This window comes from Carettochelys insculpta, chromosome 18 (assembly GCF_033958435.1).
Source record: "Carettochelys insculpta isolate YL-2023 chromosome 18, ASM3395843v1, whole genome shotgun sequence".
In the NCBI taxonomy this organism is placed as follows: Eukaryota; Metazoa; Chordata; order Testudines; family Carettochelyidae; genus Carettochelys; species Carettochelys insculpta.
Genome location: NC_134154.1, coordinates 29,800,127 through 29,902,185, shown reverse-complemented (window position 1 = coordinate 29,902,185; position 102,059 = coordinate 29,800,127). Strand labels below are relative to the sequence as shown.

The window sequence follows — 102,059 nt, the reverse complement described above, 5'->3', positions numbered from 1 at the left end:
AGCTCATATCTAAATTTCTAACAATATGTGATTTTGAAACTGCGGATAACTCCCCCTTTAATATGTGCAGTGCATTGTGGGATATGTTAGTGTATCCATGTTTTGATCGTATTGCTGATTTGGAAAAGGAAAAGGAAGCTTGCGGCTTTCCTGCTCTGAAGGACAACATACTTAAGAAAGAAAACTGAAATTAAACGTGAAGTAAAATTGGCATAATTAAAATAGGCTCGGGAGTGAAAGTCAGGAAGATAGTGGTACAAACACATGCATGTAAAGTGTGAGGAAACAGAATATGTAAAACATTTGTGAACATCCTGCAGTAAACAGGTATCACATTACAAATCATTGTGTGGGCACTTTTCTTAGAATAGGGGTTACTAAAGTATGGTTTGACGTTTTTTATTAAGAACTGTCTCGTATTCACAGGCATTGTGGCTCTTGAATTACTGAACTTCTTACCAAATTCGAAAAAATGACACTTCTTGGTATTTTAGCTGCTGCCCCCTGGGTTAACTGGTTAAACTTAACATTTAACTGGTTAACTAAATGAACAGGATTTTAGATCCCTAGCCATGAGGATCTGTAGATTTGCATGGAACTGATAATCTCAGCTCTTGAGCTATGAGAGCCCACATATGGAACAGATGTAAGGTATTTAGGTGTGGTCAGAATACTTCAGGCTGTTGCTCCCTTATTAAAAGGAAGTCACACCTCTGAAACTGTCCCATTTCACAACAGAGAATTACTGAAGTACAGATGAGAGTCTGGCAAAAACCCTGCACAACATGGTAGAGTTTATCATTAGCAACAATAATAACACTGTAAATACACACTGCATTTTGCAAAAAAGGGTAAACATATTTCCTGCTACAAAGAGCTGGAGGACAGAGGGCTAAAGCAAGAAATGCACTTTCAGAGTGTCCCAGATGTGGATATTCAGATACACATGGGAGATTTCCTTGCCAACAGTTTAATAAGCCTAGACATGCCTCACTGCAGATTCAAACAGATTGCACCACTGCTAATTGGAACTTGAATAACACAAGTACGTGTTAAGTTCTCACACAAAGCAACTGTACCAATTCTTTCCAGACCAGGAACAAAATATTGTTACAGGAACAATGGGGTAAATCTTCTGATATTGTCAGTTTTAGATCATATCTGTGGAATTATGGTAGGGGCTGGTATAAATAATGAGTTGTTTTGAAGACTATTCATGTCTTCAGGCAGTGCAGTAATAAAACATCCTTTAACAATATCTAGAAGTCCCCTTAAAATGATTTGTTTCTGGGGCATCTCCCTTCCCCAGCATAAAAGCACGCAAATATCAAGAGCCAGAACAAGTAACTTTGGACATGTTACATTTCAACATTCAGCAGCAAGCTCCATTTTGATTTGATATCCCGTGAGACAGAGGCTGTTTATAGGCAGAATGAAAAGCACAACTTGTGTGTTAGGAACCCGTTGCTAGTACAGTAGGGTCTCAACATTCATGAGGGTTTCACGTTGAGAACCCTCGCAAATGTTGAATTTCGCTGATATGGCAGCCTGCCCTGGGGAAGCAGCTGCTCCCAAATAACTGAATTCACAAACCTTAAGTTCGTGAATGCTGAGACCTGTACAATGTTAAAAGATATTCTGGGCTGCCTCTCTTTGCATTCAGCTTCTTTGGGCTCAGAGATCCAAATCAGCAAGTTATTGGATGTTCTAGTCCCTGGGTCTGCAGCCTGCCGCTCCAGAGCCGCATGCAGCTCTTTAAGACCTTCGCTGTGGCTGCCAACGTTATACTTGCAAAATTAAAAAAAAAAAAAAAAAACACCCTCCGGATTATTTTCGATAAACAGTGAATGTCAAAAAGCTTCAAAATGAAAAACTCACATCTAACTAGCAAATGATCTGTGATCTCCAGACGTTGGATAACTCCTCCGAGTGTTCTCCAGAGAGAGAAGGTTCGGGAGCAAAAGTCAGGAAGACAGGGGTACAAACACACCTGTGAAGTATGAGGAAATAGAATATGTAAAGAGTTTGTGAACATCCAGCAGTAAACATGTACCACATTACAAATCACTGTGTGTGCACTGTTCTAAAAACAGGGGGGACAAAAAGTACAGATTGATGTTATTTACTAAGGACCATCTCGTATTCACATGCATTGCGGCTCTTGAATTATGGAGTTTTTACCGAACTGGAAAAAAATGGCTCTTCTTGCTGTTTTGGTTGCCGACCCTTGTTCAAGTCAATGATGGCTGGATTATTTCATGAGCTGGATTTATCCTCCCAGGAAGGCCCGGTGGGAGGTCTGGAGCATTACGCTGACTGAGTCACACACCAGTCTCCACTGCCAGGAAGGCAGGAGAGGAGGCAGTGAGTATGAGTTACTAAGCAACGAGTGGCTGTTTCCTTCTGTCAGGTTGTATCCCTCCTTCAGAGCAACACTGCTGGGGACAAGGTAGGAAGAAGACTGCAGGTGTGAGTAGGACAGCACCAGCAAGAGGCAGAAGGCACAAGGGATTGCTTCTGTGAAGTGCTGAGGACCCTCAATTCCAGTTAAAGACAAGGAGAGTCATGGCCTGACTGGGCAAGGCGCTGAGTGCCCCAAGGTAAGAGGTGCTGGCAAGAGACCAGGGCACAAATGGTAGCAACCCACAGTAGGCCAGAAGTTGGCCATACAGAGGCTGGCTGAATGCCCCCTTTTTAAAGCTTGGAGCATCCCCTGTTTGATTCGGAGCATTTTAGTGATATGGTTCCCCACCGATATTTCTGCATCTTACTAGTTCTGCAGCTCTCACCATCTGTAGCTGTTCATAACTATTTTTAGCTCTGCATTCACATGGATCTGTAGTTTATATTGTGAACTTTGGAAAGGCACTAAGCTGGAGCTGCAATTCCAAAATGTACCAGAGAAGCTGGTATTTAAACATTTGTCTTTTCCAGTATTATTTAGTCTCTTCCTAACCGACTGTTTATTTTCACATTTTCCAACCAAAACATTTCGATCCAGTCTTTGAACAGCTCAGTTGATAGTGTCACTCACGTACTGCTGCTGATGTGACATATCAGATATGCCTAACGGTCATATAATTCTATCCTAAGACAGATGATTCACTGTCAAGATGCACAAGCAGGTGAAATGATGTGGTAGTTGAATTCTTCAGTATTAATCAGAGGGTATTTCTATCTCCCACAGCAAACACATCATAAAAGCATCAGATGCATCATTCTTGCAAGCTACAGCTACACTGCCCACCCCCTTTTAGAAGGGGCATGCACATGAGGCCAATCGGAAATGCAAATGAGGCATGGATTTAAATACCACATGCCTCATTTGCATACTCCCGCAGGACCTCGCTTCCAAAAGAGCTGTTCTCAAAAGCCAAAACAGCCATGTAGGTGGGGTTCATATGAAAGGAAACCCTGCTTTTGAAAGCACCCTTCTTCCTAATTTTTTTTGGGAAGAAGGGTGCTTTCGAAAGCCGGGTTTCCTTTTGAATGAACCCCATCTACACAGCTGTTTTGGCTTTTGAAAATAGCTGGAGGTACTTCTAAGACTTCCTCTTTCCTTTCCATCCTGCTGAAACATCTTCAAAACTAGTGCCAAAGATGGAAAGAAGTTTCTGGACAGAATGAGATCTGTGCATGTGCCGTGAAAGAGATGCAGTTATCCAAACCTCCCTTTCTAATCAGCTGCCAACATGTTTCCTTCCTCCACTGACTCCTGAGAATCGCAGAACTCTCCAATAGTTGATTAGACTTCAGCTTTCCTGACAGGTTCAAAGAATTTTTTGAAAGTTGAAGCACGGATCTTTGTAAGTAACAGGACCCACAGTGTAAATTTGACCCAGGAAAAGCGTTTTTGTCAATGGGAGTTATGAATACAAACTAAGGTTCCAATTCTCCACTGCTTTGATCCTGCACCAACCTTCATACCTGTAAGCAGTAAGGCTGCATCCTGCATGTAAAACAAGGTTCCATTTTATAATATTTCACAGATGTAACTGATGGGAAAAGGGTGTGAAGAGTAAGGCTAAAAGAGATACAACACTCTGCACAACTCCTTCCTTAGTGTCTCTAGTCAGTGAAACCACTGCAACAAACAACAGACAGGATTTTATTGATTTGAAAATACATTTAGCCATAGAGAATATAGTTGTTTGTTTGTCTTTCTGAACAACAGTAAGGAACAATTTACAAAGAAAACCCAAAAAAGCATGAGTAAAATATAAAACAGATATTATATACTACAGTGTGAAGGTGAAATATGCTAAGACAGACTTTAGCAGCACTTATACAAATGTTTTATAATAAAAGCTACAATGCTCATTTATCTCATACAGAGTGTGTGCCAGAGACCAAAATGGCATCCTATCAGTAAAAGCAGCAGTTCACTGTAGTGCAACATAAGATTTAATACCCCTCACACAGCACATTCATACTCTTGTTAAATTTAATCTTTTGCCTACACTTGCGGTAAGTTTATCAGTGATCTTCTGACGTATAAGAGGTCTGTGTTCTAAGGTTTCCCACTGTACTTAGCAAAAACTAATTTTGGTATTGTAAGTTTTAGAATGATACAGACACCACTCATGGGTGTGCAGGGAAGGTAGAGTTGCATTTGAAACAGGATGCAACTTCTCTTTACGAAAAATACCATTTATTATTCCCAAACTCTCAGCACTGACTCAGAGAAAAAAGCATTTGCTGAGCATTACAAGTAAATCTGTCCATTGGTTTTAGGAGTAAATTAATTTTTTTGTAAAAATGACTCTCTTAAGAAAATGCAGCATCTAGTTTCAGACCTTTTTATTTAACCCCAATTATCTTAGTAAGGAATCACACAGACTCTTCAAAATTCTTGTATACTTAGAGCTTTCTGAGAACTTGTGCATAGGTGAACATTTGAAAAATTTTATTTCTTTTTTGGATAAATGGTCATTTTTAGCTGTAGCTAAAAAGTCCCTCCCTCACAGGCAATGGAGATGAATTTCTATCACAGAAAATTCCATGAAAAACTGCCCTCTTTTGAAATGCCTGCTATCCCACATTGCTCTTAATGGGACTGAAGTCACATGTTGCCCTTAGCAAAGATGTCCACTGCCTCCATTCGGCAAACTCTACGTGGTGCAGAGAGAACCACTGTCTATATTCGGAGGGCAACGAACCTTCCCAGTTACTGGGAAAAATCGGGAGCTGGTGGCCATTTTAAAGCAGGCAATTCTATGAGCTTCCCTAAATAATTTTATGTGCCAACCTCTGCAGAAGGAGACACTTTCAGTTATGAAAAGTAACAGAAAAAAAATAACCATTAATCCTAATCTCAAATCAGTCCATTGCACTAGATCCATCCAACAGAAAGGGCACAGGGGCGGGGAACGAGGGTGAGCTGTGGAGGTCAGGAAGTAGACAGAAACTGGGGCATGAACTCCGGTTACTGCGTTCTGATCTGGCAATGCAGAACAGTTGTAAATGCAGCTTAACTAGCCAGTACAGTCTGGCTACATAACGCTGCTCCCAAACTCCATAACATACAGCTAGTGCTTGGTCCTGCCATGAGGGCAAGGGACTGGACTTGATGACCTCTTGAGGTTCTTTCCAGTCTAGTGTTCTATGATTCTGTGATTCTAGTGTCTACAGGGAAGCCTGGCCCTGAAAGTAAAAGTAAAACACTTGAGGCTGATACTTTGTATCTTGAAACCATTAGCAATAGGGGGCTGTAACCTTCTCTTTGTACTTTTCAGGCCATGTCTACATTAGGCAGAAGATTGACCCACTCTGGCTCAATCTTCTGGGGTTCAATTTCACACGCCTAGCAAGGACATGCAAAAATCAACCTGTCAGGGGTCAACAGTTGACCCCTGTCCTCCTCCCTACCATGAGGAGTAAGGGAGGTTGATAGCAGAAACTCTCACATTGACCTTCCTCCATGAAGACGACCAGATACATCGATTGCAAGGAAGTCGATTCTAGCTATGCAATTGCTGTAGCTCAGAATTGCAGTATCTGAAATCAGCTTACTTTCCTGGCGTAAACCAAGCCTGAATTAGTGCTCATGTATGGTTTGGTTTTTTTCTTTCAGTATTTCTTAAAGGAAACTCTTGACAAAAACTAGAGGGCACAAATTACTAATTTCAGGTAAAATACATTACATTACAAGGATGGTGTAACTATTCCAAACACAAGCACTATAAACCCAGGTTAAGCTTAACCTTAAAAGAAAGCCAAATAAGTCGAGTTATAGAAATGCAGTTAAGAAACCCAAACAATCTTAACTCTGTCCTCCTTTCTCTCTCAGACACACACACAGATAACATGCACTTCATAAATAACAAATTGTGCTCATTCAGTATCTACACTGCTCAAGAAATATGGGAAATACTACTAGAACTGTTAAAATTCCAAAGCAGATAGATAAAGCATAAGGGTGATATTTCTTCATTATAGTTATCCAATATAAAATAAAATCTCTTCCCTTTATCTCACAAATAAAATTGGCTCAGAGACAACCACTGGCTGAACAGGTAAGCTACAATATGGGGAAAAACAAGCAGCTATTTACACTGCTTATTTTCAAGTCCCTTTTCTAAAGATAAAATCATAGATCATGTGTGACAAGGGTCACAGCAGAAGAGCTCTGAATTCTTTACAGACTATTGCTAAAGTAGCTCCCAACTCAGTGAAATCAGCTGACTGACAGAACAGATGGGGATAGAAAAGTTTTTATTTTCTGGAGCAAAAATGTTATATGACAGTTAAAAATAGTCATAAGAATCATATTAAAGTAGGAGTGAAATGGCCCATAAAGACCTACAGACCTCTGACGTGGGACTTAAGTAGATAGTGCCTGCCCCTGCTGAGACATGATTTTTACCCAAACAGGAGAGCTAAACTTATGCTGTCTGCATTCCTACATCAGGAACAATTGCTCCCCTTGAGATGGCTTTTAAACCAGCAGTACAAGTTTTCATAATTCTGTACTTCTATTGCTGGCTTAACTAGAGCGAAACCAACATTCTGTATGTTAAGAGGCTGGTAAAAACGTAAGTGATCTGAGTAAGAGTAAGGGTATGCCTACACTGCCCACGTTACAACGCGGCTGGGAGGGGCTCTTGCAGTGATACAAAAATATATTCTGAACAGGGGGATAGTTTGATTGCTGGGAGCTGGATACAGCATTATCTATATACTGGTGCTTTCGGTGCTACAACTTTTATTGCTCAAGGATGTGTTTTTTCACACCCCTAAAGAGCTAAAGATTTAGCGCTGAAAGTGGAAGTGCAGACAGTGCCTACCACTCTACAGCATCCCATCCTTCAATGCAATCTTGGTCTTGTGAAGAAAAGGAAATCTGTATGAGAAGCGCTCACAGAAAGTCCAGGCAGGGTCTCAACACAGGAAAAGAGACAAACGTCTTCTTTACAAAACACATTCGGGAGCAAAGACCACTTTCAAAATGCTTACTTTAGCAATGCTCAAAAAGATGGATACCAAGAGCAGTACAGTGGGTTACAGCTGCAGAAAGCTCAAATGCAGGCAAAGAACCCATTAACAACCCCCTTAGCAGAGGATCAAGGTTGGAATTTGTTTTTGGACATTAAGTACAACCTGTACAAAGCAAGCTGATCTATGAGCTAAGTATATAGAGCAAAGAAAAACAAACAAACAAACAAAACAAGAAAACCCTCCCCTCTCTGCAGAGGGTCAACAAGCAAGCTCTGGGCATAAGAAGTTGGCAAAAAGAAAATATTTCTCTGGCTCATCACAGTAATTGTCTAATGCTTTTCCCTGCCAAAGGCTCTGTCCTAGTGTCAAAAGGCTATTTTTCTGCCTGCATCGTCTGTAAGAAAAGACAAAGAAAAAGAATCGCAAACTTGTCAGGGATATGGCACTGTTCTCCCTGAAAATGCAGGGATGTTCTTGTTCTTACATTTTAAGGCTTCTATGACACAGGGGCACACGCAGGCAGAAATGAAAGGGCAGGGGAGAAGGAACCAGAGGTGCAACAGCTAGACAAACAAGATTCTCCTCTAGTAACTCTGGGCAGTTTTGTATGGACCCTGACTGCTTGACTTTCCCTAGGAGAGTCCATGCTTGATTCCCACTGGTCTCCTCACATCCTTTATCCGGTTAAACACAAACTCTTTCCCAATGACTCCCCTCCTCACTGATTCTATTTAAACTACCAAAAGGAAACCACTCAGTGTGCAAATTAGACATCTCATACACCTGGCTTGCAGCGTGCTCCTGGATTTCAGTGGGAATTGACACTCTATGTATGGCTGCAATATAAGCCTGACTTGAAAGCTGGCCTCCTCTTACCTACACACACAATTTGTGCAGTTATCACTCATGCACACAGAGCATGCTAATGGATAAACACATTGGTACAAAAACTGGGTGGATATGAGTGGATTCTAAGGCTACGTTTACACAGTCCAACTGGCTATTGGCACCTGAGCTACCTAGATTAAAGCTATCTTGGTTACATCTACACATGCGGCAATCACCCCTTTGATTGCAGTGCAGATATACCAAGTTAAAGCCCCTGGAAACACCAGACCCTGTGTTGGAAGTCCTGTGACGAATTAGGGATCAATGAGTTCAGAAAATGTAACGGGGATGGGCAGGGACTTGACCCAGTCACAATTTGCTAATTCATGTTTTTGTTCTGGAATCAATTTACTCAAAATTTTTATTTCAGGCAGCCGAGCAAACAGAACTCTGATGGAACCATCTCAGGCTGCGTCTACACTAGGAGATAAATTTGAATTTAAGGCAGTTAGCTCGAGTGTATCAAGTGACTGTCTTCAGTAAAAATACCACTAAGCTGAATTTAGGGAGCACTAATATTGACATAATATCTATATCATAATATCATTGGAACCAGGTGGGTGTAGCCTCAAGTTCAACATTAAAACCTTGAATAAAGACCAGTGTGAACACGCCAAGTCTTTAAAATGAATTTATTAGCCTCCAGAAGTGTCTCATATGTATCCCACAAAGCTACATGGTTACCCGCCAAGTATGGCCACTTCCTTCTCCACTGCTCTCCATCCAGGTGAGCAGGAAGGTGGTCACAGGAAGCCTGCAAATTTTTGATTAAATATGAAGATGAATTCATCAGCACTCAGGCATGCAAATATAAAGGGCACCCACAATGGAAAAGTTCTTTTACCCATCGCATCGCACCACATCGGTAGCCATCACACTGCATCAGGAGCAATCGCATCCTTAGTCATCCCCAACAATCATGAGCACTCAGGGTAGTGATCTGCCTAGTAGTTCTCAGGCTCGCAAGAGAGCTCCAGCATTGACCCATCAGAAGATTCTGGACCTTCTTGCAGTTTGGGGAGATGAATAAGTGGCAAGGAGACTTCGGGTGACCAAGATAAATGCAGACCTCTATGACCATATGTCGCATGAGATGACCGCCAAAAGTTACTCCCAGGACTCTACGCAATGCTGGGTGAAGGTGAAGGAACTCTGGCAGGCCTCTCACAAAGTCCAGGAAGCCAACCATCTCCACAGACCCGCAGCTAGTATGAACAATTGCACATGCTTATTGAGGCTGACCCCACCACGGAGCCTGGTATTAATTACAATGCTTGTGGAGGCCCTAGTCTGGAGCCGGGGGTAATCCAAGAGGAGGTGGGGGTCCAGGCCAAAGAGGCCAATGGAGAAGAGGAAGGGGCAATGAGCAGAGGTCTGAGGAAGTTCTTCCCGACAGCCCAGATCTCTTCACCCTGGAGCTGGGGCAGGTCCCTTCTACGCTGGTTCCTGAGACCCCGGAACCAAGCTGTTCTGGTGAGGATTTTTTTTCTGAGTGCTACAAGCAGGTTGCAGGTGGGTATAGGAATAGGTACGTGTATGCGCCCCTCAGAACAGTGTGTTAATATTTCTGGGAATAGAATGCTTCTCCTTTTTCGACATCTCCTTGAAGGCCTCATCCAGACACTCTTGTATTTTTTGCACAAGGTTTTTAGGCAGGCCTGACTTATTGCAGCTTCCACGGTCGCACACCTTGCCACATCAGGCAACCAGATAGCAATCTGGTGTCATGGTGCCACAGCAATTTGGCAAATTTCCCAGCCTGGTGGTCACACAGAACGAGCAGCTGTTCTTTGTCAATGTCTGTTAGTTTTAGGATGGTGATGTCTTCTTTGGGAACCTAAAGAAGCATGGGAATTTGGATCGGACTTTTCCCCATGCTTCCTGCCCTTTTACATTTCACTGGAGAGTACTGCCGCACTATGTGGCTGGTGGGCACTCTGTCCCTCACCCCATCCCACATGGGATGCAGGCTCTCCAAGCCTTCTCCCCTCACATGTCCCTTTCCTTCAGCATCTCTTTTCACTTTACAGGGATCCCTCCTCACCCAGCCGTCCATGTGGATAGAATCAAACCCTTCCCCTCTATCCTCTCTCGCCATGTGGCTGTCGGGCTCTGTTTGCCTTGCTCATTGTGGAGGATTGCTCCAGGAGCAGCCAAAAAAAGTTTTTCCCCTGTCCCAGGACACTGGATGGCTTTTTCTGCTTTACAGCCCTCCCCCTTCCCCTGGAAAGTGGACAATAGCTTACCATGTCCACAACAAAATGCTCTGAATAAATTATGGTAAATGATGGATTGTAAAATGCACACTTCCAATGCCATCCTTAATAAGCCTTAAACAGTCTTGGAAAAAGAAACTTTCCCTGATGAGAGACATAGACCCATTCATTCCATGGGGAATCACTTTGTCTGAACTGTATCTCAGTTTTGACCTTCACTTTACAGCTGCCATCCCCAGCGTGGGAGACACGGCAAGAAAGCAAAAAAGGTGCAAGCAGGATCTGATCCTGCAGCACCTGGAGCTGCCTGAGTTGCAAACCCGTAAGATGACAAGGGACACGGCCCAATGGCAGCAAAGCACAGCTCATCCTACAGCTGAATGGCAGCAGAAAATGCTTGAGTTCCAGAAAGAGCAAGTGCCAAAACTCATAATGGCAGTGAGCGACCAAATGGAGGTCCTTCCGTCCATGCAGCAGCTGCAGAGGGACTCCCAACACAGCACTGTGGGCTCTGCTGACTGCTGCCCAATCTCATGAAATCAGGTCACCTCCACCTCCGGCATTACAGTCCCTGAATGCAGGGAGGGAATTCAAGGACAGCTTGCTGCTCTAGCCCCAATGACCACTGCAAAAGACTATTCCATCACCCTTGACAAGGCTTCTTTTCCTTGTCCTTCTCTCCTCCCCCCAAATAAACTTATTCTTCTGAGCTCAGTATGATTTTTTGGCATGCACGAGTGGTAGGGTACACAAATCATCACAGGGAACAGGGTGGGGGTGAGTGGCCTGAAAGCACAGTTGCCCACCGCTAAGCCAAGCTCTGCAGAGGACCGGCAGCAGATGGAACTGGGAGCGTGGGAACTGTAGACTGCTGGAGTGTAGACTGCTGAAAGCATGTGTGCCCTTTTTTAAGAAAATAACCCTCCCTTGACATCCATTCTACTTCCTGCAACTTAGCGCCCTTCCACCAAAAAAAAGCATTCTTTCAGTCAGACAAGGGTCTAATTTATTGGTTCACATTTGGTGCAGAGCACAAATCAGTTTGGGAAGTGGGACTTGGTTTGTATTACATTACTATCATGGGTGTGACAGATCATTCATGAAGCTATGTTTCAAAGAGTCCCTTATTGCTGCTGCCTGTGCATGGTTGTTGGTGCATGGCCACGTAGGCGGCTGGGAGGAAGCCCTGCTGATGATCTCAGCCTCAATATTTCAGATGGACAGGAAATTCTCCTGCCTGGATTCACAAATGTTGTGCAAAATAACGCATGTTGTAATCACAGCGGGGACATTAGTTTTAGAAAGGTCCAAATGGGTCAACAGGCATCTGAACCTTACTTTTAAACAGCCAAAGGTGAATTCCAACATTATTCTGCACCTGCTGAGTCTCTGATGGAAGTTTTCCTTGCTGAGGTCCAGGGCTTCATAAGGCAAGGGAGCAGAGGGTAAACAGGGTCACCCAAAAATTACAATAGGCATCTCCACGTCACCAATCTGGATTTTCTGGTCTATGAAAAAAATCCCACTCATGAGCTTTCTGTACATACCAAAATTTCGGGAGGCGCGCACATTGTGAATTCTCCCCAACCATCCCATGTTGGATGCTGGTGAAACAACACTTGTTATCTACCATCCCCTGCAAAACCATGGAGAAGTATCCCCTTCGGTTTACATACCCAGAGGCCAGGTGGTCCAGGACCATGATGTGGATGTGTGTGCCATCTATTGCCCCACCACAGTTCAGAAACCCCATGGCAGCAAAGCCATTATTGCCTGTACATCTCCCAGGGTCGTGGTCTTCCTGAGGAGATGCTGACAGATTGCACGGGCCTGCTGCATCACCATGGACTCCACTGTAGATCCTGCCCACCCCAAATTGATTTGCCACTGACTGGTAACTGTAGGGCATTGCAAACTTCCATAGAGCGATTGCCGCTCGCTTCTGAACCGTTAAAACCAGCCTCATTCTTGTGGTGTTGTGCCTCAGTTCAGGGGCCAGCACATCAAAGTTCCATAAAAGTGGGCTTGCACATGTGAAAGTTCTGCACCCGCCACTGGTCATCCCAGGATTCCAAAATGATGTGGTCCCACCAGTGTGTGTTGGTCCCACGAGTCCAAAGCCGCTGCTCCACTGTCAGCAATGAATCCAGGGCGGCCAGCAGCTGTGAGTTTTCAGACCGCAGTTGAAAGATTTGCTCTTCAAAACCAGCCTCATCACCATCACCATTATACTGAACCATCACTGCACTTTTTAATAGGAAGCAAAATTGTGTGACAGTCTGCAAAGTTGCTGCAATGGTGTGTGCAATTACTTGAAACAAGTGGGGATCCATGGTTGCGCTAGTGCTGAGCCGTAGAAAATGCCAGAGAAAATGGTGTGAACTCCAGTTCATTTTCATGTGGTTACTGGGTGCTCTGAATTCTGGGACAGTGCTTTTCATTCCGGGATTTTCACATGAAACACCCACAAGCAACCGGGGCTAAGGCACTGTGGGATAGGTACCCACAGTGCATTGCTCATGCAGTCGAACTTGGATAAGACAATGGGAATGTGGAAACTCGACACGAAGAACCAGCAGTTCGAATTTCCAGAAGGTTTGTAGACTCTTAAATTCTAATTTGTAAGAACGAGGTTAAAAATTTGAATGTAGTAAATGTCGAATTTATCTCATAGAGCAGATGCAGTCTCAGTTTCCAGGGTCTCTAATGTTTCTGTGAAATCCAAAACTATCCTACAGTTTTTCAGGATCTTTCTATAGGGTCACTTTCTACAGAGTTACTTTCTAAGGGCTTATCTACACGGCGGTTTTATTTACAGGAAAACCCCCTTTTTCCCCAAAGTCCCCAAATCGTTCACATAGCCAAGCAGGATAATTCGAGCTAAAAATGGCTTTCCCCTCGAAATAATTACTCCAGCTCTGGAATGACATTTGCCAATCCCCCACCTTCAAGGTCGAAAAGGAATGTGTGTGAAAAAAGCACAGCTATTATCGGCTCAGGTGAAGGTTCCTTTTGCAATGCTGTGGCTGCAAACTATGGCTTTAAATGAGAACGCTCCACTTCGCAAGCTGTGGCTGTGTGAATGCAATTTTCCAACACTTATTTGGACTCTAGAACCTTGAAATAAGGAATGTAAACCAAAAAAACCCCCCATACCTGCAGTATAGACACAGCCTAATATGCACTGTTTATGAACCCAACCCATCAGCCAACCTGCCTGCAGCTGTGCCTGTGACTTAGCAACCTGGCAAGCTTGCTGCTTTAAAAAACAAAAAGCATTCAAAATGCAAATCCTGCTTCAGGATTTGTATGCACAACTCCCACTGTCAGAATTTGTTCTACTGCCTTTAACATATGCTGGCAGTTCCCATTAGAACATTATGGTTGGTGCACTGATGACAACGGAGTTACTTTGCATTTACACTCAAAGTGAGAGGAGACCGTATCCCATAAAGCCTTCTCTATGGACATGTCTCACTGTTTTCCTGGAGGCTACCTTGGGATCAGTTTAACGTTCATACTCCTGGAGCAAAATGGACACAGTGTTTCTTTGACTGCAGCCTAGTATATGAACTTCTTATGGAAGAGTAATTTGCTGCAATGAAACACATTAGGCCCTGATCCTGCAATCACTTCTACCCAGGCTGACCCCAACGTCTGTGCAGAGCCCCAGAGAAATCAGTGGGGTGAAAGGAGTCACCTGTGGCGATTTCACTGAAGGATCAGGGATAAAGTCACTGCTGCGTCTGTTCCACAATTTTTTAACTGGAGTGAAACCAAGCAAACCTGAGGCCAAACAGTTTCTGAACATGCAGTGAGCTTTCTGTTCACTTAACAGAACAATTCTCACAGTACAAGGAAAGTGACAGATTGGCACATCATTGAGTAGGTGCTACAGAGAGCCACACAATTCTTAGAAGCAAAGATTTCTTTTTGTTTTTCCTCAAAAAATAATACTCAACTTAAATCACAGTTTTTCCTCTATACTGTATATATATATATAGACACAATTTCCTGGTAAACATTTACAAGATATGTTGGCACATTGAAAAGATATATCGCCATTTGCATAAAGATTCACACTCACCGAGTTCAGTATACAAGGACACACAGTAATGTACAACCAATAGAATAAATAAATACTTTGTTTTTGTTACAAGTTATTCAAAAACACTGCTAGTGATGGGCCTGAAGACACACTCAAATACCGATAGCAGATATTGTGCAGGGTTCTCAGCTATCTGTTAAAAAAATAAAAGCCTGAAATCTAGTGTCAGAGTTGTTGCTCGATAAAAAGAGTACTACTAATCCCTATCCAATGGTTATTAATGGTTTTGCTATGTGAGGTGTCACTTTGTTCCCTTCCCATTTAGAGCATAGTTATTCGGATCGTTTATTCATTCTAATCTCTGAAAAGCAACGAGGTCTAGACTCAGGGACCGGTCAGTAGTGTAGGTGAGAGGTTTGCTCTCTGCTTCAAGAAAAGAAGAGAGATTCACACTCAGACCTGAAGGTTCAAAGCCCAGCTCCTTCCGTATTCATGTGGGCTATTTCAGATGCTAGTGCAGACCATTTTCTCCAGTAAATTAAACTCTTTTTGGTTGGCTCTAACATGGGCAGGAAATTGCTTCAAAGGGTTTTCTGCCTTGTGTGGATAAAGCACAAAGAGCCTGCAAAATGCAAAACTAGAGAAGATGATTTTCTCCTCTGTCCCCTCACCCGGTATTTTTCTTCAGCAAAACAGGTCAGCAGGCCCTGCCTTTCCCTGGTTTGTAACTACAGGCTCTGCATCCCACACACTGCAGACCGGCTCACTGTACTCTGCAACTGTTCTCCAGAGCATGTGCTATTTTCCTCTGGGTTTGTTCTGCAAGCAACATCTGAGACACACCAGACACAAACACAAAACACATCAGCACAAAGGCCTGTTCCGCAGGAGGAGGCCCAGAGGGGTCCCCTTTCCCTGCTGGTGACCACCACTCCCTCAGCGCAGAGGGCTCTGGCTGGGCCCTGCTGAGGGAGCAGCGCAGCGGAAGAGAGAGAGAGAGAGAGAGCACGTTTATCACATTACATGGCTGGCAAACAGATTTCTGCAGCGCAATCTGAGAGAAAAGCTCCTTGAAAGAGCTACAGCAAAACACTGCCCCAGCTGCCAGGAGCAACCCGGAACTGGTTTAGCCATGACAATGACCTTTCTGGAAAGGTGGGAATTAACCCATTAGCACAACCCACTCCTCCCCTCTTCCTCTTCTACTTTTCTTACCTGAGTTGAAAAATAACCCCAAACTCTTGGCTGCACCTGCCTCACCAATGACTTGGCAGCTCAGCTTTCCCACTCCTCTGGGGCAGGTCGAGGTGCTGCTGGGACTGCACCCCTATGGGCACTCACAGCAAAGACTGCTACACTTGGTCTATTTTCCTCCTCATGGGCCTGATCCAAAACCCACCGATGTCCAGCTGGAGCCTTCCCCTCGATTCCAATGGGCTGAGGATCAGGCCCTGTAAGCACAAGCGGGTCCTCTGGGCACAAAACTCAGACTTTTCAAAGAGCTCCAGGCTGCATTTTGCAAGTGTTCAGGACCACGACTGGCAACAGACTTTTACAGCTCAGCTCCGATGTGGGCACCTACACATGTGGCACCCTGGGCCCTTCTGGAATGATCCAGAATTGGAACATCGCCTGCTCTGATCCTGGGGAGTCGAGCACACTGTAAACCCAAAGGGAGGGGAAGAAAACAGAACCCCAAACAAGGAAGATGGTCTATCATCGGAAGAACTTCCCTGGTCAGTCTGTCTCCCAAAGACACAGCCTCCTGCTCCTCCCAGAGTGTGGCGAACCCCCTGGGTTTCACTAGGGCAGCCTGGTTTTCATGTCACATGGGGACGCTGGTTCCTGGGAAGTGCTTTGTTCCCCTCTGCAGGTCAAGCTGCAAATGCAAAGGCAGACCCAAGAAAACAGCAACACGGCCTGCCTGTAGCCCAGCCTCCTGGAGGAAGCTTTCTCTGGAAAGTGCTCCGGCTGAAGAGAGGAACCACAGCTGCAGCATTCCCACCAATGCTCAGTGAGGCAGGGAAACAGCTGCCTAGGACTGGCATCCAAAGTTCAAATGTCCGACACAAGAACTAAGATGCAAGTTTACAGATCTTTGGTCAGTCACTGAACACATATGGTGAGCAGAGAACTATACAGGGGACCCTTCCCCTAATGTCTAAGCTCAACAGCAGAAGAGCCAAGATAAGGGAACTTTCACCTTAGAGAGCAGCACATGTCAAACTACAAAGGGTTTTGTCACAGGTGTGGCACTTCAAGGAGTCGGGCAGGAAGAGTTGGACAGGAGCCCCGATGTCTCACTGAACACCCCTCCCTTTCCAGGCCTTTCATTTATTCTCAATCAGCGTCTGGACTTTGTACACGAGGTCCCGGGCCAGCCTCAGGAGCTGTTTGGTGTTGTGCCGCTCGGCCATTTCTGGAACATGGAAGGAAAAGGAATTAGCCAATGGCGGCCACATAACTCGAGGTCCTGAGAGAATGGTGTGCCGCCGCCTCCTGCCTCTGTCATGCTGTGGGAAGGAGTGGAAGCTATTCAGAGCAGTTGTGGGCCTCTAAGCATGGCTGGGTCCAGAAGTTCCTTACTGAATATTCATGAGAATCATTACTAGCTAAAGAATCCCTGTGGGGACTGACAGGTCTCTAAAGGGAAATGGAGCCATAGAACAAGTGGAGAACCTGGAGGCACAGAGTGACTGCCCTCAGGCCCCAGAGGAAAGCAGAGTCCGGATTCGAACGGACTGATTGCTGGCTTACAGAATCAGCCTAGTATCCTGCCATAAGCAATATCACCCCGTTCTGCTTCAACAAACACTAGTTATCAGTAGAGACTAACGCACCCTAACCACAAGCACTTGCTGACCAAGACTGTCTACTTGCCATAGATTCCACCCAACAAAACTCAGGACATACCATTGAAGAACTTAATGATATCAGTAAAATCCATGTTATTTTCCAAAATGATGTCCCGGTACATCTCCACCAAGGCCAGGGCTATGAAGAGGACATAGTGTGAAGAGGAGACGCGTGCAGCTGCCCAGATTGTCTCCCAGACGGCGAACACATCATCGTATACTAACTCTGTGACAGACAGAAAAATGGATAAGCCAGGGAGTCGTTTAGGATGGGCCCAGGACCTGGGATGGGGCTATGGAGAATGCCCAGCAACAAACAGAGGGCCCTGTCTTTGGAAGATCTTAGAATTACTGTAAAAAGGGAAACTTGTTCCAGGTTGGTGATTATTTTATATGGAAAACAATCAGGCTCCTGCCAGGATGTGAGAACTTAAGTGTGGCCTGACCCTGATGACCCATCAGTGTAAAACAGGAATAAACTCACTAGCCATTGGCCTTACATGGGTGGATATGACAGAACAAAACATGGTCTGAACTGAGTGCAGAAAAGTGGAACAAGCACCAACACTGGGATTTAGCATCCAGCCAAATTCAAAATAAAGCACAATGTATTGAACACTGCAGGAGATTAACTGCTGTAACAAGCTCCCAAGGAAACTGGAGTGTTCTCCACCTCCTGATGTCTTCCGATCCAGACTGGCAGCCTTCCTGCAGGTTGTTTTCGCCAATGAACATCTCAACTGATGCCACTCTCTGTAAGGTAGAGGCATCTGGGTTCACAGGAGGCCTTCAAGCCTTAGTCAAGGTCATGGCACTCACCTCGCTTGAAGTCCAGGAGAAACCATCGATAGCAGAAGTAGAAATGGGTGTAGTCGCCATTCTGGTGCATCAGCTCAAAGAGCTCAGAGTCCAAGATCTGTCCAAGAAAAGCAAAGGGTGTCCAGGAACTGGTTAGAGCCCAAGAGGCAACAGATATGCCTCCCATCCGGCCTTTTCAGCCACACCCTCAGGCACTTCCATAGCCCTACACACTTGGCAAGCTCCTCTGCAGCTGTAACACTCCCTCGTCCTGGTCGTTTCCACAAACGCCTCCATAGCCCTGCCCCCAAACACAAAGGTGCCTCCTCCAGAACCCAGGACCCCACCACATCCTCCCTGGAAGAGCCCTTTAACACAGCAGGTGGATGAGAAAAAACCTTCCTTTGGTGGGCCTCAGAGGCCACCACCTTCTCGCCATCAGCCCCAGCCCAGTACCTGGATCAGGGATCTCATGTTAGCGAAGTGGGTGTCCATGGCGCCCCCATGCGGGAAATTCTGGTTCATCCTTTTCATGAGCTCAGTGAAACAGCTGAAAGCGAGTGCCTCTGTACAGGACGAGAGGGAGAGCGTCATGGCTCTATGGCACAGACGCGTTCACACACAAATTGCATGCGGCCACCGGAGCATGGGGGTTGGTATGTACACATCGGCTCACATCCAGCACAGCTGGTTACTTGCCGCTACTTTTGCTGATTCTCTGCAGCAGAGTCAGGATGGAATGGGCCCTGGAGACAAAGCCTCTCCCCAACCCAGAGAGGTCTCTCCAGGCGCTGCTGGAGGCACAAATGGCTGCCCAAGACTTGTGCCGTCCCTGTCAGAGGGACAGATAGAAGTCTGCAGCACCATGGGTATGTGGCACCCTGCCAGAGCCAGATAGACCAGGACACGGCAGATCTGTGGGTCTGACTGAGTCAGCAAGCTCTCCCCAAATCTCCCCTTGTAAATACCCTGAGCTAATCACATCCGATGGAGCTGCCGGGACCCTGCCCACTCACCGTCATCCAGGATGACCAGGAGAGGCGCCAGCAAATCACACATTCCCTGCACGTAGCCAATATCAATGTGCTGCCAGATATAGCTGGGGAGACAGTGGGTTAGACAGGCTGTGAACTCTCCAGGGGGGATAGGCCCAGCGTACGGCTCTCATGCACTCATATGGGAGCCAGGCAATGGGCAAGCAGCCTGCCTGCCCCAGAGATTCCATGGGGTCAAAGTCAGAAGCCAAAGGGCTCCATTCCCTGGTGCTGTGTGCTGTAATCACTGACCAGGTGGCACACTACGTGGGTGGATGGCAGTGCCTGGATCGAGGGGTGGGGGTGAGGGGGGGAAAAATCAGTTCTCATGGGTCCCCACCAACATCAGTGTCACGCAAGGGCCAAGAAAAACTGAGGGAAGATGGGGCCCCTGCAAAAGTGGACAGAAGTCCATAAGGAAAAGTTATTTATTTGTTCCCAGAACATAAAAACTGGTTGTCACCAAAGAAATTAATAAGTAGCAGGTTTAAAATACAAAAGGAAGTATTTATTTCACGCAGTGCACAGTCAACTTGTGGAACTCCTGGCCAGAGGAAGTTCTGAAGACCAGGACTTTAACAGGGTTCAGAAAGAACTGCATAAGTTCGTGGAGGTTAGGTCCATCAGTGGCTAATAGCCAGGATGGGTAGGGATGGCGTCCCTGGCCTGTCTGTCAGAGGCTGGAAACAGGTGACAGGGGAAGGATCACTTGATGATTCCTTGTTCTGTTCACTCCCTCTGGGGCACCTGGCATCGGCCACTGTCAGAAGACAAGACCCTGCGCCAGATGGATCTTTGTTCTGAGCCAGTGTGGCCATTCTCATACTCTTGTGACAAGGCGTTGCTCTAATTACCCACTCCGTCCCCAGCATACAATGCCTTTCAAAAGAACCTGCCAGCACTGCTGGTGCTGGGGGAGGAGCCCTGAAACGTCCTTCGATGGGCAGAGCCCTGAAACGTCCTCTGAATTTGCAGAACTGCCTGTCTCCTCCTCTCTCCTTCGTGCGGGTGCAGCTGGGCACTCTCTGAAAGAGCCTAGAGGATATGTCTCATTAAAACACTCTACCCTGCCTCTCTTTGCGCCACCACATAGACCAGCCACCTTCCATCGGAGATGGACTGGTAGGGCTCCCTTCACAGCCCAGCTGTGGTGCTCGCTATCGGCTGCAGGTACTCTTTGAATGACACCAGCTCCCCTTCCCCTGCAGCCTGGGCAGTGAATAGAGGGCCATGGGAATCAGCACAGACACAACAACTGCCTTCCCTTCCTCCTGCCAACCCTACCCTCAGTTTGTTTGCTCGTTCCAGGGCAGGTAGCCTGGGAACAACTCTCTCCCCTGTAGGCCGGGCCAGGAGGGCACACAGTGAAGCATCACATTGGTGGGGCACCTCTCATGTCAATATGCTGCAACGACTCAGCAGAGATCAGCTCTGGAGCAAATGAAACTCCAATCAAGCGGTGCCAGGAGCAATGAACAAAACAGCAAAGAGCTTGTTTAAAAAAAGATAAATAAAAGACGCTCACCCTTAGCTCCCAGTCCGTTCTCTGACCCACAAGAAAACACATCTGTGCAGACAACCTGATGCTACTTGCATCTCCCTCCCTGGATCAAGGGCTTCTGGAGACCAAGTAGCCTGGTACATAGCACACACCACATTTGGTAATGAATCAAAATTCTCTACAGAAGGCTAGAGAAACCTATTTGTGGCAGAAGAAAGTCATGACTTAATGACCATCTCCGTCTTCTCAGGTTCCAGCTGCACTGTTGATCCACCTCAGCCAAGCTCTGCCAGGCCTGCCCGTGAGATTAATGGACAGTGCTAACAAAATAAATTCGTTTCCTCATTCTGCTGAGCTGTGTCATATTAATACTCCTGATTTCTCTGCCACTCGCATGGCTGCGTCTGCAGGGCTGCAGCTACTTGTCATCTGGGACAGTATCTACAGTGACCTCTGCAGGAGATGACTCATCAGCAGACATCAGAAATCCGCCCATGTATTTGTCTCTCCAATACTTGTGTGGCCGTCCCCACCGTACCCTCTGCAGGAATAAGCGCAAGTAACGAATGTCTGGTATCTCCACTTCTCATTAGCGTTTGAGTTCTGCAGGTCAAACCCTCATTCACACTCTGCAGGAGCACAGCAGGGCTGCGCTGCCAGCACTGGATGTGGGACACCATCTCGGCTGCTGTCCTGTGGGACCTTGCTGGCATGGAAGAGCCAAGCCCACCTGCTCTGAGCCACACGGCCAGCTGGCCTGGGCTGGATTTGTACCACAAGAAACACGGAGATATACCTACTTCTCTCACAGAGCTGGATAAGACCTCAGGAGGTCATTGAGTCCAGCTCCCGGCAGGACCAAGCACCGTCCCTGACAGATTTTCCTTTTTAATCTACCCTGCCCTGGAACAGCACTTTCAGGGATTGACCTCACAAGCCTGGGTTTACAAGGCCAATGCGCTAAACTCTGAGCCATCCCTCCCCCGGCAAGGGACACCGCAAGACAGAGCTGCATCACAGCTCAACCCGCGGGGCTTGACAGGAGCTAATGATCACTTCCTCTGCGACTGGGGGGTGGGGGGGTCAGAGGCTAGATTCTTGTAGCCACCAATCCCTGTCTTAAGGCCCTGATTGTGAGCTGCACTAGGATGCTGGGGCCTTCTAGGCGGGAGAAACAATAGAAGAGAAAACAAATGGGTTCAGATCATCACTGGAGCCGCCACCACTGGCCTGGGGCTTCCCACCACAGGCGCCTTACTCACAAATGGGGCCATCTGCAGGAAAGTCAGCTCCTCCCCTAACCCACCAGTCAATACCTGCACATGACGTTGCGGAGCTTTTCAAGGTTGGCGGGTGTGAAGTACCAATAGTTCCGGTCACACCTCTGCACGTCCTTCTCAATGCGATGCAGGTTCACCGTGTACATGTCCAGCAGCTCTGGCTACAGAGATAGGGACCGAAATAATACAGATGAATTCCTCCAGCGCCTCCTCCCTCCCAAAGCAATGCTGCCAGGTGGAACGAATCCCCAGGCACTGCACTCTGCTCAGAAGTTGCGCTGTGAAGGAGTTAGCTACCATGCAACTGCAGAACTAAAAAAGGGGGGGGGGTCACACAGAGCAGCTGGCGAAATGCATTTGCAAAGGGACTCACAGATGGGTCCCAGCCCAAGATGGAAATTGCACAGCAAATACTCACTGAATAGGTGACCCCCGTTGAGGAGACAGGAGAAACTTCATTGGTAGCCAAATCAGCCACCGCCAGGGAATCCAGCTGCGGGTATAAGCTCTCCATCTCGGGTTCCTCCGACAGATTGTCCTCACTCCCCACCAAGCTGTGCTTTTCGGCTTCGCTATCTGCCCAGCTCTCATCCACCACGGGCAGGCCCACTGCTCTGCTGTCAGGCACCACCCCTGCTGTATTCCTGCCAACTGGAATAAAGACTTCTAAGCTTCCATTGATGGGACATTCACCTTCTAAGCTGTCCTGGTCCTGCAGGTCCTGCTCTGCCAGCCTGCCCTCTGACAAAGTGCTGGCTGAGCTCTGCAGCTTCGGGGCCTCTCCCCCATTGGCTTTCACTTCGTGGCAGTCTGCAGTTTTGCCAGATTCGGCTGTGTTGTCGTCAGTGCTGAAGCTATGCTCTGAATAGCCTGACGTGCTGGAGAAATTCTGGGACGAGGGATGGCCAGAGTCTGGGGAACACGTGCCATTGGCGACGACGATTCCATTGAGGGCTTTGGCTTGTTTGCCGTCTTCCAGTTGGGCATCTGTCTCGCTCTGTTCCACCTCATCAACGGATTCAAACACCTGTGCAAACAACAGGTAGAAAACCCCTGAGCCCAGACAAACGCGCTTTGCGTTCACCAGCAACCTCTAACTCCAGCTGGTACCGCAGCCCCTGGGCTCCCTACCATGAGGGGAGAAGTGAAGCGCTGATCAGAAAAGTGGCACCATCCTACCCAGTCACTGTGCAAAGTCCATCAACGAGGAGCTCTCAAACACCTGCTGGTTCTGCAGCTCCTAAGCCACCAGGAGTGAGCTGGGTCCTCGTGTGGCTTGCGCATCACAGACAGAACTTAACCATGTTTGACTGCCCAAATCAATCAATTACATCCGTGCAGTCCCATAAACCACAGCCACTGGGGTGGGACAGGTGTAACTGAAGGCAAAGTCTTTACAGCACATGACAGAGGAGTTAGAAAGACCCCAGCATGCCCCACAGATCCCAGGAAGAGTGTTCCGGGCTGGCAGCTAGAAGGAAGCAGATGTGTTGTCATGGCTGCTCACAGACTAGCGAGGGGCTCACACAGCCACTTTGTAGTCAATTTCCAGAGCACATTTTCCTGACCCGTTAGGCAAAGATTGACACCATGGATTTTTTCATGCATGGCCCCACAATAAGATGTGCTGGTGACTGGAGGTCTTGGAGTGACCTAGACTCATTCCCATCACATTAACAACAGTTTAAGGGCAACAATGTTGCACTGCGTTCTGCGGTGCCATTATGTCCTAAGGGTGGTGAGAAATCTGCTCCATGGCTAGGCTGCTTGCTTTGGATGCTAGCACAATGCACAGAGTTAAGTCAGGGACAATACTGATACGCTGTGCACGACCCCAACGTATTTGGACTTCCTCTGGGTTATGCGTAAGACATGCAGCCAAATTCAGGCAGCACATGACCTCCTCCTGCTAGACAGAGCATTTAGCAGCTCCAGTCTATCACCACTGCCTTGAGGAAGTCTCACTCCACAGAGAAGGGCTAACACATCTTGATGCTGGCTCTATTCTAACTGCGCTATCCATTCAATATGCTTCAATACACTGTCTAGGATTAGCTGGATTTTAATTTGTATGTCACCAAACTGCAGGTCTCTGCCATGGACCTGGCCATGTCAGACAAAAACATCACGTATCGTGTACATGATGTAAGTTCTCAGCTTCAAACATACAGCCTCACTGGATCTAGCCAGAAGCCGTTTCTGGTGGTTTCTAAAATGTCTTACCAGGACCCCTTGCTGTGCCTGAATTCCATGCTGTGTATGAATGTAGAAAGCCTCTGTGTATTAGCAGGGTTTCAGTTTAGGCACACAAATGGCTGCGCCTATATACATCAGCTAAGGGTACTCAAGCCAGGAGCTAATGAGATCCAGGTCAGCAAATGTACAACGTTTGCAGAAAATGGGGCAAATCTTTCCTTCAAAGCCCAGGCACAACTCCGGCATGTCAAGTCCTATCTGTCTTGATGGATGGCTGCAGTGGGGGGAGTCACTGCGCTCAACCAACTCTGTTTTGGACACTCCGAGGAGAAGCATGCGCAAAACTAGTGTCTAAAGCTCAGTGTATCACGCCAGGGTGAAGGAGTCACACGGGATGGTGTGACAGCTACTGAACAGTCACCAGCCTGCCCTGCAAAGCTCTGCCAGTTACCTGTGTGCTGGAGCTGGAGTCACTCTGCAGCCGGGTGTGGCCTTGTTGGCCAGAGCTACAGCTTTGGGAAGACTGAAAGAGAGAAGAGCAGAACAGTCAGTGAAACAGGCAAAGCTCAGGGTTATACCATCCCCCCTGGGAAGGCCAGGGGAAAGCGCACCCAGCAGGGCCATCGTAAGCAGGCACCTCTGCATAAAAGGATCAGGGGAAAATTGCCCCTGATAAATCCTTGTATTTCAAGCAGGGAAACCAGAGAGTCACAGCAGTGGGAGATGTGTCATACTGGGTCAGGTTATTTGCCCAGAGTCCAGCCTCCTGCCTCAAGCAGTGACCAGCGCTTCTCATTAGAGGAGCACTGGCAGGAGCACTGAATTTGAATATATATTATATTATATATATTTGAATATATATAAATATGTCACATTAACACATGGTTTAAATCATGATGGGAACTTTCTGAGTCACTATAGGGGCTCGTCTGCATACTTGGCTCAGTCTAATTCTTGACCTTCCCCCCCACCCCTCCACTCTCTGATTTGCTCACCTTGATCTGTTTTTTTTCTGATTTGTCCTCCTTGATTACTGTTTTTGGTTCTCTGTGCCTTAAATATTGAGCCTGTTCTGGTCTGGCTATGGTCTGAAGAAGTGGGTCTGTCCCATGAAAGCTCACCTAATAAACTATTTTGCTAGTCTTTAAAGTGCTACTTGACTGCTTTTTGTTTTGATCATGCAGGGGAGCAATGACTCACTCATCAGTAAATGCTGAATTCTTAGCCCGCTCATGCCTGGCTCTGTGCAAGCCATGTGTCACCTCAGCTGAGGCAAGCAACAACATATCTGCACCCTGCCTACCTGTCCCCTACTCGCCCACTCGTGGCTCCCTCCATCTCTATCTGACAGACTCACCGACAAACACACAAACACGCTCCCTCGCGCTCTCTTGCAAGGCGGAGACAGCGAAAGCCGCAGTGAAGCACAGGTGCAGCTCAGACGGGCTGACCCGGGAGTCTCCTTTGGCCTTTCTTGATCTGGGTTTTGCTTCCAGTGGATGGGGTCAGGGAATTTGACTTGTCACTTGTTTTGCTGCACAGAAAACTCCCCCACAGGCCCTGCGGTACCCTTGTCTGCAGCTGGCACCTTCCCAGTTTCCCCTATCCTTCTATGGATGCCCTGCTCAGAGAATGAAGATGGACTGAATGCTCTCACATGCACCTGTGCTATGGTTCCTTTAAGAGACTCTGTCCTCCTGTCAAGGCTGTTCCCCACTCTGACAGTGCAGAAGGTGGAGCCTGTAAAAGACCTTAATATTACCACACCTCTATAGCTTCTAATTAAAAGCTTCCCAAGGTCACAGCTTCCCTGATCCTGGGAGGTAGCTGCTATCACCCGAGCAAGAAAACCCCTCTTTAGAGCCCAGGAAGACACCCTTGGCATGAGAGCCTGAAAAACAGAGAAAGAAAATAAACTGAAACCTCCGGTAGCTGGCCTTTCAGTCACAGGCATGCATCCACACAGACCCTTCTCTAGCACACAGGAATCAAATCATTGCCTTAAAAGGTTGATTTGGGAACAAAACAAAAAGACACGTGATAAAGCACACTTTGTTATTAGGTGTTACAGAGCAACTTAAAAAAAGGTAGCTCAAGCACAGAGAATTACTTCTCTGGGGTTCAGTTTAAAAGTTACTGTGTACAGGGGGTACATCAGCCAGCCTGAGAAGTCCGGCACCAAACCCAAAATAAAAAAATAACTAGATCGCATCTGATTAAACTTTTTCTTTCTTTTTACACATCTGTGTGCCTCAATTTCTTTCAAAGGTCTGGATATTCATTGAAGTCACCCAAGCCTGCTTCAGACAAACAATTCCCATGCATCTCCTCTGGCCACACAAAAGAAAGACTGTCAGGAGGTAAGGGCTTCAAATCAAAACCCCCCCTCTCTTCCTATTAGCCCACCTGTCTGCCCGCCAATAGAGAACCCATCCTTTCTGGGTTTAACCCTTTACAGGGTTCATTCGTGACACGACCAGTCCCTGGCTTGGCCTCTCTCTACATTTTCTTTGCCACGTGCAATCCTGTGACCACATGCCCTGCCCTGCTCCACATCTAAACCTAACAGCTTCCTTTCCCCCAGCCCATTCCTGTGGGACCAGTTCATCTCTCTGACGCAGAGCAGTATCCAAGGACCTCAGCTGGGCTGAGCAGTGACGCTTCAGAAGCGGAACGGGGATCCACACCTCCAAAGACCTGTCTGTCAGCTATTTCCTTAGCTTCTGAGCCCTGCAGAGCTGTGTACCCCCTGGGCCCAATTCTCCTTCTCTTACATGGTTGTGACCCTCTCGGAGAGGGAGGGAGAAGAGACACCAGCTCAGGTTACAAAATATCCCTCCCCAGCTGTGCAAGCACGGTGTGAATGGGCACTGTGCTGGGGGTAGAAGTTTGTTATGGGCACACACTGTTGGGCACTGGGTGCGGCACTGTCCCAGATTAATGCCAGGCTCTCTTTCCCTGCTCATAGCAGCTCCCTTGTTACAGACTCTGCTTGCGAGAGGGACGTGTTGCCTCAGAGAGGCGCACTGGGGTAGTGTTTCATGTTCCCACATTTCTGGGATGGGGCAGGGTGCCCCTCAAGCCTCTTCTGTTCTGTGGTGTGGAACTGGAGGCTGGTGCAAGGGCACCTAATTAGCCCCTGGCCTGCCAGCACTAGCGGAGGGGAACAGATTGGGGCTGAGGACAAGGCCAGATGCCATCCTGAGGATTGACAGCAGAACCCCGGGGGGAAAGGAGCTTTCTTCCCTCCAGGACCCATGGAGGCCTCACTCTGCAGGCCCTCCACTGCCTCACCTCGTTGCTGATGGTGGAATCTCTGTGCATCATCCTCTGAATGTGGGAGTCTAAGCTGGCCCCAGAAGAGCACTTGGCCAGGGCTGCAGCGTGGGACTCCTTTTCTCGCTGCCGAACAATGGCCTCACAGCCCAGCCACTCCGCCATGATCTGCTCGTAGCAGGCCTGGAGCTGGTTGTCGACCTGCAGCATTCAGAGAGCACCACTGGGATGGTTTGAAAGGGGGTGTGGCCACCCCTTGGCACAGTGCCACCCCACACACACTCTTCACACCCGGGGCACGCGTCATACCATGCTGGGGAGCAAGGCCTCACAGACCTCTATGTCCCCTGGAAACAGCCCCTTTGTAGGGGATCAGGCTCCAGCCAGGCAGCTGTGTTCCAGCCCCTTGCTCATCCTGGTACCTAGGCTCTCAGACCTCTCCCTGGGCGCTGCTGACTCTCAGCTGGTGCATGGCCCTAGGCTGTCCCAGCACCACTCTGAGCCTGCTGCCTTCTCGGCCTGTCCCTTCTCCATCAGAGCCAGCGGTGCAGAACTTCAGCCACCGCAGACTGGGCGCACAGGTCACAGCTCCAGCCAGCTGCCTGCATCCCAAAGCTTCCAAACCCCGGGGTCGCTGCCCTGGTGGTGGTCCCCCCAGCACAGACAGACCTCTTGCCTCTCAGTCTCCATCATCCCAAAGTGGTAGTGGCCCAAGAGGAACGGCCAGACAGCTTTCCTGATCTCATGCTGGATCCCACCAAAGTAGATGAGCCGTAACAACTCCTGCTCCTCGTAACTCTGTGGGGAGAGCTGCATTACGGAGAGGCCCTGGCCAGGCCAGAACCTCACAGCAATTCCTGCCCGGCTGCGGCAGCCCCGCCTCCCACCATGTGCTCTCCTTTTGGGCCCTGGCCCAGACACCCGGAGCCTGAAGATTTTCCAAGTTGCTGAGACCCCAAACCCTGAGCTACACCGCTCAGCCTGAAACCAGAGAGCCAAGCCCCACCCCCACAAAGCTACGGGCCCTGCGGAGAGCATAGGTCTGGAAGGGCCTCAGTTCAGCCAGGCCGGGCCCCTCTGTTCCGCCAGCAGCCCTGTTCCAAGGGGAGGAAGATGCGATGTGGGAAGGGAAGCGATCTGGTCAAGGTGGCTGAGGTCATTCTCACGCCTGGACACTGCCAACCATGCAGCACCAGAGCAGCACCTTGGGGCAGCATTCCCACCAGCAGCCACCACATCATGCAGCCCCACTGGGGTAAGGCCACCTGTCACAGGCACAGACTCTGTGGGGGCTCCGGGGCAGGAACACCCATGGGGAAAGATTAGCAGGTGCTCAGCATCCAGCACTGGCCAAGCTCCCTCTGCCCCGTGCCTCTCGCCTGCCTGCAGCCCCGCTGACCAGCTCTTCCCCTCCCTCCCAGCACTTCCTGCCCACTGCAAACAGCTGTTCCATGGGCGTTCAAGCCATTCCAGGAAGGAGGATGATGAGCGGGGTGGGGGCTCGGGGGAAGGGGTGGAGTGGACGTGGGACATGGGGACGAGGGGTTGAGCACCTCCAACGAGCAGGCAAGTTGGTGCCTATGCCCTGTCCACACTAGTAGCCCTGCCGTTGCTACTCCTGGCAAAGCTGCCCCGCTGGCAGTGGTGTAACAAGTCACAGCAAATCCATGTGAGAGCTGGGAACAGTTGTTTTACTCCTGGGCTCCCACTCTAACAGGTTTAGCAGGGAGGGCTTTGACACAGAATCGTTTTGCAGCATGGGGCACATCACTTGACCTCTGCGCCACTCCTGTAAAATGGCGGTAAGAGTGTTCCCTTCACGTTGCAAGACCCTTGGGCTTAGAGGGCCTTAGAGGTGCACAGCACATCATTAACGATGACTGCGATAAATACAAAATGGAACGTAGGGAAATAAAACAGAGACAGAAGACAAAAAAGAAAACAAGTGTCAAGAGGGGTGAAGCAGCACCCTGTACTTCAGCCATTCAGTAGTGCCAAGGCAATGCCCCTGCACTTGTCACACCCCCGCCATCCGTGAGAACCCGCCAGGGCACCTGAAGCAGCAAACAGCCGGCCGGTTCTGGATAATCGGTTGCAGGGGTTCTTGGGCAGCATTACCCCAGCAGATACAGCCAGAAGCATCTCTGCCACAAGAGCTTGCAACGTTGTCAATAGCCACCGGTAAAACAATCCTGAAAAAAACTGTTCTTGCTCTTGCTTCGGCCTTATTCTGCCAGGCTAACTACCATGCTTGTCCCTACCGTGCTATCCTGAAGGTACTTGTTCCATATCTCTGCAGTCAGTCCACCGCTGGCATCACACGGTAGGTCAGGAGACACAATGTTGTGGTTCACCAATGCAGACAGGTGGGTTCGCACGGTTGAGAGATGTCGGCAGTACGCCAGCCCTGCCAGGTGGAAATAAGGTTTCATTCACACCACCAGCAGCCTAACCCGCATGGCATGAGGTTGGCAGACCGCGCTGGTGTCTGCACATGCACTGCCTACAGCACCAGACAATTCCCCAGGCCAGCTCCCCCCTCCGCCACCAGCCCACTAAAGCCAAGCTGCAGCGGAGAGGAGACGCCGACCCACCCCAGCACAGAGGTTCCCACAGAGGAGGAGCGCACTCACAGCCATAGAACGCGCGGGAGAGGATCTGGTATTTCATGTTGTCACACAGGAGCTTGAGCGGGGTTCTGCTGAGAAGGAAGAAAGCCAATCAGGCCCAAGAGAGGTCTGGGTCGCATTGCTACCCTGCCACCTCAGGGCCCTGGCCCACCCACGGGCGCCAGATGCTCACGTGCTCCCCCTGGACATGCAGCTTACACTTGGTAACCCCAGCTCAGGACAACCTGCCCCCTGCATGGTGACTGAAGGCAGGGGGAGGGGTTAACGTTGAACACTGATTTGTTGACCCTGCAATAACTGTTCCAGGCATCCGCCAAGCAGGGAGGTGAAGTCTGGAGGGAGAAGGAAGCAGCCAGGCAGCTCACTCAGCTGCTACAAAAGCAGCAAGGTGGCTCAAGCTTTGTCAGTCATTCTAGGCCTTCTCCTCCTGCTGCCGGACATGCGCTCACCCCTGAGGGTGCTAAGAGAAAGGGCGAGTTACAGTTGGCATGAAGAGTCACAGCTGGGGAAACTGAGGCAGGGAGCGTGACACTGGGATTTTAAAGAACCTATGGGAGTCAGTCACCCAACTCCTCTGGCCCTCATTCCTTTGGTCTCCTCAGAAAACCCCGTCTGACGCTACCTGCCTAAGGCTGCAATGGGAATACACAGGAGAGTTAGGATCAGAACCTGGGAGACTCCCAGGCCTGTGTTCAGATCACTAGGGCAGACCCTGAGGGGATAACTGAACCACAATTAACCCCTTCTGGATGGTCACACCCAGGGCAGGATGAGCGCATTTAGGACACAGCAGGATTTCACTTCTCCGTGGGGTACAAAACTGCTTTCAGGGCCCTACTGCATATTAAGGGGTCCCCATTTTTAACATCACCCGCGTCCCACCTGGGGAACCCAAACCGGCCTTCAAAAGCCCTCTTCCGTTCCCAGGGGCCAGCCAGAGCATCCCAGCATGGGACAGAAACAGCCAGTGGCAGTGTCCCCATTGGAGCAACAGCAGTGATGGGGACACGTGCCTGGAGGTCTGGACCTAGAACCAGCTGAGCAGAAGTTTCAGCTGAAGAACTAGGGAGAGGGCCAGTGTCGCTCTCATCCTTGGCCGTCATGCTGCCATGCTCAGGGACCTCTGCCTGGTTCCAGCACATGTATGCCTGCTGCATTAACACAGCGCCTGCTGGTCAGACCTTTCGTGGCTGCAGCCGTTGGAAGGGCCACCATCGGAGGAGCTGTTCTGGGAGCACGAGGAGCAGGAGGGCTTGCGGGTGCTGGGCTGCCACATGGAAGGCAGGCCGCTGCCTGGGGTGTCCATCAGGTCCTGGGGAGCTGTGGGGAGGCAAGGAAAGGCCTCAGTGAACAGCTGCAACAGGAGATACAGAGATCACATGACCGAGACAGAGAGAGGGAAATTCTGACTGGAGAGATCCACAGCCCAGAAAGAGAGAGTGGAGCCCTTCTCCAGCACTAGGCCATTGCTGCCCTCTTGACCGAGAAATGCTCAAAACAAACCACGTTGTTTAAATGCCTTTGTGATCCTGCAAAGGGAATTCTCTCACAGACAACCCTGTCCGGGAACGGGTTCATTTAGGCCGTGCGTTCCAGCAGTGCCGTTGTCAGGCGAGTCCCGCTCCAGACACAAGCCACGTGGCGTATCATTACTGAGCACACCTACCAAACTCTGACTGCATGCCAGGGTATATGATCCTGAAGACGTAGTCTGTAGCTTCGTCATCCTCTTTATCGGACGCTGACTCGCAGGAGCCCTGGGGACTTCTCTTCCTCAGCTTTGGAAACACCTTCCCCTAAATAAATACATAAGAATGGCTGTTTACAAAGCCAGGCCATGTATTCACATTCAGGGCAACTGTCAAACGCTAGTGAAAACACTATCTACTGCAAGAACACCCATGTTTTCCCACCGAACTAGGAGCTCATGCGCTCCCCAGCATTCGCTCAGCTGCAAGAGCCTCATGTTGTAGATTACATTCCCACCAAGAGAAAAGGTTGCCCCTGATGTCGGACCTACGACACGACCTTGTGCCAGAGTCTGCACGGCCAAATTTCACAGCAAGCCCCAGCCACTGCACTTGCATAAACAGATGGGGTGCAGGCAGCCTGCAGATCCCTGTAGACTACCTCACTTCAGACAGGGAGTTGCATGCTGCGTACTGTTGTAGAGCAGTAATATATCTGTGCATTAGATAAGAATAGCTGCAATCAGTGTTCCCTCTGATTTTTTTTCCCAACTATGGATGGAATAAATTTTATGTGCACCAAGACATGTGCAGATGTTCACCACCAATAGAAACCCCTGCTCTCAGCTGTGGGCACTCTGCTAACCAGCTGGGCAGCACCTGACTCTGCTGGGGGACTGCCCAAGAGCTCAGCTTATAGGGAACATTGGCTGCAACCTGCTTAATGTTACGTGAATAAGATGGGACCATCTGGCTTTAAGGCAACAGGCAGAGTTCAGTGAGTTTATTAAGAAAGAGGGAAATGCATCCCTGTCCAGAAGGGCGGCTCAAGGCATCACAGGTCTCACTTACACCTCCCAGGCTGAAATGGTGTCCAGGTGTGATGCTGGCCTTCTGGACCAGGTATGTATTTTATCGGGGTACAGATGACAGCAGGGACAGGTGTTTCCCTGAAATAAATGGCACCCCTTACATTTAACAAGCTCCTGCAGGGACGGTTCTTGGCAGCTCTGGTTTCTGGACTAGATGTGTGCGAGAGACCAGAGATGCCCTAGGAATACACGTCCATTAGCAGGGCACTTTTGAAAAGAGGAAGGTTTGATTTTTCACAGGCAGCCAGTTCCACTCTGCTGCATGGCCTTCCTTTCTGCAGGAGTGCAAGTCACACGCTCCCCCAAAACACCCATCCTGTGCGAGTCTCCTTTTTTGCTTGACCCCAAAGCCATCCAAACCCAGGGAGTTTTACATGGAAGCTACCACTAACTCCAGACAGGCGCCACTCCGCAGCACCAGTCAGGAGACATGCTGGCAAGTGGTGAAAGCAGCATTTCTGAGCCCCTGCTTTGCACACTGCATCTGAGTCGCGGCTCCTACCTTCCCCCTCTGAGACCAGAGAGGTGGGTCCAGCTGTCCGTGAGGAAGGAGACCATTTTCTAGGCAGGACAGAAACTGCAGCAGGTGCCCTCCTCTGGGGAACCTGAACGGGGGCCTCTGAATTCCATCTTGGCTCACCAAAACGACTGTCCCACCACTGTCTACTATTAGCACCAGGAACAGAAGCAGAGAAGATGCACAACAGACATTAGGGAAACAAGTGTCAGAAGCAGCCACACCAATCCAAAAGGCCAGAGCCAGCCACAGGAGCTTCCAGGGGAGATATAAATACAGAAACTGTATGTGCGGCTCCAGGCCACACAATTCTGGACTTTCCTCCCACTGGCGCGACTCTAACTACCAGCAGAGTCCCATTTAAACCCATAGACTCTGCACCCCTATGAACGCAGAGAAAATTGCCTTCCACTACACAACTGCACCTGGACAGGTCAATAGCAATGGTTAACGACCCCAATAATAAATCAGGTGGGCCGAGATTAACGAGAATTCAGGCAAACTCCCAGCTGGGCAGGCCAGGGCATTGCGATGGGAAGTGGGCAGACCTCGGTGCGAAATACTGGCCGCGGGCTTGTTTGTGTTCACCGCAGAGGCCTCTGTCCCTAATGAACATCAAGCAGCGATTCACGAAACCTTCCACAAGGGACATGACTGCACCGAGTGTGGCTATTGCTCTTGCTGTTTCGCTGCTCTCAGGCAGAGTGCTGTATAGGGGGAGGTGACACAAGCCCCGGATCAGCCAATCACAGCTTGCAGTGATAACAAATCCAAGGAGTCACCTGCCCAAGCCAACCCACCTTGTGTTCACCTCAGAAGAGGAAGAGAACCTCCTCCTGGCTTCAGACACAGTTCTGAGGGAGGTCTGAAAGCACTTTGTGAGATTCAACATGCAATGCAGCCACCTCTGTGGTGGACACCAACAGCCAACTAAGTAGTTTGCTGCAGCCAGAGTAAGAGACAAGAGGGTACAGTAGCCACTGGGGCACACACCAGGTTACATTTGTTCTGATCATGCTTGGCAGCACCAGCTGTTCTTGGGACCCCACTGTGCTGGGTAGACCCAGCGTACGGACAGGCCCTGTCCAAAGCCTGCCCATTCTGAATTAAAAAAGAGACATAAAGGGACTACTATTACTCACTGTTTACAGGTGGGAACTGGAGCCCAAAGACACTGAATAATGCCCAGTGTGTCTAGGAGACCCAGTACCAGAACCTGCATCTCCTGCAACCCAGCCCAGTGCCTTAACCCCTAGTTATTCCAGCACCACAGCCTCCAGTCCCAGAACTCCACCCTTCACAGAGGGCCAGAGCCTCTGCTGCCCGAGCCTAGCAGGCAGACCTGCTTTTAAGGTCTCCCCTGGAAGGGCCATGGAACGGTACCCCACAGGGCTCTATTCATCCACCGTGGGAGCATGAAGGGGGAGTCGAGAGAGCTGGGATTTGAACTTGTTCTTCCACAGAAATTGGGTATTTCCAGACTGGCCCTGAGCGCTCTCTGCCATTAGTACTTGCTGCAGACCCCTGTGAGCACAAGCTGTGCTGGAGCTGAAGCCGTGCTATCTCCCTTACCCTGCTGGTGACAGTGCAGGTACACAATCTCCTCAAGGCGGATGGTCATGGCATAGTCCCAATATACACTGGAAAGGAATAGCAGAGAGGCCCCAGTCACTTTGCAGAATCCTACACCCCTTGGGCTTCCCGCCCCCGTCAGACAAGCCAATCAGCCACACAACTCAACAGCACTTTAAAGTTATCCAGTGGGAAGAGTCCGACCCAACTCCCTGTGGGTGGAAATACTGTAGATTCATCTCAGTATTAATCATTTTCACATGAGTGTAGATCACCTTCATACAACCTCTGTATTAAGTCTCTCCATATATATATAACCTTCATTTTCATCTCACTTTATATTAAGCCTTTCATTGTGTATCTCTGTATTGTTAAGTTCTTTTACACAGAAACTTTTTGTAACTTTGTGTTAAGTCTTTTGTATGAAGTAAAGTAAAGTAAAGAAAATGTCTTTATACCAGACTAGATTGCTTCCCTTTCACTTAATTGATTGCCCTGGTGAGTGAATGGATAAGGCGGAAAGGTAAACACTTCCAGCTGCAATGGCTGTAGAGGAGATGGAAGCCAGACCCAAGAACAACAAGACCTGTGAAATGGGCTCATTAAAAGAAGACTGGACGTATGGATGGCCTTGGGAGTCAGCAGCAAGTACCTGTTTTGGAAGCCCACTCTTTGAAGTGTGGCAGCATTCAGACAACACCCAAAAGATGGCACCACAGATTCTGCACAAGCGTAAACTAATGCATGAGTAGTTACTCTAGATCCGCATGAGAGGGAAGCTGCTACAGGTCTGTCTCGCCAGGGGACCCTAGGCCTCATCTTGTCAACTCTGAACACTGATCCAGATCAGCAGAAGCCCAGCTCTACCTCTCCCACATCTATCTCAGCTGATCAGTCAAATTAGGGGGAGCAGCCAGTTGGTAACAACCACAAGATGGAGCGTGCTTGTGTGTGAGAGTAATATACCATATGCATATGATAAATGAGTGAGTGGCAGGATGAAATCTCTAGCAGGTTGTTTAAGTTCCAGATATTAAAAACAAAAAAGTCCAGGGTTTCAGCTGTAATAACCTGCCATTTAGAAAGGAAGCAGTACTTACTTTGTGGCTTGACCTCTCTCTCTCTCTGTCTTGGCCGGACACTGGGAAATTTTAGAAATTAGCCTGAGGACCAAGCCAAGAACTTAGCACAGGCATGAAAAGAGCATTAGAGCAGGGTGCCAGCCGTACCCGCCAGCAGCAGAGGGTTAGAGTGGAGAGCCAAGGAACAAAGGCAAAAAAGAGAGACAAATGCAGAGAACAGACAAAAATGGAAAGTGAGTTATATGGACACTGACACTTATCTCAGCCCAGGGGGGACAGTACTCCCTTATTTCGACCTCTGAGTTTCCCCACACATTTAAATGGTTCTCAGTGTTTCGGGAGAGCTGTGCTATGCTGGAAGGCACCTGGGAACGGTTATTGTTCAAGCCACGCTGTTATGATTATGCCAATGATGAGTTGCTGGAAGGGGCTTTTCTGCGCTGCATGTAAAGGCCTGGCACAGCTTGTTAACATTAGTTTGTACAGGGAAGCATCACAGGTGAGGAAAAAGAGCTCCAGTGCTACCCTGAGAGGAGCTCGGACCCCACGAAGGGGGATGTGCCCGAGACTCTGCGGATTTTGCTATTGATATCTGCTGCACAGGGTAAGACAGGCAGCAGGACAAGGTCTAAGAGCTAGAAGGAACAGCCACCTGGCTCAGAGCCGTGTCATCTCCTTGGCCACAACACACCTCAATCTCTTCATGTCTGGTCTGATCCTATCCCCACACAAGCCCTTGCCCCACACTGTCAGTCTGGAGGCATCTTTTCTCCTTACACCTGATGTTCTATGTTTATCTGCTTTGCAATTCCCCAGTGCTAACACTGCCCCGCCCCTGCCCCTCTCCCCCTACACACATACACAGAAAACATTGTGATGCACACACCAGGTCTCAGCACAGGACATCACTGGAAGGCGAGATAGGGTGTGTGTTCCACACCCTTCGGTATCGCCAGCCTCTCTGATTCGATCAGCTTACCACAGCCCCCAAGAGAACAATTCCTTCGGAACATCATCTCTGCTCCTGCAGCTCCTTCTTGCTGTCCATCCCCAAAAGCCTCTTGCTCTCTCTCCTACTATTTTAAGCTCCTGGATAACTGTTCGGTTCTACTCAGGGTCTCCTCAAGAGATGGTGGCAAAAACTGGCACCAACCCAGAACACGGAACTGGGCTCCCCAGGAGGTTCAGAGGAGGGCTATTCCCAATCCCCGGTTTACATTACACCTCTCAAAAAGGAAGCGTGCTCAGACAATATCAGCTGAACCTCTGGGACCCGATTCCAAGCCCATGGAGCACAGTGGAAGGGTCCCCAGTGACAGCAACAGCTGCTACATCAGGCCTTTCAGAAGCATCTAACAGGACATGTTTGGCTTTGAACAGTTCATTTCCCCACTTTTCGCCAGCTGATGCGATCCCGCAGACAGAGCAAACCACCTTTTCTCGTAGTCCAGATCTCCTACTGAACCGTTCATCAGTTGGTTGGGGGTCCACTTCAACGTCATGATGTCCGCAGTCTGGTGAAGGGACAAGTAACCCGGTATTGCCTCCATGTCATCTCGCTTTTAAAGAAAAACAGAGAAATGGGTAAGGAATGGTAAGGAAAGCCGGGCAAGGGAATACGTTACCAAGGCTGCGTCTACACGTGCACGCTACTTCGAAGTAGCGGCAGTAACTTCGAAATAGCGCCCGTCACGTCTACACGTGTTGGGCGCTATTTCGAAGTTGAAATCGACGTTAGGCGGCGAGACGTCGAAGTCGCTAACCCCATGAGCGGATGGGAATAGCGCCCTACTTCGACGTTCAACATCGAAGTAGGGACGTGTAGACGATCCGCGTCCCGCAACATCGAAATAGCGGGGTCCTCCATGGCGGCCATCAGCTGGGGGGTTAAGAGATACTCTCTCTCCAGCCCTTGCGGGGCTCTGTGGTCACCGTGGGCAGCAGCCCTTAGCCCAGGGCTTCTGGCTGCTGCTGCTGCAGCTGGGGGTCCGTGCTGCATATACAGGGTCTGCAACTAGTTGTTGGCTCTGTGTATCTTGCACTGTTTAATGAAAGTGTGTCTGGGAGGGGCCCTTTAAGGGAGCGACTTGCTGTTGAGTCCGCCCCGTGACCCTGTCTGCAGCTGTGCCTGGCTCCCTTATTTCGATGTGTGCTACTTTGCCGTGTAGACGTTCCCTCGCTGTGCCTATTTCGATGTTGGGCTGAGCAACGTCGAAGTTGAACATCGACGTTGCCAGCCCTGGAGGACGTGTAGACGTTATTCATCGAAATAGCCTATTTCGATGTCGCAACATCGAAATAAACTATTTCGAAGTTGGGTGCACGTGTAGACGTAGCCCAAGAGAGGTGGTGGAATCTCCATCCCTAGAAGTTTTTAAGTCCCAGCTTGACATGGTCCTGGCTGGGATGATTTAATTGGGGTTGATCTTGCTTTGGGCAGGGGGCTGGATTAGATGACCTCCCAAGGTCCCTTCCAGACCTAGAATTCGATGATTCTATGGCGTCCCTAGCCTCTGTTTGTCGGAGGCTGGAGATGGATGGCAAGAGAGAGAAATCCTGCCTGTTCTGTTCATTCCCTCTGGGGCACCTGGCATCGGCCATCGTCAGCAGACAGGATACTGGGCTGGATGGACTTTGGTCTGACCCAGGATGGCTGTTCTTATGTTCTTAATTATCTGAGGCACTGCCAAGGTTCCTTCCCCACTAGCACTCTCAGCACAGAAAGCGGGGGCCTGAAAAAACTTAAAAGCCCCTTGCCTGTGCACAGGCTTTACTTGAAAGCTTCCCAAGGGCACAGATCCCCTGGAGCCTGGAAGGTATCACTGCCACCACCCCAGTCCTTAAAGACCCCTTCAACCCAGGCAGGCACACTGGGGAATGAGAAAACAAATCATGAGGTTGCACACAGAGAAAACTATTTCCCTGGGATTCAGCTTAAAAGTTATAAGGGGCGGGGGGGACATCAAGTCAAATCAACAAAAAAGAATAGAGCAGCAAACAACAAAAGAAGGTAACAAGCAAACAGCAGATGGCAGAGACCAAGCAGACCATGACCTCTCATGCAGAGACCTCTCTCCTCCACTCCCCGGCTCTCCTTACGAATGGTCCGTGACAGGCCTTTGGGAGGCAGCCACAAGAACTCCTCACGAGTGCCAGCTGCGTGCATCAGCTCAGGGTTTATCCTCTGCTTCCCCTGGAAGCTGTTCTCAGCACAGCCCTCTCTGCCGGAGCTCTGGGACCCACTGTCAAGCATAGCTCCCCACAAGCACACAGGGGGCTGGCAGAGAAACCTGCTGCCCAGCTCTGCAAAGCTGTGGGGCTTGTCCCAGGAAAGGGCAAACCAGGCCCCACACAGCTACTTCTCCACCTGGGATGGCCACTCCTCCTTGGGCCCCACCCTCCACCCTCAGCCGGGCACTGTCAGCCAATGGACTACTCCAGTGCAGCTCCCACCGGCCTCGCTCATGCACAACTAGTCTGCCATACAAGGGCACACACCAGCCACAGTGCAGAGTAAGGAACGGAGACAGCTCGTCTGGCCTACACACATCTGGATGAAGAAAAAGGGGGCCAGTGCTTAGTCAAAGGGGAGGAGAATTTCCCCTCCACACTCTTCCCCCTCCACAATTTCTCCCCTCCACATGGGGATCCCTCTCTCCTTCCCGCTGAGAAATGGAGCACAGTTGCGCTTAACAACCAGCCTTTCATCCGGCCTGAGGCAGGGCTGGATAAAACAAGCAGCCTCCGTTTTAAGCACAGATCTGCTGTCACTGATAGGCCTGTGATTCCTTTATCCATTAGCTGTAACAGTACATGGGTTACGCCTCTTATGGGACTCCTGCCTCTATAAAGCACCACACACACTCATACTCTCTCTCTCACATGCATGGACACCCACGAGCCAAACCCCCAGGAGAGCAATTTGGCTTTAAAGCAACTGGTCCCTTCCCCGCGTTTCACATGCTTTGGCTTTTCCTCAGACACCAACTACCTACCGGCTGCACCAGGACGTTGTTTTTGCCATAGAGTAGTGTGGCTCTCGAATTCTGATGCAAAGACTCCACGTAGTCTCTGGCAGACAGTGATGGTCGATCATCCATGCTGCCACTCGAATGCCTTTTCTGAATCTAGATGTGACCAGCACAGGACAGAGGATTTTACCTCCTGCCCTAGAAAAGCCCAGTAGCCAGAGGGGCTTTAGGCACACGGCAGCAAGGACGAGCACTCTCTTTCCTCTCTCCTTATTTTTTCAGATCACCAATCTGACATTAGCCAAAGTCAGCCCTGAGCCAGAGGACGCCCCAAGGTGACGTTTCATTTGCATGAAATGCAACTGCAGCCAACTTCATTTGTAATTTGGAGCTGCCACCCACAGATCCCAGAAAGCTCCAAGCAGTCAGCAGCCTCCAGGGCCTAAGTTTTGGATCCTGCTGGAAGGATTCTGTTACCCCAATACAGGCTGAACGTCTCTAAGCTGGCACCCTCGGGACATGACTGGTGCCAGATGAGAGAACTTGCTGGACCACAGGAGGCCAATAGCAGCAGCTTTACCAACACTTCTACCACTTCCTGGGCTCTTAGAAGACATTTAGGGGTAAACTGGAGCTAAATAACAGCACAGAACTCTGAGAGCCAGGACTGGTGGCTGGAAACAAACTTTATGGGACTATGGGAAACTTGGTCACATGCATGATAAGTTGTCCATAATTCATGCCGGATTACAGATGTTGCAGGGATGAGACAGTGCTGGATTAGAGAGGTTCAACCTGCATTAATTTACACTTTGGGAGACTCATTTGCACATCTCAGTGAACTTTGCAGGTCAGTATAAGAAGCTTCAGTACCACCCCAGTGTTTTTCCCTTCACTGCCATGGGAGCAATGTGAGAAGCAATTCAGCCTCCAACACTCACGCAGAGGGCAGGGCGCTTAGTGGGGGAATCCTGGCGACAGTGCGAGCTGTGAATGCGATGCCTCTGCACAAGCTCATCAGCGGAGGGGTCTGTCCAGAAATGATCTGCTGTCTTCATCTTCGTGTACTCCAGCGCGCAAGGTCCCACTGCGTACGGACAAGAATTCAACAGCAAGCAAAGGGTGACACGTTCCCTTTTGCACCCCGCCGGCAATACCACAACTCTCACGTTTCGGGACCAGAGGTGGTGCATCCCAGAAATGTGAATAGGACTTCAAAGGACACAGCCCAATTCCTACCCTGTGCCAGGGACCATGCAGGGGCACACTGGTCCTTGCCCCAACTGGGTCACAGGTTGACCAACCAGCTGTGCAAGATACTATCTAGTAACCCCAAGAACTAATCAACAGCTCTGAGCCTGTAAAACAACATTCCTTCCAAGTCTTCGTTCTACAATGGTACTTGGGCTCATGGAAGATGTATTAATGGCCAACATTTCATGGAGCTACAAGAACCAATGGCAGCAGACACTCTGCATACTTCATCGGCGACCAGTCAGGAATTATCTAGAGTTGGGTAAAAGTTCTTTTTAAATGTACTCAAGCAATTCTGTCTGCCCACCCCAGCTGTGGCAAGGCCCGTTAAAAGCCTGCAGAGGGTTCTCACGGAAAGATGACATTGTGAGCATGCAATGGGAGGAGGGAGAAGGAGCATCTGTCTGCAAAGTCAGCTCTGAGAGTAGGGTAAAGGAGAAAGTTACCCAACAAGGAAGCAAGAATTGGCCCATCTACAGGATCCATCAGGAGAGCTTCTTTCTCATAGTATTTACTAGAAGGAGAAAAAAAATGGTGTCACTGGCAGACGTGCTAAATGACAGAGGACTATTTTGGTCATGAATTGCCCTATTCTTTCTGCTCCTTCATGTGCTGCTTGTGTCTTTCTGCACTTGTTACTGCTGATGAGAAAGGACAGGAGGTCAGTGCAAGCAATGATACTCCTGCAGTTAGGCAGTCCTCTCCCAGCCTGCATCTCCATCTGACATTATCCACACCCGCCCAAAGCCAAAACATTAGGGGCCGTAGCGCTCAGGAGTCCCTCCAAGAATGGAGCCTCAAGAGTGATCTCCAGTGCAGGTGAGCTGGGCAGAGACTGGCCCCTGGCATTTGCTCACTGACAGCATAAGGACTTGAAGACCACAGGAATCCTGTTGGCCTAGTACCAAACAGGGATCTTACATCACCACCTCAAGCTGGAGGTGCAGGGAGCGGGAAATCACTCAGTTCCAACTGCGGCCACCCCATAAAAACAGGGTCTGAATTTTGGACCCTGGCACAGGACCTGAACTGAGAGAACAAACTGCCCTGAGCTGGCCCTGTGATGCCTTCTGATCAGCAAGGCACAGGAAAGCTAAGCCAGCTATCCTGTCCCATCCCGTCCCGTTCCACCCCAGGAGTGCTGGCTTCATGGTGGGTGCTGCCAGGGAAAGCAAAAAGCTGGCCCACACCAGCCCTCACCTGCTGTTTTCTACCAGGTAATGCACGATTTTATCCAGGACCTTCTCAAAGAGGGCTGTGCGGATCCAGAGGTGCTTGATGGCTTGGGGAGACAGGTTCGGCAGCTTTGGCACTTTGCGCACGTTCTCCTGGATGCCTTGCACCTGGTTTCGGCTTCAGGGACACAAGGCAGACCACAACACTGCAGACTTGCTTTCCAGAGCAGAGCAGCCAGTTGGCTAGCAGTGCGATGAGCACCCTGCTCCATGGCTAGTGCAAAGCTGGCATACTAGCCCCTCCCTGACTGGATGTGCAGCCAGGATGTGGCAGGCACAGAGTTGGCTGCCCAGTGGGGAAAGCCCACGTGAAAGTCCCCACGTGCTAGAAACCATCTTTGTTAACAGATTCCACCCCCAGCCCTTAGGCTCTCCTTTCTCCTCCTTTCCAGGGAGGCCCGTCTCAGTTTTGAGAAGTGACCCTTGTTATCTGAAACAACCAGTTAATTTAACACTCAGAGGAAAGAGAACTGAGACACAACACAAAGAAAGAGTGGCTGACTTAGGTCCTGATTCAGCAAAGACCAAAGCAGGCTTGGAAGGATTTGATTTTTTTACCAGTACACCTCAGTAACTATCAATTTTAAACCAATGAAAAAACTATTTCCATTAATAATTGAAACTTAGAAAGGAAAATGCTGTTTGAGAGCATATTAAAGTTTAAGACTAACAATGGCAACACTGGGTCAGGCCCAGGGTCTTGTCTTCTGGCTGTGGCTACTTACTTTGCATCTGTTGACACGAAATGTTGACAATTTGTGTTTCAATGATTATAAAGCTTTAAACCTTACAAATTTTAATGTTTACGGGCATTAACTGACTGTCTATTCTCCCCATAACTTCCCGCAACCATGAACACGTTAATTGATAAGAAGAGCAAAATGCTTTGAAATAACCCTTGATATATCCACTGAAATGACAAAATACATGAAAATCAAACTGTGCCATGCTTCACGTAAGCAAACCCTTAAATCCCCCAGCAGTCACGCACTCAAGTGCTCAGGTCTCCAAGGTCTGTTTTTATATGGGATGATTCAGGCACTTCAGGGCCTGCATCTTGGGCTTCCTCCAACCTTTCCCAGCATGGGACACTGGCATTTGGAAAGCCACCCAAGGGGCCCACATGCCCAAGTGAGAAGAGCTGGTGTGTCAGTCCAGTCTAAGCGCTCTGGACACTGGCTTTGTAAGCCCTTTGCCACCAGCTTGTGGGGAACATTTCAGATTTTGTCACCACCGAGAATCGTGAAACAGACAGCTCCTTCACAGCCCAGGCACTGTACTTCTGACCTGGCCCCAGAGTCTCTACTGAGACATCTGACCCAGTGACCTGACTGCCAGAGGTGCCTCCAATCCCCACTGACCTCAGCACCTCTGGAAATCAGTCTTTTGGGAAGGAGGTGCCGAAGCAGGAACTTTGGTGCCCAGCTTTGAATCCCCCTGTAAGAGAGAGTGAGAGGAAGGCCTGCCAGTGCAGGGGCTAAACAGAGCCTGTCTGCCCAGTGAGCCGCACCCCAGCTCACCTGCAGCCAGTGTCAAGCCAGGAGGCAGGATAAAAGGAGGGAAGCCAGCCCAACTCAGGGCTGGCCAGCAAGGAGGCAGCACCAGGCTCTGCTGTCTACAGGCCCTGAGCCAGAGCTCTCCACTGGGCCGGCCGCAGGAGGATGCAGCCTCGAAACCCTCTCCCGGCTGTCCGTTAGGGAGTCCTAATGAGGTGGTTCAGCGAGTGGGCCTAGTGAACTTCAGAGGTGCATCAGCCTCACAAGTGCAACGGGCAACAGATTTACCATGTGAATCTTTTAAAACCTTAGAAAGCCCAGCAGGGGCTATTAATAACTCCCTACCCACAAGACATGGAGCTGGGACCCCAGGAAGAAGATACAGCAAACCCAGGAGAGGTCCAGATTGGGTCCAACCTCACAGAGGCTTCAAGCCCCAGCAGCTAGTCACCAAATTCTCCTCTGCCTTCTGAGTGAAGCCCTGTTGTACTCATCTGGCCATTCATCGTATCCAGACCGAACCAGCGGTGAAGATCCCAAAAGTTGAGAGAAGTGGTGAAGCAAGAACTTTAGTTGATGCTGACACTGGGGGTAAACAAGGAGTCTTTCTGTGACCGGAAAAGCCCGATCGTCCTAGTCCCCAAGCTGGATGAGAGCACCTGTTTTTGTATTGACTTCCGTAAGGTCAATGCCTTGTCTGAATTTGATGCCAGCCCAATGCCCCGGGTGGACGAGCTGCTGGGTCGACTTGGGGAGGCAGAGTACATTACCACAACTGACTTAACAAAGGGCTGTTGGCAAATCCCTCTCACATCTGGGTCCAAGGAGAAGACAGCTTTCTCCACCCCATTTGGGCTCCTCCAATTCCAGACCATGCCCTTTGGGCTGCATGGCACCCCTGCCACATTCCAGCAGCTAACGGACAGTGTTCTACTTCCCCATAACCAATAAACCCCTGCGTATTTGGAGGACATAGTGATCTATAGCCATGACTGGCAAACCCGCTGGCAATGTGTGGTGTCCATACTGCAGTTCCTCAAAGACGCAGGCCCGACAGTGAATCCGGCAAATGCCACGGCGGAAGGGATGAGAGCACCGACCTCGCTATACCTTGGCGAAGGGCCCTGTAGGCCCCCTAGTGGGAAAGGTCCAAGCCCGCCAGCAGTATGCCCCTCCAGCATCAAAAAGACAAACACGCCAGTTCCTGGGGCAAGCGAGGTACTGTCACCGCTTCATCCCAAGCTTCTCCTCCCTTGCTGGCCCCTCTTACCAGCCTCCTCAAGGAGAGCCCAAACCGGATCCAATGGACCCCAGCGTGTGAGGAAGCTTCCCAAGCCCTAAAGGCGCAGCTCTGCTGAGAGCCTGTCCTGTGCAGCCCTGACTTCTAAAGGAGTTCTTGCTGCAGGCAGATGCCTCTGACATGGGGTTGGGTGCTGTGGGAGGTCATGAATACCTGATTCTTTATATCGGCAGGAAGCTATTTCCAAGAGAGACACCTGCTCAGTAAGCGAGGAAGAGGCACCAGCAGCAAAATGGACAGTGGACTCACTCCAGTATTACCTTGTGTGCAGACACTTAATCCTCATCACCGACCACACCCCCTCCCTGGCTACAGGCAATGAAAGAGACGAATCCCAGAATCCTGACATGGAACCTCCCCATCCAACCCTTCTCCTTCAGGATCCAGCATCATGCAGGGAAGGCCCACGCAAATGCAGAGACTGTTTCTCTGGGGCGGGGGGGGAAGGGACACAGCTGGTGGAGGGGCAGACCCCCAGGAGGTCTTGGGTGTGGGATGTGTAGGAGAGTGAGAGGAAGGCCTGGCAGTGCAGGGCTAAACAGAGCCTCTTTTGCCCAATGAGCCCCACCCCAGTTCACCTGCAGCCAGTGTCAGGATAAAAGGAGAGAAACTAGCCCAATTCAGGGCTTGCCAGCAAGTAGGCAGGACCAGGCTCTGCCATCTACAGGACCTGAGCCAGAGCTCTCCACTGGGTCGGCCACAGGAGGATGCAGCCTCCAAACCTTTTCTCAGGTGCCAAGGGGGAGAACCCCAGGGAAACTGGACTCATGGGGCCACGTCCCAAACTAAAGGTACACACGGTAGTAAGAGGGCTGAAGCCCTACACCCCGAGTCGCTGGGTAGCGCAGGGACCTAACCACTAGACCAACCCACTGCTAGGGGGATCCCGTTAGGCCCCTGGTTTGAGTACTGCAGCCCAAGACAATGGCCAGGGCCTTACGTGTTCTCGATGAGCTGTTCCAGATCTTGGACCTTTCTAGAAAGCTCTTCTGCCGGAGGGAAGCTCTTGCCCACCTTCATGAATAGGGCGGCTATCTTGTTACTGCGCAGGAATCCTGCTGCTCTCCGCCTCAGGCCATGCAGGACGCAGGCCTCCACAGCAGCTGCAACAAAGCCAGAATGTTAGCCAGACCATCAAAAGCCCACAACAGCTTCCTCCAGCAGCCAGGCAAGCCAATAACTCATGGTCTCAGGTGTTTCCTGTAGCATCTGTGGTCCTGCCCTATGAGGAGACACTCTCCCTGGAAGTAAATCCAACTCTCACATTCTGTCCCCTGCCTAAACATTGGAAAGATCCAAAGACACCCATGTCTGGCACAGCCACAGAGACCAGGTGGCTGGGCCTGCAAACACACTCATTTAAAGAGATCTCATAGGACTTGTGATGAAATGAGAACATGCAGCCTCTCTGCCTCTGCGCTGGGAGACAGAGTAGACAACCCCTGAGGTCCCTCCAGCCCTATATTTGTGGGACTGTGAAACTTAAGAGAACATGGGCACCATCCACAAACAAGAAGGCAGCAGGGAGAGGAGCTGCAGTGAAACGGAAAACTAGCCGATGGGATTCTGACTCCTCGGAGCATCTTGGAAATGTTCCTTTGTGAGGAAATTGGCGGGGAGGGGGTTTTACCCTTTATTCCTGCAGCCCTTTGCTCTTGAATGCCAGGAATCAGCTTTGCTCACTGAGAAAACAAGCTATTGCTCGCATGCGCAGGGCCACATTCTGCTATCTGCTGTACTCGTGCCACCTTGCTGACTTCTGAGGAGTTGTTCTCTAGCGAGAAGCACTGGGCTGGTGGCACAGATGCTGTGGCAAAAGGAGGATGGGCAGGTACATCTGTAACTCAAAATCGAGCATGTTAAGATCTAAGAGATAAAATAGTGCCAGTTCATTAAGCTCCTCAGAAAATAAATGCCGGCCCCCAAAGGATGTCTCTTGCTATCCCTCCCTGACCAAGCACATTCCAGAGCACACTGAGTTAATGCTCTGATTATCAGCCAGCTGCAATGGAGAACCAGGAAACTTCTGATCTATTTTTATGAAAAATAGCAAGATCAATTTCCTCTTTCACTTTGTATTATTACCAGCTGGGAGGGACGGGGGCAACTTGTCTTGAAGGAAAACTAGCAGAGCAGCAACGGAGGAAAAGTCAACTAAGAAGAATCATGAATCAACAATTATGAACGAAAATCACAGGATTTTCATTATGTGCCAAATCACTGGACAATAACAAGGCTGCAGAATTCCCAGCTTTCAGAGAACACTGGCTGGTTCTGACAGGTGCTATGGGGAGCAGACAGAACTGGGAAGTGTAGGAATGGTAATGAGACACCAATGACACTCAATCCCATCAGTGTCTGTGTGAGGAAGATAGATCACCCCAGGTAAGGCAGGAACTCACACAAGCTATATCTGACAAAACAAAAAAGCAGTCCAGTAGCACTTTAAAAGACTAACAAAATAATTTATTAGGTGATGAGCTTTTGTGGGACGGACCTACACGTCTTCAGATCACAGCTATACCAGAACAGACTCAATATTCAAGGCACAGAGAACCAAAAATAGTATCTGGTTTTTCCCCATAAGGCTTTTGTTTTCAACAAACACTGTGCTCTGTGACCACTGGGGGGTCCCTGGTACACCCCTGCATCATCCCAGAGAGAAAATAGGATGCCAGGCACTGAGACTCCGACTAGCTATGGTGATTGGGGAGTGGCGGGAGGAAATTGCAGCTTAAATCCCAGTTCTGGGAGGAAGGGAACACAGGTGCCACCCCCGCCACCCCACCCCCCCAGGAAAGAGGGTCCCTAGAAGCCTGAGACCCAGGAGATCACAACGTGGTCACTGAGACAGTTACCTGAGGCACTGAGACAGGGTCAAGAGATGAAACATGCAGCCAACCCACTGGACAATACGCAGGCCCCTATAGTATCCCAGCGGCTGGCTGCATTGCTAGCAGTGGGCTGGGTTCCCTGCAAGCATGCACTGCATTTCTGTGTGTTCAGTGGAGGTTTTGCTTCCCGCGGGCATCTCCGCAGTAAAACATCTGTGGCTCTCACCTCACACCGTAGCTCCCGCGAAATGTGTTTGGAGACAGCAGTGTACTGGAATGAGCCTGCTAGAGTCCGTCACTAGTGCCTCCACCCGACGGAATCCAAGCTGCCTAGCTGAGTGTCATGGGCACCACAGTGTGTACCGCTGCCTGGGATTTGCCTTTGGCCCAAGCAGCACTTTTGGGCCAAGGGAGGCAGCATTCCCTCCCCGTGACCTTCGCAGTAGCCAGCTCTCATGGACAAGGTGACGACGACCCCTGGGCCTACCTATAGGTTTGTTACAAGATGAGCAAGGGGGTCATGGCAACTGAAGGATTTCAGCCACAATACAGCAAATCAGGCCCTTTTCTAAATGGAAGCCTCAGTTCTTGGAGCTAAGTGTGTTCTTATAGCTAGCCGACAAGCCAGAGAGACTCCACAGACAAACCAGGCACCAATAAGGTCAGCGTGGGTTACTAATTCAATTCGAACAAAGTGGTCTTCTCCCCAGCTTTAGTGAGTTGCTCTACTGTGACAGCAAGTGACTTATATTGCAGTTGGTGCACAGTGCTGACTTCTCCTGGCCAGCTGCATGTAACACGTGAGAGTTCAGGGTGGCTGGGAGGGGGTGTGGCACAGCAAATAACACCCTCACAGAGTACAAAAAAGAATGGGACATCTGCCAGTTCCTGCAGCACCCCCCAGCGATGAAGGGCACCCTCACACTGACCCCGGCAAAAGGGGAAATTCACCCCCAGTAACTCCTCTGAGAACAAATGCACCCGGACGCCGACTTCCCTGGACATTTACCTGGAGGCTTAGGATAGATGGCTGGCATTAAACAAAACAAACTTATTCATTAAGGCTGATCAAAGTGCTGGAAAACGACACAGCCCCACCATTCAACAAGCTAGCGATCTGGGTGCAGACAGGACAAGCCACTGTTCCTTCCCTCCAGAAGGATACACCGCTGAGCAAGAGGCACTGGGGTCTTTCCTGCAGCAGTACAGCAGATGAGCTGTGTGTGTCTTGTGCTTGTAAAAGTGTTTTCCTTAATGGCTGAGCGAGTCTAGGTGTTTCACACAGACCTGTCCTATGCAGCTCCCACGTTGGTCTTGGAGCCAAGGGAGTCGGCATCACGTTGCTTAGCACTCGGTGTGAGCTCACCATACTGAGCAGGCAGGGAGTTTGCAGCTGTGTGGGAGCATGGCGTATTGTCACGCCTGATCTGACCAAGCTGCAGACAAGTGGGTGGGCTAAACCCATTCGCTGGAGACATCCACTCCGAGCAGCTTGCTGGACTTCTGAGGTTTCAATAACATGCAGTAGGAATTCTCCTTAAGCACAGGCCGTGCAGACGACGCAGGCTGTGCTCAGCGTTCCATTTGCACTGATTCCAAAGGACACCTACACAGCACAGAAACATCTGCAGCTGGCTCTCGTCCACTGACTCAGGGGCTCAGGCTGTGGCGCTCTAAAACTGACGTGTAGCCAAGTGGGGTCAGGCGGGATCCCTGGCTGTGGGATCCTCCCCCCTCACAGGACCCGGAGCCTGGATTCTAGACCAAGACCACCTTGTGATTCCACAGCTGTGCAGCACACGCCAGCTGTCCCGGGTGTTGTACAGCAGTGTAGACATCTCCTAAAAGGCAAGCTCCAGTTCTCACTGCAGGATAATTACTTCAAAGTAAGACCAGCTTGTGTTATTGGCTTTGGGATCAGGATGACCTAAAGAGCTGTAAAATCCTGCATGAGAGAAATGGCTGCAAAAAGCCCATGACCTAAGGCACTAAAAACTGTGCTTCTTAACCAGCTGGCTGCATCCACAGTTGGCTGCACTTGTGGCCTGGGGTCAAACTTGCCAGTGGGCCCTCAGCTCAGTTCCCCCTTCAAGTGGCTTCTTAAACTCCACACGGCTTTCATGAGTCCATGACCACAGCCCTCCTGAGGCTCTGATTTATCCACACAAAGTTCACAATTTAACACCAACATCTTCCTTTCGCACCCCTGCACTCTCTCTCCTAGTGCATCCGCTCCCCCTCCTCACCAGCCCCTGTAGCTTCCTGCTGACCTTTCTAAGGGAATCAGAGGGTCCCAGTGCAGCTGAACCTCCTTAGCAACTAAGAATGGCTTGCCCCAGGCCCATTACAGGCTGTGCAACAAAGCTGCAGCTCTTCAGATTAAGCGCCCTACAGGTTCAGTTCAGTGTGTGTCTATTGGCTCACTCCCTGCAGGTGACACTGTGTGAGGGAGGGGAACAAGGGTCTGGCACAGGCAGATCACAGTGGGATACATGGTGTAAGGCCCAGAAGCAGGAAGTAGATCCCAGAACTGGGATGACTTCTCCAACAAGGAACTGTACTGAACAGCATCAAGCAAATTCATGCACTTGTGCGGCCGCTCCTGGATGAGGGAGGTAACCTGGTGACAGATGACATGGGAAGGGCTGAAGTACTCAACACTTTTTTTGTTTTAGCCTTCACAGACAAGATCGGCTCTCAGACTATGACATTAGGCAGTGCAGCATGGAAAGGCAGTGGGCAGCCCTAGGTAGGGAAAAGAGAAGTTACTCACTGTAGTAACGATGGTTCTTCGAGATGTGTCCCCGTGGGCGCTCCACGATAGGTGTTGGGCTCGCCCCGGCGCCGCAGATCGGATCTTTTCAGCAGTTTCTGCCGGGCCGCGCATGAGCCGGCACACGCTGCTCCCTTGCGCGCTCCCAGCCGCGTGCGCGATCCGGCCCCCGCCAGTTCCTTGACCAACCGCCTCGGATGCTCCTGAAAAATACTAAACAGAGATCCAAAGCGGGGAGGATGGGCGGGTGGTGGAGCACCCACGGGGACACATCTCGAAGAACCATCGTTACTACGGTGAGTAACTTCTCTTTCTTCCTCGAGTGTCCCCGTGGGTGCTCCATGATAGGTGACTACCCAGCAGTAACCCAAGATAGGAGGTGGGTAATCAGTTTATGTGCAGCTTGTCCCCGAGAGGACCGCTGTTGAGAGACGGGTATCCTCTTGGAATACCCTGTGAAGGGCATAATGCTTGGCGAAGGTGTCATAGGATGACCAGGTCGCTGCTCTGCAAATGTCTTTTAGCGCAATGCCCTTGAAAAAAGGCTGTTGATGCCGCCACCGCCCTAGTGGAGTGAGCCCTAGGCGGGGCCAGTAAAGGAGTCTAAGTTCATAGCACATTTTTATGCAGGACACGATGTGCTTCGAGATTCTCTGCGAAGAGAGACCTTCTCCTTTTGATTTGGGAGCGAGAGAGACTAGGAGTCTATCCGTTTTCCGGAAGGACTTAGTCCTGTCTATATAGAAAGCCAGCGCCCTCCTCACGTCCAGGAGGTGTAGGCGCGCCTCTGTATTGGAGTTATGAGGCGTTGGATAAACGAGGGTAAAACTATAGGTTCGTTAATATGAAACTCTGAAGAAACTTTGGGAACAAAGGCTGGATGCAGCCATATGGTTACCGCCCCCTTGGAAATTACTGTGCAGGGTGGCGTTGCCATAACTGCCGCAAGCTCGCTCACGCTGTGAGCTGACGTGATTGCAAGAAGGAAGGTCGTCTTTATCATAAGGAGACGGAGGGAAACCGTGGTTAAGGGTTCAAACGGTGGTCCCGTTAGCGCATTAAGCACCAGGTCCAAGCTCCACGAAGGTGGAAGCGGTTTCCAAGGGGGGGTATAGGTTTACCATCCCTTTGAGGAACCTGGTAACCATGGGATGGGCAAACACTGTGTGCCCTTCCTCTTCATGTCTGAAAGCCGATACAGCAGCAAGGTGGACCTTCAACGAGGATAGGGAGAGTCCGCCTCTCTTGAGGTCCAGTAAATACTCTAGTATTACAGGTATATGCGCAGCAAGGGGGGCTAATTGCTTGGTAGAACACCATGCAGTTAATCGAGTCCATTTTTGCTTATAGGGCTTCCTGGTGGAAGTCCTCCTGCTACTTTCTAGGACTTGTTGCACTCCCTCCATACACGTGCTCTCTAGGGAGCTGAGCCATGGATTAACCATGCTTGCAGTCGCAGGCCTCGGGGGTGTGGATGCACTATGGACCCCTGGGCTTGCGTGAGCAGATCTGGCGCCACCGGGAGGGGCATCGGTGGATGGTCCGACATGCGCAGGAGTAAGGGGAACCATTGCTGTAGATCCCATGTTGGGACTACTAGGATCATTCGGGCTCTCTCTCTCCTGGCTTTCTGCAAGACTTTGTGGATAAGCACTGTGGGAGTAAAGGCATAGAGCAGGGGGCCCCTCCACGAGATCGCGAATGCGTCCCCCAGGGACCCCCGTCCCAGTCCTGCCCTGGAGCCGTATTGTGGGCACTTCTTGTTGTGTTGAGTGGCAAACAGGTCTACCTGGGGAAATCCCCATGCGTGAAAAATCGCTCGTAGCAGATCGGAACGGATCTGCCACTTGTGTGTGAGTGTGAAGCGCCTGCTCAGCTGGTCTGATTTTACATTGTGAGCACCTGGTAAATACGAGGCTTTCAAGGTTATATTGTTGGCGATGCACCAGTTCCACAATCGGACTGCTTCCGCACATAAGGCACGGGACCGAGCTCCTCCTTGCCGATTTATATAAAACATGGTGGAGGTATTGTCTGTACTGATCCCGACTACTTGCCTTGTATATGGTCTCGAAAGTGTTTGCAGGCGTTGAACACTGCTCTGAGCTCCAGTATATTTATGTACAGTGACTGTTGCGTGGAGGACCACAGTCTTTGCGTCACATTTTCGCCTATGTGTGCTCCCCACCCTATGTGGGAGGCGTCGGTAGTGAGAAAAACAGATATTTGTGGTTGGTGAAAGGGCACCCGTTAGCATGTTCTTGGGGTTCACCCACCATTGCAGGGATCTGCGCACCTCTGTCATGGGCGACACCACCCTGTGGACAGTGTTTGTAGATACTCGCCAGCCAGTGCTGCATGCTGCACCTATGCAATCGGGCATTCTGTACCACAAACGTTGCTGCTGCCATGTGGCCCAGCAGCTGTAAGCACGTCAGAACCGGCACCGTAGGGCTGAAGGTGATGACTTGCACGAGGGAACCAATGGCGCGAAAGCAGGCATCTGATAGAGAAACCCTTGCTGTGATGGAATTTATGCGTGCCCCTATGAACTCTATGTCTTGTGCGGGGTCTATCTTTGATTTTGCCAAATTGATGACCAGGCCCAGCGAAGAGAATGTGTCTGCTGTGATGCATATCATGCAAAGTACCTCCTCCTTCGAGGCCCCTTTCAGTAGGCAGTCTTTTTTTTTTTTTTTTAAGATATGGGAATATAAACACCCCCTGTCTGTGCAGGTAGGCTGACACCACTGCCAAGGTCTTGGTGAAGACTCTGGGGGCTGAGGAGAGGCCGAATGGCAGAACCTTGTACTGAAAATGTTCTTTGCCTACCATAACCCGGAGAAAACGCCTGTGAGCCGGGTGAATAGTTATGTGAGAATACACGTCTTGTAAGTCGAGGGCTGCGAACCAATCTCCATCATCCAGTGCCGTAAGTATAGAGGCGACTGTGATAATACGAAAGCATTGCTTGCGCAAGTACCGGTTGAGGCCTCGAAGATCTAGGCTGGGCCTCCAGCCTCCTGTCTTTTTCTCTGTGAGGAAGTATCTTGAGTAGAACCCTTTCCCTCGGAGTTGCTCCGGCACTCTTTCCACTGCCCCTTTAAGCATAAGATGGCCTACCTCCTGCTTGAGTCTCGCTTGGTGGGAGGCGTCCTTTAGGTGGGGTCTGGGTGGAGGTCGTGGCAGTGGGAGCGACTGGAAGGGAATCGCGTAACCCATGGCTATGATATCCAATACCCATTTGTCTGTGGTGATCTTTTGCCACTGGTCATAGAATGGTCGGAGGCGATGGTGGAACAGTAGCTTCGGATGACATTGAGCGATGGTAGTGATAGTGCAGCCCTCGATCTGTGTGTCAAACTTGTGGCCTTTGGCCCTGCCCCGAGGACGCACGGCTCTGTTGAGAACGTCGCCTGGGAGTTCTGTACTGTTGGTGCTGTTGATGTCACCCTTGCTTGTAGCCCCTGTGGTACGGGGGACGCTGTGGTTGATACTGCAAACAGCTTCTGCGTGTCAAAGGGGAGATCAACGATCTTCGCCTGCAGATCCCTCAGGATACCCGATGTCTGGAGCCAGGACTCCCTGCTCATGACCACTGCCGTAGCTGTTGAGCGTGCTGCCGTATCCGCTACGACTAGGGAGATCTGAACTCCTGTCCTGGAGGCTGCGTAGCCTTCCTGCACGATGGCCTTGAGCACCGGCTTCTTGTCCTCTGGAAGCGAGTCCATGAGGGAAGTCAGCCTGGAGTAGTTGTCGAAAATATGGTTTGCTAGATGCGCTGCGTAATTCGCCATTCTCAACAGTAGGGTAGAGGAGGAGGAGTAGACCTTTCTGCCAAACAACTCTAGTTTCTTGGCATCTTGTCCGTTCCCCCTGTCTTGTACTGAGAAGTTTTCGACCTCTGTTGAGACGATTCCACCACCAGAGAATTTGGTTGCAGATGGCTGAACAGGAACTCCATGCCCTTCGTCGGGACGAAGTACTTCTTATCCGCTCTCTTGTTTATAGGCGGAATGGACGCAGGGGTCTGCCATATTGTGGTGGTGGACTCCATGATTGCTTCATCAGCGGAATAGCTATTTTGGAAGAGGCCGGAGGTCTCAGGTTTTTAAGGAGCTTATGGTGTTTCTCCTGCACCTCTGCTGTTCGGATGCCTTGCGTGAAGGCCACCCTTTTAAACAGCTCTTGGAACTGTTTGAGATCGTCCGGAGGATGGACGTCCCCTGGGGCCGTGGCCTCGTCAGGGCAAGATAGCGAGGAACCGCTAGGGGAAGCCTCTCTGGACCCCTCTGGGTCCTGTTGACAGTGATACATCCTCTCGCTAGATACTTGCGAGGGAAAATCTCGGGGTTCCAGAATCAACTCCCCCTGAGATATCTGCGTTTCCATCCCCTTCCGCGATTGCCCTTGGGGATATTGAACCGTCTGGGGGGATCTGTCCCCGGCAGTATGCCTATGGTGTCTATGCCCCACGTGATAGGGGCGACCATGGCAACACGGGCACTGTTCCAGAGATGGAGACCTGGACCACTCTGGAGGCACATACCCCCTGCGTCTGGGGGAGCGAGATCGTCTGGATGATTGAGATAATGGAGAGACTGATTTGTGGCAGTACTCCAGGGGTTCAAAGCCCGGGAAGGGCGATGGTGGTCCGAGCCATGGTGATGCTGGCTGTAGGAACGGGGATGGGGGCTCGGGGTATACTGGAGGTGACCCCTGCCGACTCGTTGGAGTCCGCAGCATAAGTGGAGGACTTAGAGCGAGTAGCCCTGCAGCCCTGTCTGGAGAAGGGCTGCGGTGCCGGGTTTTCTGTGCTGCCTTTCCCCTCCCCTGTGGGGCTGGCTCCGCCCCTTTCTGCGTCAGGGATCTCGGCCCTGCTGTCTGCGCCGCGCTCAGCACACTCCGCTGCGGTGCCACGCGGGTGGTCTCCCCCGGTGCCTGCAGGCCGCATGCCTGCGAGCTCTGCACCGCCAGTTCCCCGGGGGTCGGTGCCGCTAGCTGCAGTGCCACCGGTTCCGGCGCTTGCCTGGCCGCCGCCCTGCCCACTGTGCTGGGCGGCTGTTTGATTATCGGAGGCTCAGCCTCTGCCACGTGCGTCTCCGCGCCGCTGCCGCTCAGCTGTGACTGCGGCTGGGGGCTATGCGCTCCACCTGTCCTGCTCGCTGTGGCTGCCGGCAGGGATCGGGTTGGTGAAAGCTTCCTCCGTTTTTGCGCTGATGGGGTTAGGAAAGCAGCTTTCCTTTTATGGGCCCCTGCGGGTCCCTCCTGCTGAGGCCGCTCCAGAGCGTCTGGCTGGAGGGCCTTGTTAAAGAGCAGCATTTTCAGCCACATCTCTCTGTCCTTCCTTGCTCGGGCTGTGAGCTTTGCGCAGAAGGAGCATTTCTGTGCCCATCGGAGGCCGGCATCGCTTTGCGGCATGACTCACACTTTGAATCCTGAAGCGGACATTGTGGTGAGTCTTTGAGTTGTTAATAGGGTACTTAGCACCTTCTCTGTGCCTGTTCCCCTCTCGGACTCAGCCTGCCGTGGCAGGAGGCCTAATGGCCTTACGTCCCCGGGCCTCCGCTCCTCCGCTCGCTACTAAGGCTGTAAAACTTTACTTTTTACTCTCTTTTCTTTTTTTTTTTTGTTTTGTTTTGAAAACAATAACAAGCTAAGTTAAGCTAAAGACTGAAAAAGAAGCTCTAAACGCTTTAAAAACATTAAATACGCTAACTCTGGCCGTAGCCTGAGCGGATTCCGTCTGCAGCCGATGGCGGTTAAAGAGGAACTGGTGGGGGCCAGATCGTGCACGCGGCCGGGAGCACGCAAGGGAGCGGCGCGCGCCGGCGCATGCGCGGCCTGGCAGAAACTGCTGAAAAGATCCGACCTGCGGCGCCGGGGCGAGCCCGACACCTATCGTGGAGCACCCACGGGGACACTCGAGGAAGAAGAACAGGTTAAGAGCTATTTAGAAAAGCTAGACACACACAAATCCATGGGTCTGGATTTAATGCATCCAAGGGTACTGAGGGAACTGGCAGATGTCACTGCAAAGTCTTTGACTATTTTCTTTGAAAAAACTTGTGGAAATTGGGAGAAGCCTTGAATGATGGGAAAAAGGCAAATGTAGTGCCCATCTTTAAAAAAAGGAAAGAAAGACAATCCAGGGAACTACAAACCAGTCAGCCTTACCTCACTCTCTGGAAAAATCATGGATGGGATCCTCAAGGAATCCATTCTGAAGCACTTGGAAGAGGGGAAAGTGATCAAGAGTAGTCAACATGGATTCACCAAGGGCAAGTCATGCCTCCGGGTGAAATAGTTTTTCATAATATCCAACCTAGATCTTCCCCACTGTAACTTGAGACCATTGCTCCTTGTTCTACCATCTGTCACTACTGAGAGCAGCCTCTCTCTATCCTCTTTAGAGACCCCTTCAGGAAGTTGAAGGCTGCTATCAAATCACCCTTCACTCTTCTCTTCTGCAAACTAAATAAGCCCAAATCCCTCAGTGTCTCCTTGTAGGTCATGTGCTCCAGCCTCCTAATCGTTTTCGTTACCCTCTGCTGAACCCTCTCCAATGCATCCACATCCTTTCTATACTAGGGGGCCCAGAATTGGACGCAAAATACTCCAGATGTGACCTCACCAGTACGAGTAGAGGGGAACAATAACTTCTCTAGATTTGCCGGAAATGCTCCTCCAAGCACAACCCAATATGCCATTAGCCTTCTTGGCTACAAGGGCACAATGTTGACTCATATTCAGCCTCTCATCCACTGCAATTCCCAGGTCTTCTTCAGCTGCATTGCTACTTGGTCAGTATATTACCACCTACTTGCTATTACCGCCTACTTCTGACCCAATTTTTCGTTCTCACTGTCTGGGCATCCTATCCAGTCTTAAGAGAAGGAACCACAAAACAGGGAGAAATGATGGGAAGCACCAACAGAGAAACACCTCAGTTTGCCTCTTACATCCCTGAAGTTCATTTCTGATTAGCAGCAGCAATGCTGCAAGAATTACCACCACCATTATCCCCCTGGTCTTCCAAAGAAAAGACGGTTCAGCAAATGTACTGACCTATCAGAAGCATTATTTGGTTTGAGACAACCACCAAGAAAGTGCTCCAGCCCAGGAGCACTAGTAAAGAGGCAGTGAGGGCTGCTCCATCAGCCACTGGCTACTCCACTTTCAGGGGCTGTGAGTTCTCTCTGACACACAACTTCCTCATTAGAGAATATCTGCAGCTTGACAGCTTCCAGCCAGATTATTTTGACTCTCAAGCTACATTTTGCCTGGTTGGCTTTGCAGCAGGCAGTTAGAATACAGACCCACAATCTCTTGAACTGGATGATCCAATGTGAAGAATTACTGCGCCAGAAACGTGGCAGCTTTCTTCCACAGTTGTACTAGAATATGCAGAAGAAAAATCCCTCTAGGTAAGGATGCTCCTAGAATCCCTCTGAAATTCTATTCCACAATTCTTGCTGCAAACTCACCTCTGGTTCCATGTCTCATACCCAAGCCAAGCAAAACCTTGAGAGAGCTATTTCATGCTTTGCCTGACTGTTCTTTTAACTGTCTTATTCTGGTACAAGTTTTCCAAATGTCAAAATCATCACTACACCTGAGAAAACCCAGGTATTAATAGACTAAGTACATAACTTTGTCAAAAACAGCTGCCAAAAACTGACCCAGCGGAGGAAGCTGGAGGCAGCTCTCCCATATGGTCTCACAATACAATTTAAAAGGATCTAAAACCTTCACCACACATACTCTTTGTCCCAGTATTTCCACCCCCACACATACGGTGTATAAACAGTGAGCAGGTGCTTGCTCAGTGCTCCAGCTCTCATTTACACGCATTGACCACAACAAAAATATATTAAAAAAAACACATAACAAGGCCTCTGTTAGCCAAAAATGAATAAAAAGACAGTATTTATCACGTCCACTATCTTTTTTGTTTTTTCAAAGGGGGACGTAGATGACATCTGTCCCCGCTGCTTCCTGCATCCTCAACCCATCGCATGGTTCTGCAGGTAAATTCCACATTGACGAAAGTATTCACTTCTGGGTCTGACGCCCACTGGTATTTGCACAGGGCACCACTGAACAGTGTTCTCAAACTGCAGGCTGGGACCCCACAATGCCACACGACCCAGTTTTAATGGGATCAACAGGGCTGGCATTAGACTTACCGGGACCGGGGCCAAAGCCCGAGTCCGATGGCCTAAAGGCCAAATCCGAGGGCTTCATCCCTGGATGGCAGTGGTCAGGTTGCAGGTACCCTGCCCTTGGTGTTTGCCCTTTCCCTTTGCCCCCCAGGGTCACGAGGCATGGGCCGGCTCCGGTGTGGTTCTGCCCCCTTACATCACGCAGTAATTCTTGTTGTCAGAAGGGGGCATGGTGCAGTGGAGTTTGAGAGCCGCTGCCACGGAACTGAACTCACGTGGGAAGTTCCCAGGTCAGAACTCTGCTGCAAGGCAGCAACAGCCCAACACGGAGACACAGCTGGGCTGCCAATTTCTCAGAGTCTGTTTCTTTCCTGCACCGGGCGCGAGAAGTCTTACCACAGAACGATACGATGTGGCTGCTGTCCTCGTGCACAAACTTCCTCGTCACAGCTTCCTCCATAATCTGCTTCACCTGTCGAATAAGGGGAGCATTAGGAAAAAACCTTTTCAATGCAAACAAACAATCCAACTGAGGTAGGTCAAGAGAATTACTGGAGCCAGTCTGACATGTGCCATCCAGCAGAAGGAAGCAGTGAACAGCTGCATAAAATTGCAGGTCTCAGGGCTTGTCTTCACATAGCCAGAGACCGATGCTCTATTGCTCAATCTCCCATGAGATGATTTAGCAGGTCTGGTAAGGACCCACTAAATCAACCATCGATAGCACCCTTGTTGACCCCGGTATTCCACCAGGGCACGAGGAATAAGGGAAGTTGATGGAAGAGCTTCTCCAGTTGACCTCCCACCGCGGGGATTCCACAGAAATTCAACCTAAGGTATGCTGACTCCAGCTATGCTAGTCACATAGCAAGTTGCATATTTTAGGTCAACTTTCGCCATTAGTGAAGACCTGGCCTCAGAAAGCACAAAGCTCTTTAAATGTTTGATTTCTCAAGACAGAGGATCAGCAACCTTTCAGCACAGAACTCTCTCTCCTGGCAGTCCTCCTCTGATGGCCACTAGCAGGCCCTGGGGCTACATATTGGTTGTATCGTCCCGTGAGAAGCCATGATCCATTGGCTTCACACAGGCTACTTCAAAGAACGAAAAAAATGAAGCAAATGATTTTGCTGCACTTCCATTTTCTGAGAGACCTTGAACCAGGGAAAGGGAGCATCAAATTAAATCTGCGGATTGCATGGCAGTCAGTTAAAAAGAATCAATCGGGATTCCCAAACGTAGCTTTAGTTCATTTTTGGTATTTTTATGCACTCCTGCTTTATGGGCATTTGACACATTTCTTGCCATGCAGCCAGCCTGAACAACTTGGAATTAGCCCATCAAATCAGACATCAGTGAATCAGTGCTCATAAAATGAGACTGGGATTGTAATTTGCATAGCAATGTAATCAGGGCTGAACTCTGAATGACTGGGTCTATATTGCCTGTGCCATATTACTGGCATTTTGTTCAGTTCGCTTCATTAAAGGGCACCTGTCATGCAGGTTGCACATTAAGGGCATGGAACCCACATAATTATGAGGAGATTTAGAGAGCACAAAATGGAAGGCCAGATGTAAGAATCAGACCTAAAAATATGACCTGTGGTACAGTGCGATGGGGGCAGATGAATGAGTCAGGCAGGTTAGAGCACTGGCTTGTTCTAATGTCTCTAGAGGCTTCAAGAACTGCTGATGTTGGCAGAACGAGGAAAAAAAAAAACAGCCCAAAAATTTAACCTTGAAGCTTTTAGGGACACATACTGCAGCTCTCGCTTCTTCTGGAGCCACTCAGACTCCTGTCACCAAGTGTCAATGTTACAAGAAAGCCCCCTAACTACCAATGTGTCTCAGAGCTAAAAGAGAAGATTCCTCAGACCTGTCTCCAACACCGAGGGGGAGCCCTGACAAACAGTAATAAGCCATTGTGGAAAGTGATCATAAATTATAAAAATCAAGAAATAAGGGCAACACTTCAGAGCACCATCAGAGTGTGTCAGCTGGTCTTCTTCATATCCCCTTCAGAAGGGGAATCTGCGGGCACTGTATTTATTCTCTGCTTCCTGAGCTTTGGCCTTATCGGCCATTCAAACAATGATGAAAGAGTAAACATCAGGCAACTTGCTCTCTATGCTTAGCTCTTCCAAGGATTTCCCCAGAGGTCCCTCTCTGTCCCAGACCTAAACCAACTTCTGCCTTGCATTGGAGCCACACAATAACCACAAAATACAACTAAAGGATCTAATCTTTGTGATCCTACTTTAGATAAAACTAGGGACCACAATTAAGCAAAAACTATGGGACCACTATTGAGCAAAATTAAGGTTGTTTGTTGTTATCTGTGCATTTCTATTCATGAACATGGTTGGGTTTCTCTTAAGCACAGACTTAATTCTAAATTTCGTGGGTCTAGATCTGTGGTTCCCAGCACTTTCAATACCATGGCACACTTCAATGAGACAAATAATTCCAAGGCACGCCCACTTTTCTTCAGCCGAATCGATTGCTCATAAACGTCACAATTACTCATATGTTCTATGGTGTGACGAAGTCTGGAGGCATTCTTTGTGGGTCCTGCGCTTTGTAGCAGTTAACGAGATGCCTCAGAGGCTCGCTGTTTCCCTTTTTTCTCTACCTCACAGTCTTCCCAGGGGCCAGGCACTGCCTATTGAGCCCTTCTCATCGTCGGCACACATATAAACAGGGAGAGGTCCCTCGTGGACGTTAGGTCTCCTCCTGCCCCTTCTGAATTGCCCCAGAAGGTATGAGGCAGTCTAGGGGGAACCCAGTCCCCTCCCACTCAGTCCAAGTTCCAGCCCAGGGACCCTAGATAGCTGCTGCTGGAGGGGCTCTCTCCCTCAGCCCAAAGTGCACCAGCCTCTTCCCTGGGTCACCTCCCCAGACACTTTCCTCAGTACCTTCTACTGTCTGCTGCCCTTCCTTCTTGCAGGCTCTCCTCCGCAGTTCTTCCCTCCTTCCTAGTCCATCCCCTTTCTTCTCTCCTCCCACCCCGTCCCCTGCAAAGAACTGCTGCGAGATGAAACTGATGGAATTTCAGGGCATAGTTGGACAGTTCTCATGGCACACTAGTGTATATACTGCTTGGCATGGGGAGAATTACAACATTCCAGTCATGTTTTGTTTTGTTTTTTTAACACTTAAAGTTACTGTTTCTCTCTCTCTCTCTCTCTCTCTCTCTCTCACACACACACACACACACACACACCTTTCCATGACAGATTTGACACACTGTTCATCACAAACATTCACGAAAGCACTAGAAGTATTCTCAGAGGAGCAGCCATCTCAGTCTGTAGTTTCACACAAAACCTCCCCCCGAAAAACAAGCAGTCCTGTAGCACCTTAAAGACTAACAATTTTATTTATTAGGCATTTTTAGCAAAATCTGATTGAGTAGGTCTTACCCACAAGAGCTCTATATCTGTACCTAATAAATAAAATCACTGGAAGTGGATTTGATATAGGCTTCTGTTGGAAATGAAGATGGGAGAGGGGAGAGAAGTCAGACTTTGACTTAGGGCACATTTCTTTCATGAAATTCAGAATAACTCTACTCCTTGCACTGTTCCCTGGAGCAGAGAGACTGTGATCGTGTGTCACCATCAGGTTTGCTAGATGGAAATCTTTACACCACAGTTGCTTATTTACTGCTCCCTTTTTTTCAGCCGCTGCTCCTGAGCCTTCCCAATTGGAGCTGTTGACTGTGGTTCTGTTGGCTGTTTCCAAGCAGGTTTCTTTTTCTGACAACTTCCCTCCCTCCCTCTCTCTGTGCTCCCCAGGAGCTGGTTTTCCTGTGGAGGAGTATGTGGTTCTATGACATGCATTTATGCTTATCAGGAATCTAATATGGAACAGAGCGAGAGAAGCCTCTGAACAGAGACTACTGCTAACAGACCAGTAATGCCCGTGAGCACGTGCCTCTGGCTGCTCAAGTCTACCACATGAATGTTTGCAGATAAGGTGACAAACCAAAATTCACTTTTCCTTTTACACTGTAGGTGAATAAACAGCCCTGGGAGCTAAATCATAGCCTGCCCCTATAAACAGGGCCTCAGGCTGGACAATGGTTAACAGCCTGGTGTCCAAGGGCTGGTCTCATAATGTAGACTCATTCTGTTCCCGCTGCAGCTCCTGATTCCTGAGTCGCTGTCCCTTTCTGCCTCAGCTTCCCCATCTGTTAAACAGTGAGGACACAGCCTTGATTAACAGGGGTGCTGCAAGGTTTAATATCTGTCACAAACTTTGAGACTTTTGCTTGTTAAGCAACTAGAAAACACAGTAAGTTATTAATGAAACAGAAGCAACCCTGGATGAATGGGCATTGACAGCTTCACAAAGCCCATCTGAGGCTGCAGGTTTTGTCATACGCTTACCCTGTTGGTGGCTTGCCCTCCTGACATACCGTTTCCTTGCCGTGATGACATAATATCACATCATGCCCTCACGTGGTAAAGGTCAAACCCTGCCTGGATGTAGCTGACCTGAGGAACAGCTATTATTGGGTTTCGCCCACCACCCTAGCTCCCACCCAGATATGCCTCATGCACATCCCACAGCTTCACACAGGAGCTCTCAGAAGGTCTGTCCTGGCCATGCACAGAGGAACTCATACCTCTCACACACAACTCAGTGCAGCGGTGAGTTCCACCTCCAGCTAGTGTCAGTTGCTGCTGCAGTTAGTGAAGATTCCCCTGAGTATCAGGCCCTTAAAATCAGAAATTATTTTCTTTTTAACAACTTAAAAGCTACAGAATTTCCCTTTCCACTTTCTCTAGAGCATCTTGCTGTTCACCCTTTGGTGTTATGACGCACAGGCAAATTCACTGTGTGGTGCTTATCATGTGCATGAAATACTCCACTTACAAGGATGCTTATCTCTGTGATGGTCTCTTAAGAATTGTTTTTTATCATTATTTTTATTTAAGATTTGACTGTGCAGAACCTGCAGATGCTAGACACTTAATGATTACCATTTAGAGAATTAAACTCCTTCAGAAGAATTACCCAGGGTCAACTGTGCATAATTGTCAGATTGACAGAGGGAGTTCTCTTCTGAATACAGATATTAAATAAAATCTGCAAAGCCACATCCACCTTGGTCTTTTGAAGCAAAATGGGTCAGCTCTCAGTGCGGCTCTATCGCCTACGTGGGTGGTGACTAATAGAGGCTGTTCTTGAACCCAGGAGGATGCAGGATCTGTGACGGAGGACTTCAGCTGTGTCCCCCGTGGTTTAAATTGGCTGACACTGAGTCAGTTGCTCACAGCAGAAAATGTAATGCAAATGAGAAGAGAGGCTCTCTCAACAGCCGCATCCAACCAGGCAGCAAGCACTTCTCCCTTTCCAGGAGCTGTGAGGGACCACAGTCTCAGACCCAGTTGTGTGAGTCCACAGACAGCCCTAAGACCACATCCACCACCCAGCAGCGTACAGCTTCCACCAGGGAGCAGTGCTTGTAGACCTTAGCTCAGCGTTTCTTAAGCTTTTTGAGACAGTGGAACACTGAACAATAATAATTATGTGGAACGCCTATGGAAATTTTCTTCCAAAAATGGTTGTCAGACCAAAACAAACACCAACACATAGAGCAAAAACAAAACGAAGTAATTTAATCCGCAATGAAGTAGTAACCTCGTATCTGGTTCTACTAACAGAAAATATAGCCCAGGAGTACATTTGTCCAGCACACCTGCAATTTGCTCACGGAACACCAGTGTGCTGCAGAACATAGTATAAAAAACACTGCCCTAGCTCACCAGAGGTACCACCCACAATGCGCCTGACTGGAGGAGAGGTCCAGCCTCTGCAACTGGCTCAGGCTAAACCGCCCAGGAAGATGTCTGCTCAGCTAGGTGAATCCCTTGCTACATTGGACCCTGCGTCCCTCCCCTGCCCCTAGGCCCTGGCTTGTTCAACTTCCCTGCTCCTATGTCCTCACTCATGGGACTGGGATGAATAAGAAACTCAAGTGAGCCGCACACATCGGCCTGAGGGATAGGCAGAGCACAGAGCCAGTGTCCCCAGTAAGCTGAGTGCCTGGGCAGCTGCCCAGGACAGCTTCAGGTGCTACTCAGCCAATTAGCAGAGCATCCACTGCCACCTACGGGGCTGCATGTGTTCCGGTGGGTGGTACACAGCCACATGAGTCTTGGTTCACACAAAATTTATTCTACCCCGAACGGAAAAAATTAGAGGGACCATTGCAAAGGGCCTCCCTGAAACACAAGCTGCCCACCGTGGGTGCTCTGCCAACCAGCTGGGTGGCACCTGAATCTCTCCTGAACAGCACCCAAGTGCTCGGCTCACAGGAAACTCTAGTTGCATGGCTTCAAGAGAGTTTTGTTCAAAGCCTCAATAAAACAGATGGCACTTGAGACCAGCATGGGGCTAAGATGATTTACTAGAATGGGCAGTGAGGAAAGTCAACCAAGATGCTTCTCTCTCTCTCTCTCTCTCGGTGGTCAGTCATTAAAGCGTAGGACGTCTTCACGTCACCCTCCGACGCTGAGTCCATTGATGGTTGACCAGCCTGATTGTGGAGCCGCAGATCTGATCACAGAAGGGGCAAGTGTTAGTAGCTGTTGGAGGGTGCAGGGCAATTTTTGACACTCTTTTCTCCTTCTCTGCCTCTCCTCGTCTGCACTGTGGTGGGACCTTGTAAATTGCGCCACCTCTGCACGGATTAGCACTCTCCACCAGGTATGGTCTCAGGCAAGGCTCTCCCAAGAGTCAACACTGATGCTGCACTTTTCCACATGTCCTTATATAGCTTCCTCTGGCCCCCACCGCTCCTCTGTCCTTCCTCCAACTCAAAAACCAGAATCTCTTTTGGGAGGTGCTGACCAGACGTCTGAACCATGTGACCAGGCCAGTCAACCAAAAGGACTCTCTTCAGTTGTCTGGATATTAGCCAGATTTGGTGTTTGACTCTTGCCAGAGAAATGAGAGGTAGAAGAGGCCTATTTGGTGCCAGCCAGTATCCCAGGAATCAGTGCCAAGATGTCCCTACACCAGACGGGTAACAACTTTGCGCTGCTTAGTTTTAAACATTGTTAACAATGGAATTTCCATATTTTCCTGTGGGACACTAGTCCCCCGTCTCAAGGCTCTCACCACTACAACAGTTTTCCTAATAGGCAAACATTTTTCTGCCCTAACTGCATCCCTATACTCCTTGTCCTATGTGCCTGTCTTATGCTAGATACAGGAGTCTTCCCTCCTCCTTATCTGGAATAACCAAATATTTGTGCATCTCCTTCTGATCCAAGGTATATTCTGACCAGAGTGCAATAAATGAGAATAAGTTACTGACAGTGGTGGGCTCTGACACCCCTACACACATCGGTGTAGAGCGTACATACTGTATGTGTGGAAGCTCTCCGAGACAGCAAATGTCCTTTTGCTCTGTGTCTGTACATCATGCAGTACAAAGATGTTCTGGTCCATGCCCACAGCTCCTGGGAGCCACCACGATGCAAATAATCATAATCAGCATTTACAATGCACAGAAAAAGTGCTCCTGGAGAAGCAGTTTAGTGGAAAATTATACAGCCATGAATTAAACCAGCATAGTATTGATTGAGCTCATCAAACTTAACGATATAAACCAAAGAAACGTCCAGTGAAGCCAAAAGGGAAGAGACTACAGCATTCACAGGAGAGCGATGAAACTGTGACAGGCAACAAGAGCAGCGAACCAGTGAATGCAAGATTCACATAATTGTGCAAAATGAAATATTCATGTGATTGCACAGAAAAGAGAAACAATTCACTGCAGAGGACTGAAATCCTCAACGCTTCCCTGACAGTCAAAGGTTCAGAGGATGTTTGTGAGAGTGGATTATTAAATCACTGCAAATGGACGAAACAGCAACAAGATGGAACAAAACTAAGAGCAAGCCAAAACAAAGAGACATACCCACCAGGCCGAGGGAATAGCCAATGGGAAGAGTACGTTCAATTAGAGAACCTCGCTTCCCATCCAGCACCCTAATGCTTACTTAATGTTTTTGGTGAAAAGACAAACGGTTTAACTGGGCATTCTCTGCACAGTAATTGCCTCACAACTCCACCTGCAGTTTGAGATGTGTGTGGAGAATTTGAGAGGCCCCGAGGCAGAAAATATTTAGGAAACAACCTATGGACCGTTGCTCAGCAAGCCAACAGCACTGGCACAGAATGCAAATAGTAGCAAGGACCAGCTGAATATGCCAAACATGAAGTAATTCCTCAATCCCTGCAGAGTAATTGGCTGCATTGTTAATTCCATATCTTAGAACACCAGTTTAAGGCTAGGAAAGCATCACCTACCTACTGCTCCACTCCAAAGCATCCCAAACCCCTACAGATATTTAAAGAAGTCTACAGACTATAGACTTCATCCATCAGTGAACAGCAGCCACCTCTGGGACAAAGCCAGTGTTAACCAGGGCACAGCAATAACGCACCACAGTTAGGACTGCCGGTGATGCTGCTATGGGGATTTAGAGAAGCAGAAGGCAGTTACTCACACAGGAATCCACCCAGGCCAGCTGCTTTCACACAGAGAACGCCACAAGATCTAGAATGACCACAATGGTCTGGGCTTCCTCCAAAATATACTACTTCCAGTACCTCCTCACCCTGCAACACCGCTATGGACAGATCTTTGCATTGAGCCAGAGCAAACAGCATTCTCTGTTGAATTACCAACACCGCCTCCCCATTGTGTGCAAGTGAAATAAGGGGGTTCCTCTCCAAGTACAGACCGAGCCCAGTGCTGTCTAGCTTACAGGCTGACAAGGTCACAGCCCAGCGTATGGCTGCAGACTATTAAGATACTATAACAGAAGTTGCACTTTACCAAAAGATCCTCTTACAATGCTGGCAAATTGCAGCTGTGTCTTTCTAGGGCAGGGTAGGACAGATACTCCACAGCTGGTAAGTATTTACAGGAGAAAACGCCACAAAAATTTGCATTGCCACATTTTTATGCTAATCCATATCTTGTAGATACAAGGTCAAGAGCTTCTGCCAGACAAAAATGCCCACTGTCTAGGCAAAACAATTCTCTCCTGTGGATAATAGGATGGGCACTAGCCTTTTATGAGAACAGGCCATTGAAAGAGCAATTAACAACACAGCTGTAAGTAAAACTCAGGAGGAGGAAAAGCTTAATCTTTTATGAAATATTTAATAATTTTATGAAGCATTTCAAAATTCTCCCTCAAACCAGATATAAGCAAAGAGTAATGAGAGCCTCTCTCACACGCACAGAGACACACTTAAAAAAAGAATCACACAAGCCCAAGAATCTATGTTACTTTCTGGTCCAACAGGCTAACAGCAAATACTGTTCACAAAAGCAGAGTTATGTCTTCTTCTGAATCACTGGTCCATATGGAGCAAACCAGTGATCATCACACAGCCAATGTCCAGAGTTTATGCAAAACAACAACTTTTTTAACCCATCCTAATCATTCCAGGGTCCTTATTTATTATTTTCATAAACTGATCAATATTCCTCAGGAAACCCAATCGGTAACCATTGCAGCCTAAGCGCTCAGTCTGTAATCAATATGCCCATCCGCCAATAAGGCTACAGTTTGCAAAGGGAGGGGTAACTTTTCTGGCAACTGAGTTCTCAAGAGACCTATGGAGGAATGGCCAAGTGAATTCCATTAACCCTGGAGAAATATGACCCTCTGAGTCAGTGTTTGGATGAGAGAGCAAATCAGCACCCTACTGAGAGCCTTATTCTATAGCAGTTCTTACAACACAGTTTTACCACTTTGTGTCCTTCACGCTCATTTGCTCAGGGGTGTTGAACATATTAATACTGACTGTCCATATGTCGGGTTACCCAGTGCCGTACGTGGTCTTAATCTTATGCTCTGGTTCTGATGCAACTTATATCAAACTTTGATCAATTGCCCATAGCCATCTCTACTCTCTGGGTCCCTGATCCTGAAAACACTTAAGCCCCTGCCCACCACTATTCACATGAGTAGTTCTATTGACTTCAGTGAAGCTGCTCATCTGCTTCAAGTTAAGCATGTGCCTGTTTACAGAATTGGGGACTGCACATGCTGAATGCAGACTGCAGGCCTGTTTCAGCCACAGCAGCCAATCTCTAACAACCAGCCTAGACACAGGGATTCAGGCTTGGGTCTCCATCTGCTACACAATTCCCCCCAGTCACACTTCACCTTGCACCATAAACCCCCAAACCAAGTTGTCCCAGTCATCTGTCTGCATGTCATTCCCAACCCCTGCAACTCTTTCTGTCATTGCTCCTCCAGACAACAGCTGGTGTGCGGGTTCCAGAAGCTAATGAATAAACTCCCATTTGAATGAATCTAAGTCAATATTTACCCATAATACTGCCTTTTTACTTGGCTAGGCTTTTCCACCTATCTTGCCGCATACTACTGCAAACAATGTGCCTCCCATATTAAATTATATCAGCATTTACAACTTCCTTTGCAATAACGATGGCAAGGCAATTTTATTGCCTACACATGCATGTACCAAGCAGTCTCTCCCAGAGGTTTGGCTCTGTGGGGCAGTTTATAATAAGCTAAATGTGGACAGCTCTCAATTTGTCTAGCATCCTCCCTCTATAGAAAAGTGTGGTCTTTGACCACTTACCAAATCTTGGAGTGCCCCGCCCCCATCATATACTATTGCCCACTCCTGACGGACCATGTATCTAGTTATCCTAATACATCAGCAGTAATGTGTAACTTGTCTGCACCTATGTATGAAAATGTACCCTAAGGGGGTTGTCCTTGTCTGACTTTCAGTACGCAGAGAATCCCACTCTTGACTGAGCTGGTCCTTTGTCGGGGTACAGCTGTGTAGTGGTGTGGTAGAATTTACTGACACCTATTACTGTACTTAATTTGACAATAAACCTGCCTTCGCTCTCTATCTGATTTTTTCTTTTTTTTTTTATTCTTTGGAGTTCTTTCAGAGTCTGCTGTGCTGGCTACCTGTGCAGAGCCAGTGCAACACACTGAGAGAACACATACATGCAGCCAAATAGCTATCATCACTGGACAGAGCCAGATACTTGTCAGGACACCACACCAGTGATTTCTGACCATGGTTAGGATCCTAAAATACTTTTCCAAGTGACAACTGTAACAGATGAGAACCCCGTGACCTGGCCACAACAGGACCAGTGGATGGGGCTTGAGGGCTGTGTGGCTTTCCCACTAGCAGGAACCGTATGTGCACACTGGGCCAAGCTCTGTAGCCCTTCCTCATCCCACTGACCTCCAGAGGGAAAACAGCAAGATGAAGATAATGCAGCTGAGGTCACCTCCCGAAGAGCCAGAACTGGGCGTTTCAACCGAGCTGAAGGGGACGCTCACCGGCTCGCTGGAGACTCCTAGCCAGTGATCAGCAGAGAGGCAGCTGTGTGCCCTGGGCACAGGTCTGCGGGTGATGATCGGAGAGTTATCTTCACAGAGTTCCACTGCAGTTCTGCAGGGGTCTTCTCCCCCAACAGTACCTTGGAATCAGAGGGCACTGGGGTACCAACCAAGGGAAGGTGTTGCCTCAGAAGTTTTGTAAAAGAGAGATGTTTGGCTCCCCTCCCACTCAGAGAAGGCCAGAACAACAAGCCTGGAAGTGCCTTCATCAGACCTTCATGTTGCCCAGGTTACACTGCATGAGGGTAAAGATAAGTGCTGAAGGCAGCAGCCATCTGCTTACGATGGGCAACAGTCAGCCAGGCACATACCCAGCGAGGAGCTGCCCAGAGGCACATGGCACAAAGGGTTAATAGGAGTGCAGTGTAACGAAGCTCCTGGGGGCTCTGTCACAAAGCTACACCAGCCTCCTCCCAGCATCTCCATCTCAGTCCCAACACTCTCTTTGATTTGTAATGGTGAAGTCCAGAGGCCCCTGAGATAGCCAGGCAGCCCCAGCGCACATCCAGAAACAATCCAATGAGATGAAACTGACCAGAATGGGGCGGAAAGAGAAGCAAAGCGAGGGAAAGTGATTTGTATAAGACTGCACAGCAGGTTAGTTGCTGAGCAGCAGATGAGTCCTGGCCTCCAGAGCCGCAGTCCTAGGTCCTTGGCACTAGGATAAAAGCAGGAGAAACAAAGCTACAAAAAATAACCCCGTAGCGTATAAATAAGTGAGATACTGGGAACTGTCAGAAGGAAGCCAGAGGACTGTTTGGAATTATTCCAACTTTTCCGCTGTGGAAGGTTTAATGTAACTTTCAGTCCAAGCCCATTGTCTGACTACGTTTGGGACTCCCGTTTCTGAATGCCCACACGTACCCAAGAAAGCTGCCTTTCAGGACTATGTCCAGCACAAGGCAGGCTGACTATCTCTGCTCAGGTCAGTGGTAACCCTCATGCCCTGTACAAGCACGTCTGCTGGTGCAACATGCCCTCGGGGGAAATATGGAAAAGCCCAACCTACGAAAATGTCCACAGCAATGATTATACCCTGCACTTGCTGAGTCACTCCAGTTTAAATGGCAATGAAAGGCAATTAAATAATTCACTTTTTTACTTTAATTTGTGAGAACTTAATACTCGATTGTAAAGATCTAGTCCTGCTGCCCTGAAGCCGTGAATAGGACTGCAAAATTCTAGGTTTGCCTTCCCACTTAGCTGCACAGGCAACTCACTCCTCACCTGCAGCGCCCCTCATCTACCCAGTTCTGTGCTGTGCACAGCTATGCCAGCACACCATAACCCCCTATGCCGGACTGCTGCTACTCCATACACAGCTCTGCCCGTGCGCCTCAATCTTGGCCTGCCGTGCTCTTTCTACCATAGTCCTGAGCCTCTCTGAAGTAAAGAGCCAATTGGGACCAACTAGGATTGGGGATGTGCACCAAATGGGATTCCAGGAAAAGCAATCTGATTTGTTCACCGACGCCAGTATTTGAGCCTAGTTCTCCAGAAAACTCCCAGGACTATCCACGTTCTGAAATAAGACTTTATTAAAAGTTAGGACCCATTAACTTTCTGGCATGTAAATGTCATTAATTTGAGCCCAGCCATCTACACTACAAGTCTGTGCTCACATATTCTCTGCTCCTCTTTTCACGACGGAGACAGTGCCTTTCATTCCCCATTACTTTTGAATATGGCACTCCTTTTCAACAGTCTGCCTGGGTTCACGTTTGCAGTGGATTCTGATTTCCCCTTTTCACATTGCTCATATCCTACCTCAGCTATCATGGCCTCTGGGTCTCTCATAAGTCCTACCACACCAATACAAATAAACTTATCCTGGGTTTTTGGGCAGCTAAGGTGGGGTTAACAACCCAAAGAGGGTCATTCGCCATTCTTTACTGTGAGAAGAAAAAGCTTTTATGTGCCTTTGTCAAATAACATTTAAAACCTGAAGTCTGTGCCTGTAGCTTTACCACTGGGTTTCCTTTTGTACATTTTACATACATACATTTTGGTACTTTCATATGCCAGTATTTACTCTCCCTTCAACTGCAATCTTTGTTTCATGTGGTTTTGATCAAATGTCTCAAGGAAGAACTTGTTAAATATCTGAACTGCCAGCTTCAGTGCCTGTCAGTTAAAGATGGAGGCCCCAAGCCTGAAGTCTCCATTCAAGCCTTGACTCAGAAGAGCCCTTGAGATGGGACATAAGGACATGCTGAATTTTAAGCACATTTAAATGCTTCGTTGAACATGAACCTCATTTCTTTCACAGCAAAAGTGCTAGTCAAAAATCTACAAGAGATTTTCCAATGAAAAGATGCACCATTTGTCTGCGTCAGATTATGATTTCATAAGCAGCTAAGGAACCTTCAGGGAGACAGAGGCCAAAGGCCACTGGGGGGTATGTCCACTCTACAGAGAATCGTGCCATAGTCCACAAGCAGTGTGGTTCCATCGGCAGTAACGATGCTGTTTGGCCTGACAGTCATCTAACTGATAGTTCTCCACGATAATGCTGCAAGACTAGCCTTTTATTACCCCAGGGATAGAAGCCATGCTCGTAAGACACTGCAACCTAATGTAGATGGAGCCTTCATGGAAATCTCTTGTGAAATGTCCACTTAGTGACCTGGTCACTGGATTCGAAGAGCTGAAATCATTCCTGCCTTTCATGTTGTTGCTTTATCAGATGTCACTCCCAGTATACATGGGTGCTCTGAAATCAGGGGTAACAAGCCTCTCCTTATATGCGTTGTGAAGGTCCCAGGAACAAACAGCAACCACAGTAGGACTGACAACATCTCAATGCACTCAGAAGAGAGGCTCCAGTTTCCCCTCTTCCATTGGTTTCACAACCATGCCATTTCAGTGGCATTGTGCCCGAGTCACATTGGCGCACACAAAAAGAGACTGGCCCAGACTATAATTTGTACCTTCATTGTGTTGAACGACGACGGGCATGTTTCCATGGGATATGTGCAGAAGCTACTGACATTTGCAGTAATGAAGGGCCCATGTGTCAAGTGTTTTAGCAGTCAGAGGATACTACAAGTCCCAGGGAAGGACCAGTTTGATGCACAAATCCTGCAGTGGAAGTCCAGTGATGTAGGGGTTGCAGTCCAGCCCACCAGGAGTGCAACACAGAGTTACACACAAGCACAGAAGAGTGGTGCAAAGCAGCTCCAAGGATTTCACCTGCAGGTTTTGCCTCAGCATGGTGACCGATCAGCATTCAACCTTGCCAGGGCTGAATGGTTGAGGGCACAGATCTCTCACCTCCAAGGCACAGGGGGTCTGAAATCAGTTTAGGTCAATCATTCCGCTCTGAAGGCTGACATGTACAGATACAGAACAGAAGACAGCTCTTACCCCAAGAGGCTGACAACACACAACAAATGGACATAGACAGGGTATACAAGGAAACCACGAACCAAGGGGGTGATGGCAGCCTTCACAACACATCACCATGCTGTAGCTATGCTGCCAGCCAAAGCAGGACTTCAGACACAACAGAGGTGACAATCAGTGTTTCCTGGGTGGCTGCCCAAGGACTTCACTTCCAGAGGAGACTCAGGTGCCACCCAGCTGGTTAGCAGAGTGCCCACAGCCAGCAGCGTGTGTTTCTACCGGTGGGGCACATCCACACAAGCCCTGGAGCACATAATAAAATTTACTCCATCCATGGATGGAAAAAATTCGAGGGAACACTGCTGATAACCCAGCGCCTTTCACAAGCACCAGATCTGCTTTTTCACTGCAGAGACAAAGGCAGCAGAGTTGTTAATCTGGTTCCTTCAGAAAACAGAGCCACAACATCCCGTCTGATGTGCCTTCTTTATAACATTCACAGTATCAAGATACGAGCACTCTTAATAACAGGTTCATGCCCTTTCCAGCCATGAATAGTATGATTATTCCAACGGCAGGTGCTAAGCAGGCCTCTCAAGCACCCTGCACGCTGCAGTCAAAGCCTGCCGCTTATCAGCTTGAGCGTTTACTAACTGACCATTAAATAAATAACCTAATGAATTGTGCTCTGATCTGTGAGAACGCTGCCAGCCCCAGAATGCACAAACCACCTCTACCCAGAGACCGCATGGACTCTGTTCAATACTTCTGCAGGATCATTAATGAACTGCTCCCAGAGAGCTTTGGCGTAGTCACTGGAATACCTACAAGAACCCCTTTACTGGGCAACCTGAAACTGCATGGGTATCATTAGCACGTGCTCCAGGGGCTAAGAAATGATCACCACTTGCACAAACAAACGTGGACACATAAGTACAAATTCTACTTTCAGTTACATCAGCACAAAAGCCACTGTAGATTTAGTGACAGACATAAGATTTTGGCCCATCCTCCCTGCATTAGAACTGATAAACAAATAAATCCTTCTATATGCTGCTTGCAATTCCAGTATGCTCAATGACATACTGGAAAGTGTGCTTCACTGAAAAGGAAGTATTCAAACTGCCAACCCAAGAGCATATTAATAGATGCAAGACTCTGTAGAATAAATATTCTGGGTTAGCCACAGCAGCTATGTCAGAGGGAACAGTTATTGCTGTTATTAATTTCTATTTTGCTCCAGTGACAAGGAAGCTCAGAAGTTTCTTTGAAAGAGAACCACTGACTGCCAAACATAAAGAGAGAAAACACTATCGTCAAATGATCAGAACTCCTGAGTCAGACCCCAGAAAATCACAATGTGGGGTTTTTTTGTGTTTTGTTTTATTTTTTAAATTAAAAGTGTTACATTCTTTCTATCTGCCTTCAGTGGTCAGGTTTTCTGGCATTTCTTCCCAAGAATTAAGACTGGAATTTCCATATTTTACGAAAGGAAATTACATGAAAACAACCACTTGACCATGGAATGAGGACTTCACAGTAAAATCCCAGGAGTTGGCAACACAGAAAAACATAATAGAGCTTTGCATGGTGTCAAGTATCGGAGGGGTAGCCGTGTTAGTCTGGATCTGTAACAGCAACAAAGGGTTCTGTGGCACCTGATAGACTAACAGAAAAGTTTTGAGCATGAGCTTTCGTGGGCACAGACTCACTTCATCATGGATCAGCATCTGATGAAGTGAGTCTGTGCGCACGAAAGCTCATGCTCAAAACTTTTCTGTTAGTCTATAAGGTGCCACAGAACCCTTTGTTGCTATAATAGAGTTTGAAAAGGCTTCATTTGTCCTATCAGTTATCCCTTACCCTGGGCCTGCTCTGTATGTTCTACTGAAAGACTATTTACAATTGCTTTTAAAAGTTAATTTTTAACAATAATTGTCCAAAGTTAACAGACCCATGAGCTGCTGCAAATCCAGAGCCAGGGCATACCAGTGCAGTGGCCCCTCCAACACAACAGTGAATCCAGAGGCCTGCCCAGGCGCTGGAGTGAATTACATCAGCCAGCTCCCACCATTCTCCAGGACAAAGGGTCTAATTCTCTTCTCAGTAACCACTGTCACACAGCAGGCCCACATTCATTACTAGGCACAATTCCGTTAAAGACACTTTTGCCAGCAGAGAATCCAGCCCACAGCTTTCTGTCAATGAACTCAGCCAGGGTACTGTGGTTTTTGACTGGAAGGGCGACTTCCATCCACGCTGTATAATCAAGTCAGCAGCCCCATCTCTGTGGGCAGAGACTCTCTTCTTGCACTGTACTCAGTGCACCACCCTGTTTAACCCCACTTCCATTGAGAGATGTTCAGCAGCCGGATATTGCTCTAGTCAACGAACCATAGATTTCAATGCTATTGACTTAGCCTTTGGCTAGAAGTGCCATTTAATTGTTTATCACTGCTTACTAAATCTAGCATAACACCTCTTGCTGCTGTCATAGAAATCCCATTGTTGCCCATGGGTTTGCATGGGATTATGCTGGTCTGAGCCGGCCCAAACGACTCTGGAATTTCCTGACTCCTGAGCGCTTGGTTGTTTTGGATCCCCCATTCCCTGTGTCTTAACTGTTGCATTAATGCCAACCTTTGTATTTCATGCGTGAGTAGTGCATGGGACAAGCAAAGGATTGGCAGATTTAATGTCAGCTGACAAGTACTTGAAATGACCCTGGAAGTTAGATTTCATTAGGTAAATACATTACGTTGATACATATAGCCAAAACACAACGTTTAATGAGGCAACTAGCTGACAAATGTGTATCATTTTCCTCTTACAAACACACACACTAAATGCAAAGATTGATAACAATGCAACATTAAGACAGGGATAGAATAACCACCAAGAGAACAGGAGTTAGGAAATTTCAGAGTAACACAGGTAGTTCAGATCTGGAGTAATCAGGTGCAAACCCACCGATTGCAATAGAGTGCACCCATTTACACCAGGTTTGAGTTTAATGGAGTAATACTTGCTTACACCAACCCTTTAACTTGGCTTGTGGTTCCTAGTAGTAATATTTAATTTGTGCACAATGCACACATGTAGGAGGCTCTGTGCCTGTTCTCGTTACATACAAACTTGCATGCATGGCTGTTGGTGCTGCCTTAGCAATGCCGTGTGACAGATGCTTAACTTTGGCAATTTCTTGGCTATCGAATGTTTGATCCCACAGCGGGAGCCTAGGCTCAGCAAAGTCTGCAGCACGCTACTGGCATTCGGGAAATAATTTAAAAAAAACACACACACAAATGTTGCCTTGATGTTTGTTTTGATTCTGTTGTCTCATGAGTGCCACATCTGCCAAATGCTGCTGCCGCTGCTTGCGAGTGCACCCTTCCCAGCCTGTCTTGCCTGGAAGCCATAATGCTGAATTTATGACAAGACCGGGATTTCCACGGCAACAGACTGATGCCATGGGCATAAGAGGATGCCTTCGTGGCAGCCTCAAACCGAGGCTGGGCTGGGAAGAGAAAAAGCAGTCTGAATTGAAACAGAGATCTTTCGGAAACGCTATCAAAGGGAACACAGAAAAGAAAAAGACAAAAAAAAAAAAAACCCTGGGTTTGGTATGAAATTCCATCCCCTTCCTCCTCCACCAACTGAGGTGAGGTTTGCTGGATTCTGAGCAAGCGCCTGTAAGCAAGAGCTCTCATCTTCAGCTAGACAGAAAATGGCCTCTAATGATTAGCAATATTGTTTTCAGCGGACATCAATGCAGGCAGCCCAAGAAATTGTATATTAAGGCCTTCTGTCTGCATCTGATGCAGGCACATTTAAAACAACCTGTATGTGTAAGGGGGAGACATCCAAACCTTCCTTTATAATCAATAATTTTCATTATAAACTTATAGCATTTCAGTCTCACCTTGGTCATGCCTGAGCCACTCTGACAGCTGACTGAAGTTTGTTTCTGTGTTGACAATAATTCTCAAACACCGATTCTCCAGGAGATCCCAATAATTATAAATGAAATGCACAATATGCTCAATCCAGAAATGAGGGAGTTCATGTTGGCCTCAGCGAGTCAATATTTCAGAAGGATTGGAGCACACAATCAAAGTATGCAGGCACAAGCTATGCAAATATTGGAATTGCTGACAATTTTGAATAACTTAGCTGCAAACTCAACAACAAGGCTCGTGTAGCAAAGAAATAAGTGTAGGAGGTGGGAGGAAGAGAATTTGATTTTTGGCTATCTAACCTCGGGAGGCATTACATAAAGTCTTTGCAGAATTCATTCAGCTATAAAAGAACCAGGAAAAGAGCACATCTAATGGCCAAAAGACCATAAAACCTTGTTAATATGACAGGGTGTGGCCAATCAATAAATATTTAAAGAAAGAAAAAAAAATCTAAGACTGGGCAATACAGTGTACAATGCAGGGAAGCCAACTGTTTATTGATAAAACATTGCAAAATGTCTGCTTGCTGAGTGGCCAGTTAGAAAAAGCAACGTCTTAGCAGATGAATAAATACAACAACTGTAGAGCTGATTTTCCTCTGTCATCGAGCCGTTTTATGCACTAGTACTGTTCATGTTTAATGTACCCCTAGGCACGTTATGGGCTCGACTCCAGGTGTGCTAGAACAATCTGTATAGTGTGGGTGCTGAAAGTAGAAACCATGTAGTTGGCTGTTATTACTATTCCAAGCTGAGAGGGGGTGCTGCTGCCTGAAGTCCCAGCATCCTGCCTTTTATTTGCCCCTCACTTTTTATCAGTAACAGAGAGGTAGCCATGTTAGCCTGTCTCTTCACAAAACAGACAAGCAGTCCTGTAGCACTTTGAAGACTAACAACACAATTTATCAGGTGATGAGCAGACCCACTTCTTCAGATCTGGAGACAGTGCTGTACTCGAAATAGTGCTGAAAGTGAACTGGCATGATGGTTATATAACAGAGAGATACAAACAAAAAACCTGCAATGATTTCATCAGGGCACAGTGGACGTGAAAGGCTCTCATTCTGATCTGCCAGCATTTCACACTTTGCACAGGTGTGCGTGATGGCACAAGGCAAGGAAGAAGTGGGCCCCACAATCTGCCCAGAGTTTCTTCTAATTTTGTCCACCCATGAGCAGAATACATTTTGTTATGGGCACCAAGGCATGAGCTGGCTGTGAACCACCAACAGAAACACATGCTGTTCAGTGTGTGAGCTCTGCTAATCAGCTGGGCAGCACCTGAATCTCTCCTGAGCAGCCGCCGAAGTGCTCCGCTAACAGGAATGCTGCCCCTGCCTTTCCCACCTCAGACCTTTCAGAGGCTGCCTTCCCCGTTTTGCACCCCTCCCCTTTCCATTAACCCCAGTTCAGAAGGGGTCACTGAGGGACTGTATTAATGGGAGGTCAATTTTATTTCAGATGTTGAATAACTGACATGCCCTTCCTCCAGTTTGCATTGCCCTGACAATTGCTATTAAAGGGTTCCTTTCCAGCACCCCCATCACAACCAGCCTAAACAGGTGAGACGGCACTCAGGGGTTGGCCTGTTGTTTGGCTACTCGATCACCTATGTCAATCTTTGCACTTCTCAAGCTGCGTGTCTTCGTTACCTTGTAAAACGCGGCAAGTTTAGTTTGGCAAACCAGGAGGACAAGCAACCCCATAGATCTCAATTCTGTTCTTGGCTGTGCCAATTCAGCCAGCATCACCCCTTCCCTTCTCTAGGCCTCGGGTTCCATCTCTGAAAACTGGGGCTCAGAATGCCTCTCCACATTGGGAACAGATTTCAAAGCAAGAGGGTGAAAAATGCTGCACGAGTGCAACTATACATGTGACCTAGTGCGCTCTGTCCGAGGCACATGCAGAGACTATTTAAGAGATGTTCAAAGGGAGCCGATAAGCCCCTCAGGCCTGGAAGTAACCCTGGCTTGTGGGCAGGCACACTCACACAGCACAAGCATGCACACGCACACCCACCTTGTGAGCAACTCAAAAGAGTTGCAGTCAGTATTCTGAAACATTTTAACAAGCTGCTCATTCTTCCAAAGGGAGCAGTCAGCAGAGACATTCCTGCCGTTGAGAGTAACATAACAGGGTGCTGTCCTGCTTGGTGGGGTGAGAAGTAGCACTGCCAGCAGCTAGCAGCAAAGGCGGATGTTGACATGATGCAGGACAAAGGAATGACCTAGATGGTTTTTGGTCCTGCCATGACTGCAGGGGACTGGACTTGACCTCTCGAAGACCCTCCAGTTCTAGGATTCTCTGACTCCATTTCTCCTGTCTCAGAAAGGCGCGGAGTATGACATGCATTCCCTGAAATACTCCCCAACCCAGCACTTGGCCAGAACCACTGAAGAGGACACAGGCCCTGCATTCAAGTGCAAATCGAATTCGGTTATCTCCAGCAACATGCTCTGATTACACTGTATTTTGGTAGGGGTTTTATTTGATTCCATGAGGTACGAATGTTGCCTCCCAGCGAGGTATTGCTCTTACACGCACAAAATGAATACTCCTGCTCCTCTCAACAAGCAGCATACCGACAAAATATGAGAGGAAGGGTCCATGCACAGTCTGTGCAGTATACATTCCACTCAAGGACTCCAGAGCAGGTGGAGGAGCCTGGGAAGGAGGGGTGCACTTCATGGACAAGATACAGCAGAAACAATGGGTCCGATGATCACTACAGAGCCATTTCTGGGGAGGAGGTAGGTGAAGGATGGAGCTACCCTGAGACCAGGGACAAGTCCAGAATGCTAGGGCCCGAAAGACATCGCTTTGTCCCCTTTTTTAAAGTAAATATTGGGCCCATGAGTTTTCCCAAAGGAGCTGACTAAAAACCCAGAAAAGAGGGAAAAATCAAGGCGTGAGACAGCTGAACCTGGGTCCTAAGCCACCAGGCTTTGGTTCCACAAACAGCTGTAACTTCACAGAGTCCATTAGAGGGACAAAGCATATGCTTCGCCTTGGGATTCTCAGTGTCAGTGAGATAAGGGGCAAACTTCCAAAGCACTCCCAGCAGTTCAGCTTCAGGGCACCTGCTAACATATCCTCAGACAACCCATGGAAAATGTAACCAGGTGTTACCAAAGCACAGCCTTGAATGGCTCACAGCAATTAAACTGGAAGCTCTTTGAGGCAGGGGCCATCTTTACAGTGCTTAGGGAAATGGGGTGCTGGTCTGTGGCTAGTTCCTAGGTGCTACGATGGTATAAACAATAACAATATCCTTTAGGATTTTTAAATGGAAATAACACTTCACATTTCTACAGTCCCCTGCACGGGAGATCTAATACTAGTTAATGGACCCTCACAACATCCCTCAGAGACATGGGAAGTGAGACAGAGAGCTGAGACAACTCTCCCAAGGCTACATGGTGGGTCAGAGGATAGACTAGGATGAGGATCAAAGACAGGCCCCCACGAATCACTAGGCCCTGCTGCCCTTCCATTACCTGTAGACATCTATAAAAATCAAGCCTGAGAGTCCATCAGGGAAAATCTGACCCTTCTCCTGACAATACTGTGCTTTTCTGTGTCAGTACAGCCAGGAACTGAAGCAAGTGACCAAACAGCCATCTTTCAAAAGGACAGAAACCCCATCAGGCTTCACCAGTAGGTGCCCTTTAAGAGGCCAAAGTGACATGCTCATGTTCCAGACTGCTCGCCCACAGAATCACATTAGAAATCGAAGACCTATGTGTGCCGTGGGCATAAAGACCCCAGCAGCTGGGAGAGGAGCAATGAAACCAACACTCTGCTCGCTCTGCTGAAGCCCTTCAATACAGGGCAGGGAACTGCCTGGTGATTTATGTCCCAGGCAGATGATGGGGACCTGGCTCATGCACTATCCCAGGATCCAGGCTGATCTCTCCTTTGGAAGGTGCACAGTGCTGCCCAGGTCAGTGAACCCCCAGGTGTGAGATTGGGACTGCTGGTTTTTTGGCTAACTAATCACTCCGAACTGCTGCTAGTAATTACACAACCTCTGCTGGTTCAGGGCCCTAGCAACCTAGCCTGCTTGCAGCTGGGAGACAATTATTAGCAATGGTCGCAACAGACACAAACAGAGATCCCAGCATTACAAGCGGGTAGCGTAGGGAGGGGAAAGATTCCAAAACATCAGAACAAGCCTGCACCCCAGATAAACGACCCCTGGCCTGCGACGCCCCAAATCACTGGCTGAGAGTGGGCCAGAGAGGAGATAGGGCTGCATTCACAGCAAAGCCACCACCACTTACAACCCTGCAGCAATCCCGAACAAGATGGGGGGAGAGAAGGGAGTGAGTACAGCCCTGCTCCCTCTCACCCCCAACCAACGAGGGCCATTCAGTACATAGCCAGGTCCTTTACTCCCCTAGAGAAACATCTGGAGCATCCCTTAGGGGTCACCTGTGTCTCCAGCTCCAGATGTGCGGCTGCCTGTGGTGCTCCTCAAAACCCACCAGGCGCCTCTCCCCGCAAACCCCAGGCACCGGTTAACCCAGATGTGCGGCTGCCTGTGGCGCTCCCAACCCCCAGGCGCCTCCCCGCCCGCGCCTGATGCAGACGGGCACAGACCCCCGGCCCCGCGGCACCTACCTCCTTCTTGACGGTGCGCAGCAGCCTCTGCCGGGTCTCCGCCTCTGCGGGGAGAAGCGGGAGAGGCGCGTTAGTGCCCCCGGCGCAGCCCGGCCACGCCGCCCGGATCCCCCCGCTCGGCCGCCCAGTCCTACCCGCCGGAGCCGCGGCCATGGTCCCGCTCCTGCTCCTCCGCCGGGCGCCTGCGCCTCTGCAGCAGCCGGGCTGGGGCGGCCGGAGCGCAGAGCTGGCGGGGCTTGTCTGCCTGCGGCCCCCTGCCCGCCCCTAAACACGCCCCCGCCCCGCCCCGCCGCGCAGCCCGCACCCGAGCCCTGAGCCTGCTGGGGCCTGGGTCCGGGGTCAGCCCCTCCTGCGGGCACAGCGCCCAGGAACGCCCCCGCCGCAGCCCTGCGCCCCCTTCCAGCCGCCGGGCCAGGACGCGCCCAGCCGAGCCCCAGCGCTCCCTCCTCTTAGTGCGGCGGGGCCTGGGAACACCGCGGCCGGTCCAGCTGGGCGCAGAAACCGTCAGCCCCCGCTGCCCCGTGTCCGAGCGTGGGACCCTAGGGCAAACGGCCGCCGCAGGAATCCACAGCAAACCAGCCAGGCCAGTCCAATGCCAGCCAGCTGGTAACCCTAGGAGTGCCATCCCTGCACGCGGGCACAGGGTCAGTGCTGTGATCCCAAGGCTACCCATGGGCACTGAGGCCCAGGTCTCCCAAGGCAGACAGGCACCTCACCTGATGGCCCCCAAATATCTTCACAGATCTGGGCCTAAGTGACTTGCTGAGGGTCACCCAGCGGCAGGGATCAGACAAAGGTTTCCTAAGCCGTGAGTTGGCATCCTCACCCCTGGACCATTGAGTAAGGAGAGCAGATGCTACAGATTTGGGCACCTGCATCTCACAGGACTGATGAGGCGCAGGGTTCTGCAAGCACAAAGGAGCTTACAGGCTTGGGGGGCGAGATTTGTTAGAATTCATCACCTGCTGTTCACCTGCTTTTAATAGCAGCAACAACACTAGGCTCAATACTGTACAAGCAGGCCCAGTTCTCTCGTTGCCAGCGACCCAGGGGCTGATGCTAGTTACCCAAAACGATCTGGTAGATCTTTTTCATTGTTTCAGTCAACAGCCCTCTCATGAGCCATTCACAGTGACTCACACTTTGACTGTTCATGTTGGGTGCATCTTGTAAGTCATAGCATCCCCATGATCTTTATATAAACACTCACACATGCACTGGAGGCCTGACCCTTCTGCTCACTTATACCAGAGTAACTGTCCACATCAGTGCAGTTATGCCAGAGATAGGTGAAATTAGGGTCCGTCTGGCTGTATTTAGCATGATGTAGCCCAGGGGTCAGAAATTCCTGACGTGTGCCAAGAATGGCACGGAAGACAATATTCATCGGGACACAAGGTGGGAGCTCAGCCCCACACCCTTCCTCTGCCATGCTGCTGGGAGCTTGATGAAAGCCAGGCTGCCTGGGGATTAACAAAAGACCAGCTAATGCTACCAACCACCACCTCAACAGTAAAGCTCTGCATCTTAATTGATTTATTAATCAAGGTGTGAGACGGAGGACTACTAGTGACTTTAAAAAGAATCACCAGCATGTGGACCATATACAGAGGTCAAAAGGTCAAATTTCAGCCCTGGTCCTCAGAAAGGTTGCTGACTCCGATGCAGCCTATAGTCCAAACTGCTGAATTGTGGTGCCTTTGGTGATAACCAACGTCCCCTCTAACTTTTTCCATGCATGAGCAGAATAACATTTTTATGTGCACCAAGGCATGTGCAGAGGTGCACCACCAACAGATGCATGCTCTGCTGGCTGTGGGTTACTGTGGGCAGTCTGCTAATCAACTAGGTAGCATGTGAATCTCTCCTGGGTGGCTGCTAAGGGCTCATCTTACAGGGAACACTGGTGATAACCCTTTAATGCAGAAGACTTGCAACCTACAATAATAGGTTTACTACAGTGCGTTTTGATACAATGATCTTGGAAATTATATGTGAGCCTGGTCCTCATCTGACATAAAGTGAAATTACCCCCTTGACTTCAGTGGAGCTATGCCTACATACAGTAGCTAACCCACTGCCTTTCCAGCATCAAAAAAGTAAAGACCAGGGAAATGGTTATGATTTTGACAGGGCTAGACTACTGAATTCCATAGATGTCTCACAGAAACATGTTAAATTACATAGAAACATCTCTATCTCTGTCTCATTACCATACTTCCTGCGTTTCTCTTTCCTCATTTGTTGTTCCTAAGGACATTTCCATAGAAACAGTCTCTCTGCTCCTTTGCAGTTCAGTTCCCAATAACCACAAACCATGTTAAAGAAGAGGGCAGCTGCAATCAACTTCATCATATGCAAATAAGATGTGGCCGTCTGGCTGCTGGCAGGTTGGCAAAGCAAAGCTCCGCTGGGCCTCAGTTTCTCTGATTGAAAAATGAGGTTCATGCCAACTTCAGAAGTGTTCAGCCAGGCCTAGAATTCAATCATGTTTGCAAGCATGTTACAATGCTCAGGTGATGCCCCCTATAGAAGTGAGAAGTGTTGTTCCCTACTCATCTCCTTGTCCTTCTGCCCTTCGTTCAGTGTACCAAATTCTGTCCATGTCACAGCTGAGATTCCACATATTCTCACAGGTCTGAAGCAGGGCTCCCTTTTGCTATGCCAGCTGTAATCTACCTACTGGGGTTTCTCTGGCCTATTTACGCAAATTACTCAGTAATTCCCCATTGGTTGCTGTGATTTCATCATTCCGTCACTTTGGAGAAACACTGCCAGTCCCTTCAGACTCCAGCTTACAGCAAAGTCTCCTCCTTGGTAGCCATCTGCCAACTGCAATTCTTCTGTGCCCTAACTAACGCCATGAAAAAGGAGGGGTCTTTTGAGTCACAAAATACACCTATCTGAGGAGGAGCCATCTGCCACTCCTGTCTTTTCTTTGGCAGAATTTGACTATAGAGAGAACAAAGAAGATCTTCTCCACAAACAAAGAGAGTGTACAATTCTTTCCAGGCAGAGGCATGCCAGCGGAATGCTTGCATCGACAGGCCTTGCTTTCCCTTTGTCTAGAAGGTACTTGATTCTGGTCTGGACAAAACATGTCAGAACAGTTCACACTCAGCACTACATCAGAACCTTAGCAGTTGTCCTTCACTCAGGGCCACTCCTTCACTTCACCAGGAACTGCAGCCAAAGTCCAGGAGTTTTGTTCCTAGTGTTCTCTGTGCACGCTCAGATGATCACCGCACAGAGTGTGTGCATGTAGCAGGAAGTCACAGCACATCACAATCTCACCCAGCAAACTGCCCCATGGCTGGAGCCCCAGAAGGATATGTCTTTGCAAAGAGCAAAGAGCAATGAACCAGAAACCCTGGACTCAAGAGACATAATAGGTATAACTCATATAGGCTACGTCTACACTAGCACACTACATCGAAGTAGCCTATTTCGAAGTAAGAACATCGAAAAAGGCTACTTCGACGCGTATCGTCTACACATCTTCCGGGGCTGGTGCCATCGACGTTCAACGTCCAAGTAGCGACGGGGAACGTTGAAAGGAGCTGCCCCGGAAGGAAATGCAGAGCGTCCACACACACAAGCCTTCTCCGTCGAAAGAAGGGACCAGCAAAGCCTGCAGACGGGGTCACAGGCTGGACTAGCCCTTCTGGGGCAAGAGCAAGCCGCTCCCTTAAAGGGCCCCTCCCAGACACACTCAGCCTGCACAACATGAGGTCCACAGAGTCAACAACCGGTTGCAGACCCTGTGCACAGAGCATGGACCCCCAGCTGCAGCAGCAACAGCAGCCAGAAGCCCTGGGCTAAGGGCTGTGGTACACAGCGACCACAGAGCCCTGCATGGGCTGAACAGAGCGGCTCTCAACCCCTCAGCTGATGGCCGCCATGGAGGACCCCACTATTTCAATGTAGCAGGATGCGGATTGTCTACGCATGCCCTACTTCGACGTTGAACATTAAAGTAGGGCGCTATCCCATCTTCAGATAGGAATAGCGATTTCGAATAGGTCTCGCTGCCTAACATCAATTTCAACATCAAAATAGCGCACGACGTGTGCTATTTCGACGTTGTGCCAGCTACTTTGAAGTAGCTGGCTAGTGTAGACACACTCATAATGTACAGGCCTGTCCTTACTTATTTAAAGTCGATCCATTTCAAGAGACTATTTCCTGGAAAATAATATCAAATATGTTGGGTTTCGCTGTGCATTTGTTGCTCCCCAAGGTCTGACAAAGGTCTGCATCTAACAAAGTGGGCGTTTGACAGTCAAAGCTTATGCCCAAATAAATCGGTTAGTCTTTATGGTTTGCCACAGGACTCCTTGTTGTTTTCGTGTAAGATACAGTTATGATCTTTTAGATTAACTCAATGTAATAAACTAGTTAGTACCCAAATGTTGTTACATCCTCTTGAAGACTTTGAGAGCTTTCCTGCTACAATACTTAACCACTGGACATCTCTTCACTACCTATGGACATCTTCTCATTTCCCTTATGACCCTAACCTTAATTATTCCATCATCTTTGATTTTATATTCTAAACCAAAAGCAAGGGCAGGAGATGAGACCTGAAGTGTTGGTCTTTTTCTGGACATTTCTGAAGGGACTCTGAGCATCAGGTACAAAAATAATCATTAGGGGTCCCCGGGATAGAGGTGGTTATCAGATAAGTGGGACAATCAGCAGACAATCATGGGATAGGTAAACTATTGGCTACACCAGACCTGATCAAGACCAGACCAGATCAAGTGGGACAATCACGGGATAGGTAAACTGTGTTCACGGTGGAGATAGCACAAGGGTTTGAAGTTGGAAAGGCAAAAGGTGTAAAATCACTGAGTCAGATCTGGATGCTACTGAAGTTAATGGCTAAACCTGCCATTATTAATTATTACTATTTTATTGGCTAATTACTGACATGCTCAATCCTGCACAACTTATCGTTATAGGCAGAGTCCACCCAAAGGACTTCATAGCCTAAATTGATTTCAAAATGTGCTGCAGGACTTACCCCACTGCATTTATTTCACCATCTCGCTTGCTTTGGGATTCTGCATCTTTTGTCCACTAAAATGCCCCAGTTACCCGATTGAGAAAAAAACAGCAATTTACACATCAATGTAGAGCAAGTCTCTTATCACAAGATGGAGCCATTGTGTTTGATTTAGTACAGAAAATTTCTGCTTTGTGCAAAACAATTGGTATGGGGGAGGGCGTTGGAGAGATTTAATAACTGATCCAGACCGTGTCTCTTTTCCTATCAGGGATCATTGCATGAGCCACTGCATAAGAAGATGCTGGCAAGAAAAAGCAAATCTGGTCTTGTTTTATCTGAACCAAGCTGCCAGATACTCCCTCAGGAAAGAAGCATATGTCAGGAGAACTGACCTGATGGCACAAAGCCCCTCCCTAACTACTGAAATATTCACTTCAAGAGGTGTTTACCCAACACCATCCCTTCTTCCCCAGTCACCTGAGATGATGTGACATGCCACTGCTGGCACAGGATGCAGAACTGTCAAGTACAGAAGGACAAAAATCTTCTCAGTAAATTGTAAATTAGCCAATAAAGGCGTTTGTCAGAGCAATGAACCAGATTGAATTTGGTGAATCGTTTTAGACAGGAAAAAATGAAAACAAAACAGCAGCTTACAAATCAGCAGTTTCCTGTTCAAACAACATTTCACTTTCAAATCAACACCCCCAGTTTGGTTTATTTCACCCAGCTGAACCCCATCACCCCAAGACAAAGGAAAGAGCTGTTAGACCAGTGCTGCAGCGCTCAGACACCACAGGGCTCCCAGCCAGCTTGATGCTTCCTGAGCCTTTGGGGCAATTGCCCTTGTTCAGCAGGTTAAGCCTTGGCTGCCTTTCCCATTCAAACATTTGCTCTAACCCATTTGTTCTCAACCAGGGGCACATGTGCCCTTGCAAGTAGCAGGGGTCTTCCAGCAAGTGCATCAGCGCAGCTAGGTATTCTCCTAGTTTTATAACAAGCTAGGGCAAAAGCAATAGTAAAGACAGTATGAACTAAAATTTAACACAATGATTTGTGTGTACAGCTCTACACACTGAGATGTAAGTACAATACTTCTATGCCAGTGGAGGTATTTTAGAATGTTATGGGGGAATGCGAAAGCCAGCCATTGTTCAGTAATACCGTGCTTTAACACTGCCATATTTGCATGTCTGATTTTGTAAGCAAGGGATTTTTAAGTAAGGTGGAATGTGGTGTGCACAAGACAAACTCCAGAAAGGGTCTGTAAAGTAGCCTGGAAAGATTGAGATTTGCTTCTTTAGCTTGCACAGAATCTTGGGAGCTCTAAACCCTGGTCTGTAAATACCAGCTGCTCACTCCCCGCAGTCATGCAGCAGTGACTTGGACATGTATACAAAGAGCCCAAGTGCTACTAGATCCTGACTCTTAGTAAATCTACACTGCAGTAACAGATCTCCTGCTGGGCTGGGTCAGCTCTCCTGGGTCAGGCTATGGGGCTACAGAACTGTTGTGTGGCTGATCAGGTTTGAGCTGGAGCTCGGGCTCTGAGATACCACAAAAGAAAGGGCCCAGTGCCCAGTCTCCTGCCCAAGCCTGAAGGTTCCAGAGTTGTTACATAGTCCTACAGCCTGGTCTTGAGGGACTGAACCACCGACCAGGGTCAGCTGCAAGTGTTTCGCTGCAGTGGAGACTTATTAATGCCTGCAGGCCCAGAGGTGCTGCACAGACAATTAAACTAGGTTAATGAAAAGTCATACAGCACCAAAACCCCATAAAACACCCACTACAGAAACTCCATCAAGCCGGTCACCAGAGCAGAAAAAGCCTACCTGCTTTGTGAGCTGGGGACCCAGCTAAGGCAGGCTGCAGTCACAGCTCTACATAAACATGCAATCCCAAGACGAAAAACAGGCCAGCTACCTAGCTGGGCTAAGGGAGAAATCCCACCCTGAGATTCCTGTGCTGTGCTAAACTGGGATGAACCCGCTCTGGAGATGGTATTTCAGTGACTTGTTGTCTGCCGTCAGCCAGCAGAACTGGCTCAGCCTTTGCCAGTGCAGGAACTGGGAGGATAGCTGTGTGCTTAGCACATACACCTGGGACACAGGGTCTCCAGCTCTACCACACGCTCACAGGGCAATACCGGCCAATTACACATCTCTGTGGATCAGTCTCCCCTCCTGTAAAATACTGAAACTGACCAGCCTCCCAAAGGGGTCTGAGCTGCACTGCATGAGAACTAGGAAGGGAACCTGGCCCCCATCAGTCTGACATGGACAAGTCCAGGGCACTGTCTCAGCCCAGTGAAATTTTAAAAAGCCATGTGGAGAGCCGGCATGTGATGTCAATCTACTCACAAGAGACTCTCCCGCTCTAGCCATCAAAGTGTTTATTATTAGGGACATCAGTACAGCCATGTGACACTGCAGGGGCTGTGCACAGGTCATACCCACCACTGCCTTCTCAGCCAAGGTCACAAGGACTGTGGGAAGTGGCTCATATTTGCTGACCTCCCTGTAATAGGCTCACAAAGAGGGAAATGCACATCACATCTCATAGAACTGGATGAGACCTCAGGAGGTCACCGAGACCAGTCCCCTGCCCTCTTGGCAGGACCAAGCTCCATCTCCCACCTCCTTTTTTTAAATCTATTTGCTCTATATCCCTACATAGCCCCCTCAAGGATCGAGCTCACAACCTTGGGTTTAGCAGGCCTATGCTCAAACCACAGAAAACTTGCTTTCAAGCAGGCAGCTAGAAACCTATGTAGCTTTGCATGTCCTGGAGCAAAGCAGTGGTCATTTCCCAAGTCAAGCAGGTTTGGGGTTTTGTTGTTGTTGTTGTTGTTTTTTGTTTTTTACAAGGGTCTAATACTCGGTACATTCTAAGCTAATTTCTCCATTCTTGCTGAATGTCTAAAGAACTTATCTTCAAAGCAGTGCCATCTCTTCTTGCTCCAGGGTTTCTCCTAACAGTGGAGTCATTTGGTGAGACACCCCAGGCCTATGGCCACCTCTGAAATAGAGTGTAGCTCCCATCAAGACACCTTCCTGAAGTGACCAGATTTTAAGACCTCTCCCAGGAACTGCCCTGGGGAGAATGTCAGCTGAGTTCTTTGGAAAAGTTCACCCCTTACTACTGAACATGATTAACAGCAGTCTTCTGTGAGACTTCTGAAGAATTCCCAGCACGTCTTGTGCCCAGCATGCATTACAAGTGCTGCCTAGTTTGACTCTGTTGTGACAAAGCGCGTTACAATGCCAGATCCAACAGGGATGATGCTGATTTCATTTCAATATATCAAGTTAAGACTCTTACGTACACCACAGCAAGCTTAGGAGTGACTTAAATGTGCAGCCTGTTGCAATAAGATAAAGCACGGGCAGGGGGGACTCCAGAGGAGCAGATAGATCATGATTTCTTGTAAATTAAGGATGAGGTTTTTGTGCCGCGTGGATTTGTTTCTGAAATCTCCAGTCCTGTCAATCTCTCTGACTCGCTCCAGGCAAATTAACATTGGACGGGCAGCTTGGAGTCATTGCTAACATTAGGCAGCGATGAACCCACCTTTCCCATTGTTCCCTGGGGAAGGATTTATTACCCAGGGGAACTTTTGTATTTCAGCAAAGTTTCAAAGCAAATCTGCATTATACACCTTTATGCGCCTTTTACAGAGCCTCCTTTAAGAAAACTGTCTCTTAATACAGCCTCTTCTGCATTCCAGGAGCCCAGTGGGGGTTTTACCCAAGTAAGGAGCACAGAATTTGTGGCTTCTGATTTATTTACCCCATCTCGCCTGTTAGCAGAAGATGAAGCAATGCCTTGAACTCCCACCAGCCTCCACCTCTGGTTTCACTCTTCCTGAGAATGTCCCTTATCCCCAGGCAGAGGACTTCACCAATGCAAACTTGAATCCGTGTGGAAATCAGGGTTCGCCAGCTAAGCACCCATACTGGGCTCTGAGCAGCTATCACAAAGTGATCACTGTGTGTGGTGTTTAGACTTACTTTCTGCCTAAGGGCCACCAAGTGCTAGCACCAGAACAAGAGCATGGGGTTGGTGCATCACTGCCACAGCTGTAAATGGTTCCATGTTACGGCCACCAGTGCTGATAGAGGCACATCTGGTGCAAGCATTCAGCTGGGTATTTGTCAAGGACTGATGCAAAACAGAATGTGGTTAAAGCCATTTGAAGCCCAGCAAAGATGCCGCCTTAGTAACTTAGAGATACGATTTCACCATCTGAAAGGATCTTCACCAGTCCTGATACAGAGTGGAGAGCCTCTCCCACATGCTAATAACACAGCATGCCCTCAGCGTGAGCAACAGGGGCTGTATCTCCAGACAGAGTGTAACAAGTCTGTGGCTGCCTATGGACCGACTTCATGGCCACCTGTTGGACATCAGCATCAGGCTCTTCCTTGTCCAAATCTTAGCTCTTTACCCAGTGCCATGAAGGACGTGCGCCACTATCTGCAACCAGCATTGAGACTGTTATCCTGAGTGCAAACATCCAGGCACTGGAGGAGAATGCAGTCACAAATTCCTTGGCAAGCCCAGTCCTAGGCCTTGGCTTCACTACAAGCAGTGTACCCTGTAAGCTGAGCACTCAGGCGGCCAACCAGGAGATTCAGTGCTGCCCAGATGATTAGCAGAGCACCCATGGCACCCAGAGCTGGCAGCATGTGTTTCCACTGCTGGTGCACCTTTGCCTGTGCCTTGGTGCACGTAACAAAATCCATTCCGCACATGAATGGAAGAAAATTAGAGGGAACACGAACTACAAGCCTTGCTTCCTTCCTCTTTTGGTCTAACTTCTTTCTGCATAAGTGGGAAATGTTGCTCTCTCGCCTTTCAGGGAGCTGTTGGTTAGAATGACAGGAAGCAAAATAGCTTTATACACCTGTGTAGTAAACTCATAGCATCTTGCCATCAGTCTATTCCGCCCAGTGCCAACAGAAATTGAAGAGGTGATAATTGGAGAGGTGTGTGTGAGATGTGATTGGCTCTAATTTACTGATGACTGGGGAATTTAAATGAGAGCAAGTTGTTTTGTTCCTAATGTGATTACGTTGTGTCTCCAGGTATCATGCTAAGTAAATTAAACGGCCCTTTGCTGTCTCTGCAGCTTAGACTAAATTATCCAAAGTTGGTTTAACCCAGCAACTCATTGCTGGGCAGCTCAGTGCATGGATGAGCAGTTAGGAAGAGTGATCAGCTAAGCAAATGCATGCAGAGGACTCTGTTTAGTGCCACTTAGAGACCTTGAGGGAGACTCATCCCCAACCTTTCTCATGTAGAGGCAGAGGCAGGGCAATACAAGGCATTCCAGGCTGGTGTGTGGTGGTAAGAGAGCAAAAGAGGTGAATGGGTATTCCACAGGACTCTAAAATATGGATCTTGGGCCAGATCCTCCACTGGGGTTAACCAGGGTAACTCCACAGAAGAGCCTAAGACAGATAGATTAGATATCAGCAGAAGACTTGGCCCATATTATTAGAAAAGGGCCCAAACACAGTCCAATTTAGAAGAGACCTTAAATCTAAAATGGCTTTTACTCAGAGTGAGGGACACAACAAGAAAGAACAGAAATAAAGTCTCCAGAAGAGAGCACTGTGTGTCTGACTGCAATGGGCTGCAATGACTCAGAGCACATCATGGCTGCTGTCTTGCACAGAGAGTGAGCTTTAGAGATGTTTAAGCACAGCATACAAAAAGCAAAACTCTCCCAATGTCATGGTTATGGACACTGCCACCCCATCACTAAAGGGAGGTCAAGCCAAAACATCAGCTCTGAGTACCCCACAGCCTTTGGGAAAGGATCTGGGAGTTGTATTTTCTGTCTCATGTGAGCCCATTTGCAGACCCCACAGCCAATCCTGAGAAATGCTTTTAAAAGAATGTCAGATAAGGGAGAAAAACCTCTGGGCTATCACTGTTACCAAGTTACAATTGTCACATTGATCTGCATGTGTTGGAGTTGGACCCCTCTCCTTGCATAGAGCTACATGGGACACCAGATGTGTACGCACTGCTATCACAACACACAAGGGCACGTACACAATGACAGCACAAACTACACCGGGGAAAGCTCTGCTTTCAGTCAAGGCCAGATAGTCTATCACCACCAACTGACTCCCTTTGGGATTCCTTGTAAATAAGGAGCCAGCTTCTGATCGAGCCTCAATGAACAAGAAGCAAAATACTGACCTAATGCGCTATTCAAATGTGCCTCCTCTGCTACCTTCAGTTAGTCTGCCGACTTGCTGTTTCCAAAGATCTTGGCTGTCAAAGCTCCCCCATCATTGATTTGACAGTGGCAGCCTGGGTGCAGTTCCAGAGAACATGGGGATGGGTAGCTGGCTGAGACCAGGTGTCTCCTGGGCATCTGCTGAGCAGCATGGCTGGCTGATACAATGTTCAGAGAGAAAGTCAGGAGTCGGTGAGTTGAGCTCTATGACTTTCGTTGCTTATCAGACAGTAAGATCCCCAGGGTGGAATCTGTCAAAGACGACTGGTGGGCGGAATAGATGCCTGGAAATCAAACTGACAGCACCGTCCTGGGTAAGGTAAATTGGTCATCCCCAGATTGGGTTCCACAGGAGCAGCACCAACATTTTGTACAGAGACTAGTCTGTAGCATGGCTTCTGGAGCTCCTCTGAGTTTTTAAATGGCAGCTAATAAGTTAAAACTGTACAAAGCAAACCCATGTCCCTGCATAACTAAGAGCCTCTTTAAAAGGAAGGAAAGTCAGCAACTTCTCAGCACTGATGCTGGAGGTTTAATTTTCACTCGTCACTTAGCTGGGTCACTGAAAACCCACACATAGTTTCACTTTTGTGTCCAGTCACTGTCGCTTGCAGGCCCATGACACTGCTGTCCAGTTTGGCTGGCAACCATTCAGGAGAATTGAATCCAGACACCAAATCATTCCCTATTTTAAAAATTCTTGAAAATGTTTTAATATCATTTGAAAACATACACACCTTAAACCACAGTGTCAGCTCTCTTTGTTCTGTGACTTACACCTTTCAGCTCGTTCTCAGGTCCCTGGGATTCAACACTGCTTGTCCATCAAGAACTCTACAAATAGATACAAGTGACAAAGCAGCTTCTCACCTTGATTGCTAAGGAAAGATGCAACACACACACACACATGCACACACACTCTCTCTCTCTCTCTCTCTCTCTCTCTCCCTCTCTATTCAGTTCAGTTTTCAGCCCTGCTTGTCCAAGGTGAAAGCACAGACCCTTCACCAGTTTGCGCCAACTGCATTCACCCCTGTTCTGTATTCACCTGGGGTGAGATTCACTGCTGTGCAGAGAAGGAGCACGGAGACCTAGTCACCACCAAAGCCTTGCTTCAGGCATATTGCTGCCAACAGATCCAACTCACAGAGCAATTCTTGCCAATCAACCATAAGTCAAGAGGGAGAGCACAGGGGAGGGACAGGGACAGACACAAGAGGCGGAGATGCACTATGCTAGTGAAATGGAAAGGGAGAATGCCTAGCTCCCAGGTCTTTCCTACACACTAAACACTGGAATTTTAGGCTCAGGAATGAATGGAAAGTAAGTGTCCATTCACTCCCATGGGAGCTGGCTAAGGTCTTTATGGAACATTTGTGACATGAACCATTTCTGCATACAGACATATGGTCATAAGGATCCACAGTAAGGAGACCCTTGATGAATTCCACAGGGATTTCAACCATTTCAATCCCACCATCATTCTCAGCCTAGACCACTCCATACAAGAGATCAATTTCCTGCACTCTACAGTACAAATCAGCAAAGGTCATATTACTACCACTCTATTCCGGAAACTCAGGCTGCTATTCTTACCTATACGCCTCCAGCTTCCATCCAGGACACACCACATTGTCTACAGCCAAGCCCTAAAATACAAGCATATCTGCTCCAATCCCACCGACAGAGACAAAATGCCTACAAAATCTTTATCTACCTTCCTTAAAACTTAAGGTACCCACCTGGGGAAAGTAAAGAAACGGATTGACTGAGCCAGATGAGTACCCAGAAGTCACCTATGTCACGACAGGTCCAACACAGAAAATAACAGACCACCACTTGTCATTGCCTAGATCCTCCAGATTAAACCCCTCCAGTGCATCACTGACAATTTGCAACCTACACCGGAACATGATCCCTCACTCTCACAGACCTTGGGCAACAGGCCAGTCCTCTTCTACAGACAGCTGCCCAACCTCAAGAAAATACTCACGAGCAGCCACACACCATACCACAGAAACTCTGACTCAGGAACCCATCACTGCAACAAACCCCACTTCCAACCATGTCCACGTAACTATACAAGTGACACCATCACTGGGCCTAACCACATCAGCCATACCATCAGGGGCTCATACACCTGCACATTTGCTAATGTGATATATGCCATCATGTGCCAGCAATGCCCCTCTGCCAGGTACAGTGAGCAAACAGTCTCTGCATCAAAGGATGAATGGGCATAAATCAGACATGGAACTGGAACACACAAAAACCTGTAGGGGAACACTTTAACTTCCATGGACATTCAACAATAGATTTAAAAGGAGCCATTCTTCGACAAAAGAATTTTACACAAGATTACAGAGGGAGACATCTGAATCGGAATTCATTTGCAAATCTGACACAGTTAAATTAAAGAGCTCAACTATCTTATGCATTACAAGGGCAATTTCCGCACCTTTCATAGTCTCAGGAATTGGACGCATCCCCCAACCATTTTTTCCTCCTTCCTTTGCCCCTGCCTCCAGCTACATAAACCCTGGATTCCAAATGTGGATTCTTCCAATCATCTGAGGAAGAGGGTCTTACCCACAAAAGCTTATGACCTAATAAATGTATTAGTCTTAAGGTGCTACAGGACTGCTGTCTTTTTTGTATGTACAGGCTGACAGGCTCTCTAGGTCAGGACAGAGGCCTGCACTGGCACTTATACTGAACTCTACAATTAGGTTTTGGGACACTGTCAGAAGGGTAATGGTGGACCCTCCCTAGCCTGGGACAGTAAAATTAGACTGGGTACAGTGCTGGCACTCAGGCGTCTGAGAAAGGTGCTACATGGCAAGAGGTGGGATCCTCTTTTCCGGCTAAACGATGCTTCAGAATGAAATCTGCAATTAATGAAAACTCGGTAAATCAGCAGCAGGGGTGGACGTTGTCACGCATTTCTCCTTGCCGTGCTGACAGAACTCCACACACTAACTATCCATTAGCAGCAGGATTGGTGCATTTATACAGCAAAATGGCAAACCCTCTTGTCAGAGCTTGGCCTGGATCCCCAGTGGTGCCCCTCCCCTGGCCCGGACTTCACTAGGTCAAGGTTGATTTATGCCAGCTGGGGATCTGGCCTTTCACTGGCACCTCTTGAAATGTACCAGTTCCTTGATGGACTTTTTATTCTCCTGGAATCACTTTGCCTAGTGAGCACGTGGGCAGCAGTTTTCAGCCACGTGATGCACATTCATAGGGACAGATTTTTATTCGACTGTTTTAAATAGATATTGCATAGATGTGAATAATTTATAAAAAGCCTCTAGAAAAAACGTTCTTTCCTGATCTCGCCTCAGTCCCTCCAGGAGCAAATCGTAATGCAGCCAACCACTGCTGAGTGTGGGGGAGAAAACAGGCTCAGCGAGTGCTATTGTGTCCCTTGGAGTGGGTCTGCACAGGTGTCCTCAGACTGGCAGAGTCTGTAACATAGTAGATGTCACGTTGTCATGGAAACCTGCTAATTGTGATGGGAACTAACCACAGGTCCAGTTTTGATCTCTTTTTGTTGTTCCTCTTAATTACAGCAGAGGAGTATACGGAAAACCCAGCACTGGAGAAGCCCTTTCTCCAGGATCAGCCGATGTAGCTGTCCTGGGCCACTGACTGCTTCACAAATGCTGCGTGCTTCCTGCCCCTCTGGAAACCAGGCAGCACTCGCAATGTTCAGACACTTCGTGACTGGGGATAGATCCAGTCCCTCAAGCTCACTGCTCTAAGCCTGGCACAGGGCCTAATGACCCAAGGTCACTGGCATCAGGTCCATGGCCAAAGTGAAACCCATTAGTGGTCTTAGCCCAATGCTGACCAGCCAAGAGTCCTCAGAACATAAAATTGCCACAGCAACTGACTCCAGTCAGCATGAGGACTAACTGACTATGGAGCTGAGCAAACTGCTTTCTCCTTGCCGAGTGCTCTCCAGGACTGGGGCTCAAACCCCTTCTGAACACCACCTGCCGCTCTACTGATAGCCCTCTGCTCACTGGTGCCAGGGCCGGGGACAGTAACATTTTAGTTGCTGTTCTGCCCTGCAGAGCTGTCTCGGGGTGTGCAGGGTTAGAGCCACTCAGCCAAAGACAGAGGTTGCTTGTGTGAGCCCCAGGGCACCAGCCCAGCTGGGGGAGTGTGATCCAGATTCTCTTGTGTGCCAGTCAGCACATCTGCAGTTCACGGTGTTCCAGCTACACAGGTTGAAGCCCAACAAGGGCAGCAGAGCTGCACAGAGGCCACAGAGGCTCTAATTCACCCTGCAGAGCCTGTGATACTGGTGCTGGTGCAAAGATGGAAAGACTCCAGCAGCTCTCAGAGCCCAGACAACTTTGCAGGATAACAGCTGTTCTCTTGTAAGCTGAGCGAAGAGGGCTGTGGTGCCCCTGAGGCCCAGGGAGCCCCGAGAAGCCACTAGGGGATTGGTAGAGGTTTTAAAGTCCCAGCTTAAGAAGGTTCTGGCTGGGATGACTTAGTTGGGGTTGATCCTGCTTGAAACAGGGGGCTGGACTAGATGACCTCCTGCGGTCCTTTCCAGCCCTAGTATTCTGTGATTCTATGACACAGACACTCTGAGACCTTGGCAGCACTGCCTCATTGGCCAGCAATTGCTACCATTCCTGAGCATGTCAGATGGTGTAAGATCCATGTAACCTTAAGATTATTTCGACTGTTATCGCTTTGGGGCTGGGAGCATCTCTTTGTGCTGTGGTTGGCACACTGGGGCCTTGCAGGTTTACTACAACACGGAGAGTAAATGGTAATAATGATAATGCAGCGCAGCAATGGGGTCAGGAGGAACCATCCTGAGAAACCCTGGGCCAGGAGGCGCTGAGAGTGCAGTGGCAAGAAATGGTTGGCCATGCTGTAGCAGTGTCCTACAGAACCCTGTCCACTCAGTGCACAGAGGGGACTGCATCGCACCCAGAAGAGGGCCACCCAATAGCAGCAAAAGTCCTCATGCTACAAAAGATGTTCTGATCTGATTGCCTTGCCAATTTTCTCCCTTCTCCCCCTTCCAGTTCTATTATGTATGAAGTATTCCCTGCTGGTGTCAAACCACTAGCAAGGACTAACACTGAGATTCAACCAATAGCAAAACATCGACCGAGATCAGGGCAGCCACATTCCCCCGCAGGTGTCTGCAGCACTGTCATTATTTCAGCCATGGAAGAGAACAGATGAAAAGTGAAAAATCTGGGTGGCTGTAAAGGAAGGGTGATGCTAACAGTATTCATGATTCTTGGCCTCACGCAGTGTTCCCTGTAAGCTGTGGGCTTCAGCGGCCACTCAGGAGAAATTCAGGTGCCGCTCAGCTGATTAGCAGAGTGTCCACAGCACCCGCAGCCAGCAGCGCATGTTTCTACTGGGGGTGCACATTTGCACATGCCTTAGTGCACATAATAAAATTTATTTCCATGGATGGAAAAACTCAGAGGGAACCCTAGCCTGCAGGAGCTCTTTTATTTATCCTGTGTCTGCAAAGCTCAAATGGCTGGCTCCATCCATGAGAGAACAGAGACACTGAAGTCAAACAGACTTTAGGATTCTTGTCTAACTTCCTGTCCTCTTCTTGGCTGCTCATTTCCAACTGGTTTGTCTGTACTGTGTGTGCAGTAGCCATCTCTCACATACATGGCCTCTGTGTTCAGTGGAGTGATCTGGCATGTTGATCTCTAATAATCCCTCCACACAGTGTTCTGTTATGGCAAAAGAAAACAATATGTTGCACCAGAATAGCCATTGTGGTGCTACAGTTCTGTGGGTTGCAATAGAATTGATGTGGGTAGAGAATAACCAGGATTCCTTTAAAAATTAATAAATAAATAGAGGGTTTGTCCTTTGAGGTTGCCCATGGACTCAGGGAAATCACTTTTTTCTAAGGGGACAGTTTGCCAGTCCCTTTATTAAAAAATCGGTCACTGATTTCAACTGGCATTTCAGGGGTGCAGGTAACCCAGGGCTGGGTCTAGAGTTCCCTGTGAGCTGAGAGCTTGGGCGCTCACCTAGGAGAGGTTCAGGTGCTGCCCAGCTGACTACCAGAGTGCCCACAGCTAGCCACATGTGTTGTTATGTTGCCGCCCATCTGCATATGCCTTGATGCATAGAAAGAAAAAGAGGGAACCTGGCTGGATACTACATTTGTAAAAGCACAGCTGCTCTAGCATTCCATGAGCAGAGTACACAGTCTAACAGAAGAGAAAGAGGGTGGTGCTGGAACAGAAGAGGTTGGAACATTAATGATTAAATATGGGTGACAGACGAGAACAAAGGTTATCAAAATATATGTGACAGTGCAGCCAGATTTACTAAGGAGCCGCAAATATACCTACCACTCCTCTGCACTGTGGCAAAAAATTATGTAGGGCTGAGCCCTCAAGTTGTCAGCAAATCTCCATTGTCTAGGGATATTTTTAAGCAATTAGACCAGCAAATGTAAGTAATAAAAGATTTGTCAATCCTATCTTCTCATACAGTGCTGTAAGAAACTGCAAGTCAAACTACAGCCATTACTCAAGCTGAACTCATAGCGATTTTAGTGCTGGATTTGTCTGACTACAGGACTGGACACAAATGTATAAACTGGTAAAAATGATCAATATATTAAAGGGACTATGATCCTTCAATGTTACTATTTCTAGGAAGGATTAGCATGGTAGTAGGGGGAGCTTCTAAGAATTTTCACCTGCCATCCCATGTCTCTCTCTGCAAACTGTTCCCTTGGTTATTTGTTTCCCAGTGTCTGTGTTTCCCTGCACTGAACCAGAACACAGAATTTATGTCGATAATAAAATTTGTCACAATGCCAATCAAATTGCAGAGTGTAATGGCCTTTTATTAGTGCAATCCCTTCCCTAATAACATTTGCTCAGAACAAAAAATCACTTTCAGATGGCTTACTGGGGGCAGCCCACAGCCCTTTAGTAGAGAAAGAAACAGGGAGATAGTAAAGCTAGACAGACCCTTACAGGAGAATGCAAATAGAGAATTATGAAAGTTCCCAGCAAGAATTGAAAAACATATAGGTGCCTGCTAGCTTATATAGCTTATAAAGGCTCCAATGTTCTTTACATAAGCCAAATAAATGCAGTGTTTTGGATGAGTTCATTAGTACCTTTTGCATCCTAACTTAGGACAGATTTCCCCTGGATGACTAAATTGTCCGTTTAGTGATTATAAATGGTCCATTATTGGTGATATAAGAAGACTGTGGCTTCCAAAAAAAATCAACAAAGGAGGAAGCCATGACTGTTTATCAGACAGTGTGATAGCAAAGCAGAACATATTTTATTGGTGCTAGCCTTGCCACTGCCTCCTACATTCACTTGCTCTTGATTATATCATGGGCTGGCATGGCAGGTTCCAGGGATCAATGTGTCTGTATACACAAGTAACATGACTTCTAATCAAAAACAGTGACCGAGAGATAGCTGTAAGTCTGCATTCTATCAAAAAAAAAACCCCAGCAGATCTGAAGAAGTGGGTCCATCCCACGAGAGCTCGCCACCTAATAAATTACTTTGTTAGTCTGTAAAGTGCTACATGACTGCTGTTTTGTTTTAATCAGAAACAGCCGTTTTCACTTAACCTGAATTGTTCCAAATCAACCTACCATAGTAGGATGATGATACATCTAGTGCTCTGCCTTGTAACCACTTCACTCTGCACAAGAGCACAGTGTACACCAGCACTAGTATCAAACCCATATAAAGCGAACCAGTAAAAACACCAGCACTGTAAAGTTGGTCCCAGCCGTTCTGCTCGATGCTCTCAGTGAAATGCTTTCCCCACTCCTCCTCCTGCCTTTGATCAAAGGATGGGGCTTCCTTCTGGCTCCTCTCTCCTGGTGTGGATTTCCAGTCTGGAGGTGGAGAAGCCCAGTCGCTGTGACCCTCCCCTCCTTGGAACTGTCATCAGCAATAACAAATCCTTCCCTCCTCAAACTTATTCAGCTAAGGATTTGCATCAGAGACAGAATGTCAGAGCCGAACTCTCCAATTCAAGCTGAGAGCCTTCCCAGTCAGAGTATCAAAACAACTCCCAGCCACCCTACCAACCTGGGATTGCTTATGAGCCAAACAGATTCCCGGGATAAGTGGAGCAAAAAAATGGATTTCCTTTTGTCTGTGATTGGATTTGCCGTAGATTTGGGCAACGTCTGGAGGTTCCCTTATATCTGTTATCAGAACGGAGGGGGTAAGGACACAGCTTTATTCTTTTAATCCTCTTCTAAAGAAAATAAAGTGGCTCTTCATTTTCCACATTTGAAAAATGTGTTATTTCTTTCTTTAGCTGGTTCTTACAGCCTTTATTGTGAAACCAGAAAGTTCGGTGAATGACGAAAGTTCTGCTGTGATGTGTCTCTTTTCTATGTTGTCTGTTCTTACGTTAAATGTCTTTGCAGCAGCGCTGCTCCTCATGGGATTAGAAGTGTGCATTTATGAATATGGGGGGCAGTGCAATGTTTATGGCTAATGCAGA

The 102,059-nt window shown here is 48.7% G+C and overlaps 2 protein-coding genes across 2 annotated transcripts in view; one reads left to right on the top strand and one right to left on the bottom strand.

The window, feature by feature from the left end:
• Positions 1–10,618: 10,618 nt before the first annotated feature.
• Positions 10,619–82,435, bottom strand: SGSM1 (small G protein signaling modulator 1). Its single transcript, XM_075012867.1, has 26 exons — positions 82,416–82,435; positions 82,282–82,325; positions 59,315–59,390; positions 46,087–46,249; positions 42,316–42,468; positions 41,562–41,629; positions 40,803–40,948; positions 39,886–40,017; positions 37,325–37,449; positions 35,909–35,971; positions 34,809–34,876; positions 33,222–33,385; positions 31,826–31,955; positions 31,341–31,479; positions 30,163–30,227; positions 29,791–29,936; positions 28,199–28,327; positions 27,548–27,730; positions 24,705–24,776; positions 22,476–23,084; positions 22,094–22,218; positions 19,259–19,341; positions 18,699–18,808; positions 18,264–18,360; positions 17,503–17,670; positions 10,619–17,008 (listed from the first exon to the last, which is right to left on the bottom strand). Exons 1-26 carry the CDS (start codon positions 82,432–82,434, stop codon positions 16,920–16,922), a joined length of 3,366 nt encoding a protein of 1,121 aa, XP_074868968.1. The 5' UTR covers position 82,435; the 3' UTR covers positions 10,619–16,919.
• A 19,119-nt stretch (positions 82,436–101,554) lies between these two features.
• LOC142022516 (sodium-dependent serotonin transporter-like) overlaps positions 101,555–102,059 on the top strand; it is a 20,680-nt gene continuing 20,175 nt past the window's right edge. The window contains exon 1 of the mRNA XM_075012453.1: positions 101,555–101,774. Within this exon, the coding sequence (XP_074868554.1) occupies positions 101,555–101,774 (220 nt within the window). The remainder of the gene's footprint in view (positions 101,775–102,059) is intronic.

Coding starts and splice junctions, on each gene's coding strand:
- SGSM1 (XM_075012867.1), bottom strand. Junction 40,949..41,561: donor AATTCTTGCTTCCTTGTTGG/GTAACTTTCTCC, acceptor GTCCGTACGCAG/TGGGACCTTGCGCGCTGGAG. Junction 31,956..33,221: donor TCTGGTCTCAGAGGGGGAAG/GTAGGAGCCGCG, acceptor GTATTTATTTAG/GGGAAGGTGTTTCCAAAGCT.